General features: G+C 39.4%; 4 protein-coding genes across 5 annotated transcripts; 2 read left to right on the top strand and 2 right to left on the bottom strand.

The window, feature by feature from the left end:
- Window positions 1-25,747: 25,747 nt before the first annotated feature.
- On the top strand, window positions 25,748-47,077 carry LOC128705512 (telomerase RNA component interacting RNase). Of its 2 annotated transcripts, none has more exons than XM_053800677.2 (3): window positions 25,748-26,121; window positions 33,957-34,034; window positions 45,239-47,077. In XM_053800677.2, the coding sequence occupies exons 1-3, from the start codon at window positions 25,777-25,779 to the stop codon at window positions 45,347-45,349; spliced, it is 534 nt and encodes a 177-aa protein (XP_053656652.2). In that variant the 5' UTR covers window positions 25,748-25,776; the 3' UTR covers window positions 45,350-47,077. The 2 variants fall into 2 exon arrangements, with proteins under 2 accessions (XP_053656652.2, XP_053656651.2); XM_053800676.2 differs by having other exon boundaries at window positions 25,750-26,121; window positions 45,236-47,077.
- Window positions 47,078-49,208: 2,131 nt separating this feature from the next.
- On the bottom strand, window positions 49,209-63,007 carry LOC128705511 (uncharacterized). Its single transcript, XM_070099198.1, has 6 exons — window positions 62,855-63,007; window positions 57,815-58,015; window positions 55,400-55,515; window positions 54,865-54,992; window positions 54,216-54,292; window positions 49,209-53,935 (listed from the first exon to the last, which is right to left on the bottom strand). Exons 2-6 carry the CDS (start codon window positions 58,002-58,004, stop codon window positions 53,814-53,816), a joined length of 633 nt encoding a protein of 210 aa, XP_069955299.1. The 5' UTR covers window positions 58,005-58,015; window positions 62,855-63,007; the 3' UTR covers window positions 49,209-53,813.
- A 986-nt stretch (window positions 63,008-63,993) lies between these two features.
- On the top strand, window positions 63,994-94,865 carry Mad1 (Mitotic arrest-deficient 1). The gene is made up of 14 exons (XM_070099012.1): window positions 63,994-64,384; window positions 72,263-72,306; window positions 72,838-73,005; window positions 74,587-74,652; window positions 75,553-75,693; window positions 78,915-79,045; window positions 79,607-79,730; window positions 79,909-80,054; window positions 86,410-86,554; window positions 86,682-86,873; window positions 87,491-87,660; window positions 90,557-90,735; window positions 91,536-91,726; window positions 94,438-94,865. The coding sequence occupies exons 1-14, from the start codon at window positions 64,141-64,143 to the stop codon at window positions 94,717-94,719; spliced, it is 2,223 nt and encodes a 740-aa protein (XP_069955113.1). The 5' UTR covers window positions 63,994-64,140; the 3' UTR covers window positions 94,720-94,865.
- Window positions 94,866-99,027: 4,162 nt separating this feature from the next.
- On the bottom strand, window positions 99,028-109,037 carry LOC128705509 (matrix-remodeling-associated protein 7). The gene is made up of 4 exons (XM_053800674.2): window positions 108,855-109,037; window positions 106,477-106,704; window positions 100,203-100,327; window positions 99,028-99,843 (listed from the first exon to the last, which is right to left on the bottom strand). Exons 1-4 carry the CDS (start codon window positions 108,885-108,887, stop codon window positions 99,729-99,731), a joined length of 501 nt encoding a protein of 166 aa, XP_053656649.1. The 5' UTR covers window positions 108,888-109,037; the 3' UTR covers window positions 99,028-99,728.
- Window positions 109,038-110,699: the final 1,662 nt, after the last annotated feature.

Genomic DNA, 110,699 nt, shown 5'->3' on the forward strand with positions numbered 1-110,699 from the left:
CTTACAGGAACCAAAATTACATTCTGCTGTTATCTCTCCCATCTCAGGCTATAATTTATTGTATTCGTCAGATCCTTTTCCTGATGGGACCTTTAATGAAAGTGCCCTTCTTCTACGCATTGATATTCCGTACCATCAGCTATTTGTTCGTACTGCGCTGCATTAAACAGCAGCCCGTATCCACTTGCATAGGTGGTATACGCTCTGTTCTTTATATCTCTCTCCTTCTCGGGCATTATCTATTCCGGATATTGCCTTTCTTGTTTCGTCATTACCGCCACCGATTCTGTTACTTGGCGATTTTAATGCCCATCATTTCCTCTGGGGGGGGGGGGTCTCACTGTGATTCCCGTGGCATTCAGTTAGAGGCTTTTCTTGCCACCCACCCCCTCCATGTTTTAAATACAGGTACTCACACCCATTTTGATCCTCGGACTCACACTCTTGCATCGATCTATCAGTCTGCTCTTCCTCCGCCGCATTAGACTTCACTTGGTCTGTTCTCCCGGACTTACATGACAGTGATCATTTCCCAGTCATTCTTACTTCCCCTTCACATTCACCACCTCTTCGCATCCCACGCTGGCAATTTGATCAGGCAAATTGGAACCTTTACTCACACCTAACTGTTTTTAGAGAGGTTCCTTCTTCGTCCTCCATTGATGAGCTTTTACACCTCTTCTCGTTCTCCGTTTTAATCACCGCTTCTAATTGTATACCCCAAACTTCGGGCAGGCATTCTCAGAAATGCGTGCCTTGGTGGTCTCCTGCTTGTGCTCGTGCAGTACGTTTGAAACGCGCTGCATGGGGCAGGTACCGGTACAATACAACCACTGAGAGACTTCTTGATTTTAAGCAGAAGCGTGCGATCGCTCGCCGTGTCATCCGTGACACTAAACGCACTTGCTGGCGAGATTACGACTCCACCATCACCTCTGCTTCCTCTATGAGTGCAGTCTGGAAAAAAGTACGAAAACTGAGTGGTAAATATTCTCCTGACCCGGCTCCTGTTCTGCGGGTTGCCGGTGTTGATATAGCAAACCCACTAGATGTTGCCAATGAAATTGGCAATCATCTGGTCCGTATTTCTCAGGGACTCCATCTATGCCCCTCGTTTCTTTCCTCAAAGTCTGCCAGAGAGTTAGCACCCTTGGACAGTTAGCACCCTTGGACTTTTCTTCTCTCAGAGAAGAACAGTATAATGTGCCTTTTACACTTCAAGAACTGGAGGCAACACTCTCAGCTTGCCAATCATCGGCAGCTGGGCCCGACGACATTCACATTCGTATGCTACAACATTTACATCAGTCAGCCCTTGCAGTCCTATTACGCCTTTGCAATCTTATTTGGTCTCAAGGAGTTCTTCCACAGCTGTGGAAATCTGCCATTGTTCTCCCTTTCTGCAAACCAGGCACTACGGGACATGAAGCCTCCCACTATCGTCCCATTGCTCTTACCAGTGCAGTTTGCAAAGTGATGGAACGCCTGGTAAATAGACGTTTAGTGTGGTATTTAGAGACACACAACAGTCTCTCCACTCGTCAATATGGCTTTCGTAAGGGACGTTCTACCATAGACCCCTTACTACGCTTGGATACGTGTGTTCGTAATGCCTTTGCGAATAACCACTCAGTTACTGCCATATTTTTTGACCTTGAGAAGGCATATGACACAACTGGGAGGTATAATATTTTGGCCCAATCCCACTCCTTAGGCCTCCGAGGCAATCTACCATCCTTCCTTAAGAACTTTTTAACTGATAGGCATTTCCGTGTTCGGGTTAATAATGTGCTCTCCCCGGACTTTATCCAAGCTGAAGGTGTCCCCCAGGGATGTGTTCTGAGCACAACACTTTTTCTCCTTGCTATTAATGATTTGGCCTCTAGTCTTCCATCAAATATTTGGTCATCACTCTATGTTGATGACTTCGCTATTGCCTGTGCAGGCGCTGACTGTCACCTCATTACAGTTTCTCTCCAACATGCAGTCGACCGTGTTTCCAACTGGGCCACCACACATGGGTTTAAATTTTCCAGCACTAAAACCCACCAAATTACTTTCACTAGACGCTCTATCATCTCCGATCATCCTTTGTACCTCTATGGCTCCCGTATCCCTGAACGTGATACAGTCAAGTTTCTGGGCCTCCTCTTTGACCGTAGGTTATCCTGGAAACCTCACATTACCTCTCTGAAGGCAACTTCGTCACAGCCGGCTGAACCTTCTTAAAATCCTTGCTCATCTTTCATGGGGAGCTGATCGTCGAACCCTCCTTCCTGGAGTTTACCTGGAGAGAGTTCCGGGGGTCAACGCCCCCGCGGCCCGGTCTGTGACCAGGCCTCCTGGTGGATCAGAGCCTGATCAACCAGGCTGTCACTGCTGGCTGCACGCAAACCAACGTACGAGCCACAGCCCGGCTGGTCAGGAACCGACTTTAGGTGCTTGTCCAGTGCCAGCTTGAAGACTGCCAGGGGTCTGTTGGTAATCCCCCTTATGTATGCTGGGAGGCAGTTGAACAGTCTCGGGCCCCTGACACTTATTGTATGGTCTCTTAACGTGCTAGTGACACCCCTGCTTTTCATTGGGGGGATGTTGCATCGTCTGCCACGCCTACATTCCACCCTCATTTTATCGAAACTTGATTATGGTGACCAGATCTATTCAGCGGCATCTCCTCTCTCTAGCCTTAACCCCATTCATCACCAAGGATTACGTTTATGCCTCGGTGCTTTTCGCTCTTCCCCTGTTGAGAGCCTCTATGCAGAAGCGAACGTTCCATCCTTATCCGATCGCCGTGATGCCCATTGCCTTCGCTACTATGTACGCTCTCATGATCTCGGCAATCCTTCCATTTATAGAATGGTCACTGATATTAGTAGACATTCTTTATTTGTTCGCCGCCCCTGTTTACTCCATCCCTTCTCTCTTCGCCTTCATTCGCTCTTGTCTTCTCTTCAATTACCACCTTTCTATGTTCATGTAGCATCTCACTTTTCCCTACACCCCTGGGAAGTTCCAGCTGTTCGAGTCTGTTCTTTCTCTCTCCCTTGCTCGAAAGCCCAACTGTCTACGGTCGCTTCCCACTCTTTTTCTTGACCACTTCCACTCACATTCTCATGCCATTGCTGTGTACACAGATGGCTCTAAGTCTTCCTACGGCATAGGATTCGTAGCAGTGTTTCCGGACAGCGTCGTACGAGGGCATTTACTATCTTCGGCTAGTATTTTTACTGCTGAATTGTATGCCATCCTTGCAGCACTTATCCGTACTGCATCTATGTCTGTGTCATCATTTGTGGTTGTCTCAGACTCCCTTAATGCTTTACAGGCTATACAGAAATTTGATACACCTCACCCCTTAGTCCTCCGTATCCAACTTTGGCTACGCCGCATCTTTACCAAGCATAAAGATATTGTTTTTTGTTGTGTCCCTGTTCATGTTGACGTACAGGGCAATGAACAGGCAGACACTGCTGTGCGGTCAGCAGTACATGGCCTACCAGTTTCATATAGAGGTATTCCATTTATGGACTATTTTGCTGCAATATCTTTCCACCTTCACACCCGTTGGCAACAACGTTGGTCTACTATGCTCGGTAACAAACTTCAATCCATTAAACCGAGTATAGGTTACTGGCCGTCTTCTTATCACCAGTGTCGAGGTTGGGAGACTACTCTCTCCCGTCTTCGCATTGGCCATACTCGTCTTACTCATGGATATCTCATGGAGAGGCGCCCTGCTCCTCTCTGTGAGAATTACCAGGCTCCATTATCAGTCAGCCACATTCTGTTGGACTGCCCGGTGGCCTGGTGGCTAAAGCTCCCGCTTCACACACGGAGGGCCCGGGTTCGATTCCCGGCGGGTGGAAACATTTCGACACGTTTCCTTACACCTGTTGTCCTGTTCACCTAGCAGCAAATAGGTACCTGGGTGTTAGTCGACTGGTGTGGGTCGCATCCTGGGGGACAAGATTGAGGACCCCAATGGAAATAAGTTAGACAGTCCTCGATGACGCACTGACTTTCTTGGGTTATCCTGGGTGGCTAACCCTCCGGGGTTAAAAATCCGAACGAAATCTTATCTCTTATCTTAACGAGCACGCAGAATTTACCTCCGTCGTCGTCTTCGCTCCGCTGCTCTCTCTTTACCTTCCCTTCTTGCTGATGGACCCACCTTTCATCCGGACTCTCTCATTGACTTTTTGACAACAACTGACTTACTTTACAAATTCTGATACCTTCAGCCCTTTCTACCTCAATCTCTTGCTACCCTCTACCCCTGTACTATCCCCTGCCCTGCTGTTTCCTGTAACCTACTGATCATCCCTCCTCCCTTCTACTGCCCAATACCCTCGCTTTCTTCCCTACCCTGCAGTGCTGTATAGCCCTTGTGGCTTAGCGCTTCTTTTGATAATAATAATAATAATAATACGGTGAAAAGCTCTGTTCCACAAGGCACAGTACTCGCTCCCATCTTGTTTCTCATCCTCATATCTGACATAGACAAGGATGTCAGCCACAGCACCGTGTCTTCCTTTGCAGATGACACCCGAATCTGCATGACAGTGTCGTCCATTGCAGACACTGCAAGGCTCCAGGCAGACATTGCAGACACTGCAAGGCTCCAGGCAGACATTGCAGACACTGCAAGGCTCCAGGCAGACATTGCAGACACTGCAAGGCTCCAGGCAGACATGGCAGACACTGCAAGGCTTCAGGCAGACATCAACCAAATCTTTAAATGGGCTGCAGAAAACAATATGAAGTTCAACGATGAGAAATTTCAATTACTCCGATATGGTAAACACGAGGAAATTAAAACTTCATCAGAGTACAAAACAAATTCCGGCCACAAAATAGAACGAAAAACCAACGTCAAAGACCTGGGAGTGATCATGTCGGAGGATCTCACCTTCAAGGACCATAACATTGTATCAATCGCATCTGCTAGAAAAATAACAGGATGGCTAATGAGAACCTTCAAAACTAGGGATGCCAAGCCCATGATGACACTCTTCAGGTCGCTTGGTCTATCTAGGCTGGAATATTGCTGCACACTAACAGGACCTTTCAAGGCAGGTGAAATTGCTGACCTAGAAAATGTACAGAGAACCTTCACGGCGCGCATAACGGAGATAAAACACCTCAATTACTGGGAGTGCTTGAGGTTCCTGAACCTGTATTCCCTGGAACGCAGGCGGGAGAGATACATGATTATATACACCTGGAAAATCCTAGAGGGAATAGTACCGAACTTGCACACGAAAATTTATTTATTTATTTATTTCCAATTTGTGCACACATACAGAGGTACAAAAAAAAAAAATACAGATAAGAGCAGTATGCCAAAGCCACTTATACTATGCATAGCATTACGGGCTGGCTTAAAATTAACTTAAGATTAACTAAGCAATGATTATTATTATTATTATAATCAAGAAGAAGCGCTAAGCCACAAGGACTATACAGCGCTGCTACTAAGCAATGATGAAATCAGTGATAAAACATTAATGTAAACAGATAACTATAAAGCACAAGTGAGTATTACAAAGACAGGTCATATGGTTGCATTCAGTTAGGTAGTGATTCTGTTAGGTAGTGTATTTAAAAAATAATAAAGTTAGATTGGGTTTTAGGTTTAACATTTATGTGATATAATTGTGAGAAACATTTAAGATATAAAATTTATAATGTTCAGTTATTCAGTATTTATTTGGTTTTGGGTGAGTAAGTAATCTTTGAGAAGAGACTTGAATTTATAAACAGGTTGTGTTTCTTTTATATTTACAGGTAATGAATTCCAGATTTTAGGGCCTTTTATGTGCATTGAGTTTTTGCATAGTGTGAGATGGACACGAGGAACATCAAAGAGTGATCTGTGCCTTGTGTTATGGTCATGTGTTCTGTTGAGGTTGGCAAGGAGATGTTTGAGGGGAGGGTTAATATCAGAGTTAAGTGTTCTATGTATGTAATAGGTGCAGTAATAAGTATGGATGTTTTGTATGGTGAGTAGGTTTAGTGTATTGAATATTGGTGGAGTGTGCTGCCTGTAGTGAGAATTTGTTATCATTCTAACTGCAGCCTTTTGTTGGGTAATTAGTGGTCTGAGATGGTTAATTGTTGTTGAGCCCCATGCACAAATTCCATAGGTGAGATAGGGGTAAATAAGAGAGTGATATAGGGCCAGGAGGGCTGACTGTGGAACATAGTACCGTATCTTCGATAGTATGCCTACAGTCTTGGAAATTTTCTTAGAAATTTGATGTATATGTGTATGAAATTTGAGTCTATTATCAAGGTGGATTCCTAAGAATTTTCCCTCTGTTAGTTTTGTGATAGGTGATCCATTTATCATTATGTTAAGAGGGACATCTGTAGCTCTGTTACCAAACTGAATGAAGTAGGTTTTGTCAATGTTTAGTGTAAGTTTGTTAGTCCTCATCCAGGTAGATATTTTCTGTAATTCGGTATTTACAGTATTGGCTAGCGTGACTGGGCTCGGGTGAGAGAAGACGTATGTAGTGTCATCTGCAAATAGTGTGGGTTTGAGTAATTGCGAAGCATTTGGAAGGTCATTTATGTATAGGAGAAAGAGAAGAGGGCCAAGGACACTTCCCTGTGGGACACCAACTGTAATTGGTTGTGCAGAAGAGTTTGCCCCATTTGCGTACACATATTGGCTTCTGTTGCTGAGGTAAGACTTGAGGTAGTTGAGGGAGTGCCCTCTTATACCATAGTGTGACAATTTTACGTGGAGCAAGTCATGGTCAACTGTATCAAAAGCTTTACGTAAGTCAATGAAGATCCCCAGTGGGACTTCTTTTTTCTCTATTGCAGTGTATATATGTTCTAGCATGTGTATAATAGCATCATTAGTATTTTTATTAGGCCTGAATCCAAATTGGCAGGGGTTGAGTATGTTTTGGGAGATAAGGTAGGAGTAGATTCGTTTATGAATTAATTTTTCAAAGATTTTTGAGAGAGGGTGTAAGTTGGATATTGGCCTATAGTTATTCAACTCTGTTTGGTCTCCTCCTTTGTGGATCGGGGTGACCCTTGCTATTTTGAGTACTGTAGGGAAGGTGGAGGATTCAATGGATTTGTTAAAGAGTGTTGCAATGATTGGTGATAGCACTTGTGACACTTTTTTGTATATAAGGGGTGGTAAGGTATTTAAATCTCCTGCCTTGTTTTTTAGTGCGTTGATAATAAGGGAGACTTCGTATGGGTTAGTCGGAGCTAGGAACAGTGTGTTCGGGTAGTTGCCGGTGAGGTAGTCATTTTGTGGGGTATCTGAGCTTGGGATTTTATTGGCAAGGTTTTGTCCTATAGTGGAGAAGAAATCATTGAGTCTGTTTGCTGTTTCTGTTGGTGGGAGTTGGGGTTCATCTGTTTTTGCTAATTTTATTTCGCTATTTCGTGATATCTTTTTTGTTCCCAGAATTTCTGATAGGGTTTTCCAGGTCTTTTTTATATCACCTCGTAAGTTGGATAATCTGTTCTCATAATACAATTTTTTTGCCCTTCTTATCAGGCTGGTTAGGATTGACGAGTAACGTTTTGTTTGGTCTCTGGTTATGTGACCCATTCTGTACTGTTTTTCATATTGGTGTTTTGTATTTATGGATTTGAGAATGCTGGGTGTTAGCCAGGGACTGTTCAGTCTCTTTGCTGTCATCTGTTTAGTTTTTTTAGGGCAGTGCTTGTTATAGAGGTATTGGGTTTTTTTTAGAAAATTATTAATACATTCGTCAATATCTGTATAGGTTTCTAGCTCAGTGTGCCAATCAATGTTTGCTATTGCTGTTGTGAAGTTATTAATGGCTGCCTCATTGTGAAGTCTGAAGGTGACTTTAGTAGTGTCTTGGGGTAGTTTACCAAGAGTTGTTATGAGGAAAGTAGGGTAGTGGTCTGTGGTATTATCTGTAATTATGCCTGATTTTAAAGGGGATATGGTGTTGGTCCAGATGTGGTCAAGTAGGGAAACACTAGTCTCTGTAACTCTTGTAGGTTTTGTTACTGTTGGTAGTAACATACAGTTACTCATTGTGTTTGTGAATTCAGTAACGTGTGGGTCCTGGTCTTGCAGGAGATTTATATTGAAGTCACCTGAGAGTAGTAAGTGATCTTTGTTCATGCGTGCATCAGTTATCATACTTCCTAGATTTTGACTAAATTGGCTAATGTTTGACTGTGGAACTCTGTAGATGTTTATCAATGTGAGAGGTTTTTGTAGGTACTTTGATTTGAATTTAGCTATTATATATTCCCCATGTTCATCCCTTGTGCAAGTATTAGTGATACATTCTAGTTGGTCTGAGTAGTATATGGCTGTGCCACCCCCTTGTTGATCTGGCCTGCAGTTGTGTATGGCTGTGTAACCAGGAATGGCATAGACATCTGTACTATCAGGCTTTAGCCAGGTTTCAGTTAGTGTAATGATGGACATATTGGCATGTAAGGAATTTAGTAGTGCTATGAGGTCATCGTAATGCTTGCTTAAAGATCTGATATTGTAGTTAAATATAGTTATGTTGTTGTTGGCACTGAGAAGTGCCTTTGATTGTTCTGCAGTGTAGTAATTACAGTTACTGTTTGATTCATTTAAGTCATTAAATAAGAGGTTGGTATCAGGATCAATGCTTGTAATCATAAGATTTGTAGTGAATCTATAGTTTGAATTAAGTATAAAACAAAGTAAATAGTCTTAAGCTAAAAAATAGCACCTGGATTATTTAACAAATGTAAAATAATGAGCTAAGGGACTAATACAAATAAAGTGATGATCACGATAAAGTGGTAATCAAAAAATGAGCTTTGGAATATAATGGCAAAATTGTGAACTTATTCTACTTTAGCACCTAAGAATAGCACCTTGATTATTTTAACAATTGTGAATATATAAACTAGGATAGTTATATAAAGCTAAAATAAAGGAGAAAACATATAAGGGACTAAAATTAAGTAATGGTAAGCAAAGTTAAATGGGCAGATGGTAGGAATTATAATATAAACTTATAATATAAAAATACAATTTGAAATGGTACTTGCAATTGCACTAGAGTCTGGTATAGGTTGTTGACAAGATCAAGATTATACCTAGATTTAAATTGACAAAATAAAATTCACAATTAAAGTACCAAAAGAATAATAGTAAAAAAATAACAATGGTAATGTCTTGATTATAATATGATAGTAAGAGGGTAGACAGGTACACAGGTACAAGGGATAATATAAAGGTTGGGGTTGAAAATAAAAACTTGAAAATTTGGCTACAAAATGTTATGAGAAGTATAAAATAATGTTTAATGTAAAAAATTAAAATTGACTGGTAGTAAATATGGTGTTTAATAAAATTTTAGTAAGTAATAATGATTACAAAAAAGTGAAAAAGTAATGTTTATTTCATTCAAAATTGCACTGGTAGTTATACTTGAGGTTATATGGCAGTACAAGGTAATTAAGAGTAATCTAGGATAGTAAATGTGGTATTAAAACAGGTAAAGGTAATTAGACAAGTAATGGTTATTAAATGTCAAAATTGTTAAGAGTAAATTGAAATTTTAGTAAAAATGATATTTATTAATTTTAGTAAGTAATATCAATTGATAGTATTTAAAAAAAAAAATATGAGGTAGTAATATGAACAGAGAAAGTATCAATTCAGCTAATGTTTAAGCGAACAATAGTAAATAACAAAATCACATAAGGTGACCTATGCTTACTAGTAAAATCACAAAATGAGGTAGTTGATTATTTAATTACTAAGAGATTGTACAATGAAATTTGAACAATAATGGAGCAAAACGTACACTACACTACGTAGGCTTTTTAGTTGGACATTGTTTAGTTATTCTCTGTAAGATTGGTATCCCTGAGAAATCGTGATAGATCATTCTCATTCGTGATTGTGTACAGTTGACCTACATTTGTTTTCCTAACTAGAATTTTCCCATCCCGTGTGAAGCATTGGTGTATTGTGTCATTATTCTCTCGCTTAAGTTTTCTGACTCTATACAGGAGGTTTTGACGTTTTTTGGTAAGACACTCGTTTATATATACCTCTTTCTTTACTTTAATAGATGCAATAATTAAGTCTTTTTTCCTGTCATGTGAGTGGAATCTAAGCATAACACTTTTTCTACCATGGGATCCTAGTAACCTGGCTTCTTTTATTTCTGACTCGGGTACAATAACACTTGTTTGGTCCTTTATGATCTGAAGAGTAATTTCTTTACTGTTTGTTTGGTTCATATCACTGGGAAAAAGTGGACTGTTAACTATTACTGCGTCCGATAGTTTATCTTGTTCAGTTTTATCTTCTTGGAGAGCAAAGTAGTCACTGAACTGGTTATCTAAGTTGCTCTTCCATTCTTTTACTGCTTCTTCAACCTTTGTATTAAGAGATATTATTTGTTGGGTATGGCTACGACAGCAAAAAACTTGGCAGACGATGCAACATCCTGCAGGTGTTGCATAGGGGTGTCACTAGCACGTTAAGAGACCATACAATAAGTGTCAGGGACCCGAGACTGTTCAACTGCCTCCCAGCATACATAAGGGGGATTACCAACAGACCCCTGGCAGTTTTCAAGCTGGCACTGGACAAGCACCTAAAGTCGGTACCTGACCAGCCGGGCTGTGGCTCGTACGTTGGTTTGCGTGCAGCCAGCAGTAACAACCTGGTTGATCAGGCTCTGATCCACCAGGAGGCCTGGTCACAGACCGGGCCGCGGGGGCGTTGACCCCCGGAACTCTCTCCAGGTAAACTCCAGGTATATAATGAGAACCTTCGTAACTAGAGATGCCAAGCCAATGATGATTCTCATTAAAATGCTCCTCTTCAAGGGGGGCTCCTTGGTTGCTATCCGAGACTGCTGATTGACTGGCATGAAGGGTAGGGTATGGCATGAAGGGTAGGATATGGCATGAAGGGTAGGGTATGGCATGACGGGTAGGGTATGGCATGAAGGGTAGGGTATGGCATGAAGGGTAGGGTTTGACATGAAGGGTAGGGAATGGCATGAAGGGTAGGGTATGGCATGAAGGGTAGGGTATGGCATGAAGGGTAGGGTATAGCATGAAGGGTAGGATATGGCATGACGGGTAGGGTATGGCATGACGGGTAGGGTATGGCATGACGGGTAGGGTATGGCATGAAGGGTAGGGTATGGCATGACGGGTAGGGTATGGGATGACGGGTAGGGTATGGCATGAAGGGTAGGGTATGGCATGAAGGGTAGGGTATGGCATGAAGGGTAGGGTATGGCATGAAGGGTAGGGTATGGCATGAAGGGTAGGGTATGGCATGAAGGGTAGGGTATGGCATGAAGGGTAGGGTATAGCATGACGGGTAGGGTATGGCATGACGGGTAGGGTATGGCATGACGGGTAGGGTATGGCATGACGGGTAGGGTATGGCATGAAGGGTAGGGTATGGCATGACGGGTAGCGTATGGCATGACGGGTAGGGTATGGCACGGGTTCCATGCCGTGCAGTGCTGGGATCTTCTTGGGGTGCAGAGGGATATTTATGACTCTTTCATCTTCCTAGGAACTGTTCCTCCACGTCCCCTCCCCCCTTTTTTTATTTTTTTTTATTTTATTTTCTTTCTTTTTTTCTAAAAAAAAAAAGAAGTGACATAACCATAGAGTTCCCAATCCATGAACCTGGTCCCTCCAGACACCTTCCTGATACCACACCATGTGCCGATCCTGCCTCGTTATTTGACCACTCTTTGGACTTTTCTAATGCCCCTTGTACCTCCTGCTGGTGCCGTTTCGTCACCTGCTCCAGGTACCAGGTCCCGCCTGACTACTTAGATACATCTGACCTCTGTACCTCTTTGACCAAGCTTCCGACTTTTCCCTCTACGGCGATTTTCGGATCTCCCGCCCGTCCCACGTCGGACCGACTCCGGTCCCACTCAAACCATACCACGGTTAAGTTAAGTTTAATATGTTTATTATGCACCCCATACCCATCCTGTGGGCGGTAGTCAAAAGATTACAGAGGTACATAATGGGTCCAGGGACTGGGCCTCAAAGTTTTGATAGCTGAGCAAGTTACAGAGGCAATGAATTCACAATTTACAAAGGTAATGAACTCACAATTTACAAAGGTAATGAACTCCAGGTAGGTCTAGTCACAATCATTACAAGTTACAAAGGTATTTACAGATTACAGAGGTACACAATGGGTCCAGGGACCGGGCTCCAAAGTTTTGATGGCTGAACTAGGTACAAGGTAATGAACTCACAAGTTACAAAGGTAATGAACTCACAAGTTACAAAGGTAATGAATACTGTAAGAATGGTTACTTACGTTTATACATGGCTGCAATCATGAACAAATTTTAGAGTAATGAGCAATTCACACTTCCACACCCGGTCACAACTGTAGTGAGTTATTGGTGCAAATGTTGATTGCTGAGTCTCTCTCTCTCTCACACACACACACACACACACACACACACACACATACAAATTCATACACACACACACATAAACACACACACACACACACACACACAAACTCATACACACACGCACACACACTCATACTCACACACACTCATACACACACTCACACTCATACACACACACACTCATACTCACACACACACACACACACACACACACACACACACACACACACACACACACACATGCACACATGTGGTAATGCTTTATTTACAGCTAGCAAAGTCAGGGTATTTCTCCAGAATGGTCTGTAATATACCACTGTGGATAAAATACTTAGCCATTTCTTGAACACTTCTGAGTGAGTTGTTTCTAAATTCATTAATTTTATCGCACTCCAGTACATAATGACGCAGGGTGTGACAATAATCCATCTGGCAAAGTTTACATTTCGTTTGGTCTACATCTGGTGGTGGTGATTTAACCTGCCAAAGATACTTGTAACCCAGCCGGAGCCGGGCGGTAGTGACATCCAAGAGTCTGCTTATTTTGTTGGATGCACCATAGACATGTGGCTCCTCCTGCATGATAGAATGATGATAGATGGACTCACTGGTGTCAATCTCCCTGAGCCTTAAGTCCATAAAATTCAGCTGAAGTTCTTTTCGTATTATTGTTCTCAAACTACTACCTGACAAGCCAAGATTGTAATCTACTCCCTCTTTGAAAGCATACAGCTTAGCCAATTTATCAGTTCTATCATGCATCTGAAGACCAATGTGAGATGGAATCCACAGCATGTGCACTCTGACTCCACTGTCCACAATCCTACCATACCTGTGTCTGGCTTCTGACACAAGCATGCCACAATTTATGCTTAATGAGTTGAGAGCATTTATGGATGACAGAGAATCAGTTACAATTAAACTGTCAATCTTTGATACATAGATGCATTTCAGTGCAAGGAGTATGGCAAACAGTTCTGTCTGAAGGGTAGAGGCCCAATTATTGATGCGTGCTCCAATTTCTTTAAGAGAGCCATCACTCTGTACGACAACAGCAGCACTACCAGCTGCACCAGTGGATTGGTGAACAGAACCATCAACGTAAATAATTTGCGAGAGTGTGTGCTGTGTGACTAAGTTATCAATACAGCTTAAGGCCTCATGTTTGGCTTCAAGGCGAAGTTTTGGTTGTGATTTAAGAAGTAGTTTGGGGGGAAATGGAGGAATGGTAGTTTGGAATGGGGTAATATTCCATGGAGCGGAGAAGTGCCGCTGTTGCCTTACTTGACATAGATCATGTATCTGATTCATGCGGAGGTCGGTTCCAGTCTTTTCGATCCATCTGGAGGAGTGTTCACCAGTGCTGAGGAAAGTTTGGAGGGCTTCTGTGCAGGGGTTTGAATGAGCTTGCCTGAGCATATTAACCCCAATTAGGATATTTCTTTCAGTAACACGATCTCTGATGCTTGGAATATCAAGTTCTTTTTGCATATTTAAAATTTTGGCAGTACGAGGGCATCCTAGGATGATCCTCATTGCTTCGTTCTGCAGTTTTTCCAGCCCTCCAAGCTTCCAGTCAGACACAAGAGCAAGTAGTGGCGCAGCATAATCAACCAATGATCTAATATAAGCAAGATACATCATTTTCACAATTTTAACATTAGCACCATACCTGGGGTGAAGCCCTGCCACAACTCTAAGTGCTCTTAGTCGTTCTTTGTATTGGCGACAAAGTCTTGTTACAACAGGTCCAAGTAGTGGAACCTCAAAGCCTAGATACCTGTATCTGCTTACATATTCTAGAAGAGACCCATCATGCAATTGGATCTGACGAACTGTGCCTCTCTGTCGAGGAGGACGCCTATTGAGTATCTTTGTTTTATCAGTAGAGATTATCAACCCCAGGTCCTGACACGAGGCTAGTACATGATTAAGAATGTTTTGGGTGTTGGAGAATCCGGTGGTGTGAATCATTATATCATCAGCAAAACTAATCACATAATTATGGGGCTGACTAGGCATAGCATTAAGTAATGCATTAATTAGAATATTGAACAGTGTGGGACTGAGCACACCTCCCTGTGGGGTTCCTAATTCAAAGTCTTTAGTTACACTTCTATGTCCCTGGAACAACACAGACGATTTTCTGTTGGACAGGTAGCCTTTAATCCAGCGGAGAAGCCATCCTCCAACATCCATTCTGGCAAGTTCACTAATTATTACATGTCGGTTGGCTACATCGAAAGCGGATTTAAGGTCAAGGAAGGTAGTGTAGGAACTGTCAGTGTGCAGGGTGAGAAAGGTGGCTATGCAATGATGCACGCTCCTTCCATGCATGAAACCATGTAACCGGGGAGACAAAAATTGTTTGATTCTGTACATGAGACGATTAAGAATCATTCTCTCAAATGTTTTACACAAGCAGCTAGTAAGAGATATTGGGCGAAATGCATTTTGTTGATTGGGCTTAGGAATTGGAATGATGAGGCTGTTGGTCCAAGATTGAGGGAGCTCCCCAGTTACATAGCTCATGTTATATAATTCAAGTAATGGATTACCTGGTACTCGACACAGCAATCTGAGTATGTTGTAAGTAATACCATCCTCACCAGGCGACGTGGAGTTGCCCTTAGTTAGCGCTGCATCAAGTTCATAATTAGTGAAAGGAATGTTGCAATCATCTGCCTTACTGAGCATAAAGCAAACAAGTCTCTCCCTTGCATCATATTTATCATTTAATTTTGCCTGTGTGGTACTGGGAAGATTGTCATAGCTAGATGTAGCAGCCCAAGCACTGACTAACTCATTCGCCCTATGCAAGGGATGAGGGTGCGCGATCTGCCCAGTTCGTTTACCCTTAATTCTATTTATGTCCCTCCATGCCCGGCTAAGTGGGGTGTGAGCATTAAGACCGTTGACAAATTTTTCCCAGTCGGTTTGCCGCAGCTCTGTCATACGCTCTCTGGCAGCAACAAGGGCAGTTTGGAAGAGCCTCAGCATTCCAGGGGTACGATGTTTTCTATAGGCTAGGCCTAGTCTGCGAGCAGTACGTTTCAGTGTACGAAGTTTAGAATCATTGTAATAAGTATGGTTTTTGAAGGAGGTATGATTATTACGGAAGTTTGTTGGGTTTAGAGTACCAAGAGGTTGCAGTGGCGGCTCTAAGTAGTTCTGAATACTGCTCACAAGATCATTGTTAAAGGTCTCTACAGAGGAACACTCATAGGAATTATACCAGTCAGTCACATGTGCAACAAAGTCATCATGCTGATCTGTGGGAACATTAAAACGTTTCCGTTTGAATATCCCACCAGGAAGGATAGTATTACCAATATCTAGAGAGGTTAGCCTAGGGAAATGATCAGACGCTATATCTGTTACAATTGGAAGCTCACATGGCAGAAGAAATTTACCCCAGGCACAGATAAAGGACGCCTCCTTTTGTGGGTTAAAAGGGTCACCTAAAATTTTTGGACTTTATCTGACTGTTTAAGGTGACCGTTGTTGCCATTACGATTACCAAACTGTGATTTCCCAATGTTTTTGTGCCCCATTGTAACCCCAAAAAAAAAAGTAGGCTCAGAATGAGCAGGGGGAAAAATCAATAATTAAATTTATCAGAGAAAAACAAGTTAAATATGTTGAGAGGGGTTCCTATAAAAACCCTAACACCGTATTTGTACCCCCTCTGTTTTCTTGTTAAAAAAGTTGATAAGTGTTTTTTTAATATATGAACACAAAGTTAGTAGATTTGAGGTTATATGAAACAAATGATGGAATTTAGGGGTTGGGATTTTCGGGGCTCTGCACTCTTGTAAAACACAACATCAATGGGTTCGGTGGTTACTTTTGTGAAGTTGGGGAAGCCTTTTTCAAAGTGATGCAATTTTCCCAACTTTAAAAAGTTTATACAGTTTTGATCCATTATAGTAGTCCTGGGATCATCTTGAGTTTCTCAGCATAATGAAAAATTGTTCATATAAATAGCAGACCTTATCAATGTCAACAGTGCACCCCTTGTCCGGGTTTAAAGGATCCAGTTGGGCCTCTTAAGTCTTCGTAAACCCAGACTAGCTTTTATGGGGAATGTATGATGTGCCCACCACCCTCAACCCCTCCCCCCAACATTACAAACACTAAAACTGTCATCACCAGGCCACCAACATTGTGTTCATTACATTTGTCAACATCGGCGGGGTTAAAACCCGATCCTTTTCCTGGTCTCTTTCTTTTTCTTCTCATTCTCCCCGAAAAGAACCCGATACCCCCCCGGTTTTTTTAAAAACACAATGGACTTTTTTTCTGCTCCACCGACTTCTGCCTATTTTCCGATCATATTAGGGAAAGGCGCTCCTCCCATGATGGTCGTATGTATCCTTTCATTCTCTCAAGAATGGTGCACTCATCGTCACGGCAGAATGCTAGTCAAGCGCCTGGTTGATCGGACCCTGATCCACCATGAGGCCTGGTCACAGACCGGGCCGCGGGGGCGTTGACCCCCAGAACTCTCTCCAGGTAAACTCCAGATAAGCTCGCGATCTTTCACTCTTTACAACCATAAATGCTATTCTTGTAACTATAGAAAAACATCATTCTCTCAATTCTTGTAGTGTAACTGTCATTCTACCTCATACCATTGTCCAACAGAATTTACAGACACATATCTGGAGTTTACCTGGAGAGAGTTCCGGGGGTCAACGCCCCCGCGGCCCGGTCTGTGACCAGGCCTCCTGGTGGATCAGCGCCTGATCAACCAGGCTGTTGCTGCTGGCTGCACGCAAACCAACGTACGAGCCACAGCCCGGCTGATCAGGAACTGACTTTAGGTGCTTGTCCAGTGCCAGCTTGAAGACTGCCAGGGGTCTGTTGGTAATCCCCTTATGTGTGCTGGGAGGCAGTTGAACAGTCTCGGGCCCCTGACACTTATTGTATGGTCTCTTAACGTGCTAGTGACACCCCTGCTTTTCATTGGGGGGATGGTGCATCGTCTGCCAAGTCTTTTGCTTTCGTAGTGAGTGATTTTCGTGTGCAAGTTCGGTACTAGTCCCTCTAGGATTTTCCAGGTGTATATAATCATGCGCCACTACTTGCTCTTGTGTCTGACTGGAAGCTTGGAGGGCTGGAAAAACTGCAGAACGAAGCAATGAGGATCATCCTAGGATGCCCTCGTACTGCCAAAATTTTAAATATGCAAAAAGAACTTGATATTCCAAGCATCAGAGATCGTGTTACTGAAAGAAATATCCTAATTGGGGTTAATATGCTCAGGCAAGCTCATTCAAACCCCTGCACAGAAGCCCTCCAAACTTTCCTCAGCACTGGTGAACACTCCTCCAGATGGATCGAAAAGACTGGAACCGACCTCCGCATGAATCAGATACATGATCTATGTCAAGTAAGGCAACAGCGGCACTTCTCCGCTCCATGGAATATTACCCCATTCCAAACTACCATTCCTCCATTTCCCCCCAAACTACTTCTTAAATCACAACCAAAACTTCGCCTTGAAGCCAAACATGAGGCCTTAAGCTGTATTGATAACTTAGTCACACAGCACACACTCTCGCAAATTATTTACGTTGATGGTTCTGTTCACCAATCCACTGGTGCAGCTGGTAGTGCTGCTGTTGTCGTACAGAGTGATGGCTCTCTTAAAGAAATTGGAGCACGCATCAATAATTGGGCCTCTACCCTTCAGACAGAACTGTTTGCCATACTCCTTGCACTGAAATGCATCTATGTATCAAAGATTGACAGTTTAATTGTAACTGATTCTCTGTCATCCATAAATGCTCTCAACTCATTAAGCATAAATTGTGGCATGCTTGTGTCAGAAGCCAGACACAGGTATGGTAGGATTGTGGACAGTGGAGTCAGAGTGCACATGCTGTGGATTCCATCTCACATTGGTCTTCAGATGCATGATAGAACTGATAAATTGGCTAAGCTGTATGCTTTCAAAGAGGGAGTAGATTACAATCTTGGCTTGTCAGGTAGTAGTTTGAGAACAATAATACGAAAAGAACTTCAGCTGAATTTTATGGACTTAAGGCTCAGGGAGATTGACACCAGTGAGTCCATCTATCATCATTCTATCATGCAGGAGGAGCCACATGTCTATGGTGCATCCAACAAAATAAGCAGACTCTTGGATGTCACTACCGCCCGGCTCCGGCTGGGTTACAAGTATCTTTGGCAGGTTAAATCACCACCACCAGATGTAGACCAAACGAAATGTAAACTTTGCCAGATGGATTATTGTCACACCCTGCGTCATTATGTACTGGAGTGCGATAAAATTAATGAATTTAGAAACAACTCACTCAGAAGTGTTCAAGAAATGGCTAAGTATTTTATCCACAGTGGTATATTACAGACCATTCTGGAGAAATACCCTGACTTTGCTAGCTGTAAATAAAGCATTACCACATGTGTGCATGTGTGTGTGTGTGTGTGTGTGTGTGTGTGTGTGTGTGTGTGTGTGAGTATGAGTGTGTGTGTGTATGAGTGTGAGTGTGTGTATGAGTGTGTGTGAGTATGAGTGTGTGTGCGTGTGTGTATGAGTTTGTGTGTGTGTGTGTGTGTGTGTGTGTTTATGTGTGTGTGTGTATGAATTTGTATGTGTGTGTGTGTGTGTGTGTGTGTGTGTGTGTGTGAGAGAGAGAGAGAGACTCAGCAATCAACATTTGCACCAATAACTCACTACAGTTGTGACCGGGTGTGGAAGTGTGAATTGCTCATTACTCTAAAATTTGTTCATGATTGCAGCCATGTATAAACGTAAGTAACCATTCTTACAGTATTCATTACCTTTGTAACTTGTGAGTTCATTACCTTTGTAACTTGTGAGTTCATTACCTTGTACCTAGTTCAGCCATCAAAACTTTGGAGCCCGGTCCCTGGACCCATTGTGTACCTCTGTAATCTGTAAATACCTTTGTAACTTGTAATGATTGTGACTAGACCTACCTGGAGTTCATTACCTTTGTAAATTGTGAGTTCATTACCTTTGTAAATTGTGAATTCATTGCCTCTGTAACTTGCTCAGCTATCAAAACTTTGAGGCCCAGTCCCTGGACCCATTATGTACCTCTGTAATCTTTTGACTACCGCCCACAGGATGGGTATGGGGTGCATAATAAACATATTAAACTAAACTATATAATCATGTATCTCTCCCTCCTGCTGTTAAGTATGATAATTTATGTAGCTGTATTTGTGTATGCCTGAATAAACATAGTTTACAAGTTTTAAACGTGATCCCTGTACCACAACAGTGTAGAAATTGCTGGCGTTTTGGTCATCCAGCAAAATACTGCAGGTCCATGGCCGAATGCCAGTCTTTGGTACCGACGGCCATACCAATACATCTTTAGTCTACCTCCCTCTTGCCTTAATTATCATGAGACTCACTTATCTTACTCTCGCCGTTGCCAAGTTGACTTAAATGAGAGAGAAATCCGTTGTCTCAAAGAAGCAGAAGACTTTACTTATGTTATGGCAGTCTCTCATTTACGTGTCCAGGGGAGACTTACCCGTATCTCTTATTCTTTACTAACTGCTGACTATTAAATTCATTGCATCTTTGCACTGGACAGATACATTGACATTAATTTACCTTTTTTTTTTTTAACTTTCTGTTGTTTGTTGTGCTGTCTAATAGCTAATAATTCTCTCCTGGGTATGGAGTATAGAGTAAGTACTCAGGTATACACAAATACTACAGTTATATAGAATATCATACATAGCAACATATGTGTAGACAACCTGGGATAACCCAAGAAAGTCAGACAGAGTGACATATTTCCATTGTGGTCCTCTGTACCTATTTCTTAATGACAGGACATGGCACTGACCACACTACCTACTGAACCCATAGTAATTTCTGCTCCAATTTCTCTCTCTCTCTCTCTCTCTCTCTCTCTCTCTCTCTCTCTCTCTCTCTCTCTCTCTCTCTCTCTCTCTCTCTCTCTCTCTCTCTCTCTCTCTCTCTCTCTCTCTCTCTCTCTCTCTCTCTCTCTCTCTCTCTCTCTCTCTCTCTCCCTCTCTCTCTCTCTCTCTCTCTCTCTCCTCTCTCTCTCCTCTCTCTCTCTCTCTCTCTCTCTCTCTCTCTCTCTCTCTCTCTCTCCTCTCTCTCTCTCTCTCTCTCTCTCTCTCTCTCTCTCTCTCTCTCTCTCTATCTATATATATATATATATATATATATATATATATATATATATATATATATATATATATATATATATATATATATATATATATATATATATATATATATATATATATATATATATATATATATATATATATATATATATATATATATATAAGTAAGGTTATGAGGATAACAAAAATATTAGGTGATGAAAGATTGGATATCAGATTGGAGGGAGAGAGTATGGAGGAGGTGAATGTATTCAGATATTTGGGAGTGGACGTGTCAGCGGATGGGTCTATGAAGGATGAGGTGAATCATAGAATTGATGAGGGGAAAAGGGTGAGTGGTGCACTTAGGAGTCTGTGGAGACAAAGAACTTTGTCCTTGGAGGCAAAAAGGGGAATGTATGAGAGTATAGTTTTACCAACACTCTTATATGGGTGTGAAGCATGGGTTTACCTGGAGTTTACCTGGAGAGTGTTTCGGGGGTCAACGCCCCCGCGGCCCGGTCTGTGACCAGGCCTCCTGGTGGATCAGCGCCTGATCAACCAGGCTGTTGCTGCTGGCTGCACGCAAACCAACGTACGAGCCACAGCCCGGCTGATCAGGAACTGCCTTTAGGTGCTTGTCCAGTGCCAGCTTGAAGACTGCCAGGGGTCTGTTGGTAATCCCCCTTATGTGTGCTGGGAGGCAGTTGAACAGTCTCGGTCCCCTGACACTTATTGTATGGTCTCTTAACGTGCTAGTGACACCCCTGCTTTTCATTGGGGGGATGGTGCATCGTCTGCCAAGTCTTTTGCTTTCGTAGTGAGTGATTTTCGTGTGCAAGTACGGTACTAGTCCCTCTAGGATTTTCCAGGTGTATATAATCATGTATCTCTCCCTCCTGCGTTCCAGGGAATACAGGTTTAGAAACCTCAAGCGCTCCCAGTAATTGAGGTGTTTTATCTCCGTTATGCGCGCCGTGAAAGTTCTCTGTACATTTTCTAGGTCGGCAATTTCACCTGCCTTGAAAGGTGCTGTTAGAGTGCAGCAATATTCCAGCCTAGATAGAACAAGTGACCTGAAGAGTGTCATCATGGGCTTGGCCTCCCTAGTTTTGAAGGTTCTCATTATCCATCCTGTCATTTTTCTAGCAGATGCGATTGATACAATGTTATGGTCCTTGAAGGTGAGATCCTCCGACATAATCACTCCCAGGTCTTTGACGTTGGTGTTTCGCTCTATTTTGTGGCCAGAATTTGTTTTGTACTCTGATGAAGATTTAATTTCCTCATGTTTACCATATCTGAGTAATTGAAATTTCTCATCGTTGAACTTCATATTGTTTTCTGCAGCCCACTGAAAGATTTGGTTGATGTCCGCCTGGAGCCTTGCAGTGTCTGCAATGGAAGACACTGTCATGCAGATTCGGGTGTCATCTGCAAAGGAAGACACGGTGCTGTGGCTGACATCCTTGTCTATGTCGGATATGAGGATGAGGAACAAGATGGGAGCTAGTACTGTGCCTTGTGGAACAGAGCTTTTCACCGTAGCTGCCTCGGACTTTACTCTGTTGACGACTACTCTCTGTGTTCTGTTAGTGAGGAAATTATAGATCCATCGACCAACTTTTCCTGTTATTCCTTTAGCGCGCATTTTGTGCGCTATTACGCCATGGTCACACTTGTCGAAGGCTTTTGCAAAGTCTGTATATATTACATCTGCGTTCTTTTTGTCTTCTAGTGCATTTAGGACCTTGTCGTAGTGATCCAGTAGTTGAGACAGACAGGAGCGACCTGTTCTAAACCCATGTTGCCCTGGGTTGTGTAACTGATGGGTTTCTAGATGGGTGGTGATCTTGCTTCTTAGGACCCTTTCAAAGATTTTTATGATATGGGATGTTAGTGCTATTGGTCTGTAGTTCTTTGCTGTTGCTTTACTGCCCCCTTTGTGGAGTGGGGCTATGTCTGTTGTTTTTAGTAACTGAGGGACGACCCCCGTGTCCATGCTCCCTCTCCATAGGATGGAAAAGGCTCGTGATAGGGGCTTCTTGCAGTTCTTGATGAACACAGAGTTCCATGAGTCTGGCCCTGGGGCAGAGTGCATGGGCATGTCATTTATCGCCTGTTCGAAGTCATTTGGCGTCAGGATAACATCGGATAGGCTTGTGTTAATCAAATTTTGTGGCTCTCTCATAAAAAATTCATTTTGATCTTCGACTCTCAGTCTGGTTAGCGGCTTGCTAAAAACTGAGTCATATTGGGACTTGAGTAGCTCACTCATTTCCTTGCTGTCATCTGTGTAGGACCCATCTTGTTTAAGTAGGGGCCCAATACTGGACGTTGTTCTCGATTTTGATTTGGCATAGGAGAAGAAATACTTTGGGTTTCTTTCGATTTCATTTATGGCTTTTAGTTCTTCCCGCGATTCCTGACTCCTAAAGGATTCTTTTAGCTTAAGTTCGATGCTTGCTATTTCTCTGACCAGTGTCTCCCTGCGCATTTCTGATATATTGACCTCTTTTAGCCGCTCTGTTATTCTTTTCCGTCGCCTGTAAAGGGAGCGCCTGTCTCTTTCTATTTTACATCTACTCCTCCTTTTTCTTAGAGGAATAAGCCTTGTGCATACATCGAGTGCCACCGAGTTAATCTGTTCTAGGCATAAGTTTGGGTCTGTGTTGCTTAGTATATCTTCCCAGCTTATATCGGTTAGGACTTGGTTTACTTGGTCCCACTTTATGTTTTTGTTATTGAAGTTGAATTTGGTGAATGCTCCCTCGTGACTAGTCTCATTTTGTCGGTCTGAGGCTCCACGCATACATGTCTGAACCTCAATTATGTTGTGATCTGAGTATATTGTTTTTGATATGGTGACATTTCTTATCAGATCATCATTGTTAGTGAAGATGAGGTCTAGTGTATTCTCCAGTCTAGTAGGCTCTATTATTTGCTGGTTTAAATTGAATTTTGTGCAGAGATTTAAAAGCTCGTGTGAGTGTGAGTTTTCATCAGAGCTGCCTCCTGGTGTTATTACTGCAACAATATTATTTGCTATATTCCTCCATTTTAGGTGCCTTAAGTTGAAATCCCCCAGGAGCAAGATGTTGGGTGCAGGAGCTGGAAGATTTTCCAGACAGTGGTCAATTTTTAACAGCTGTTCCTGGAATTGCTGGGATGTTGCATCCGGAGGCTTGTAGACTACCACAATGACTAGGTTTTGGTTCTCGACCTTTACTGCTAAAACTTCCACTACGTCATTTGAGGCATTAAGCAGTTCTGTGCAAACAAGTGACTCTGCAATGTACAGGCCAGAATGTTGCAGCGAGGAGAAGGCTGGAGGCAGTGGAGATGTCATGTCTGAGGGCAATGTGTGGTGTGAATATAATGCAGAGAATTCGTAGTTTGGAAGTTAGGAGGAGGTGCGGGATTACCAAAACTGTTGTCCAGAGGGCTGAGGAAGGGTTGTTGAGGTGGTTCGGACATGTAGAGAGAATGGAGCGAAACAGAATGACTTCAAGAGTGTATCAGTCTGTAGTGGAAGGAAGGCGGGGTAGGGGTCGGCCTAGGAAAGGTTGGAGGGAGGGGGTAAAGGAGGTTTTGTGTGCGAGGGGCTTGGACTTCCAGCAGGCGTGCGTGAGCGTGTTTGATAGGAGTGAATGGAGACGAATGGTTTTTAATACTTGACGTGCTGTTGGAGTGTGAGCAAAGTAACATTTATGAAGGGGTTCAGGGAAACCGGCAGGCCGGACTTGAGTCTTGGAGATGGGAAGTACAGTGCCTGCACTCTGAAGGAGGGGTGTTAATGTTGCAGTTTAAAAACTGTAGTGTAAAGCACCCTTCTGGCAAGACAGTGATGGAGTGAATGATGGTGAAAGTTTTTCTTTTTCGGGCCACCCTGCCTTGGTGGGAATCGGCAAGTGTGATAATAAAAAGAAATAATATATATATATATATATATATATATATATATATATATATATATATATATATATATATATATATATATATATATATATATATATATATATGTGTGTGTGTGTGTATGTGTGTGTGTGTGTGTGTGTGTGTGTGTGTGTGTGTGTGTGTGTGTGTGATAGTCAAAGAATTATGACGTATCAGTGGTTCATTACATTGTAATTTGTTCATGACTAACCATGTATAGGATAGGAGTGAGGATGATTCATTACCTTTGTAACTTACCAAGATTGTGACCAGATCTACCTGGAGTTCATTACTTTTGTAACTAGTTCAGCTATCATAACTTTGGGGTCTAGTCCCTGGACCCATTATGTACCTCTGTAATCTTTTGACTACCACCCACAGGGTGGGTATGGTGTGACTACCACCCACAGGATGGGTATGGTGTGACTACCACCCACAGGATGGGTATGGGGTGACTGCCATCCACAGGATGGGTATGGGGTGACTACCACCCACAGGATGGGTATGGGGTGACTACCGCCCACAGGAAGGGTATGGGGTGACTACCACCCACAGGATGGGTATGGGGTGACTACCGCCCACAGGATGGGTATGGGGTGACTACCGTCCACAGGATGGGTTTGGGGTGACTACCGCCCACAGGATGGGTATGGGGTGACTACCACCCACAGGATGGGTATGGGGTGACTACCACCCACAGGATGGGTATAGGGTGACTACCGCCCACAGGATGGGTATAGGGTGACTACCGCCCACAGGTGGGTATGGGGTGACTACCACCCACAGGATGGGTATGGGGTGACTACCACCCACAGGATGAGTTTAGGGTGACTACCACCTACAGGATGAGTATAGGGTGACTACCACCCACAGGATGGGTATGGGGTGACTACCACCCACAGGATGAGTTTAGGGTGACTACCACCCACAGGATGGGTATGGGGTGACTACCACCCACAGGATGGGTATGGGGTGACTACCACCCACAGGATGAGTATAGGGTGACTACCACCCACAGGATGGGTATGGGGTGACTACCACCCACAGGATGGGTATGGGGTACATAATAAACATATTAAACTGAACTGTATTTTCACGTATCTCTACCTTTTGTTTTTAGTGGTTTATTAATAACGAGGTGAATAATACGACAAATATAAGAAACCGAGATATAATTTGGCTCATTATTGAGTGTGAGAGAGGGAGAGAGGGAGTGAGGGAGAGAGAGGGAGAGAGAGAGGGAGGTGAGGCAGCAGTAGATGTAAACATGGCGGACGGTAGAGGACAGAAGAAGCACCATCATCATCATTATTCCAGCTCTGACAGCCGGGAGGACTCTAACAGCCAGGATGGCACTAAGCAACAGTTCCCCAACATCTTCAGGAACGACGGCTCCTTTATGGAGATGTTTAAGAAGCTACAGGAAGACCAGAAAAAGAAGGAAGACTGTAGCAAGTCGAGCGGTGTTGGTATAGGGGCTACTACCACAACTACCACCACAACTACCACAACTACCACCACTACCACTACCACTACCAGCAGTGATGAGGATAGAGGAACCACCGTCCAGCCACCTGGGAAGGACCTACATAAGAAGTCATCGTTAAGTTTTGTAAGACCAGGCTACCATAGCATTTATTATGCTTTTGTCTCCACATTTTGCTATTTTAGTCACTTTTTTTAATCAGTTTTGGCTTCACTGGCTGACCAAACTATTAACTAACTAATCTGTTCTTTCTCTCAGGTCTAATGTATTTTCATTTTCAGATGCTGGAGGATTGATGCTGTGTCCTGCATTATTTAATTGTTTACCTTTTCAGCAGAATTTTATTATTGTGGGAAAATTTATAAGTTTTTCATTGTTTCTTATTGTATGATGCATGATGAAAGTTAATATGGAGATAAGATTATGTACGAAATATGCCTCGTCGTTAGAAACGGTAAACCATCGATATAATGGACTTCAGAAATGCGAAGCAAATCCACTGCGTCAGATTTGGAAACGGCCAAAGTTTCTTGGTTACGTAATTGTCAGTTTTTGTTGCTATGACAACAGAAAATCTCTTCAATATTTACCATGATTGCCAGTATCGGAAACACACACAAACACACACCCCTATTTTTCGTTATAATGAAGTTTTACTATAGATTATATATTTTTCATTGTTTAACAGAAATAGCCCCTCAAGGAAGGTTCCTTGATGTTGGTGAGGGGCTCTTGATTTAGGGAATTGGATCTGTGCTCCAGTTCCCCAAATTAAGGCTGAATGCCTTCAACATCCCCCCCCCCAGGCGCTGTATAATCCTCCGGGTTTAGCGCTTCCCCCTTGATTTTAATAATAATAATAACAGAAATAGTTGAGAGACTAAGTAGTTGTTTCCTCTTGACAAGGGCACTTACTATTTATATTTTATTTTAAGTGAGTGGTTTTGCTTCTGGAAATTTCAGTCTTAAGTAACAAAGGTACGTTTTGCCTTTGTAGTATTGGTTAACGTTTAAATTAATTGCAATTGTGTGCATCCATCATCTTATACAGTGGACCCCCGGTTAACGATATTTTTTCATTCCAGAAGTATGTTCAGGTGCCAGTACTGACCGAATTTGTTCCCATAAGGAATATTGTGAAGTAGATTAGTCCATTTCAGACCCCCAAACATACACGTACAAACGCACTTACATAAATACACTTACATAATTGGTCGAATTGGGAGGTGATCGTTAAGCGGGGGTCCACTGTATTTCCGTCTCTACGGAAAGTTTGAAGCAGATCTCAAAGCTGTCTATCAGTTTTCATCTAAACTGAATTTGTTCATTTAATGCTCATAGGTACCATTAGTCAGTTTAAAGGGTCACTGCTCCCTTAGCCCTGTCCTAGACCAAGCCTTTGGTTGCTGGCCTGATTGACCAGGCTGTTGGGGCTAGTTGCATGCACACGAAGTTGGTGTATGAACTTTGATAATAGAAAAGCATAGGAATCACTGTAAATGATACAATGAGCCTATATTGGTAAAATAAAACAGTCAGAAAAGTACTGTATATTTTGGCCAACCAATTTAATCCAGCTCCGTAAACATTGTCCCACGCATACATTGTTTCATTCTTCAGTTAATACAGAGAACCCCTGATATAATGGATTAATAGGGGTGTCCATTATACCAGAATACCATAAAATGTACTAAAGTACTTTACTGTATTCCTAATATAGTATCTAACACAATTTACAGATGCGTATACTGCAGTAAACATTGGAAATAAAAAGTACAATTTACCCAGTGGATTTTGCCCATATATTTAAGTCTGTTATATCAGGGTCCATTATATTGAAGGTTTACTGTGTGCTTTTCTTGACTATTGATAGTAATTACAATAACCTGTGAAAATTATTTTAGTGGCCGGTTATTTTTCACTGGGTTTGCTTTTGCAGTTTATGCATGGAAAAATGATGTGTTAAACTGTATTAAACTGTAATAACATTGCTTACTGGTAGCTAAAAATTCTAAATTAAATGAATTTCATATTAGTAAAAAAAAAAAAAAACCTGAACTCATTGCCAAGGGAGCAAGTCTTTTCAGCACTCTCCCTTCATTCATAAAGGGAATTATTAACAAACCCCTGATTTTCTTCAAGAGGGAGCTAATACGTTGTTTAAGTCAGTCCCTGATCAGCGAGGCTGGGGTGCATTGAACTGTGTGGCTAGCACCAACAGCCTGGTTGATCAGGCCACCAACTAGGCCTTATTTGGGACAATGTCATGGGGGGATAGGCTGGGTCAGAGACCCCCAGAATTGTATTCAGGTAACCATATCTTCATTTTAAAGTACAGTATAATCCAGTATGTTTTTTGACTGCATCAGGACCCCACATATGTATACACAACCTCTGAGAATTTATCTACTCTATATATTTATGTCCTTCGCTTATCTTAAATCTAAACCTACACAGGGAGTACTACATTAAGAAAATATAAAAATAATTTAGTTTGGAAATTAGGTTAGATTCACTATTACTGATACAAATAATTACTTATAGAGAAACTCTGCATTAGTCTTTTATTCAGAGATACTTTTAACTAGCTCTGCATATGAGCTAAAGATATTGGTCATATGAATTCATTAATATTTAACAAATAGTCTGAGCATTTATATTACAATGAACAGTAATTAAAATATAAATAAAGAGAAGTACAGTACTGCATGACATTAGCTGCTTGAGTAACAATTATCCTTGCCATTTATAAATTAAATTTCTGATCTCGTGGAGAAAAGGCCCTATGCAGTTAAGAAATAACTTATGACTGTAGTTCAGGTATAAATGTAGCCTTTAAAAATCCCAACATCAGCCTTTCCCAGTGCCCCGCTGCAAGACCAGAAAACCTCTCCAAGCCTGCCAACTTTTTTTTTTTTTTAACAAACAAACTGGCCATATCCCACCGAGGCAGGGTGACCTAAAAAGAAATACAAAAGTTTCTCTTTTTAAAATTAGTAATGTATACAGGAGAAGGGGTTACTAGCCACTTGCTTCTGGCATTTTAGTTGCCTCGTTTGATACATGGCTTATGGAGGAAGAATTCAGTTCCATTTCCCCATGGAGCCCTTCAAAGATTTATCATAGTTAATTAGTCAAACTCCAAAATTGTATACAGTATATACACACTGTAAATAAATGGGCTAAATAAGTTTCATTATATTCGATTTAGAAAGATGGTGTCAAGATTAAATTTTTCTCAAAACTCCAGCCCGTCGCGTTAGCCACTAGACCAGCTAGCCACAATAAGATTCATCCAACTAGGTATATTTCTACACCATAGGAAGGTTAGCACAGGCACCTCTGTGACCACAAATGCAAGTTTTTACAGACGAATCTCCAGCTAGCGTGGCCGTGAGACTCTATGACCGCGGGTTCAATCCCGGCCGGGGGTATGGTTTATTTGCAATCGTGTCATTACGATTTCTTAAGTCATTAAATTTTTCATTGATCTGTTTGTTGCCTGTTTTACCCTGTTAGCATTTTGTATTCTTAAATGATGTAGGGTACCTCCTACATATCTACTCAGTTGCATCCCAATTTCAATGCATTGCTTGTATTGGGTGTAAAAAATTTTTAGCTACTGACAAATTTTTTGGTTGTAGATTAAATGCTAGCTCAGAGCTACCATATATTTTATTTTGTCTTAACATTTTTGTTATAATGTAACTACGATACAGTATTGCTTTTGATATCACAAGATAATCTAATAATTTTAAACTTTGCTGAGTTCTTAGTTATGCTGATTTCTCAAGTCACAAATTTTTCTGGGTTTATAAATTCCATACATTGTACACATTTAAAAATACCCCAAGGTAATGCTTCCACTAAACATTGATTTGAATCTTTCGTCTATAATATTGAATCGAAGCCGTTAGTTTATTTTTCACAGTGGAAAGGGAATGGCTTTTAATTTCTGGTACATATAAGGGATTAGCTTTGATTATATGCATACATATGAATTAGTCTTATAATTAAATGTTAAGCACAAACTGCATAGAAAGATTTACATTTTGTCAACTATAATTTAGATTAGAGGAAAAAACTTTAATCCCATTGTAATAAAGTACAGTATATTTCAGTGTTAGTTTTTCCTGAATTTGCAAGTTCAACATTAATGGCTAAAACTGTCTGTCAAAATTTTATTAGTATTTATACGAAAAAATTTGCTTAAGTATACAGTAATAATTGCAGTGGGAAGAGGTTTCCTTTTTTTTTTATGTAGCTGAAAATATTTTTTGTATGTACTGTACATTCAAACTCTTCCTGGAGTTAGTTTCATATTCTTAAATGCTGAACACACACTTTCCCCGTCAAGGTTACTAAGCATGTATTCCCTATTTCTTGGCAAACTTTCATGTTTTGAGCACATCTGAACAAGTGCATTGTACTCCTCAAACTACAAAGTCAAGACTACTTATACCCCCCTCCTACATTTATGACCATTTTATCCCTGACAACCCATTTTCTTTTCTCTGCAAAATTAAGGTATTAAATTGGTTTCCAGGAATAGAACCCTGTTTATAACATTGTACCTATGAGATATAAGAGTTTGACTTAAGACAGTTCTCCCAGAACCAATTAGATTGGAAGTGCGGAAGTCATCTGTGTAATGGTATAAAAACACAACCATTAATTTCTGCTACAGGAGGGCTCCACTTGTACAGCAGGTTAGGTTCCAGGCTACTGTAGGGTCCCACTTGTACAGCAGGTTAGGTTCCATGCTACTGTAGGGCCCTGCTTGTACAGCAGGTTACATTCCAGGCTACTGTAGGGCCCTGCTTGTACAGCAGGTTAGGTTCCAGGCTACTGTAGGGCCCTGCTTGTACAGCAGGTTAGGTTCCAGGCTGCTGTAGGGCCCTGCTTGTACAGCAGGTTAGGTTCCAGGCTACTGTAGGGCCCTGCTTGTACAGCAGGTTACATTCCAGGCTACTGTAGGGCCCTGCTTGTATAGCAGGTTAGGTTCCAGGCTACTGTAGGGCCCTGCTTGTACAGCAGGTTAGGTTCCAGGCTACTGTAGGGCCCTGCTTGTACAGCAGGTTACATTCCAGGCTACTGTAGGGCCCTGCTTGTATAGCAGGTTAGGTTCCAGGCTACTGTAGGGCCCTGCTTGTACAGCAGGTTAGGTTCCAGGCTACTGTAGGGCCCTGCTTGTACAGTAGGTTACATTCCAGGCTACTGTAGGGCCCTGCTTGTACAGCAGGTTAGGTTCCAGGCTACTGTAGGGCCCTGCTTGTACAGCAGGTTACATTCCAGGCTACTGTAGGGCCCTGCTTGTATAGCAGGTTAGGTTCCAGGCTACTGTAGGGCCCTGCTTGTACAGCAGGTTAGGTTCCAGGCTACTGTAGGGCCCTGCTTGTACAGTAGGTTACATTCCAGGCTACTGTAGGGCCCTGCTTGTACAGCAGGTTGCATTCCAGGCTACTGTAGGGCCCTGCTTGTATAGCAGGTTAGGTTCCAGGCTACCGTAGGGCCCTGCTTGTACAGCAGGTTAGGTTCCAGGCTACTGTAGGGCCTTGCTTGTACAGTAGGTTACATTCCAGGCTACTGTAGGGCCCTGCTTGTACAGCAGGTTACATTCCAGGCTACTGTAGGGCCCTGCTTGTATAGCAGGTTAGGTTCCAGGCTACTGTAGGGCCCTGCTTGTACAGCAGGTTAGGTTCCAGGCTACTGTAGGGCCCTGCTTGTACAGCAGGTTACATTCCAGGCTACTGTAGGGCCCTGCTTGTATAGCAGGTTAGGTTCCAGGCTACTGTAGGGCCCTGCTTGTATAGCAGGTTAGGTTCCAGGCTACTGTAGGGCCCTGCTTGTATAGCAGGTTAGGTTCCAGGCTACTGTAGGGCCCTGCTTGTACAGCAGGTTACATTCCATGCTACTGTAGGGCCCTGCTTGTATAGCAGGTTAGGTTCTAGGCTACTGTAGTGCCCTGCTTGTACAGTAGGTTACATTCCAGGCTACTGTAGGGCCCTGCTTGTACAGCAGGTTACATTCCAGGCTACTGTAGGGCCCTGCTTGTATAGCAGGTTAGGTTCCAGGCTACTGTAGTGCCCTGCTTGTACAGTAGGTTACATTCCAGGCTACTGTAGGGCCCTGCTTGTACAGCAGGTTACATTCCAGGCTACTGTAGGGCCCTGCTTGTATAGCAGGTTAGGTTCCAGGCTACTGTAGTGCCCTGCTTGTACAGTAGGTTACATTCCAGGCTACTGTAGGGCCCTGCTTGTACAGCAGGTTACATTCCAGGCTACTGCTGTAAAGCGAAAATCACTGTCAAGCGAAACATAGCCTTATTCACTTTCAAATGCATATAAAATCCTGATAACATGTTTATACTATCATATATTAAGTGAGCAATAGAGCTAGGCCTAAAAAATTAATATACAGTACACACATTACTGTAAAATATTTTCATCTTTAGTGATGAATATATTTATTGTAGGAAGTTTGAGTGAATGAAGACAGGGTATAATTGAAATCAGCTGTATTAGCAAAATGCTGTAATGCAAAGCACTGTAAATCATGGGTCTCCTGTACTTGTTTCATGGATTATTATTATTATTATAATCAAGGGGAAGCGCTAAACAAACCCGGAGGATTATACAGCGCCTGGAGGGGAGAATGTGGAAGGCATTCAGGCTTAATTCGGGGAACTGGAGCACAGATCCAATTCCCTAAATCAAGAGCCCCTCACCAACATCAAGGAACCTTCCTTGAGGGGTTGTTCCATGGAGCTGTGTAATGCTCAGCAGGAAAAACAATAGCAGATACATGTGGCTTTGATAGTCTTATATTGTGTTAATCTTAACCTTCATGCATTACCATTTTGTTTGTCTGCTTTGTCTTGTTTTCCCTAGTTACCATGCTACTTTGTTCCTGAGGCTTTATATGTATTATTCTTGTAAAGCTAATATTTCTCAAGTGTCTATTTAGTGACCGTTTTCATTGTGTTAGCTAAACAAAACAATGAAAATTGTGTAATTTTTAATATGAATGATGGATAAATATTTGTGTGCTTGAGGTTAAGGTTTTTATTACAAGAGAGAATGTGTTCTTTTATGATATTGTTGTAAGATGATGTTCTCAGTGGTTATAGTCATAGTATACATTTATGGGTGTCTCTTGCACTTTTCCTTTACCACAACTAGATTACTTTTATTCTTAAAAATTTTACATTTGTTTATTAAGAAGTTTAATTTTAAATTTCAATACTGTACAGTGCAATACTAACACTTGCTGATATTTTAGCTTGAAATGTTAGGTTATGATTCAGGAAATTTATTATATTTAATATATTGTTTTAAGTAATTAGCATATAATACCTCTTCTTTAGAGAATATAGAGCTCTTCCTTGGATGTACGATTCCTCCAATTAATAAGAAATTTTTTATTTAGCTTGGCTTTAAGTACCATTTGTTTATTTCATTCATCTGTTTTACAACTTAAAGTCCTCAAATATTTTACCTCGGGTATTGGTCTTAATAAAATGTACATGTTGTAGTGGTTAGGTAGTGGTAGTGAATATTCTGTAAAATAATACACAAATGGAATTCTCAGATTCCTCAGTCACTAGAAATTATTTTTTTTTGTCTGAGTTTAATGAACTAACATCTATAGCCAGTAATGCATATATTTTATGAAAAATGATAGCTAAGAATTCAGGCCACACGCATCAGGAGGGTTGGTGAGCCCCGGAGATGGAGAAGCAGACTTGTTTATGTTATGCTGATGATTGTTTGTAGTGGGACATAAGGCCAGAGTCCAGTCATAGTGCCATGGCCAAATTTGCTTCTCCCACAGGATGCTGGTACAGCCAGAGAGACAGTCAGCAGAACTTGCCGAGGATAAAGACAAGGTCCCCCTGGACTGGTGAGTCTTATGGGGAAAAGTGGGCCCAGTCTAATGGAGGTGAGCTTGTCTCTCCGCAGGTGGGCAAACGGCGGGGCGGGAGAATCCTTGCCACTGGAATGGTCAAGAAGCAGCGGAAAGAACCGGAGACTGTGAAGGTTAGTTTAAAGATCTGAATGTCTTTGTTGCCATATTTTGTCAGCCTCATTGCAAGTAACCAAATGGGCACTCGACCACTGCTCTAAAGTATATAATTTGAATACAAGAAATAAACCACTAGGTTTGACTAAAATATAGGAAAAATTGACAAATATGCAAAAACACTTAACTGACACTTATGTATGAGTACCCTTACTGTATCCAACCACCACCTGTAGCCAGCATGATACTGTATGTAGATTTGAAATGGACAAAAAAGAACAACTTTATTTCTGTAAAGTGGAGTACAGTATACAATTTACATTTGAGTAATTCACATGTTTAGCACAGTACAAAGAAATAAATTACAATCGAGTAAAAAACTGACAACTAAAATGTGACATAGTATATGTCAGTAAATAAAAACAATTTAGTGAAATTATCGTTTACTAGCCTTTTTGTACCAGGTTTTAGCTATTTATCCCTATATTTATACTGTCATAAACATCAATTGTCATATAGTGAAGACATCCTAAAAGATGGTTTCGTAATCAGGTGTCTATTGTATATTAAAAAATGTGTAACACGAGTCTTCAGGTTAGCTGATTTTTAGACCCAATTGTTGTTTTGTTTGTTGTGCTTTTACATTATACTGAGAAATTAAAAAACAGTGCAGGGGATACAAAATTCAGAAGGTGGAGGGGTGTCACTGTTGAGGTGGTTTGGGTATTTAGAAAGGGTGACTCAGAATAGGATGACAGAGGGTGTACAAATCTGGGATGGATGGAAGGGAAGGCTAGGGAAGGTCCAGGAAAGGGTTGGAGAAAGGGGACTGAAGGAGGGCTCAACTTCCAAAGTTTCAGTATTCAACTGTATGAATTGTTAGTCAGTGCATGTAATCATTATGATTAATCAGTAGTTATCTGTGTAATCGGTTTTGTATGCTGCATCTGTATTGACCACTGTAGTATTTTAAATTTTACTTAAAATTATTGATACTGTACTATAGATAATTGTACTGTTTACTGAAAATAGAAAATTATAAATGGCTTTGAATATAGAATACATAATTATTATGTACAGTATAATTATTAAATTGGTAAAGCTTTCATCGGGCAAGGCTGCATATACAGCCTTCCCTCACTTCCTCACTTAGCGAAATATGCACTCATTTACCGATGACTCGGACTTACGACGGGGTCTCTGACCAGTATGCATACCTAAATACAGTGGAACCTCTACTTGCGAGCGTGTCCACGTGAGAGTTTTTCTTAATACGAGCAGTCGATTTTTTGCTTCCGTACGCAAGCAAAATTTCCATAAACAAGCAGACCTCAAGGTAGGTTCCTTGACACTGGTGAGGGGCTCTTGCTCTCGGGAATTGTATCTCATTTGGTTGTTGGACTATCTTATTGAAACTTGGGCAGTGTATGATGGAAAGATGCTTCTTAATGTACACTAAAAATGAAAAATCTAAGCATAAATAATGGAGTTCACTTCTCAGCAATTAGCCACTCCTTAGCTGTATTTTCGTATGGTTTTTTGTGGTTGTATTCTCGTCTTTTGATCTCATTTGATAGAATGGAAGATACATTACAGAAATAGATATGATTTTGATTGCTTTCCCGACGAAAAGTACCTTGAAATTCAGCTCAACGTAGGAGAAATGGTTCATTGCTTGGCTATGTTTCAGAGTAAACTAATGTAACAGAAATAATATTTCTTACCTTAAATTGTGGGTGCTGGTGTTTGTGGATGATTGTGAAGAGAGTGGAGAGTTATGCTGTGGCTCTACTGGGCTGATGTGGATGGTAGAGGTTCTGGTACTGAAGATGGTTGTATTGGAGTGTCTAACTTTAAGTCATTTAGTCAATCAAGTGATTCAGTAAGTCAGTCAAGTGATTCAGTAAGTCAGTCAAGTGATTCAGTAAGTCAGTCAAGTGATTCAGTAAGTCAGTCAAGTGATTCAGTAAGTCAGTCAAGTGATTCAGTAAGTCAGTCAAGTGATTCAATAAGTCAGTCAAGTCATTCAGTAAGTCAGCCAAGTGATTCAGTAAGTCAAGTGATTCAGTAAGTCAGTCAAGTGATTCCGTAAGTCAAGTGATTCAGTAAGTCTCGAGTCATTCAGTAAGTCAGCCAAGTGATTCAGTAAGTCAGTCAAGTGATTCAGTAAGTCAGTCAAGTGATTCAGTAAGTCAGTCAAGTGATTCAGTAAGTCAGTCAAGTGATTCAGTAAGTCAGTCAAGTGATTCAGTAAGTCAGTCAAGTGATTCAGTAAGTCAGTCAAGTGATTTAGTAAGTCAGTCAAGTGATTTAGTAAGTCAGTCAAGTGATTTAGTAAGTCAGTCAAGTGATTCAGTAAGTCAGTCAAGTGATTCAGTAAGTCAGTCAAGTGATTCAGTAAGTCAGTCAAGTGATTTAGTAAGTCAGTCAAGTGATTCAGTAAGTCAGTCAAGTGATTCAGTAAGTCAGTCAAGTGATTTAGTAAGTCAGTCAAGTGATTTAGTAAGTCAGTCAAGTGATTTAGTAAGTCAGTCAAGTGATTTAGTAAGTCAGTCAAGTGATTTAGTAAGTCAGTCAAGTGATTTAGTAAGTCAGTCAAGTGATTCAGTAAGTCAGTCAAGTGATTCAGTAAGTCAGTCAAGTGATTCAGTAAGTCAGTCAAGTGATTTAGTAAGTCAGTCAAGTGATTTAGTAAGTCAGTCAAGTGATTTAGTAAGTCAAGTGATTCAGTAAGTCAGGTGATTCAGTAAGTCAGTCAAGTGATTCAGTAAGTCAGTCATCCAGTCAGTAAGTCAATCAGTCAAACTCGTGCTAAATGACAGTCTACTGTACATTTTATTCATTTTAGAGTACATATCAGGTTTCTGTGTTATTTATATTGTTTATTATGTCATATTATATATAGTGAGATAGATAAATAAGCCGTAGAGTTGATATTAGCGAAATTATTGAAGTACAAAATTCCACTGGAACGGATTAATTGCATTTCATTTAATTTAAATGAAGAAATTGACTCTTCAAACAAGCAAATCCAGTTGCAAGCAAGGTCTTGGAATGGATTAACCCTTTCAGGGTCGACAGGCCCTCTCCCAGACTTGTTCTCAGGGTCGGCCAAATTTAAAAAAAAAAAATTATTTTTTCTTTTGAAAACATAGAGAACCTTTTCCCGATCATAATGACACCAAAATTATGAAATTTGATAGAAAACTTACGGAATTATGCTCTTGCGAAGTTAGCGATCTTGACGATGTTTACACATCGGCGATTTTTCCCACTTTGAGCCCTATTTTCGGCCAATTCCAGTGTACTAGTCGACAAAAATCATAACTATTTTGCTAGAACTCCATTTTTTCTATCGAATGAGTACAAGAAACCACCCATTTACCGATTTTAACTATCCAGTACAGTGGTCAGAATTTAGCAATTTTGCCAATTTCACACAAATTTCAAAAGATGCCAATTTCCAAATAGGGTCCAGAATAAACAAGAAAGACATTCCTGGCACTAATATAACATTTCCTCTGTTCATTAGTCACGTCCCCACACCCCTCTTACATTCTTTTGCTTTCCACCTTGAATTTTTATTCTCACAAAAAAATAGAAGATTTACTCTTATGCAGACTACGGCATTAGTGTAAAAATGGTATAAATAATACCAGCGCACTTGTGAAAGAATATTAGAACCACTAGTTGACATGTATTGGACGCTTAGCATGATTTGTTTACTTTTGAACTTTGGTAAATATCAAACATATCTGCTAATTTGAGCTCAATTTTAAGGTACTTTTCATTGTAAAACCAGTCAAAATAATCTCAATTTCTGTAATATGTCTTCCATTCTGTAAAATGAGACCAGGAAAACTAGAACACAGAAATAAATACCATACAAAAATACAGTGCAAAGTCGCTGTTTTAATCCAACAACACGGTCAGTTTTTTTTTTTCTCATTATGCACTGTGTGCTGCACGATTTTTTTTATACTGCGCACATAGACCCATTTTTTCATATGTAGGCCTACCAGCTTTCTCTCACTAGATTTGAGGGAGCTAGAATTTAGGTGTACTAGTACGTCCTGAAAGGGTTAAACTCGTAAGTAGAGGTTCCACTGTAATGTATATTAGAGCTGATTTCCTCTGTTTTGTTTATTACAATACACAGTACACTTCTGTATAAACATTTAAAAAATATATAAAAATGTTGTAAATGGTGCAAAGGCAACATTAAAACAATATCAAAGATGGTTGACACAAACCCACTACCATTATAGTATGCTCCTTGCTTAGCGACAAATTCATTTGCTGACGTGGTCTTAGGAACAGAACTCCATCATTAAGTGAGGAGAGGCTGTAATTATATTCTTGTATATGTACTGCTTAAGAATTGATTGTGAACACTTATGTAAAAATATTGTTAATTTTTGTGATAATAATTAAAGGTTATATACATAGGTTTCTCCTCATTTTGTGTAATTTTGCTTGTATGCAGTGACCGTATTTCTATCAGGAATTCTTTATACCTTGCAAAAATTAATTCTTATGCAATTGGAGAGGGTGGTTACTATGCATTTTTACTCACATACGATGACTCGATATTTAACCAACAATCCATTATCGCTAAATTAATGTATGTTGAAGGCAGTGGTGAGTAAGGGATGCTGTTATGTCACGCACCTCACACTAAACATGTCCAGGACACATGAGCCTCTGTCCTCTCTTGCCCTGATGAACATTGAGGGGGGCATTGAATCAGTTAAGGGGGGTAGTGAGAGAAGAAAGGTAGTGAGTGGGGAAGAGAGCAAGTAACACAGCCACCAGTCCGAAACTGGCCACCCTCCTGCTGTCCCAGTCAACCCACTACCCCGTCCTTCCTTTTCCTCGGCCAGTCTGGGGCCTTCATGGCTCACAGGCTACCCACCCACCCACCACCATGCCTCACCAACAGCAATCCACTCCTTCCCCAACAAACCAACAAGATAAGATAAGATAAGATAAGATTTCGTTCGGATTTTTAACCCCGGAGGGTTAGCCACCCAGGATAACCCAAGAAAGTCAGTGCGTCATCGAGGACTGTCTAACTTATTTCCATTGGGGTCCTTAATCTTGTCCCCCAGGATGCGACCCACACCAGTCGACTAACACCCAGGTACCTATTTGCTGCTAGGTGAACAGGACAACAGGTGTAAGGAAACGTGTCGAATGTTTCCACCCGCCGGGAATCGAACCCGGGCCCTCCGTGTGTGAAGCGGGAGCTTTAGCCACCAGGCCACCGGGCCACAACTCACATTCTAACACAACATAAATAATAAATCTACAGTTCATGACCAATCATTTAAAGAAAATGAGGCCTTCATACATGTATGAATTAAACATTCACAGAGTATGAATGCATTTGGTTAAATAATTAAGAAAAAATATGGAACTGGCAGTCTGCGAACAGATGCCTATCTTTTACACACGATGGGTTTGCTCTGTGTGATTTTACTTCATGTGCCATCGCCCAGGAACACATCCATCGCATAAAGTGAGACACACCTGTAAAGTAATTGCAGTAATTCTATAGTTATAAGTTATTGTAAAGATATTTGGAAAGTGAAATAAAAGTGTTGGTTTTCTAAACTTTAATGTATGTATATCTATATATAGTAAAAAAAAAAAAAAAAAAAAAAAAAATATATATATATATATATATATATATATATATATATATATATATATATATATATATATATATATATATATATATATATATATATTATATATTATATATTATATATATATATATATATATATATATATATATATATATATATATATATATATATATATTATATATTATATATATATATATATATATATATATATATATATATATATATATATATATATATATATATATATATATATATATATATAAACAGTTGCAGAAGAAAAGTGAAGTCAGTCAGTCAAATCATTTAACTTGGCAATGTTGAGCATCAGAAATTTGAGTCGGAGAATTTCTCAGAGAAATGAATGTGCTGACAAAAGAGTATTTTAAATTTTATATTAACTGCATATTTATTTATTTTTTTGTTTATAATTCAGTACAGGGCAGCCATCACTGATCCGGCAATCATTAATCGAGCATTGATTTCATCTAGCATCTCTATTGATGGGTTAATTCATTTGATAGGTGAACTGCTAAATAGTCTAGAGCAACGCAGTTTTATAAGTGAACAAGAAGTAAAGAACGTCTATATGCCGGATTAGTGATGGTCGACCTGTATTAGTAATAAAAAACAAATCTTAAATCTCCCTCTTCAGTATTAGTAATAAAAAAATGTTACATATCAAATCTGTCTCTATTATCTAACCAGGAAATGTAAAAAATCCACTTAAGCTCAAAAGTACATAATATTAAATCTTATTTACATAAGGACCTCTTCAAGGGGGGCTCCTTGTTGTGGTGAAGAGGCTCTTGGTCTGAGGAATTAGACCTGTCGGTCTCCTTCCTCAGACCGAACCTAATTACCCCCCAATCCCCCCTTCCCTATCCCATCCTCCCCTTTTCCCTTTTCCCTTTCCTCCTCCCCCTCCCCCTCCCCCTCCCTCCCCTCCCTTTTACCCTTCCTCTTTTTGGCCTTTGGGATTTCTCCCACAGGCACGCTAGTTCCTAGGTAGGGGAAAGGATACCGGGGTCCATCCCATTCCGTTGAGGTTCTTGGCAGTGGCGTAGTTTGCCGTGGAATCTGGATCGCCTGGGGATGTCCCGATCCCTCTCTGGTATCCCGGAGTGTAGCTTTGGGTGTCTTTCGGGCGACTGGTGTATCTCTGGAAGCCACCTTTCGGATTCCGGGGGTGGTGGCCGAAGGAGGTATGCTTTGTGGCGGATATCCGGCCACCCTCTCTTTTGTCCACCGAGGTAGCTCGGCAGATGTGAAGTTGCTATCCCGGATTGCTGGTTTACTGGCATGAAGGGTAGGGTATGGCACGGGTTCCATGCTGTATCTGCGCTACTAGCGGTGCTGAGGTCCTCTTGGGAGCGGAGGGAGATTTCCCGCCCTTTCATTCCTCCTGGGAACTATTCCTCCCCGCTCCCCCCCTTTTTTTATTCTTTTATTTTCTTTTCTTAAAAACAAAAAGCAAAGGAGTAACCTAACCATGGAGAATCCAATCCATGAACCCACTACCCCCGGGCCCCTTCTTGATACCGCACCCCATTCTGACCCTGCCTTGTTTTTAGACCACTCTTCGGACACTCCTGATGCCCCTGTACCTCTTGCTGGTGCTGTTTCCTCACCAGCTTCAGGTACCGGGGCTTCGGCTGACTCCTTTGATTTGTCTAACCTCCGCTCTCCTTTGACTATGCTTCCGGCCTCTCCCTCTACGGTACAGCAATTTTTGAATCGCCAGCCCATTTCACGACGGACCAACTCCGGCCCTACTCCTAAACGCCAACGTCAATCTCCTGATGAGTTCCTTCGTTACCTTCCCATTCTACTCGGAAAAGACCGACACGTCATGCACTCCCTCTCCACGCTCAGTTTCGGACCACAATGGACTAAATTCTTTACTTTAAGACCGACTTCTTCTTCTGCCTATCTTTCTGACCATAGTATTGGCAAAGCGCTCCTGCGTCATGTTGGTAGAGATATTTCATTTCATGCTCTCAAGAGCAGTACGTGCATCGTCACTGTCCAGAATGCTACCCAAGCTCATGATCTTTCTCTCCTTTCGCATATCGATACTACTCCTATCACTATTGAAAAACACCTTTCTCTCAATTCTTGTAGTGGTACTATCATTCTGCCCCATACCATAGTCCAACAGAATTTCCAGTCATGTGGCAATGACAGTTACCACCTTTATATGTTCATGTAGCATCTCACTTTTCCCTACCCCCCCTGGGAAGTTCCAGCTGTTCGGGTCTGTTCTTTCTCACTCCCTTGCTTGAAAGCTCAACTGCCTATGGTGGCTTCCTGCTCTCTTTTTCTTGATCACTTCCACTCTCATTCTCATGCCATCACTGTGTAACAGATGGCTCTAAGTCTTCTGACGGCGTCGGATTCGCAGCAGTGTTTCTGGACAGCGTCGTGCAGGGGCATTTACTATCTTCGGCTAGCATTTTTACTGCTGAATTGTATGCCATTCTTGCAGCACTTATTCGTATCGCATCTATGCCTGTGTCATCATTTGTGGTAGTCTCAGACTCCCTTATTGCTCTACAGGCTATACGAAAATTTGATACATCTCACCCCCTAGTTCTCCGTATCCACCTTTGGCTATGCCGTATCTCTACCAAGCATAAAGATATTGTTTTTTGTTGGGTCCCTGGTCATGTCGACGTACAGGGCAATGAACAGGCAGACACTACTGCGCGGTCAGCAGTACATGACCTACCAATTTCCTATAGAGGTGTTCCATTTCTGGACTATTTTGCTGTAATAGCTACCCACCTTCACACCCGTTGGCAACAACGTTGGTCAACTCTGCTTGGTAACAAACTTCACTCTATTGAACCGAGCATAGGTTACTGGCCGTCTTCTTGTCATCAGTGCCGAGGTTGGGAGACCACTCTCTCCCGCCTTCGCATTGGCCACACTCGTCTTACTCATGGGTATCTCATGGAGAGGCACCCTGTTCCTCTCTGTGAGCAGTGTCAAGTTCCAGTATCGCTTAGCCACATTCTGTTAGACTGCCCTCTCTATCAACGAGCACGCAGAATTTACCTCCAACGTCGTCTTTGTTCTACTACTCTCTCTTTACCTTCCCTTCTTGCTGATGGACCCTCCTTTAATCCTGACTCTCTCATTGACTTCTTGACAACGACTGATTTACTCCACAAACTCTGATGATGATATCTTTCGCACTCCCCTCAGCCCTTTCTAGCTCAGTCTCTTGCTGCCCTTTACCCTTTCACCATCCACTGCCCCGCTGTTATCCGTAACCTATTACTCATCCATCTCCCTTTTGCCACCTGATACCCTCGCTTCCTTCCTGCCCTGTAGCGCTGTATAGCCCTTGTGGCTTAGTGCTTCTTTTTTATTATAATAATAATAATTTACATAAGGAATGGTTTAATATTAATATTTTGTGAAGAATTTAAGATACGATACATTAGTATTAGTCCTTAGCACACTTAAGATACCTGGCCAAATTTCATAATTTTGAAAAAAAAAAAAATAATTGAGTTTAAACCATACCAAATAAAAGTAGCTGGAAGTAAATGTGAGAAGTTTTTTAAACAGCTCTTGGGCTTTTTAAAGGGACCTTGTAATTCTAAATACCTTAGATAATTTAAGAACAAATTCACACACGTGTATGTGTGTGTGTATGTGCATGCACACATACTGTACATACATACGTGCTCTTCACCATGGATTCTGTGAAAAGGTGCAGGAGCATTGTCTAAACCACAAGCTATAATCTACAGTAAGTTAGTGGATAAAGGACAGTTACCCGAGTTCTGGAAGATGGCAAATGCAGTCCTGTATTTAAGAAAAGAGGTGCTGAACTACAGACCAGTATCTCTAACATACATACATACATGCATGCATACATACATACATACATACATACCTTGTAAGGTAATGGAGAAACTGTTGGGGGTGGGGGGTGGAGTGCTTTCAGAAACAATAATCAGCATGGGTCTAGGGATGGCAACTTGTGTCTTACTAACCTTTTGTTTTATGACAAAATAACATACTTGTAACAGGAGAGAGGGGTTGGGTGGATTGCCTTTTTTTTTTTTTTTTTTTTTTTAAGACTGCAAGAGGGCATTTGATTCTGTACATTACGAGAGGCTGGTCCAGTTATGTAATTATAATAATCATACTAAGTGCTAAACACACAAGGGTCAAACAGGAGGCTGGGTCAAAACTTTACTAAAGGCAGGAATAACAGGGAATGTGCTCTGGTGGCTCAAGAGTATTTTAGGGAAAGGAGGCAAAGAGTGACTCAGGAAAGAGATGTCAGAATGGGGAAAAGTAACTAGTAGGGTTCCGTAAGGATTGGTATTAGGGCCAGTACTGTTTTTGGTTTGTGATTGACATTCCAGATGAAGTCGTTTCAGATATATTCCTGTTTGCTGATGATGTAAAACTAAAAGGGACCTGGACAAAGTGCAAGAGTGGTTAGATAAGTGGTTGCTTGAATTCAATCCCAGTAACTGTAAGGTCATGACGATTGGGGAAAGGGCAAGAAGACTGGGAATGAGGTATAGACTAGGAACACAGAGGCTGCAGACTTCATTCAGAGAGAAAGATCTAGGGGTGTCCATAATACTTAGTATATTGCTTGGTATATGCAGCACCAGTATAGAACCTGCACCTGCAAAAGCATGTTAAACTTCAGAAGTCTGCAACAAAGCTTGTTTCAGAGCTAAGGGCAGAGGCTAACAGAATTGAACCTAATGACATGGGAGGATATAATGACATACAAATTATTCATGGGAATTGATAAGGTAAACAGAAAGGCTGTTTGAGATGAAGTTAAAGGCACACATGAGCCACAGGGATGTTAGGAAGTATTTCTTCAGTCTCATTGTGGTCTGGAAGTGGAATGATTTTGGTGAGGAAATGGTAGTGGCATTCTTCATACATAGTTTTAAAAGCAGGTACGTACAATAGAACCCACAGGCTAAGAGGGAGTGAATTTGAAGAGTGACAAGGCCAGGCTTTAAAAATTGACTCCTGCAACTACAAATAGGCAAGCATGCACAAACACTTACGTTCTTGCACCCTCTCACTCTTGCACCCTCACTCGCTCCCTTTCACTGTCACACACCCTCACACAGGCCAGGAGCTATGAATTGACCCCTGCATCCATATACAGGTGAGTACACACACATACAAATATGCATGCATACATATATACATATTTATTTTTATAAATTGGTTTTGCAGTGCTAAGGGTGTTTAGTCAGGCATATTCATTTGAAAATAAAATTTTCTTAAATTGAGGTGGGCCTATGATTGATACCTCCCTAATTTTCCTAATGGAATTAAACCCTGTTAAAACTTAAGTGTGCTGGGCACTGCCACACCCTGCTGTGTACAGTTGTATTACCTGGTATAAGTTCTCTCATTTGCAGAAATTCAAGTGTAGTAAAAAGAAATACAAGAAGCAAATTCATCAGTAGCAGCTTCAAGTCTTAGTAATATGCAGTTTATTCGGTGTAAGAATAATATAAATTGTACTTCAGAAATGTCTTACCATAATTCATATATTTTATTTTTAGCAGCAGCCTGATGATGGGAAAACAGATGCATGGTCACAATACATGAGTGAAGTTAGAAAATATAAGGAACAGTCATGTGAAGAGGAAGGTAAAAGACGGCCCCTGGTTAAGTGATTCGTCCTGAAGCATCCTTTTTTATATAATTTTTTTCTCCTGTGACAGCAATCTTGGCCTGTGTTAGGTTCCAGTGTCTAAAAACATGCTGACTAATCTTAGGGTAAATCATGATAACCATTCTACAGATTATTTGAAAATTACATAAAATTTACACCAGTACTTAAAACTCGTCTTATCGTTAAATGAGGCGTTTGTTATTGGTTGACTAAGTTTGTTTTCAGTCTCAGGTTTTAAATGGGGTCCTAACCTATAGACACAACTAAGTGATAACTATATTAAGTTGTAAACTTACTAGCATTGTAATAACCAGATACTTGAACATCAGTATACTTCTGCAAAAATTATGGGCAGAGCTAATAGTATCTGGCATTAGTGTCTTTGAGATGTCTTATTGTATTAGGTCAAGTAGTCAAAAACAGTTCTTTGATATTACTAAGCTTAAAGATTAATATCTTATAATAAGTGATTTTTTTTTTCCCAAGTCCTAGGTAACAGTATAATTTATTAATGTCATTCATGCATTGAAGTGGTCATTCTGACAACTATCAGTATTTGAGCATGTAATTTTTTTTTCATAATCTAAAGGGATTGTAAATATCAAGCTTCAATATATAGCCTATGTATTGATAGGTATGTCTGCTAAATGGCCAGAATTGTAGACTTAAATCATAAAGGTAAATGTAACCTCATAATGTTCACCAGCTGCTGAGTGCCCAATTATTTATGGAATTAGTAAAAATGTTGCGCTAGTTTCCTTTTGGTAATATTTGTTACACTCGGTTACCTAGAATAATTTTTTTTAATATGTGCTCTGTGCTGCTCTGACATTTGAAATATATTTTAGGTTACAACTACATTGAATTGAATTTTTTTTTTTTTTTTTACTTTACTAATCAAACTACAGAGTGAATGGGGAGCTCCCCATTTCTAAAGCATTCTCATCTTTTACTGGTGATGTTAATAACTGTGGCATGCTTATACATGACTGTGATTCTTGCATAGGATTTATTAGTGGAGTTCATTAGACAAATTGTTATCCCTCAGGTTGAGGTCAGAGGCACATCATGAATATTAAAGGTATTTCCACAGATGCAACATTAACTTTCCTCTATAGTACTGGAATTTTTTTCTGATCAACTACAAATACTTGAAATTTATATCCTGTTGTATCTACAAATCTGATGCAACTTAATGTAGCAGCATCACTTAACAGTATTATGTCATCCTACGTATTTTCATATTTAATCTTCGAATGAAAGGAATATAAGAAAATACTTAAATTTTTTCTTCATGGTGAGCTATATTATTATTATAATCAAAACTAAGCGCTAAACCCATCAGGGTCATGCAGCGCTGCATGGTGAGCCATAATAATTTGACATGGAGTTTTGGATGGTCCATAATTTTTGTCTACTTAATGTAATATAATGTCATAATTTCAGAATCAAAGATGAAGCCACAGAAATATAAATGACCTTGTGTTGATAATCTGTGATGGCCATTACTGAATAATGCTCATTATCTCTGCTCTCAATGTATGTATAAAAAGTGAACAACAACAAAATCAAGAAAATATAATTTATTAAATTTCTCAAATACTTTTTTGAACTACAATATAATCCATCTGTTACTGATTATAGTAATTTCCAGAGCATATGAAACATTGTGCATGTTTGCAAGGTTACTCTGGGGATAGGCATTAACAATTATAACTATGTTCAAGTATATTTGATTTCATTGTCCTATGTAATTATATTGCCCAAACTTAAGGTGAGAAACATCTGCCAGAAAAGAAATATTAACATAAAAGGCTTAATTTTTTTCTTAATAGTACTATTGCTAGAAACTGGTACTGAATGCAAAATTTATGCAGCTGCAAAATAGGTCATACTTACACTGTATGACCCCTTCTGGTTTAACACTATTATATTTTTTTTTACAAGAAAGTTAAGTCTTAGGTGTGTCATTCAGCACCAATATTTTTCTTACACCTAATATAAGAAGTAATGTACAATTATTATTATTCATTTCCTCTTTACAAACTTAAGTCTTATTCATTAAATCTTGTTTTAGCACATGCATTCTGTGGTTTTTTCACTCCAGGACTGGCTACCCTCTACCTTAGCACACTTATTTTTATGCTGACACTATTCATCCATTCCTTCCTTTTTGATTATAATAATAATAATATTCATCCATTCATAATGTGACCATAGTACAATACACACTCTTCAGTTGCACAAATTAGATGCATTCCAGTACAACATAGTATGATTATTATTATTATCAAAAAGAAGCGCTAAACCACAAGGGCTATACAGCGCTGCAGGGCAGGAAGGAAGCGAGGGCATCAGGTGGCAAAAAGGAGATGGACGAGTAATAGGTTACGGAGAACAGCAGAGCAGTAGATGGTGAAAGGGGAGAGGGCAGCAAGAGATTGACGTAGAAAGGTCTGAGGGGAGTGCAAAAGGTATCATCAGAGTTTGTGGAGTAAATCAGTCATTGTCAAGAAGTCAATGAGAGAGTCAGGATTAAAGGAGGATCCATCAGCAAGAAGGGAAGGTAAAGAGAGAGTAGGAGAGCGGAGACGACGTTGGAGGGAAATTCTGCGTGCTCGTTGATAGAGGGGGCAGTATAACATACAGTATTATTATTATTATAATCAAAAAGAAGCGCTAAGCCACAAGGGCTACAACATCCAGTAACATCATATTTCCTCATAAAACTATTTTAGTTTCTCTACCTCTCTTCTCCTTTAACTTGTACATTATTATTATAATCAAGGGGGAAGCACTAAACCCGTAGGATTATACAGTTTAACTTGTACAACAACCTATTTTCAGAAATTGGCGATTAGTAGTTTTTCTGTGATGCCACTCGTCATGAGAACTTCAAATAACTAAGCAATTGCTGGAGTTGAATAGTAGCTGTCACACCATAATCTTTGTTTTACAAGCTCATTATTTAGTCTATTTCACATTCGACACAAGCTGAGCACTTTTTTGGAGACTATAGCATTATCATACCTCTGGCAAGACCGTGATAGTGAATGGTGTTGAAGGGGTCTTATTTTTCGGGTCACCCTGCCTCAGTGGGATATGGCTGGCATGTTAAAAAAGAAAAAGAAAATAATCACCTATGCCATTCTTGTTTATTACTACATTTACTGAGGTTAAACTTGTCAGATTCTTGAATGTCATTCTGCATATAAGCTAAGAATGGGAAACAGTTTTATTAATAAAAATAATAATAATCTGCATTTTGCCATCTCAGCTACAGGTCATAAACATCACAGCTCATAGTTCTCAGAGCTGCAACATCCTTACTCCTCCCCTCAGCTGCTGTACTTACCACCTCAAGGAGTCGAGTCCAGCTAACCAGTTTTGCTGAATCCCTTTCATATATATTACCGTGTTCATACTCTAATAGCACGTTAGTCATAAAAACTCTTTCTCCGCTCCACTCTAACATGCTCACACAACCCTGTTGGATGTTCAAGCCCCTAGGTACTCAAAATGTATGTCCCCTCTCTCCAACCCTTCCTGGCATGACCCCAAACCCACCTCTTCCTTCTACTCCAGATTTATATACAGTACCTTCTTAGTTATCCAAATTTTCCCATTTAAAACCAAAGAAAATTCTAGGTACACTATGCCTGGGAGACAATTGATGCTCAAATGTAATTTACATAATTCCTCTTCTTCCCTCCCCTCATCATACAAAAGGAACCCACTTTTGAAGAGGATGAAAGCTGGTGTATAAGGCATTTGAGGAAGAACTTATGAGGGCCCTAGACATGTGGTCCACACAAGTTTAGCACTTTCCTTGAAAGTAATAAATGAACAGCAAGAGCTAAATTAGCGACAAGTTTTACAGGAATGTCTGACCTGGAAGGTCACCTTGTCTATGTGTAAGATTTAAAACAAAAATCATCCTTCAAGGATATTTTCTTTTAACAAGTCGGCAGTCTCCTACCAAGGCAGGGTGACCCAAAAAGAAAGAAAATCCCCAAAAAGAAAATTACTTTCATCATCAGTCAACACTTTCACTTCACTCATACATAATCAGTGTCTTTGTAGAGGTGCTCATACGACAGTTTAGAAGTCCCTCCAAACTGTCAATATCCCAGACCCCTCCTTTAAAGTGCAGGCATTGTACTTCCCATTTCTAGGATTCAAGTCTGGCTAAAACTATAATAACCGGTTTCCCTGAATCTTCTTTCAATACACCGGCTGTATCCCACTGAGGTGGGGTGGCCCAAAAGGAAAAACGAAAGTTTCTCTTTTTACATTTAGTAATATATACAGGAGAAGGGGTTACTAGCCCCTTGCTCCCGGCATTTTAGTCGCCTCTTACGACACGCATGACTTACGGAGGAAGAATTCTGTTCCACTTCCCCATGGCGGTAAGAGGAAATAAACAAGAACTAGAAAGAAAATAGAAGAAAACTCAAAGGGGTGTGTATATACACCTACCATCCGACTTACGACCTGCTCGACTTACGACCACTCGACTTACGACCATGTTTTTTATGCCAAATTTCTGGGAAATAAACAACTATTTGTGTTGTACACAGCGTTTATCCTAAACCTTACAGTATAAAATACAGTACTAACAGCATAAAAAGTAAAGTAAAACATGAAATACCAAAATAAAACAATAAAATAAAGTCATTACCAAAAAGTTTTGTTGATATTCAGTAGTAAAGTTCGACTTACAGCCATTTCGACTTACGACCAGTTTCTCGGAACCAAACTCTGCCGTAAGTTGGATGGTAGGTGTATATGCTTGTACATGTATGTGTAGTGTGACCTAAGTGTAAGTAGAAGTAGCAAGACGTACCTGAAATCTTGCATGTTTATGAGACAGAAAAAAGGACACCAGCAATCCTACCATCATGTAAAACGATTACAGGTTTTCGTTTAACACTCACTTGGCAGGACGGTAGTACCTCCCTGGGCGGTTGCTGTCTACCAACCTACTACCTAGGTTCCCTGAATCCCTTAACTAAATATTACTCTGCACTTACCCTGCACTTTAAAGGAGGGGTTTGGGATATTGGCATTTTAGAGGGATATTTTGTGTATCTTTATACTTATATGCTTCTAAACTGTTGTATTCTGAGCACCTCTGCAAAAACAGTGATTATGTGTGAGTGAGGTGAAAGTGTTGAATGATGGAAGTATTTTCTTTTTTGGGATTTTCTTTCTTTTTGGGTTGCCCTGCTTCGGTGGGAGACGGCCGACTTGTTAAAAAAAAAAAAAAATAAACCGCTACACTGACAAGGGCCATACAACACTGCAGGGCAGAAAATAGTGCCGGAGCTATAAACAGCTAAGTGAAGAGGGGAGCAGAGGCCCGGGGAGAAAAGGGCTGGAAGGGATGCTAGGGGCTATGCATCAAAGTTTGTATAATAAAGCAGTTGCTGACAAAAAGTGATCGTAAGTCGAAAGCAGGGTGTGCAAGAAGGAAAGATAAAGTAAGAGCGTTAAGGCATCGCCGTTAGAAGTAAATCCCGTGAGCTCACTGGTAAACTGGACACTCCACAAGAAAGTAAAGAACCGAAATAGGGACCAGACAAACCTCATAGAGAAGAATAGGGCGTCGTTCCACAAGATACCCATGGGTAAGGCGAGGATGGCCAATGCGGAGATGGGAGACTGCAGTCTCCCGGGAACGGCAACGATGGTAAGAAGATGGCCACAAACCTAAAAGTGGTTTAATAGAGTGCAATTTGTTATGGTGCATGTCCAACCACCATTGTTGCCAACGGCTGCAAAGACAGGCAGAGATAACTGTAAAATAATCCCTGAACGGAATATCTCATATAGGAAACCAGGTCACATACCACTGATCGCGCAGTAGAATCCGCTTGTTCACTGCCCTGAACATCAATGTGTCCAGGGACCCAACAGAAAACAATGTCTTTGTTTTTGCTACCCACACAGCGCAACCAAAGTTGAATACGAAGGACCAACGGATGAGGGGAATCAAATTGTTTAATGGCCTGTAAAGTGCTGAGGGAATCTGATATGATCACAAACGTCGAAGGAGATATATGTAATACAGAGAAGTGCTATGAGGATGGCATACAATTTGGCGGACAACATAGTCAGGGAACACAGATGCGAACCCAACACTGTCAGAAGATACAGAACCATCTGTATAAACAGCGATGGCATACACATGCAACTGGGAGTGATCAAGAAAAATAGAGCGAGAAGCAGCCGTAGGTAGGAAAGCTTTGGTGCATGGCAGTAGGGAAGAACAGACACGAATTGTCGGGACCTCCCAATGGGGAAGGGAAAAGGCAAACACTACATGAACGTACAAGGGAGGCAACTGGAGAGAAGACCGGAGTAAGTGAAGACGAAGAGAAAACGGTCGGAGTAAGCAGGGGTGCTGAACAAGTAACGGACTTCTACTAACGTCTGAGACCAACCTATACGTAGAAGGAACACGAAGGTCATGAGAGAGAACAAAGTAATGAAGGCAATGAGCATCACGACGATCTTCTAAGGAAGGAACATTTGCCTCAGCATAGAGGCTTTGAACAGGGGATGAACGAAAGGCACCAAGGCATAAACGTAGGCCCTGGTGATGAAGGGGATCTAACTTAGAAAGAGGTGTAGGAGAAGCCACAGAATAGACTTTGTCACCATAATCCAGCTTGGACAAGACTAGGGTGGAATGCAAATGGAGGAAAGTTCAGCAATCTGCTCCCCATGAACGATGCTCAAGAATTTTAAGGAGATTCAGCCAACCATGGCAAGCTACCTTCAAAGAAGAAATACGAGGTTTCCATGTCTACCAGTGATAGGATATGAAGCCAAGGAACTTTACTATATAACACACTAGGATACGTGAGCTGTGTAATTACAATGAAATATCTGGGACAAGATGATGTGTAGTGAAGGTAATGAAATGGGTTTTTGCACAAGAAAATTTAAATCCATGAGGAGTGGCCCAATGAGAAACAGTCAATCGCATCCTGAAGGGAGGCCGCTACCAGGAAACAGTCAGCGCCTGTGTGAGCTATAGCGAAGTCATCCACATAGAGTGACAACCAAATATGAGATGGAGGAACATCCTTCAAGGAACCTGCTCTTCCTTACACTGAATCTGCTATTCTAGGCATTTAATGACCCTTCAGTTTTAGTTTTCTATGAATGTTATAACAATACAGCCTCTCCTCACTTAGTGATGTACTTGTTTACCAACGCCTTGGACTTACAATGGGCTCTCTGGCCCGTATGCATACCTAAATAATATATATTAGAGCTGATTTCCTCTATTCTGTTTATTACAATATACAGTACACTACTGTATAAACGTTTTAAAAGCATACCAGAAATGTTATAAATGGTGCAAAGGTGACATTACAACAATATCAAAGATAGTTGACACAAACCCACTACCATTGTAGTATGCTCCTCATTTAGTGACGAATTTGTTTACCAACGTGGTCTTAGGAACAGAACTCCATTGTTAAGTGAGGAAAGGCTGTAATTAAAACAATTTTAATGTCTTAAGATTCGACATGTCAACCCTTCAATAAAGGTGCTCTCGTGGTAAAGCATTAAAAATGAGCATAATTAAGAAAAACAAGTCAATCATTAGTTAAATCTGTACTCAAAATTGTTACGTCTATATGGCAACTCTAAAACCTTAAGATCTCAAGATGCAATTCCCTGCCATAGTAAAATTCCAGGATACAGAAAAGATCTGCAAGGTTGAAAGATCTCACTGCCCAATAAGATATAAAATATCTGAACAATTCTTTTAAACATATCTGAAGATGCTCGATGGGACAGTGGAGAAGAATCCTTCCTCTGTAAGTCATGTCATAAGATGCGACTAAAATGCCAGGAGTAAGTAACCTGTTCTCCTGTACAAGTTACTACATATATAAAGAAAAACTTTAATTTCTTCTTTTTTGAGTCACCTTGCCTAGGTGGGAGACGGCCAGTATGTTACAAAAATTAATATCTACAGTTAATATTTACAGAGCTGTAAATTACACTATCTTGGAGACTTAAGTTAAAAAATAAATTTTGCTGACAATGCAAAAACTGTAAGACAAACAGGTATCAGCACAATGAGCATACATAGTAGAAGGATTAAGCCCAAGTTAGATTAGAAGACTTTAATGATTGAGACTATTAATTACCTTGCTGTATACACAGTTCATATTTCTAATTACGTAAATGGATTAATCTGAGAGTCCACACATTACAGTACTAGTTCACAAATTTACTAGAAACAATCGTATAATAAGATATATTTTGTAGTAAATGTGCGGCACCGTATGACCCTTATGAGTCTAGTTCTTAGTTATGATTATAATAATAATATAGTAAACATATATGGTATTGTAAAAAATAAAGTATGTAATACCAGAATAAAGAAGTATTCATGTTTGTAAGTTCATCTGTTTGAATTCAAATGCTAAAATGTTTCATTAAAAGAAATCATTATCTGCTCCTATTTGGTCCCATAAAAAGTTTGTGATGAAGAACTGAGATTGTACAGACTTGTCAAACTTGAATGAGACAATGTCTTTCTTCTCCAGCTGGTAAATAACTGATATTTAGTTAAGGAAAATATACTCAAATTATATTCTTTGAAATTCTAAGTTTTCTGTATTAATACAAGATTATTTATTCTATAATACTGCATGTCCAAATGATACAAATTAGATACCTCTTATCTGAAAAGGTAAAAAATGAAAAAATTAATTGGTATTTTCCCTATGCTATTATGTGTGCACGTTCCATCACCTTTAATAAAAGTAACTTTTAAGTATGTATAGAGTGATTCTTAAAGGTAATGAACATTTTGTGAAAGTTTTATAAAAGGATACAGCCTTTGACGACATTCTCAGGAGCACCATAATCCCACTTCAAGTGAGAGATTTGCATGAATGCACTGATATCAGCTCTGCAATTAAAAAAATAATCACTTGGAGAGATTTAAAATTCAAATAAAATATACATGAGTGACATTTAAGATATAATGCAGTTGACGTAGGTATCCAGTACAACCCTGCATTTTTCAGAATATGAGAAATAAATGTGTTATGAACTACTGGTTTACCTAACGGAAACCACTAATTGGTGTCATGTCAACACTGTGAACTTTGTGAACAAAGGTTAAAAAAAAACAAGCAGCAGCAGCAGCTTGTCGTTATTTGTCATTTTTAAACTGCAAGAATATTTTACGTCAGATTGAAGAAAAAAAGAGAAAAGTTCTTACTGATATACACAATAACCTTCTCACAATGAGCAGAATATGTTCCTGAAAACTAACACTTAAAGAATAATATCATTATGCACAATGAAGAACATATGGGAAAAATAAAGTTAGGTTCTAGAGGCCTCTATAGCCAAGAAACTTTTTATTACATTCTATTACTGTACATAAAAATTAATACAGTACAGTACTACTTCATATTAATGCAATATATACTGCATATAAATAGTTCATACTAACAACTAATTTTGGTTGCTTACTTCAGTTTAGGAATGGAGGTTGTTGCTTTCTGACTCAAAGATTTTATTCTGGTGTTCAGCTGATTTTCGAGCTGCTCCAGATGACTTACACTAGAAACTGCAGTAGCAATCTCCTTTTCCACTTCAACCTGGAATATTATTCATCATGGTTAAAACATACTCAGTGACTTAATGGTTTATTCACCACTTGTACAATGCAGTTTGAAATGATGAAAGTGTCTTCAAAAACTGTATTGTGTGTATACATGTTATGAGAGTCTCTCTCTGATTAATGGATGATGAAAATAAATTGGTATAAGCAGGAAATGGCCATTGTGCTCAACAGAATAAAACTAAATGGGCAATATCAAGGTTTAGAAAATAGTCACAATAACTAGGATGGTGATGAAAATACCATACATGTATGTATTCATTTAATTGAAATTTATAATTATTTACCTAACATGAATGATTAAATAATTAATTAATTACTTAACCTGTATGACTGAACTTAGGAAAAAATAAGGAAGTACAGTAAAATCTGGTTATAACATACCTGTCTTCTGTTAGCTTGAGTAATCTTGCACAAGATTTGATTTGCCTGTCCTCCCATGGTCAACGACCGCACCTCCTCAAGCACAGATAATTCTGTTTTTTGTATACACAACAGTTCTGCCAACATCAATTAATGATGTTAGAACAATTCTGGTATTAATCTTTTGTGTAATATAAAATAAATTAATATACTGTATTTAGTACACGTGCAGGAAATTTTTAATATATGGTAATGGGTAACTCTAAAGACAATCTTATTAACCCTTTCAGGGTTGGAACCCCTGATTTGAAAATTGCTCTCAGGGTCAAAGAATTTAAAAAGTGAAAAATTATTTTTCTTATGAATGATAATCTTTTTCTGAAGGTAATGAAACCAAAAGCATGAAATTTGATGAAAACTTACGGAATTATGCTTTTGCAATATTTATGCACCGGCAATTTCGCCCATTTTGAGCCCTACTTCCGACCAATTCCATTGTCCCGGTCGACCATAGCTATTTCAATAGTATTCCTTCAATTGTATCAATTGAGTACAAGAAACTACCCATTTACCTATTTCAGCTAACCAATGTGATCAGAAATCAGCAATTTGCTCAATTTAATACAAAATTAAAAAATTACCAATTTAAAAACAGGGTTCAGAATAAGCAATGTAGACAATCCTGAAACTAAAAAAAAAATTTCCTCTGTTCATTAGTTATGTCCCCAAGGACTTTTATATTAGGCTTGCTTTCCATTTTGAATCTTTATTCACACAAAAAATAGAAGGCATACTGTTATACAGACTACTGTATACTGTAATTGTATAAATAATGTCAGCGCATTCATGAACACATATTAGACCTAATAGTTAGATGCCTATTGGATGAGAAATGCGATTTGTTTACTCTGGAATACTGGCTTTAAAAATCTAACATTTCTGTTACTTTGAACTCAATTTCAAGCTATTTTCAGTCCTGAAACCAATCAAAATTATCTCTATTTCTGTAAAATATCTTCCATTCTATCAAATGAGACCAAGAAACTGAATACGTACAACCATAAAAGCATACGAAAATACACCTCAAAGTTGCTGTTTTAAACCAATAAACACGATTGTAGTTTTCCCATTATGCACTGCTTGCTGCAGGATTCTTTTTTATATGGTGCACACTTACCGCAACAACCTATTCACTCATATCTAGGACCAAATTTACCGCTCGCAGCTTATCTGAGTGAGTTGAGCTCATGGCGTAGTGCTACAGGACTGACCCGCACTTCAAAGTCATAGTACAATGGGACCCACCCCAAAAGAGTTAAACATAAACATATACATATATATTTTTTTTTTAACAAGTCGGCCGTCTCCCACCGAGGCAGGGTAACCCAAAAAGAAAGAAAATCCCCAAAAAGAAAATACTTTCATCATTCAACTCTCTCACCTCACTCACACATAATCACTGTTTTTGGGTGCTCAGAACACAACAGCTTAGAAGCATATACGTATAAAGATACACAACATATGCCTCTAAACTGCCAATATCCTGAACCCCTCCTTTAGAGTGCAGGCATTGCACTTCTCATTTCCAGGACTCAAGTCCGGCTATATAAAAATAACCGGTTTCCCTGAATCCCTTCACTAAATATTACCCTGCTCACACTCCAACAGATCATCAGATCCCAAATACCATTCGTCTCCATTCACTCCTATCTAACACGCTCACGCACGCCTGCTGGAAGTCCAAGCCCCTCGCCCAGAAAACCTCCCTTACCCCTTCCAACCTTTTCGAGGACGACCCCTACCCCGCCTTCCTTCCCCTACAGATTTAAATGCTCTCCATGTCATTCTACTTTGATCCATTCTCTCTAAATGACCAAACCACCTCAACAACCCCTCTTCAGCCCTCTGACTATACGTATATATAAAACAATTTAGTCAATAAAAATTTTCTGAAAAAGTATTATAATATGAAGAGTACACCAGAAATGCAGTCTATAATGTAAATACTTTAACTGTAGCTACAGGCACTGAGCAGAACACCTGTTGTACTTGCTACCTCCTTATTTAATCATTCCATTCTTCCAACACTGTTTGCAGACAAATTTTCTAGTATACCTTTGTCTAATCTTATCTTATCAGGAAACATTTGTCTTGTTTCCTGATGAACCTTACCTAACCTAACCTAACATGGCTAATGTAGTTTTGTTCTAGTGAATTCTACATTACAAAAATGATCATTGGTCACTTCTAAATTATGCAATAGGACAGCAGCAGCACAATTAACATTTGAAATGAAAAAAAGTATTGGAAATCCAGAATACAGGACACTACAATCATAATCATGTAGGTATTTACACAAAACAGGAAGGAAAAACAACAGAAAAACGTAAGTTACAATCATTCTTTCCATCTTTTCAAGTGCAACTATAATCTCACCTCTGATGCTCTCCTTGTGCAACTGGAGGTCATGGTCACATTTTGCTATTATACTAAGGATGGGCTCTTCCAAAGAAGTGATAGAAGATTCAGTTTTACTGTTGTTGAACTGTGACACAGCCACAGACAATAACTTATGCAACTTCACAGGGTCTTTCATTATGGAGGTTTCTTCTTCACATCCTAGCATCTTGACAATCTCTTTGGAAGCAAGAAAAAAAAATGTATGTAATGTATGTATGTATGTATGTATATATATATATATATATATATATATATATATATATATATATATATATATATATATATATATATATATATATATATATATATATATATATAAAGATATATATATATATATATATATATATATATATATATATATATATATATATATATATATATATATATATATATATAAATATATATATATATATATAAATATATATATATATATATAAATATATATATATATATATAAATATATATATATATATATATATATAAATATATATATATATATATAAATATATATATATATATATATATATATATATATATATAATATATATATATATATATATATATATATATATATATATATATATATATATATATATATATATATATATATATATATATATATATAAAGTAGAATGACATGGAAAGCATATAAATCTATAGGGGAAGGAAAGAGGGGTAGGGGTCGTCCTCGAAAGGGTTGGAAAGAGGGGGTAAAGGAGGTTTTGTGGGCGAGGGGCTTGGACTTCCAGCAAGCGTGCATGAGCGTGTTAGATAGGAGTGAATGGAGACGAATGATACTTGGGACCTGACGATCTGTTGGAGTGTGAGCAGGGTAATATTTAGTGAAGGGATTCAGGGAAACCGGTTATTTTCATATAGTCGGACTTGAGTCCTGGAAATGGGAAGTACAATGCCTGCACTTTAAAGGAGTGGTTTGGGATATTGGCAGTTTGGAGGGATATGTTGTGTATCTTTATACATATATGCTTCTAAACTGTTGTATTCTGGGCACCTCTGCAAAAGCAGTGATAATGTGTGAGTGTGGTGAAAGTGTTGAATGATGATGAAAGTATTTTCTTTTTGGGGATTTTCTTTCTTTTTTGGGTCACCCTGCCTTGGTGGGAGACGACCGACTTGTTGAAAAAAAAAAAAAAATATATATATATATATATAAATTAAAAAAATAGTGTTGAAAGCAATAATAATGAGATAAATGGATTTAATTGAGGGCAGAGACGAATTTAAATCCTTTGAAGGATTATATGAATTATCATAAAATGTCATATTTATGAACAGTATCTTTCATTACTACATATGCATTACTGTAAATTTTCATTCATGAAGTAAATTTGTTTATGCTATTCTGTATTGTATAAGTGTTGAAATTTTAACCTTCAAATTTCCATTGACAAATTTATGCTAATCAGAAAATGGCAATGATGTAAATTTATGCCAAAATTCTAGGGCCTATGAAATGGTCCCAACTGGCATGGTTTGGATTACATCAATGATAACAGGTCTGTGCTATAAATGTGTGCAGTATAAAAAATAAAATTGTGTTGTATATAGGACATTGTGGGAGCCAATAATTGCCATTTACATTAGTTTACATATGCTTAGTATTTACATTGATTTAGTGTGATTGAATAATATACATACAGTTTTTTCCGGCATATACGGCACATTTTTTTTTCTCGAAAGAAAGTCTTGGATAGCCAGCCTGTGACTTACATGCTCAAGGTCAGGGTCAAGGGTAGGCTTTGGGTTAGGTTTTATCAGTTTTTTACTAACATTTCATTACAACTGCTTGGAAACATCGTGCCAGCAAGCAGCCGACACTCGTGCACCTTATATGCTGGAAAATATGGGATGTAAGTGAAACATGATATGAAAACATAAATATCAGTATAAAATATTTTTATTTTTAACACAAAGGCTGTTTCCCACTGAGGTAAGGTGACCCAAAACAGAAGAAACACTTTCACCATCATTCACTCTTATCACTGTCTTGTCAGAGGCACACCGATACTACAGTTCAGATACCCCTCCAAACTGAAAATATCCCCATTCCATAAAAAATTAATTAGATTAATTTTTTAAAAATCACCTGCACTGTGGGGCACATTTATTTTAGACCCTTCGGCAATTGAAGGGTTAGAGTAATGTACAGCTGACATCCAATGAAGTTCTACGTTCTGGTGTCTTGTCAAGGAAATATTGCTCAAATCTTGGTAGTTCTTAAAAGAAGAGTAAGACAACCATCCCTTGAAGAAACACTGTATTCACAATTATTGGTAAGTCGGGCAGACCCCCTACCCTAAGCTCAGGAGGGGGAGAGGGCGAGACAGAAAGGGAAAGTGAAAAAAAGAGAGAGAGAGAGAGAGAGAGAGAGAGAGAGAGAGAGAGAGAGAGAGAGAGAGAGAGAGAAGAGAGAGAGAAGAGAGAGAGAAGAGAGAGAAGAGAGAGAGAAGAGAGAGAGAGAGAGAGAGAGAGAGAGAGAGAGAGAGAGAGAGAGAGAGAGAGAGAGAGATAGAGAGAGATAGAGAGAGAGAGAGAGAGAGAGAGAGAGAGAGAGAGAGAGAGAGAGAGAGAGAGAGAGAGAGAGAGAGAGAGAGAGAGAGAGAGAGAGAGAGAGAGAGAGAGAGAGAGAGAGAGAGAGAGAGAGAGAGAGAGAGAGAGAGAGAGAGAGAGAGAGAGAGAGAGAGAGAGAGAGAGAGAGAGAGAGAGAGAGAGAGAGAGAGAGAGAGAGAGAGAGAGAGAGAGAGAGAGAGGGGAGAGAGAGAGAGAGAAAAGAGAGAGAGAGAGAGAGAGAGAGAGAGAGAGAGAGAGAGAGAGAGAGAGAGAGAGAGAGAGAGAGAGAGAGAGAGAGAGAGAGAGAGAGAGAGAGAGAGAGAGAGAGAGAGAGAGAGAGAGAGAGAGAGAGAGAGAGAGAGAGAGAGAGAGAGAGAGAGAGAGAGAGAGAGAGAGAGAGAGAGAGAGAGAGAAAGGGGGCACTACACACAGCTGAACCAGCTTCCCCCACAGCCATTCAAATATCTGCAGCACAGAAAAAAAATAACTGAAGAACAATATGCCAACCACTGATGTGCCCAGCGAGCAAGAAAAGAATACAAACAATTTAAAAACAATTAGGGGAATTTGTTGCCAATGGCATGCTCAGAATAGCAAAATGTCTGTGGAGAAGTCAATTCATATGTATACTGCAATACTCTGTACACAATAATCTAAATAAACAATTTAGTCAATATTTATTTACACTATTTTCAAATGCAACAATTATGTGAATCTGGATTTGCCATTTCCTGAGAATTATTTTGGCATTAACTAAAAGCAAAATAACTTTGAAAACATACATGGGAATAAATATGCTTGTAAGTCATTAACAAATACTAAGGCATCATTATTCCAGCAAGTACTGTAAAGTCTTTGGGGGTCAAATCTGCATCTGAAAATAAAAAGCCTAAACATGGGAAGCAGCATTGCTTGTTATTATAAGCAAGCAATTTATATGTACCCCAGTGATCTCACTGGCATTCCGAAGTCACCAATCAACTGGAAAATCTGATACCATCCTACTGCTGAAGACTTCTCCCATACATAAATTTAGTAAAGCTATCAGTACAGTGTCTGTACTCTGAAGGAGGGGTGTTAATGTTGCAGTTTTATAACTGTAGTGAAAGAGAGCCTCTGGCAAGACAGTGACGGAGTGAATGATGATGAAAGTTTTCCTTTTTCAAGCCACCCTGCCTTGGTGGGAGACAGCTGATGTGTTAATAATAATAATAATAAGCAAACACTAGCTTAATATAGCCTAAAATAAACCTAATTTATTTTGTTGGATACCTCATGGTTATATTTTACCAAATTAGCCAGCCTGCTAAATATATAATTTGCCAACATCAGTGACTTAAAACTATAGTGACTTCACCGGATACCATATATGTACTGTTACTGGATATACAAGAAACTCAGAAGTGTTAGTGCCTACAGGAGGGCCCCATTTTACATTGTTTTGCTAATGCAGCAGTTTGCAATTATGCCCATACTTCATTTATTCAGACTTCCTACAATAAATACATTCACCACTCACTATATCCTAAGGATGAAAATATTTTAAGGTAAGTAATGTGTGTGTTGTATATGCATTTATTTAGGCCTAGCTCCATTGCTCACTTAATATATGACAATGTAAACATGTTATCAGGCTTTTATATGCATTTAAAAGTGGAAAAGTTATTTTTCACTTTACTGCAGTAGAGCGGAACCCAACCTATAAGCAGGGCCTCCTGTAAGTCTAAATATGTTATTGAGTTACTATCTATCTATCTATCCTGGATAACAGGGATAACTTGTGTGCAAATGCAGAAATAATACAGTAATGTACGTATTAAGCTTTTTAAGTTTAACAAATGTTAAATCTTGATAAAAGTACTGATTTTTATTATTATAATCGTAGGGGAGCACTGAACTCGTAGGATTATACAATGCATGTGAGGGGATGTGGAAGGTATTCAGGTTCAATTCAGGGAACTGAAGCACAGATCCAATTCCCTAGATCAAGAGCCCCTCACCAGCATCAAGGAACCTTCCTTGAGGGGATAATGGTATTGAAGGCACACTGGTCTTATGGCTACATACATATTTATATATAATACACTATGCAAATTTAACTAAGGAGACTCCTACATTCAAAATTAAGCGCTAAACCCACAAGGGTCATACACTAATAGTTAATGTGGTCTCCACTGAGGTCTGTGATTATCATTGTATATGTATATACCACTTAACTCAAGCTTGTACTTCTACTATTTATGAACATCAAGAGTCATATAATTAATAATCTACCGAGTCAAACCAAAAAAAAAAAAAAAACCCAAACAAGTTCACCAAATGTTTATTTACATTTGAAATTCTTGACATTTTCAAAAGTAATTTACAAGAGCATAAGTTACATTCTAGGGAATAATTTTCTTAGACATCTACATGGACAATTCCAGAAGAATTAAAAATACTTACTGAAGAGCCAGGAAGACGATAAAAATATTAAAATTCTAAAACTTGAGAAGGTTTTCGTCTTGATGTTGTTGCTACATTTAAATCTTTTTAAGGTTGTGGTTGCGTCCAATCAATTTCAACAAATATTTTTTTAAGCGTAAAAATTTGCTTTATTTCACAGTGATAATTGTTTAAAACATGAAAATAACTGTTTTGGTAGTAATATATTTGAAAAATATTTAATAAGATGCTAAAAGTAAAGTGGAGTAATTGTATAGGTAAGATTATTATTTGTTCAGCAACACAAAAATTAATTCATTCCACATTTTATAAACATTTAATAATAACTACAATCAAACTTCACTTTTAATGCAAAAAGTAATCGGATTATAGTATATCGTAATAAATAATTTCACTTAATAAATTTTTGTTCGATAATAATTTTTTAGTTTATACGAGGATGTTGTCAATGGTCCCAGCTATGAGATAACAATGTTAGTGACTTAATTGGTGCTAGGCTTTTTACATATGTTTTATGCACTAGTTATTTTTTTTACAATGGTTTTAAGGTCACACAGGTGTTGTGGGATTACATGTATGGTACATCATGTAGATTTAACCTACGCTAACTGAACGTGTTTGCTGGAACTTTATCGTATTTTCTGCAACATTGCAAGCTCCTGATGATGTGTTGATTGCAACACGAAAGGCCTAGAGCTATCATCCAACTCCCCCGTGGTTGTTTTGTACATGTGTAGAGAACCTGGGATAACCCAAAAAAGTCAGTGACTTATTTTCATTTGGTTCCTTTATATACTTTACTGGCCTATTTACTTTACTGACCTACTTACTTTCCTGACTACTTACTTATACACTTTACTGACCTTACTTTACTGGCCTACTTACTTTACTTACTTTAGTACTTACTTCACTTACTTTACTTATTTACTTCACTTACTTACTTCGCGTACCTCACTTACTTTACTTACTTCACTTTACTTACTTGATTTACTTTACTTGACTTACTTTACTGACTATATAACAATAAAGTGCAGAAGGCTGGAAGGTGAGTGTCAGTGTATAAGCGACCTCATCAAGTAAATAAAATACGTTGTGTGCGTCTCTCACTAAATTAATAAATCATTTCTTCCCCAGGTTCATACAACACAGGTTGTTGTGCCCTTACACACCAACACCAACAATATTTCCATTTCTTGTTGAAACCTGGAGATAATTTCCACCCCAGGAGCCAGAAGTGGCCATCAACGGTTGTTGTGAACCTGGAACTTTTCCAGGGAAATTCAGTCATGGATTTGTCTCCTGAACCAACGATGGTGGTGAAGGCTCTGAAGGACCTGAATCAGTTTCTGACTGGCGGAAATAAGTCCGGAGATTCTTGTTTGAGTGGGTCCAGACGTCTCAACTTCTCTGGGGTGCTCAGTGAGAACAGTAGCAGTAGCTTCGTTGATGAGGACTTCGTGAGTGGTTTCCAGACTAAGAAAAGGCACCTTGATTCCCTCGCTGGATTTGGTAAGTCTAGCTGTCTGGAAAGTTAATGTGTGGTGCAGCTTTTACCATCATCAAGGCATCACACCTGGCAGAAATGTCCTTCACTGCCAAGGGTTCTTGATTCAAGCTCCACAAGGGAGGTTCCTTGATGCTGGTAAGGGGGTCTTGATTTAGGGAATTGGATCTGTGCTCCAGTTTCCTGAATTCAGCCTGAATGCCTTCCATCCCCCCCCCCATGTGCTGTATAACCCTACAGGTTTAGCTCTCCCCCATGATTATAATAATCTTAATTAAAAAAAGTGGAGGTATTCTTCACTTCCTTGAATTAAGCATAATTACTTCATATTTTCCAGACACTGTATGAACATATTGAGTTAAGCATTTCCCATGAATATATTCTGTAATAATTGCTTATAGTGATGATAATCTTCACAAATTCATGATTATTGATGTGGGGTATACCTGGGGAGGGATTCTGGGGTCAACACCCCCGTGGCTTGGTCTGTGACCAGGCCTAATGGTGGATCAGGGTACATACGTCGGGTTGCCGCATGCAGCCCAACGTACGAACCACAGCCTGGCTGGTCAGATACTGACTATAGGTGCCTGTCCAGTGCCTTCTTGAAGACAACCAGGGGTCTTGAAGACAGCCAGGGGTCTATTGGTAATCCCCCTTATGCATGCTGCAAGGCAGTTGAACAGTCTTGGGCCCCGGACACTTATTGTGTTGTCTCTTATCGTGCTAGTGGCACCTCTGCTTTTCACTGGGGGGATGTTGCACCATCTGCCAAGTCTTTTGCTTTCATAGGGAGTGATTTTCACGTGCAAGTTTGGTACTAATCCCTTTAGGATTTTCCAAGTGTATATAATCATGTTTCTCTCCCGCCTGCATTCCAGAGAGTACAGGTTGAGGAAACCATACCCCCGGCCGGGATTGAACCCGCGGTCATAGAGTCTCAAAACTCCAGCCCGTCGCATTAGCCACTAGACCAGCTAGCCACAATAAGATTCATCCAACTAGGTATATTTCTACACCATAGGAAAGTTAGCACAGGCACCTCTGTGACCACAAATGCAAGTTTTTACAGACGAATCTCCAGCTAGCGTGGCCACGCTAGCTGGAGATTCGTCTGTAAAAACTTGCATTTGTGGTCACAGAGGTGCCTGTGCTAACTTTCCTATGGTGTAGAAATATACCTAGTTGGATGAATCTTATTGTGGCTAGCTGGTCTAGTGGCTAACGCGACGGGCTGGAGTTTTGAGACTCTATGACCGCGGGTTCAATCCCGGCCGGGGGTATGGTTTATTTGCAATCGTGTCATTACGATTTCTTAAGTCAAGTACAGGTTGAGGAACTTCAAGCATTCCCAGTAATTGAGGTGTTTTATCACAGTTATGTGTGCCATGAAGGTTCTCTGTACATTTTCTAGGTCAGCAATTTCACCTGCCTTGAAAGGTGCTGTTAGTGTTACAAAAAACGCGATTCTAAAAGCTTAGAGATCTCCAGTGAATACTAGAAAGGACTGCCCTTCTAGCATCCAGCCTGTTACTGGGTTTTCGTAACAAGTAGTCAGTATCCTTGTCCAATTATCCATTAGAATTCAGTATGATTCAATAGTGCTTCAGGATTACAACTGGTAGGCTACTAACTAGAGAAATTAAAATTTAATAAATTTATTAAGTCTAGAGGTATATTATCAAATTAAATTAAATTAAATTAATCACAGTAATCAAAATAATATCACTTCTCTCGAGTACAATATTATTGTGCTGAAAGCACATATCACATTTATAATTCTTAAGTACCGTCTGGTACATTAACATTTAATAAGATATTACAAATATGTACAAGTAAGTGTGTATGTGTGTAAGTGCTCTAAGTAGTTCGCTATGTCTCACGACTCGACTAGACTTAAACAAGTGACTGACAAAGTCCTCAAATAAACTAACTTCTTGACCAACTGGCAATCAGAACAGTCTGCTTGAACAATAAAAAGAATGCTAAGCCCAATAGCAATATAACAAGCAACTGCGACACAGAATCAGGAACAAGGAGATAATATAACGACACTAAGTAGGGACCATCTGCAGATCCTCCACAAAAGTCACAAAACTCCCATACTACTGAATCTAAGTTCAGCATAAGAAAATCCCCGACTGTGATAATACACAGATACCAGTACAAGTTAGGTCAGAAGCTACAGCTCAGGACCTGAGTTACTCAGAGTGTCTATGTGACACACAACCTCAGTACAACGTCGAAAATCACTAAGTCTATACAATGTTCTGTGAACAGAGTTCTACAGAACTAACAAGAATAATGAGACAGACAATCTGTCCAACCACCAAGAGAGTCTAGACCAGACTGAATACTTCAGGCGAGGTGAGGACACCCCCCCCCTCGATCACGTGATAGCTCCGTGGGTTGCTGCCCAGCAACAACGAGAAGCCGGCAGTCTAACGAGCCACAAGCGATAATTACAGTAGTTAGACAATCAAGACTTGAACTGAGCACATAATATGTTACATCCTACCTCACAAAATTTAGCTAAGTCAAATAATAATAATATAAAGCAATATATTTACGATTTAGCTATTATCGCAAATATAAGCAATATAAAATTATATGAAAAGGTGATAATTATATATATACATTATATTCATAATCATAATATACATTATATATATTGCAACCCATTCAGGGGTTGCAACACCCCCCCAACACGACAAACGGTCGCACTAGGAGTTGCATTAATGTCTTTCACATTATTACCAATTACTCATATCAATACAATTTAATATAAACATTAATCAGAGTCTCTCTTGTGCAAAGCACCTCTACAATTTCACAGCGTCTGTACACTAAGATATGCCCCTAGTCCTAGGGCAGTACACAGTATCGTAGACAGGATAGCGTAGACAAGGAGGGCACGATGAGGCTCGATCATAGTAGAGGAGACTGCATTCCACTCTTAAGTAGTGGTTGTGGAATGCTATGTAGTATGGACATCTGAGTATGAAACAGCTTAAGGTGTGTAGTGAGGGGGGGGGGTCTGCGGCAGGACAGTGTTGCGTCACGCAGTACATCGCCCACACAACACTACCCACTCATCACTCAGCTTATGTCTCCTCCTCATACACAACACTACTGTGAATATATAAATATAATAATTAGACATGACATGAGTATACATAGTTAATATGGGCTGGAGGGATTAAGTTACTTTACTGAATTTGACATAGCAAGTAACAAAAGGTATTTGGGCATTAAAATTACGTTAATTTAATGTAACTGATAATTATTAAGGACGTGACAGAGCGTCAGCAATTACATTACAATGACCACTTATGTGTTTTATACTAATAGAATAAGGTTGGATTCTGAGGGCCCACCTCATGATCCTAGCATTTTTACTTTTCATAGTGTTAATATAAGTGAGTGGATTGTGGTCTGAAAAAACGTTAATTTTAAATGGGGAAGTGCCCAAATACACGTCAAAATGTTCCAAGGACACCACAAGAGCTAGAGCCTCTTTCTCAATAGTGGCATAATTTTTCTGGTGTCGTTTAAGCTTAGATGAATAGTAACATATAGGATGGAGAATATCAGTGGATGTTGACTGTTGGAGCAGCACAACACCCACTGCATAACAACTCGCATCTGTATGTAAAAAGGGAAGATTGAAATTAGGACTCTTCACAAGAACAGAGGAAAGCAGATGCTTCAACCTTTTGAACAAATCTGAACAATCACTAGTCCAGATGAACTGAACTTTGCTACTAATGAACTCAGTGAGAGGTGTAGGTGGAGGTGTGTGTGCTGGCTTGCCTGTCACTTGACACACGTGGCAACGTCGCACATGATCAGCTACTGTTTCCTTCATCTTTGGCCAAGTAAAATGTTTTGCCAGTTTACCGAGTGTCTTCTTGACACCCAAATGTCCTCCTATGGGACTATTGTGAGCAAAATCAATGGCTTGTTCACGAAATGTAACTGGTAACACTACGAGATGCTTGACTGTGGTGGAAACACTATCAGCTGACAACTTACATGTATTTTTCTCCATCAGTACACCGTTACTATAATAGTAACAATTATCGAGATCCTTTGCTTCACTCTCAGTAACTGCTATATCTCTCAGTCTTTCCAGTGACTGATCAACAAACTGATCCTTGATTAAATCATCATGAGTTAGAAATTTAACGTCAGTTGTGTCCTGACTAGGTTGATGACAGGGGGGAGTCAGTGTTAATGATCCTGGGCGCAGAGCGTCACTAAACAACATATTCAAGCCCAAATCATTGTCATCCACTAACTCAACAGGAGACAAGGATGGTTGTTGAATCTTTGACATAGCTCTAGTAATTGCGCTGAGAGGAAATAAAATAGGTTTCTCTCTACAAGCTTCAATGGCATAATTATCATCAGTGTTATTATCAATCACAAGTGGTTCTTTACATATACCAGCATGAAGGATATCGTTCCCTATCAACAAGTCCACTGACCTGATGGGAAATACACCACTGGATATACCCACTGAAATATAACCAGTATAATAGCTTGTTTCAATATAAACTTTGTGCAGAGGCACTTTTATAACAGCCCCTCCATAGGCTTCTAACAATACATCTATCTTGCAATAGGTATCGTCAGTTATGGGCAGTACATCTTCTCTTAATAACGTGAGATAACTGCCAGTGTCTCTGAAAGTAATTATCTCAGTTAGATGTGATTCGTCAAATCCTATTCTACCTCTTGAAAAGTAAGGACTCATCGCTGAACGAATCTTTTCGTCAGATACACTTTCTGACGCTAGTCATCTATCCTGAGTAACATTATCTAAAACAGTAGGATCAGAGGTATTACTAGGATTTTGGTGCCTTTGTTGCTCGGAAGAAGATACGACTTGTGTGGGGGCGCCAGCCGCACGACTGCTTCTCGTATCTCTTTCTAACTTATAGCAATACTCTCTAGCATGTCCTTTTCTGTTACAATAGGTACATTTAACTTTCTTCTTCTCGATATCAGATTTCTGTCTAGCCACAGAGACAGATTCAGGATTGTGAGTTTTCCTGGTAAAGGTACGAGAAGTTACAGTAGCAGGTACATCAGGCCGGCAATGAGCAGCTGATTTAGGTTGCCAACTTCTAGGACAATTTTTAGTTACCTTGTTTCTCTGTGTTTTAGTACGTACAAGTTTGTGAGAAATCTCGTAATTGTCTGCTAATGCTGCAGTTTCCAGAATATCCGAGGTAGTATGATCGATCAGATATTCTTGTATGTCAGCAGACATACAGTTGTTAAACTCTTCATGTAGTAACAACTGAACAAGGCTGTCGTAGTTGTTACACTTGGCAGACCTACACCACCTCTCAAATGCAACTTTTTTCTCACGAGCAAACTCTACACAAGTTTGATCTTGTCGTCGTTGTAACGTACGAAATGCGCTTTGATAACTTACAGGTAACAAGTTATATGTCTCTAGAATAGTTCGTTTGACAGCGTCATAACTAATGTACTTGGCAAATGGTAAAGCAGCAGTACAAGTTTGAGCTCTTCCTGTCAAAGCTGTGTGCAACAAGGTAGCCCAGTGCTTACGTGGCCAGTTCATAGCACGTGCCTGGTTCTCAAACACATCAAAATAGGTGTCTAAGTCACTCTCAAAAAACTTAGGAACCATGGATGCAGCTTTCTGCACATTAAATGTGTCCTGTGATCTATCAGTCTGTTGTCTTCCCAGACGAACATTTTCTCTTTGGAAATCTTCTTCGTTCAATTTCCTCTGTGCCTCTATTTGTGCAGTCTGCAACATAATGAGGCGTTCAAACCTCTCAAACTGTTCCTGAGAGATAGGACCAGTGGGTAATGGAGGAGTAGGGAAATTAACATGTCTTTCTGGACTGTCCTTAGGTCGGACACCTCGTCCAGCCGTCTCTAGAGAGTCTAGATCTGGTCTAGGATAAGTAGATACAGGTGTAGCATACAGTGTACTAGCATGAGGCTTAGTCTAGTCATACTACCAGCTATACTCTGTACTATTGTGTCAGTGAGGGAAGGAGTGAGCGGAGGTTCACTAGGCTCAGACACTTCTGCCATAGTTGCTCTTTCTTCTAAGAAATCAAATAGAGTCATACTTCCTAATTGTGACACTAGGCTTTCTGAATCTGAATCATAATCAGACATCTCTGTATGAGCAGGAAACAATATATCTTTAATTAACGCTCTGACAGTTTCTGCGGTGTAATTCCTGTTATACGTCACACCGAGATATTTGGCTACTCGCCAACACGTCTGAAGTTTTAATGTACTTAACTCAGACAAAGTCAGAGTATCAATTAACTGTTTCACTTTGGCATACATCACGAAAATAATTGTACTACGAGAGAGTGATTATGGGAAACTATAATCCTAATAGGAATTTTAGTGTTGGTTGTCTTAGAGCTAGAACTCATAAACAGTATTTCCATCTCCTTGGATCAAGAGACTCAGTCAGGTACATACATCCACCTGGTATGTTGTACAAGACTAAACTCAAAGTCTTCAGATTAGGAAAGTACTCAAAGTGTTTGATCATAGAGTTACTAGTATGTCAAACTGGACAATTTCTCCAACACCTTGGATCAAGAGCCTCCCGGACAGGCCCCCATTTGTTACAAAAAACGCGATTCTAAAAGCTTAGAGATCTCCAGTGAATACTAGAAAGGACTGCCCTTCTAGCATCCAGCCTGTTACTGGGTTTTCGTAACAAGTAGTCAGTATCCTTGTCCAATTATCCATTAGAATTCAGTATGATTCAATAGTGCTTCAGGATTACAACTGGTAGGCTACTAACTAGAGAAATTAAAATTTAATAAATTTATTAAGTCTAGAGGTATATTATCAAATTAAATTAAATTAAATTAATCACAGTAATCAAAATAATATCACTTCTCTCGAGTACAATATTATTGTGCTGAAAGCACATATCACATTTATAATTCTTAAGTACCGTCTGGTACATTAACATTTAATAAGATATTACAAATATGTACAAGTAAGTATGTATGTGTGTAAGTGCTCTAAGTAGTTCGCTATGTCTCACGACTCGACTAGACTTAAACAAGTGACTGACAAAGTCCTCAAATAAACTAACTTCTTGACCAACTGGCAGTCAGAACAGTCTGCTTGAACAATAAAAAGAATGCTAAGCCCAATAGCAATATAACAAGCAACTGCGACACAGAATCAGGAACAAGGAGATAATATAACGACACTAAGTAGGGACCATCTGCAGATCCTCCACAAAAGTCACAAAACTCCCATACTACTGAATCTAAGTTCAGCATAAGAAAATCCCCGACTGTGATAATACACAGATACCAGTACAAATTAGGTCAGAAGCTATAGCTCAGGACCTGAGTTACTCAGAGTGTCTATGCGACACACAACCTCAGTACAACGTCGAAAATCACTAAGTCTATACAATGTTCTGTGAACAGAGTTCTACAGAACTAACAAGAATAATGAGACAGACAATCTGTCCAACCACCAAGAGAGTCTAGACCAGACTGAATACTTCAGGCGAGGTGAGGACACCCCCCCTCGATCACGTGATAGCTCCGTGGGTTGCTGCCCAGCAACAACGAGAAGCCGGCAGTCTAACGAGCCACAAGCGATAATTACAGTAGTTAGACAATCAAGACTTGAACTGAGCACATAATATGTTACATCCTACCTCACAAAATTTAGCTAAGTCAAATAATAATAATATAAAGCAATATATTTACGATTTAGCTATTATCGCAAATATAAGCAATATAAAATTATATGAAAAGGTGATAATTATATATATACATTATATTCATAATCATAATATACATTATATATATTGCAACCCATTCAGGGGCAGGCCATTTAAAGATTTGGTTTGCAACACTCAGAACTGGAGAGTTTGAGGCTGAAGCAACTCAGAGATAAAGAACTGGTGAGTATTATTTCAGGTTGGTAGACAGTGGCCAACCAGGGAGATATTACCATCCTGTTGCATGAATGTAAAAATAGTCTGTTAAACATTTTGCACTGAGGTAGGATTGCCAATCATTTTTTTCTGTTCCTTGTACATGTAAATGGGCAGATAAATGTTTTAAACTGTTACATTCACTCTTCACTTATATTTACCTGACTGTATACATCTTCATATATGATCCTTCATTGGTCACGAAATCGTAATGACACGATTGCAAACAAACCATACCACTCTGATCGCGGGTTCTATCCCCACCCGTGGTATGGTTTATGATCCTTCATAGTTTGTACCTTTGTGTTCTGCATACATCCTGGTGACAGTGGTCTGTGAAGCTTTCCCTCGTGTATCATATTCATCACAAGGAATGATTTAGACTTGGGTTTATGAGTTGCATACACACATAATTAAACACTGAAGATAATCTGGATGCAGTGATTTGACAACTTGCAACATAACTTCAGAATTTAGCCAATTTATGCCTGTTTTCAGATTGATGACCTACAGCATAAAGTGAAGCAGGTGCAGAATCGTGAGAGGGAAACTCAAGAGTGTGCAAACAAAGTTAAAAAAGAATGCAACACCATCAGCTTTGAGATTGAGGCAAAAATGATCAAAATGCAACAAGAGCACATGGAGCAGTACAACACATTTTGTGAGGTGGTCGCACATTTGGCTCTTTGTGGGATCTGAAATATTTTTTATTGACCATGCCTGGAAAATATAAGTAAAACCCCTGGTCTCTAATGGTTTATTGCTAATATGGAAGTTGCTGTAGAACTATCTCCAGCCATCTGTCATTTTTATATATTTTAATAAAATTTGTGTCTTGTTTTTGTGGCTAATTACAGATATGTATAATTATGTAAATGGTATATAATACTGACAAGTAGATCAGTAAGATAGATGTGCAATAGTTTGGTATCTTTCTTCTTTCAACGAACCAACTGTATCCCACCAAAGCAGGGTGGCCCAATAAGAAAACAAAAGTTTCTCTTAACTTTAGTAATGTATACAAGAGAAGGGGTTACTAGCCTCTTACAACACGCATGGCTTACAGAGGAAGAATTCTGTTCCACTTCCCCATGGAGAGTTTGGTATCTATTTTTTATTTTTATTAAACGTCGGCTGTTTCCCACCAAGGCAGGGTGGGCTGAAAAAGAAAAACTCCCACCATCATTCACTCCATCACTGTCTTGCCAGAGGCATGCTTACACTACAATTATAAAACTGCAACATTAACACCCCTTTTTCAGAGTACTGACACTGTACTTCCCATCTCCAGGAATCGAGTCTGGCCTCCCGGTTTCCCTGAATCCCTTCATGAATGTTACCTTGCTTACACTCCAACAGCACGTTAAGTCCTAAAAATCACTTGTCTCCATTTGCTCCTATATAACACGCTCATGTATGCTTGCTGGAAGTCCAAGCCCTTTGCACACGAAACCTCCTTTACCCCCTCCCTCCAACCTTTCCTAGGCCAACCCCTACCCTACTTTCCCTCCACTACAGATTTATACACTCGAAGTCATTCTTATTTCGTTCCATCCTCTCTGTGTCCAAACCATCTCAATAACCCCTCCTGAGCCCTCTGGACAATGGTCTTGATAATCCTGCACCTCCTCCTAATCTCCAAACTACAGATTCTCTGTATTATATTCACACCACACATTACCCTCAGACATGACATCTCCACTGCCTCAAGCCTTCTCCTTGTTGCAACATTCACCATCCATACCTCACACCCATACAAGAGCATTTATATAACTATACTCTCATACATTCCCCTCTTTGCTTTCATGGATAAAGTTCTTTGTCTCCACAGATTCCTCGGTGCACCACTCACCTTTTTCCCCCTAGTCAATTCTATATTGTTGAAATGTTTTGCCTACGCTGTAAATTGCTTCTGCTGTCTCCTGTGAACTTGACAGAAGAAGCCTACCGTGTAGGCAACATGGTCTAACAATGAAGATACTAGAGATGTTTTAGTGATACATCATTCAAATTGTGATGTTCATGCTCTTCTGGAGAGTTGGCTAGAAAGCAAATATTTCCCTATGTTCAGCTAGCCTTGGTCGGAAATGTCCAATGTGTTCAAAAATTTGTCATGGCTACAGTATTAGTTTTGGGGTTTAGGTAGGGAAATTAGTCACTGTTGATAATGTATGATTATTAAAGATTAAATAAGTGTTAATAGAGATAATTTATGTTAAGGTTAATGATCCCTGTAATATTCCACAGAAAATTTCTGATCTTCGCAAAAAAGTGTTGGGCTTGGAAAAAGATGTTGACGAAAAGTCCTCAGAGGTGAGTACAGTATTTTGTACTGTCTATAAAATAATAAGTTTGGCATAAATACAGTGGTTGCTCTCATAACCATGTATCCAGTACTGTGATCAGTGATTGCCCTTACAAAAGTTGGATAAAAAGATGAGCATAACTGTCAACCAGCCTTTTATTGGGTAGTGTAAAAAAAAATAAAAATGGAAATAAAATTAATAACCAGCCATCCCCTTAAATAAGGCTGGTTATTAGTCTATATAATTTTTTTTTTTTTTTGGTTTACCATTTTAATAGTAATGTTATACAGTATTGAACTAGGCTTCCTGTCCTCCCCCACCTGAAAAGCATTTGAACCCTATGAACTTCTCTTCTATGTTTCTTAGTCAGATGATGACTGGATCACTGATGTTCAAACCATCATGTAGAGTTCCTTGACTGATATTTCAAACATTTATTTATATGATTAGATGTGGTATGTTTAGCAGTTAAAATGTCTGGGAAAAAATTTTACACATTTAGGCACTTTTTAGTCTTGTAGCCAAATTTAACTGAAAAGATCATTGACTATATATGTAGTTATAAAGAACATAAGAATATAGGAACACTGCAGAAGGCCTACTGGCCCATGCGAGGCAGGTCCTTATCAAAACGACCTCTACCTAAAGATACCCAAGAAATAACTCCCCGTACCCAATGACACCATTCAAACCCAGCCCCTCCCACTCATATATTTGTCCAGTCTCTTCTTAAAGCTACCCAAGGTCCTAGCCTCTATCACCCCACTGGGAAGACTGTTCCACGCATCAATTTTAAGATTGATTGACATGCATTAAGGATTAGTATGAGAAGTGACCTACATCATATGCACTTTATTCATTTCTCTACATTTAGAAAGGTATTAAATTTTCTGTACTGTATTTCCAGTTGGAGTTAACAAAGTGTCATACTGCAGAGCTAGAAGAAAATCTTGCCGGAGCCCAGGAGAGGTTGAAAGAGTCGGGGTCTAATCAGTTGCAGTTGGAAACACTGCAGTTACAGCATAATAGAGAAAAAGCAAAAGTTCAGGTAAAAGACGTTATGTAGAGTTTTTTCCTATTATTTCATTTCCTAGGAAAGGTTGGAGGGAGGGGGTAAAGGAGGTTTTGTGTGCGAGGGGCTTGGACTTCCAGCAGGCATGCGTGAGCATGTTTGATAGGAGTGAATGGAGACAAATGGTTTTTAATACTTGACGTGCTGTTGGAGTGTGAGCAAAGTAACATTTATGAAGGGGTTCAGGGAAACCAGCAGGCCGGACTTGAGTCCTGGAGATGGGAAGTACAGTGCCTGCACTCTGAAGGAGCGGTGTTAATGTTGCAGTTTAAAAAATGTAGTGTAAAGCACCCTTCTGGCAAGACAGTGATGGAGTGAATGATGGTGAAAGTTTTTCTTTTTCAGGCCACCCTGCCTTGGTGGGACTCGGCCAGTGTGTTAATAATGTTAATAATATTTCATTTCCAGGCGATACTGTGAGAATTCCTCTTTGCAGTAATTTGGAATACAAAACATAATGTGTGCATGCCCATAAAACAAAGCCGTCTCTGTAAGTTCACAAGCCCAGCCTCTTGGTGACAGTTTTAAGAACCAATTTTTATTTTTTTTTTTCACTGGATCAACAGTGAATAAGCTTTACTACACACAAGTATGAATGGTAAAGTGCTCTTCTCGTGGTTGATGTTTAGGTGCTTTCAGTTATTTCCCACAAAATGCAGTTCTGTGTTTTCTTGACAGTGCTGTATGACCCTTGTGGATTTAGCATTTAGTTCTGATTTTTATTATTATGTTTGCTTGGTTACTAAATATTATGAGGTGTAGTGATGAATGATGTAAGTGGCTGACTAGTACCTTCATCCTCCCTACATCTATTTTGTATTTTCTCTTACAATACCTGAAAAAGCCTAGGCGTGTAAGCCGTTTAAGTCATTTCCAGTAAATTCCCTATAAACCTGCACTTACAAGAGTAACTTTGTACTATTTTGATCTGACCTGGACCACTGTCAAGTCACAATTGAGGCAAGAAAAGTAGAGGCCAGAAGACACCACAGGAGGGGGCTGGGGAAAGCAGGGAGTGGTGGCAGTAGTTGTAAAATCCACAGCAGCAGCAGTAGTAGTAAAGGTAGCAGCAGTGGTAGTAGTAATTGTAGTAGTAACAGTAATGTTAGTAGTGGTAGAATTAATAGTGTAGTAGTAATAGTTAATATGAGCAAAGAATAAAGGGGCACTACAGGAAATTTCCTGGCACATGCCAGGTAGGACTAATCATGGGGTAATAAGAGTGGATTACATTTCAAGGCAGTAGAGAATAAAGTATCTTCACATTCTGGCACCTGTCTGCAAGATGGCAGAGAAGCACTGCAATAGACCTACTGGCTCAAGCTAGGAAAGAAAAAGAAGCAAGAAAGAGGGAAGTCAGAAGACAGGAAAAACAGTAGGAAATGCAAATGAGACATCAAGAGAAATTGAGAGGGGGGGGAGGGAAGCAAAGGTGGAATCAAGTTACATCGTCTAAAAGTGTTGTAAGAAAGGCAAGCATCCACAGAAACAAAGCCAGGACTAAAATTAATGTATAATGGATGTATTTAAGAGCTGATTTGACAGGATGGCATGTTAGACTAGAAGAAGGGTAAGATAGTTTCATCAGAGGACCAAGCAACAGGACAGTTGTGATTTCTGACATAACAGAAAGGAGCATTGTTTTTGGCAAGATGAACACTGTTGTGCTTTTTGCCGGAAGGGAGCAGCCAGTTTTACCAAAGTATTGGAGAGGAAAAGACAGCAGGAAATGGAGTAAACACTGGAAGCATCAGTGACAGAAGTATGATGGGTCGCCCTGCCATGGTGGGTGATGGCTGTTGAGGAAAAAAAATAATTAATAGATAGGTTAATTTAACTTTAATTCTTGTCTGCCCTTTAAAGTGTCTTTTGGGACTTAATTTTAAGGATTTACAATATTTTCCAGCATATAACTTTTTTCTCTTTCCTTTTCTCTCTTTTTCTTTCTTTTTTACCCCTTTCCAAAATTTGATTCTCAGAATCACTCAGCATTTTACATGGTGAAGGTCAAGCTTGGGGTCTAAGAATAATTCCATTTAACAAAGAGAATTAAACAGAATAAGAAATAAACAAGGGATTTTCAGTAAATTTAGGGTGCATCTTGTATGCTGCGAAATACGATGATCTCCTACCTTCAAGTTGTGAAAATAAAAGGAAAAGCAACAAATGACTTATCACATGGACTGTTCCCACCAAGGTAGGGCGACTCAAAATAGGAAATACATTCTCCGTAACTTGTTCAGCAGAAGCCTTGCCAGAAGTGCATACAATTCAGATGGCATAAGTAAATCTATCTTTCTTTCAACAAACTGGCCATATCCCACTGAGGCAGGCTGACCCCAAAAAAAAAAAAAAAAAATAATTCATGTTTCTCTTTTAAAATTTAGTGCATACAGGAGAAGGGGTTACTAGCCCCTTGCTCTTGGCATTTTAGTTGCCTCTTAAGTCACGCATGACTTATGGAGGAAGAATTCTGTTCCACTTTCCTATGGAGATAAGAGGGAATAAACAAGAACAAGAGCTAGTAAGAAAATAGAAGAAAACCCAGAGAGGTGTATTTTTTTTTTTTTTAACAAACCGGACGTATCCCACCAAGGCGGGGTGGCCCAAAAAGAAAAACTAAAGTTTCTCTTTTTAAATTTAGTAATTTATACAAGAGAAGGGGTTACTAGCCCCTTGCCCCTGGCATTTTGGTCGCATCTTACAACACGCATGGCTTACGGAAGAAGAATTCTGTTCCACTTCCCCATGGAGATAAGAGGAAGTAAACAAGAACAAGAACTAGAAAGAAAATAGCAGAAAACCCAGAGGGGTTTGTATATATATATGCTTGTACATGTATGCGTAGTGTGACCTAAGTGTAAGTAGAAGTAGCAAGACGTACCTGAAATCTTGCATGTTTATGAGACAGAAAAAAGACACCAGCAATCCTACCATCATGTAAAACAATTACAGGCTTCCATTTTACACTCGCTTGGCAAGACAGTAGTATCTCCCTGGTCACTTGCTGTCTACCAACCTACTACCTAGGAGTTTCTCTTTTTAAATTTAGTAATACAGTATGTGCCCCTTGCTCCCAGCATTTTAGTCGCCTCTTATGCCACGCATGGCTTATGGGTAAAGAAGTCTGTTCCACTTCCCCATGGAGAGACATTTGGTACTGTATTTAGTAAATCATTATGCACAAAACATTTCAGGAACTAAAGCTGCAGCTGGAAAAGCTGGAGGTGCTGCGGAACAAAGCTGATGTCTTCGATTCTACTGTGGGAAAGTTCTCTCTCCTGCAGAAGGAACTGTCTAAGTTAAAAGAGGACAATAAGTTTCTAAGGTTTGTTGAACCTAACTGAAAGTAACTGAGATAATTTAACTTACCAGTATTAAAAATTTGTATTCCGTCTTCTGAAGACGAATCTGTTAAAAGTATATATGGGTATACAGCCTCTCCTCACTTAGCGATGCACTTGTTTACTGACAACTTGGACTTATGACAGGTTCTCTGACCAGTATGAATACCTAAATAATGTACATATATTAGAGCTGATTTCCTCTATTCTGTTTATTACAATATACAGTACACCACTGTATAAACATTTAAAAATATACCAGAAATGTTATAAATGGTGCAAAGGCGACATTAAAACAATATCACAGATGGTTGACACAAACTCACTACCATTATAGTATGCTCCTTGCTTAGCGACGAATTCATTTACCAATGTGGTCTTAGGAACAGAACTCCATCGTTAAGTGAGGAGAGGCTGTATTTGCTTTTAATTTCAAATATTTTTATATTTCATTTAAAAACTGAATCTCGAAATTTCCAGGAAACTTTTTTTTGCAACAAGAGACTTCCTTTTAATTGATAATTATCTGCTATTACTTGTTACAGAGAGACTGCTAGAAACACTGAGCTCTTAGAAGAAAAACTAGATGGTGCTCAGCAGCTCGTAAAGTTACTGGAAAAGCGCTGTGAAGATAATGCATATTTACAGGCAGAGAATGACCTGCTGAAGGTAGCTATCCAGTTGCATAAGCAATGGCAGAGACTACAGTATTAGATCCAAATGCAGACTTAGTGTTGGCAAAATGGCCGACATTTTTATTGCTTGCATATAACCTTTCTATTATCTGAATCCTACTTGAAGACAATGAAAATACTTTAAAATGCTTTTTTTATGATCTGTGTTTCAGGAAACTGTGCAGCAGTATGAATCAGTAGTCAAGAAGGAGTTTGGGTTTGAACACAAAGCTACGCCACAAGAATTACAACATCACATTACCAAACTCAAGCAAGGGGACGAAACTCTCACCGAAGGTATAGCACAGCTTCGGGCCAGGTGAGTTAGTGCATGCTCTATATGAGTGCATGAATAAACAAAACCACAGCTTCTGTGTGTACAATATTAATATGAAATGTCTAAAATAGTAATTCTTTTAACCCTTTGAGGGTCGACAGGCCCTCACCGAAACTCGTTCTCAGGGTCGGCCAAATTTAAAAAAAAAAAAAAATTATTTTCTCTTATGAAAAGATAGAGAATCTTTTCCCGATCATGAAGACACCAAAAGTTTGAAATTTGATAGAAAACTTACGGAATTATGCTCTCGCAAAGTTAGCGGTCTCGGCGATGTTTACGCATCGGCGATTTTGCCCACTTTGAGCCCCATTTTCGGCCAATTCCACTGTACTAGTCGACAAAAAACATGAATATTTCGCTAGAACTCCATTTTTTCTATCGAATGTGTGCAAGAAACCACCCATTTATGAAATTCAACTATTCAGTACAGTGGTCAGAATTTAGCAATTTTGCCAATTTCACACAAATTTCAAAAGATGCCAATTTCCGAATAGGGTCCAGAATAAACAAGAAAGACATTCCTGGCACTAAAATGACATTTCCTCTAGTCATTAGTCACATCTCAAGGCCCCTCTTATATTCTTTTGCTTTCCACTTTGAATTTTTATTCTCACAAAAAATATAAGATTTACTGTTATGCAGACTACTGCATTAGTGTAAAAAATGGTATAAATATTATTGGTGCACTTGTGAAAGAATATTAGACTCACCAGTTGACGTGTATTGCACGCTTGGCACGATTTGTTTACTTTTGAAATTTGGTAAAAATCGAACATTTCTGCTACTTTGAGCTCAATTTCAATGTACCTTTCATTGTAAAACCAGTCAAAATCATCTCAATTTCTGTAATATGTCTTCCATTCTATAAAATGAGACCAAGAAAACTAGAATATAACAATAAATACCATACGAAAATACACTGCAAAGTCGCTGATTTATTCCAAAAAAATGGTCAGAGTTTTTTTTTTCTCATTATGCACTGTGTGCTGCAGGATTTTTTTTAGACTGTGCACACTGACCACATAGACCCATTCTTTCATATGTAGGCCTACCAGCTTTCTCCCACTAGATTTGAGGGCACTAGAATTTAGGCGTACTAGTACGTCAAAAACCCTGGGTCGTAAGCCGTACTAGTACGTCCGAAACCCTCAAAGGGTTAATGGTGGTGAGTTACAGATTTTTTTTTTTTTTTTTTTTTTTTTTCCAACAAGTCGGCCGTCTCCCACCAAGGCAGGGTGACCCAAAAAAGAAAGAAAATCCCCAAAAAGAAAATACTTTCATCATCATTCAACACTTTCACCACACTCGCACATTATCATTGTTTTTGCAGAGGTGCTCAGAATACAACAGTTTAGAAGCATACACATATAAAGATACACAACATATCCCTCCAAACTGCCAATATCCCAAACCCCTCCTTTAAAGTGCAGGCATTGTACTTCCCATTTCCAGGACTCAAGTCCGACTATATGAAAATAACCGGTTTCCCTGAATCCCTTCACTAAATATTACCCTGCTCACACTCCAACAGATCGTCAGGTCCCAAGTACCATTCGTCTCCATTCACTCCTATCTAACATTCACGCACGCTTGCTGGAAGTCCAAGCCCCTTACCCACAAAACCTCCTTTACCCCCTCTCTCCAACCCTTTCGAGGACGACCCCTACCCCGCCTTCCTTCCCCTATAGATTTATATGCTTTCCATGTCATTCTACTTTGATCCATTCTCTCTAAATGACCAAACCACCTCAACAACCCCTCTTCTGCCCTCTGACTAATACTTTTATTAACTCCACACCTTTTCCTAATTTCCACACTCCAAATTTTCTGCATAATATTTACACCACACATTGCCCTTAAACAGGACATCTCCGCTGCCTCCAACCGTCTCCTCGCTGCTGCATTTACCACACAAGCTTCACACCCATATAAGAGTGTTGGTACTACTATACTTTCATACATTCCCTTCTTTGCCTCCATAGATAACGTTTTTTGACTCCACATATACCTCAACGCACCACTCACCTTTTTTCCCTCATCAATTCTATGATTAACCTCATCCTTCATAAATCCATCCGCCGACACGTCAACTCCCAAGTATCTGAAAACATTCACTTCTTCCATACTCCTCCTCCCCAATTTGATATCCAATTTTTCTTTATCTAAATCATTTGACACCCTCATCACCTTACTCTTTTCTATGTTCACTTTCAACTTTCTACGTTTACACACATTCCCAAACTCATCCACTAACCTTTGCAATTTTTCTTTAGAATCTCCCATAAGCACAGTATCATCAGCAAAAAGTAACTGTGTCAATTCCCATTTTGAATTTGATTCCCCAAAATTTAATCCCACCCCTCTCCCGAACACCCTAGCATTTACTTCCTTTACAACCCCATCTATAAATATATTAAACAACCATGGTGACATTACACATCCCTGTCTAAGACCTACTTTTACCGGGAAGTAGTCTCCCTCTCTTCTAGACACCCTAACCTGAGCCTCACTATCCTCATAAAAACTCTTTACAGCATTTAACCCTTTGACTGTTTTCGACGTATAAATACGTCTTACGAGCCAATGTTTCTGACGTATATATACTCAATAATTCTAGCGGCTTCAAATCAAGCGGGAGAAAGCTGGTAGGCCCACATGTGAGAGAATGGGTCTGTGTGGTCAGTGTGCACCACATAAAAAAAATCCTGCAGCACACATTGCGTAATGAGAAAAAAAACTCTGATCGTTTTTTTGGAATAAAACGCCGAATTTGAGGTGTATTTTCGTATAGTATTTATCGTTGTATTCACGTTTTCATGGTCTTAGGTGATAAAATGGAAAACATATTACAGAAATAGAGATGATATTTATTACTTTGACAATGAAAATGACCTTGAAACTGAGCTCAAAGTAGCGGAAATGTTCGATTTTTACCAATGTTCAGGAGTAAATAAATCACACCACACGTCCAATACACGTCAACTGGGAGTCTAATATTCTTTCACTAGTGCACTGATATTATTTATATCATTTTTACAATAATGCAGTAGTCTGCATAACAGTAAATTTTGTATTTTTTTGTATGAATAAAAAATCAAAATAGAAAGCAATAATAATATAAGAGGGACCTAGAGATATGACTAATGAACAGAGCATATGTTATTTTAGTGCCACGAATGTCTACCTTGTTTATTCTGGACCCTATTTTGAAATTGGCATCTTTTTTAGTTTGCGTGAAATTGGCCAAATTGCCAATTTCTGACCACCATATTGGGTAGTCCAAATTAGTAAATGGGAGGTTTCTTGTACTCAGCTGATAGATAAAATGGAGTTCTAAAGAAATAGCTATGAGTTTGGTCAACTGGAACAATGGAATTGGCTGAAAATAGGGCTCAAAGTCAGCAAAATCGCCGATACGCATATGTCGCTGAGACCGCTAACTTCGCGGGAGCCTGAAACAGTCAAAGGGTTAATAACTTACCACCTATTCCATATACTTGCAACATCTGCCACATTGCTCCTCTATCCACTCTATCATATGCCTTTTCTAAATCCTTAAATGCAATAAAAACTTCCCTACCATTATCTAAATACTGTTCACATATATGCTTCAATGTAAACACTTGATCTACACATTCCCTACCCACTCTGAAACCTCCTTGCTCATCCACAATCCTACATTCTGTCTTACCTCTAATTCTTTCAGTTATAACCCTACCGTACACTTTTCCTGGTATACTCAGTAAACTTATTCCTCTATAATTTTTACAGTCTCTTTTGTCCCCTTTCCCTTTATATAAAGGGACTATACATGCTCTCCGCCAATCCCTAGGTACCTTCCCCTCTTTCATACATTTATTAAACAAAAGTACCAACCACTCCAACACTATATCCCCCCCTGCTTTTAACATTTCTGTCATGATCCCATCAGTTCCAGCTGCTTTACCCCCTTTCATTTTACTTAATGCCTCACGTACCTCCCCCACACTTACATTCTGCTCTTCTTCACTCCTAAAAGATGGTATACCTCCCTGACCAGTGCATGAAATTACTGCCTCTGTTTCTTCCTTAACATTTAAAAGTTCCTCAAAATATTCTCGCCATCTACCTAATACCTCCATCTCTCCATCTACTAACTCCCCTACTCTGTTTTTAACTGACGAATCCATACTTTCCCTTGGCTTTCTTAACTTGTTTAACTCACTCCAAAATTTTTTCTTATTTTCATTAAAATTTCTTGACAGTGCCTCTCCCACTCTATCATCTGCTCTCCTTTTGCACTCTCTCACCACTCTCTTTACCTTTCTTTAACTCTCCATATACTCTGCTCTTCTTATAACACTTCTGCTTTGTAAAAACCTCTCATAAGCTACCTTTTTCTCTTTTATCACACCCTTTACTTCATCATTCCACCAATCACTCCTCTTTCCTCCTGCCCCCACCCTCTTATAACCACAAACTTCTGCCCCACATTCTAATACTGCATTTTTAAAACTATTCCAACCCCCTTCACCCCCCCCCCCCCCCCACTACTCATCTTTGCACTAGCCCACCTTTCTGCCAATAGTCGCTTATATCTCACCCGAACTTCCTCCTCCCTTAGTTTATACACTTTCACCTCCCTCTTACTTGTTGTTGCCACCTTCCTCTTTTCCGATCTCCCTCTTACTCTAACTGTAGCTACAACTAAATAATGATCCGATATATCAGTTGCCCCTCTATGAACATGTACATCCTGGAGCCTACCCATCAACCTTTTATCCACCAATACATAATCTAATAAACTACTTTCATTACGTGCTACATCATACCTTGTATATTTATTTATCCTCTTTTTCATAAAATATGTATTACTTATTACCAAATCTCTTTCTGCACATAGCTCAATTAAAGGCTCCCCATTTATATTTACCCCTGGCACCCCAAATTTACCTACTACTCCCTCCATAACATTTTTACCCACTTTAGCATTGAAATCCCCAACCACCATTACTCTCACACTTGATTCAAAACTCCCCACGCATTCACTCAACATTTCCCAAAATCTCTCTCTCTCCTCTACACTTCTCTCTTCTCCAGGTGCATACACGCTTATTATAACCCACTTTTCACATCCAATCTTTATTTTACTCCACATAATCCTAGAATTAATACATTTATAGTCCCTCTTTTCCTGCCATAGCTTATCCTTCAACATTATTGCTACTCCTTCTTTAGCTCTAACTCTATTTGAAACCCCTGACCTAATCCCATTTATTCCTCTCCACTGAAACTCTCCCATCCCCTTCGGCTTTGTTTCACTTAAAGCCAGGACATCCAGCTTCTTCTCATTCATAACATCCACAATCATCTCTTTCTTATCATCTGCACAACATCCACGCACATTCAGACTTCCCACTTTGACAATTAGATACCAGCAACAAATACTTTTGGATATTTGCATAATAAACTACATGTACTTTTTTGTTATTAATGTTGAAATAAATTTCTTCTTTCTCAGGACCTCCCTAGCTTTTCTTTCCCTCTTTAGATTGTTGCCAAGTTTTACTACATGCCTTTATTATTTTTATTACTATTATTACTCATATTATAATCAAAACTGTAAGTGCTACACAAATAACCCGCACATAGAAGAGAGGAGCTTACGACGACGTTTCGGTCCGACTTGGACCATTTACAAAGTGTGACTTTGTAAATGGTCCAAGTCAGACCGAAACGTCGTCGTAAGCTCCTCTCTTCTATGTGCGGGTTATTTGTGTATCGTTCCAGTCACGGTATTGTGCCTTTTTTGTTATCTGTAAGTGCTACACTCACAAGGGTCATACAGTGCTGATTATTGCTCATAATGGTCTAGTTCTGAGCTCTTTGTATGTTTAAATCCTGATGCCACATCTCATTGTTGAAGCTCCGTTAGTGTTCAGACTATTTGCAAGGGTTGAAATCTATACATATGTTTTGGTAAGGGTGTCCATGCAGCAGGTATCACTTGCAAAAGCATCAGTGTATGTGGGAAAAAATAGTGTGCTGTAGTAAATATATTTATCATACTTTTTTGGGTAGGGCTTTTGTTTTCCCTCACTTGAGATTAAAGCAAGGTTGATACACAGACATTTGTCATTTATTTTTTCTATAATATTTCTTCAGACAAATGTGTAAATTGAATATTTTCATTATTTGTATAGATGTGGATTGAGTGCTTGTTGTAGTTATGTATATACAGTATGTAGGGAACAGGTAGAGCATGGTACACCTATAGAAGGAATACATTTATCCAGAAATATAGTTCTTACACTAATGCCAGTGAAACTGATTTACTAAATGTGTTTTCATGCCACAGTCAGAAATCCCTGGAGGAGAGTCGTGTATCAGAGGAGGAAGAGATAAAGGCACTGAAGGCCAGATTAGGGAAGCAGATGCATAACAACCAGCAGAATGCTCATCTTATCAAGAGACTACAAAGAAAGTTGATTTTAGCCACTAAGGTAATCTGTCAATTTATGTTTACCTCTTTCTTGTTTTACCATAAAAATGTGGTTTTTGCTATAACTTGAATACTGAACATACTCTATACGTATTGCCAATCTTAGTGTGTCTCCTCTTTTACCAAAGGAACGCGATGGTTTAAAGAGCATCCTCGACTCTTATGACTCGGAGGTAACGATTAACCACTCAGTTGTTAGCCAAGAAAAAATTACGAAGTTGGAAGGTCTCTTGGAGTTGTACAAACAAGAGCTTCAGCATCACGAGAGTGAGCTAGACATATTAGATAAAAATAAAACTGAAGAGACTGCTGCAACACAAGTCAGTTTCATTATCTTTTTCTTTTTTCTTTTAGGACATTGAGTGGTGATAGTTTAATTTGCTTCATCTTTTAAGATGTTTTTTAGTGACAAGGTACTGTAGTCTAAATTTTTAAGTCATTGGGAATTGAAACCGTGGTCTGACTGTCCTAAGATTACTTGCCGGGAAGGCTGTCCACTACAGTCTGTAAATTAGAATTCTGATCACTTCTTAAAAGTTGCTTATAGTCATTTATGATGAATTTCTTAGTGCAATTTAAATTTACTTACCATATTTTATGGTGAACAAGATGATCCTGTGTCAAGGGCCCTCTGCTCCCCCATTCCAGTTAGCTAAATTTTTGGGAAAAAAAAAGATTAACGGTACTTTGCCCTCCAAGATGCTGGCTAAATTTTCAAGATGTATTTCGGGAAAAAAATAACAGTCTTCAACACTAAAATATGGCAGTTGTTAGAGAATAATCTGAAATTGCTAAAAAAAAACAATTTTTCAATACATTGATATGCAATATATTTTGAAAGATAATATTGAAGTTGTAGAGTAAATGCATTGATTCTTTACTCTTAAATATTTTCTGTAAGATTTTCCTCATTTGCACATAATTGTTCATTCCTTAGCCAAGAAAAGAAGATGCTGAGAAGATTTCATCCTTGGAGAAGAAGGTTTTGGAGCTAGAGAGTGAAATTGTTAAGTTGAAACATGCCAGGGAAGTCCTAGAACTTAGACTTGAGCACCGAGCACTCAAGGGCGACTATGACCCTACAAAGATAAAAATTCTACATTTTGAGTAAGTTGAACTTGGAGTTTATGTAGCTGGGTGATAAAAAGGGCTAGTGATAGATGTACTATCTTGGAGAGAAACTTAACGTACAAGTAGGATAGGTACAGAGGATCTTCAAACAGATGACATTTTGCTGGCAAAATTAGAAATAGCTGTAAATCCTAGCAGAACATATTAGGTTAGGATAAAGGTGCAATCCTCGTAAGGTTGTACAGAGAATGTGATGGGTTAGAGGTACATGTTGACATAAAATGGGTTTTATGTTTTCTCTTGTGGCTGTGCAATATAGAGGTGGAATTATAAAGATCTGTGGATTATTATATTCACTTGGAAGAGCTAAACCCATAAAGGTCATACAGCTCTGGAGAACGGGAGGTGATCATACTTGATTCAGGGAGAGCTGGAGTTCCTTGGATTAGGAATTCATCAGCATCGAGTCACTTTCTTTGAAGGAATAGAACTGTAGATAATTATTTTTGAATTATATAATGTTGATTTCAAAGACTTCATGCCTGTTTGAATTTTTTTTTTTTTTTTTAGAATTTGTTATGCTAGCAGCAGATTGAGAATTCAGTATACCTGAGTTTGAATGCTGCCTCTAAGGAGTGTTAAAAGTGGGACAGAAATTGTAAGCAGCATTCTTAGCCAATCAGGCAGTCATCAGTTTTCTACATCTTACACTGTTACTTCCATCTCTCTCTCTCTTGCAAAGGTATATAACCCCTCTTCATATATGCTCATGTGATTTACAAATGCTCAAAAATTAAAGATGAAATAGATCAGTCCTGGACCATTATAAATCTGCAGGTTTTGCAACTTCATAATGGTTCAGGAATGACTGAAGCAGTGTCTATTGTAATTTTTGTTCCAATTTTTGGGCTACAAATTTTTTTTAACCCTTGTGTTGTGACTATTTTTTGTGGTGACGTAATATTTGGAATCTTGATTTTGTCTGACTTGTGGATACATATTGCTGATCCTAAAATAAAACACTACTCTCTATCATTTTTACATTCCAGTCCTTGTCTTTCATAAATATTGATCTCTAATCCTTCAAGAACCATTTGTGGAGAGACAATAATTATGAGATATGATACAGGGTGTAATGGCAATAGTTTGTTGAACTATGTATTGGTGGATAAAAGGTTGATGGGGTAGACTTTGGATGTTCATGTTTATAATGAAGGGGGAAAGATGAGGTGAACCATAGAACATTATCCATTGGACCAAAAGGAAAATGTATGAGGGTACAGTGGTACCCAGGGCCGACCTTAAGCTGATTGGACAGATTGTTCCCACTTGGGCCCCATGTCTAAGGGGAGGCCCCTTGCTAGATTGTAATCTACTCTCGGCTTGTCAAGTACACACAACAACAGGAAGTAAAAAAAAAAAGGGGGGGGGGGCATCTGGAGAAGGAGTTTTTCCAAGTTGAAACTGATCAAATCTTACTTGAGATCATCAGTTCAGCAAGAACATTTGAACAATTTAGCAGTTACAGTGGAACCTCAAATATCGAACTTTCTTCGGTCCAGAAGCCTGTTCGACTGCCTTTACCGAATGAATTTATTCCCATCAGGAATAATGTAAATTAGATTAGTCCATTTCAGACCCTTAAAAATACGCTTATAAAAGCACTTACAAAAATACACTTACATAATTGGTTGTGTTGGGAGCAGTTCGATTTTTGAGGTTCCACTGTATGTCCATTGAATCGGAAATTAGCAGGAGTTTAAACTTCAACAAAATTCTAAAAGACTTTGCAGAGAAAAAAGCAAGAAAAATAACTTTCTCCTAATAAAAGGAAATAATAATATGACTCGTTTGTAGTTTGAATGTTAAGTGATTTTTAGAAGTCCAAAAAAGATAATTTGTTTCCAACAGTGCACTTAAATTCTGATTTTTTATTTCTGAGCAAAAATAAATTAATATTTTTAATAAACCATTTCACAGTCACTAAAGCAAGTGGTATTATGACTATGTACTTTTCAGAGGTGATACATAAATTTTGTTTGTTACTTGTAGGCTTACATGTACGCAATTTTACACTAAAATGTAGCTTACATCTGTTTGGTCTATTAACTCTCGTGCATTTTTTAAGCGCACAGTTTGATTGCTTTCCATACATGGGACCCACCAAAATTGTTCCTAATTAGGCCCCGTATCTCCTAAGGCTGGCTCTGGTGGTACCAACTCTTATGTGAGATGGGAGTGAAGTGTAGGTTGTTAATGTTGCAGCAAGGAGGAGGCTGGAGGCAGTGGAAATGTCGTGTCCGAGGGCAATGTGTGGTTTGAATATTAAGCAGATAATTCATAGCTTGGAGATAGGAAGAAGTGTGAGATTACTAAAAGTAATATAAAGAGGGTTGAGGAGGGGTTATGGAGGTGGTTTGGAAAAATAGGATGACATGGAGGGTGCATATATTTGTAGTGGAAGGAAGTCAGGGTAGGGGTTGACCTAGGAAATGTTGAAGGGAAGGGTAAAGGAGATTTTTGCATGCAAGGGGGCTTTGACATATAGCAGGCATGTGTGAAAATGTTAGATAGGAGTGATTGAAGGCAGATAAATTTTTGGGACTTAATGAGCTGTTGGAGTGTGAGCAGGGTAATATTTTGTGAAGGGATTCAGGGAAACTGGTTAACTGGACTTGAGTCCAGGAGATGGGAAGTACAGTGCCTACACTTTGAAGGAGGGATGGGGGTATTTGCAGTTTGGATGTGTATCTGAACTGTAGTATTGGTGTGCCTCTGGCAAGACAGTGATAAGAGTGAATGATGGTGAAAATGTTTCTTCTTTTTCAGGTCACCTTGCCTTGGTGGGAGACTGCCAGTGTTAAAAGAAATTAGAAATCTTATAAGAAATTCAGCATGCCTTACTTATTCAATTTTTATTTCTCTTTCATAGGAAGAATCCCTTAGCAAAAGCAATTGAAAATAGAGGTACAGAAATCCAATGTTTACAAACTGAAAATGAGGCTTTACGAGAACGAGTGAAACTTCTAGAGCAAGGTCAGGTACAAAACCTTACAGAAAGGGTTGGGATGAAGATGAGCAAAGGAATTCACTCCAGCAAAGAAGTTGCAGGTAAGTAACTAAACAGATTTAGTTTCTCATAAGGAATGCCATTCAAGTGTGTTTCATAATGAAGGAAAATCATAGAATGTTTGAACAAGAGAAGTGCACTTTGATCATTTGTTACAAAGTACTGTATTTTCTGACTTTTTTTTTTTTAATTATTATTATCTAGCATTTTGTTGCACAATGTACTTTTTTTTTTTTTTTTTTTTTTTTTTTTCTTTTTTTTCCACATTTTTTAATCTGGTACTGGCAAATGGGAGAAATTACTAGTACATTACCTGTTTTTAATATGAAGGAAAACTTGGTACATTTGTTCAGAATGTATCTGATTAGCCGAGCTGTGAGCTGCACGTGTCAACATTTTGATTTTTTAGTCAGGCAATCATGAAACCCGGTGGCCTGGTGGCTAAAAGCTCTTGCTTCACACACGGAGTGCCCGGGTTCGATTCCCGGTGGGGTGGAAACATTTCGACATGCTTCCTTATACCTGTTGTCCTGTTCACCTAGCAGCAAATAGATACCTGGGTGTTAGTCGACTGGTGTGGGTTGCATCCTGGGGGATAAGATTGAGGACCCCAATGGAAATAAGTTAGACAGTCCTCGATGACACACTGATTTTCTTGGATTATCCTGGGTGGCTAACCCTCTGGGGTTAAAAATCTGAAGAAAATCTTATCTTAACACCGGGTTGAGAGGGGAAAAACTATGGAACTTTTCTGAGCAGTAATAATTTATTGTAATACCTGTAGTGCATTAAATTTCTTGAATACTTTTCTGTTTAGTAATACATTTTTCTTTCATTTCAGAACTGAAGGTAAAAATAAAATCAACAGAAATGCAAAACAAGCGACTGCTAGAGGTATTCAAACGCAAATCAAAGGAGATGCGTGAAGTCGTGTATCAGTTAACTGGCTACAGAGTAGATGTCTTTGGGGATAAGCATTATAAACTCATCAATATGTATGCAGACTCTTGTGAAGACTACTTTCTGTTTGAGGTATTGCTTCGTAATGTTTTTGTTCTGATACAAAAGTAATGCATTTTATTTGCCAGTTCATCTAACACCCATGATGTAATAAGATCACAGTAAACAGGTGATATCACAATATGCAGAACACCCACTGTGAAAAAATAATGAGCTGAGCACTTCTGTGATTTCTCACATTATCGAGGAGCTGTGCATGCATCCGACACCCAAGTTGAGTCTCGGAAACTAGTTTGTGGTAGAATGGTAATGCATGTAAGGTAACGAGCAGTCTAATGCACTGTATTATAAATTATTTCATTCATGGGGGAGAGGAAATACTAAACCTATATGACGACATTTCGGTCCGACTTGGACCATTTATGTTGTCATAAACTCCTCTCTGTGTGCAGGTTATTTGTGTATTGTTCCAGTTTCAGTATTGTGCCTTTGTGTTCTTTATTAACCCATAGAAGCTATACAGCACTTTGAGGAATGGGAGGTAATCAGGCTTGATCCATGGATTGGGAAGTCAGGTCTCATACCTTGGATCAAGCACCCTCACTGGTATCGAGGAATTCCCGTAAGGAGAATATAATGCTTGGAGGATTAATTAATGCTCAGGAGCTTCAAGTAATTTTTTATTTAGCACATTGGTTAGTAAATATAATGTAACTAGTACATGTTGTGAATGTCTTTAAAGAATAGGTGCTGAAGAATAATAAAATCCCATATTAATTATAATCATCACTATTATTATTGCCAGCTTAATACTTAAACTTAAGTGAATGAAAGTGGATCACAAAGCACTGAATATACATATACACCAGTTGAGTTATATTTCAAATGAAAATAGAGGACTTGCAGTACTCTGTTGATTTTTTAACAAGTCGGCTGTCTCCCACTGAGGCAGGGTGACCCAAAAAGAAAGAAAATTCCCAAAAAGAAAATACTTTCATCATTCAACACTCGCCTCACTTAAACATAATCACCATTTTTGCAGAGGTGCTCAGAATACAACAGTTTAGAAGCATATACGTATAAAGATACACAACATATCCCTCTAAACTTCCAGTATCCCAAACCCCTCCTTTGAAGTGCAGGCATTGTACTTCCCATTTCCAGGACTCGAATCTGGCTATATAAAAATAACCGGTTTCCCTGAATCCCTTCACTAAATATTACCCTGCTCACACTCCAACACCTCATCAGATCCCAAAAACCATTCATCTCCATTCACTCCTATCTAACACGCTCACACACGCTTGCTGGAAGTCCAAACCCCTCGCCCACAAAACTTCCTTTACCCCCTTCCTCCAACCTTTTCGAGGATGACCCCTACCTGGCCTTCCTTCCCCTACAGATTTATACGCTCTCCTTGTCATTCTACTTTGATCCATTCTCTCTAAATGACCAAACCACCTCAACAACCCCTCTTCAGCCCTCTGATTAATACTTTTATTAACTCCACACCTCCTAATTTCCACACTCCAAATTTTCTGCATAATATTTACACCACACATTGCCCTTAGACAGGACATCTCCACTGCCTCCAACCGTCTCCTCGCTGCAGCATTTACAACCCAAGCTTCACACCCATATAAGAGTGTTGGTACTACTATACTTTCATACATTCCCTTCTTTGCCTCCATAGATAACGTTTTTTGTCTCCACATATACCTCAATGCACCACTCGCCTTTTTTCCTTCATCAATTCTATGATTAACCTCATCGTTCATAAATCCATCTGCTGACACGTCAACTTCTTCCATACTCCTCCATACTCTCTTGGTATATGGCAGAAATATGGCATGGAAGAATTCCAAAGTGCACCTCTCAATTCAGAAAAAAAAATCCAAGCAAACAGTTTTTACCAGGAAAAGTGTTTAACACTGACTCAGAGTTAGGAAATGACAGATTGCAGTAAAATTTGAGAATCAAGCCAAAATAATTTAAATGGACATAATACTATATGCTTCTAAGCTGTTGTGTTTTGAGCACCTCTGCAAAAACAGTGATTATGTGTGAGTGAGGTGAAAGTGTTGAATAATGGTGAAAGTTTTTCTTTTTCGGGTCACCCTGCCTTGGTGGGAGACGGCCGACTTGTTAAAAAAGAAAAAAAAAAAATACTATACATGTATGGGTTTAACATATGCATGTAGAAAGCAATTGCATAAATTATAAGTTAAGATGGTGGTTACTACTGGGAATATTGACTATCAAAAATAACCTGCGGTAATTGTAAATAGTGATGGAAATATCAGGATAACATAAATTTAGGATAGTTGAAAAAAAAAAAATTGGTCATTCATGTTTTTCTTGTATCTATTATAAAACATATTTGCTCTCAATAAAGGTATAATTAAGCATCTCTTTGTAATAGAATAGCCCATAAAAAAGGCCAAGTTGCCCATTCATTGCTAAAGTAGAGTATCGGATAACATCCAAAAGATATCTTAACACGGATGGGGGCTTGATTTAAACGAGGCTAAAGGAAGAAATGTTGAAAGGTGATGACTTTACACTACAAATCCCTGGAAGAGCAGAAAGGGAGAGAAAGTTTTCTAGAAGGCAGATAACCGAAGGCTCTAATTACTATTATTTTTTAAGTAGCAATGGAACCAAAAAAATGTTTTAACAAATGGTCAGTGCATCACAGTTTAGAGAAATTATTACCCCAACATGTCCTCAGCTTATGTAATATTGGAAAATGTGACTACAAATGAATCTCTCTCTTTTTCTAGGAAACGCCAAAAAAGGAGCTGCAACTTTTAGAGACCGATTTCTCAAGTACGCTTGAAGATCTCATTGATGCTTATCTTCACCATCAGAATTCATATCCAGCCTTCTTATCTGCAGTTACTCTTGACCTTTTCAATAAGCAAACAGTAGAGCAGTCTCCATCTAATGAAATGGAAGAGGAGAATGAAGCGGCAGCAGATGGGGAGGCGGAGTCGGGAGAACCACGACCGTCGCAGAATGAGTACGACGATGATGAAGCCAATGAACTGATTGTTGTAGAATAACTCAAAATGAAAAAAATGTATATTGTACAGTATATATTTAAAAGGATACCACTTGTTAATTATAAAAAATGTATTTTGTATGAAACCCCCACAGATGAGTTGGAGAGAAATGTGTATTTATAATTCATTTTGGTTGATGATACAATTCTTCAATAGGAGTTTTAGCCCCTCATTTTTTATGACTTATAAATCAGATAAGTTATGTGGATGTTTTATATCCCTTTAAATTAAAGTCACTTTGAAAATTTAATGCTATTATTCTTGTCCTTGTAAGGCATGTAAAATGTTAATACTTTTGAGAATACTGTGCACAGACCTTGGTGCTTCATAAATATCAAATTTATGGAAATGTTAAGTTATAAATGAAATTATACTTTTATTTTTTATTATTATTATTATCACACTGGCCGATTCCCACCAAGGCAGGGTGGCCCGAAAAAGAAAAACTTTCACCATCATTCACTCCATCACTGTCTTGCCAGAAGGGTGCTTTACACTACAGTTTTTAAACTGCAACATTAACACCCCTCCTTCAGAGTGCAGGCACTGTACTTCCCATCTCCAGGACTCAAGTCCGGCCTGCCGGTTTCCCTGAACCCCTTCATAAATGTTACTTTGCTCACACTCCAACAGCACGTCAAGTATTAAAAACCATTCGTCTCCATTCACTCCTATCAAACACGCTCACGCATGCCTGCTGGAAGTCCAAGCCCCTCGCACACAAAACCTCCTTTACCCCCTCCCTCCAACCTTTCCTAGGCCGACCCCTACCCCACCTTCCTTCCACTACAGACTGATACACTCTTGAAGTCATTCTGTTTTGCTCCATTCTCTCTACATGTCCGAACCACCTCAACAACCCTTCCTCAGCCCTCTGGACAACAGTTTTGGTAATCCCGCACCTCCTCCTAACTTCCAAACTACAAATTCTCTGCATTATATTCACACCACACATTGCCCTCAGACATGACATCTCCACTGTCTCCAGCCTTCTCCTCGCTGCAACATTCATCACCCATGCTTCACACCCATACAGGAGTGTTGGAAAAACTATACTCTCATACATTCCCCTCTTTGCTTCCATGGACAAAGTTCTTTGTCTCCACAGACTCCTAAGTGCACCGCTCACCCTTTTCCCCTCATCAATTCTATGATTCACCTCATCTTTCATAGACCCATCTGCTGACACGTCCACTCCCAAATATCTGAATACATTCACCTCCTCCATACTCTCTCCCTCCAATCTGATATCCAATCCTTCATCACCTAATCTTTGGATAATATTTTTAAGAATTGTTTTGCAGGTTGGCACTTCATGCCAAGCTGACTTATCCTGCAATAATGACTGACTAGTACCTACAAAAATACATACTGAATGGTAGCCTTATGGTGCATGTTACTATTTTTGTTTTCCTTGGCCTAATTTCTGTAGTTGTAGAACTGGAAAACCAAATAAAGGCTCAGCGTATTACCCCTTCAAGGATTTCCCTAAACACAGTGAAGGGGCTCTTGATTTGGGACTCTGACCTCTTAAATCCAGTCAAACCTTGGCTGGATTTAAGATGGTAGCTTATGGAACCAAGAGGAATATTAAAACCAGACCTAAGTAATAAACCCACAAGGGTCAAGAGGAATAAAAGATCTTTCTGTAATGAAGTTCCCCTCAAGGAAGGTTCCTTGATGTTGGTGAGGGGCTCTTGATTTAGGGAATTGGATCTGTGCTCCAGTTCCCCGAATTAAGCCTGAATGCCTTCCACATCCCCTCCCCAGGCGCTGTATAATCCTCTGGGTTTAGCGCTTCCCCCTTGATTATAATGATAATAATAATGTAATGAAGTTAAATATGATAACTGGGTTTGATTTTAAAATATTCTTAAGATTACCAACAAAACAGTACAACCCAAAATGAATAAAAATTTTCTTCTTTCACAGGCTCATTTCAATTAAAATATATTTATGTACCTACTTTCTATTGACTATCATAATTGTGAGGGATCTTCAACCTGTAGGGGTTATATAGCACCTTGGGAAATGGGAGGCAGGTTCAATTCCTCAGATGAAGAGCCTCCTCACCAGCAGGAAGAACCTTCCCTGATGACAATCGATGCTTTCTGCAAGAGCTACAAGTATATCACCCTTGTGCTCATCTTTATTATTTTGATGGGCAAGTATTAGATCAGAAGGGGATGGGAGATAATCTGGTTAGATCCAAGGAAAGGGAGGGTAGATCCAATTCCTTGGATTAAAAACCCTTCAAGCATCAACGTACCCCCACCTTTGATGGGTCATGCGTGATACAAATAAAAATTTTAATGCTAATGTAGTCAATAGACATTCCCTACTAGACAATACTATAGTTTATTCACCTTCCAGCAGTGTAATTTGTGCATTAATTATTGTTAACAGTTACCTTGACATAAAAATATCTAAAGTTGCCTTGATCTTCATGCTTATTATTTTAGTAGAAGGTAGGCAAGATGTAGAAAATTGGTTGGTCGTGTAACAAGTATGGCCTTATCGATAAACTCGTGAAATTCATGTTTTTCATGAAAATCATATACTACAGTATAACAAGATCATAAACAACTCTGGGGAACAGGCAGGACCTACTCAAGGCAAGTTAGTCATTAAACTTGTAGACTAGTGCTTTACTAGACTGCACAGTCTCAAGATTCGGATAACTAGGCATTACTGCACATTAGGAGTTAACCCTTAACCACAAAGCCAAGTTTCCATTTACAAATTTTGCACTCGCACTGTAGCAACGAGATCTAACTCTTGCACCTTCAAAGCAATTTGCAATGACCCGCAAAAATCGCGTTTACCATTTTTACAAGTCAATGATAAAGGATTTGAGGAACTTTAGCTATTATTTTTTTTTCACACGTTGGCCATTTCCCACTGAGCAGGGTGACCCAAAACAAACACTTTTCCCATCATTCAACACTCACCATCATTCACACAATCATTCTTATTAGAATCAAAAAGAAGCGCTAAACCCAGAACTTGAACTAGATCTCATCTCTGGCTGTGAGATGCATCCATAAAAACTTGCAATTGTGGTCATGGTGGGGCACATACTAAACTGTTTAGTGTACAGAAATTTAGTACACCTTTGCTTAACAACCGTTCACATAAATTTTCAAATACAGTAACTACAAAGAAAAACTTGGAACCCTCCCAATCCATTTAACTGTCCAAACATAGATCTACGTTTGCGGGTATAGTGCTCCAACTTCGATTTTCTCCATAAACATGTAAAAAAAAAATTTAGATCTACGTTCAGAGTGCTACGCGTGCAAACATAGATCTACATTTGGACAGTTTAAGGGTTAATTAATCCTCTGTGTTCATACAACTGCCAGATACAAGGTTGTGGCCTCTCCCCATCTCAAAGAACAAATCTGTTCACGTCTGTGAGAAAGGGGTTGTCATATTACATACTGTACCTCCCACCACTTCTCCCTACCTTCATAGAAGAAGCATAATGGTGTTATGCACCCCCTTTCCTTTTGTTTTACAAAAGCATATTATTATTATAATCTCAAAGAACCTAGGTAGTAGGTTGGTAGACAGCAACTGCCCAGGGAGGTACTACCGTCCTGCCAAGTGAGTGTAAAATGGAAGCCTGTAATTGTTTTACACGATGGTAGGATTGCTGGTGTCTTTTTTTGCCTCATACACATGCAAGATTTCAGGTACGTCTTGCTACTTCTACTTGCACTTAGGTCACACTACGCATACATGTACAAGCAATATATACACACCTCTCTGGGTTTTCTTCTATTTTCTTTCTTCTTGTTCTTGTTTATTTCCTCTTACCTCCATGGGGAAGTGGAACAGAATTCTTCCTCCATAAGCCATACGTATTGTAAGAGGCGACTAAAATGCCGGGAGCAAGGGGCTAGTAGCCCCTTCTCCTGTATATATTACTAAATGTAAAAGGAGAAACTTTTGTTTTTCCTTTTGGGCCACCCCGCCTCGGTGGGATATGGCCAGTGTGTTGAAAGAAAGAAGAATCTCAAAGAAGCACTAAACCACAAGGGCTATACAGCTACAAAAGCACAACACACGAAATATAAATCATCAAATTACTGAGAAAAGTAACACCATCGACTACTGTAAAGTTTTATTTTTTAACAGGCTGGCTGTCTCCCACTGAGGTAGGGTGACCCAGAAAAAAAGAAACTTTCACCATCATTCACACAATCACTGTCTATGCAGAGCCATACAGATACAACAGTTTAGATGTCACTTTAAACAGCAAATATCCCAAACCCCTTTTCAAGTGCAGGCATTGTACTTCCCACCTCCAGGACTCAAATCCAGCTAACCAGATTACGGAATATTATTGTCTCTGTCCTGTTCCCAAGTTACAGCATGTGCTTCTATGAGGAAAATGTAATTCAGTTAACAAACCATTCCTCCAGTTCCTATCTAGGTGATTAAGAGGACATCCACTTTATAAAATTGGATGAATTTTACTAAGCCTGTGTGGTCTAGTAGTAAAACACTGACTGGCTTGTCATGGGTTTGAATTCTGCTTGTTCCCAGAGCTAAGTGTTCTTGCACTCACATTACAGAAACTCTGCCTGTATGCAAATCAGTGGCCAAGAATATCTTGGACTGGTACTTGTTTATGCTATGAGAAAGCTAATTTCTCTAGATCACTTAACACATGACTACTGTGTGCACACACAAACACGAACACAGAATATCTGCCAAACTCTGGTACAAGAGCAATAAATATTCTAAGCCTACTGTGTGCTTAGCATCTCATTTGTGTCCAAAATATATGTATACATTCAAATATGTACGTATATATAAATAAGTATGTTTTTTTTTCAACACACTGGCCGTCTCCCACCAAGGCAGGGTGACCCAAAAGAAACACTTTAAAAGAATTAATCAAAGAATCTGCAGTTTATCTCTGCTCAAATGAATTATACATTTTTTAGGGATTATAGTGCAATAAATAGGACTGAGCTGTATCCCTTTGATGAATCCAGTTAACTGCAATACAGCTTCATTTGGTCCTTTATTTCATCGATTGTTGTCTGTCCAAATTTATCCTCTTGGTCTTGCATCATCTTGAAAATGGCTGCCAACTGCTGAGATTGTACCCTTTAAAGGAATAAATTATGTTACTGTACTTATTTTAGCTACATCTACCATTTGCTTCCCTATTTTTTAAATTTTTATTTATAATTGCATACAAAATCAGTATAAAATGAAGTATCATTAAAAACCATGAATATAGATCCATAATAATAAAAAAGTTAATTTAAGAATTATTAAATGTATTTTTAATGCCTTAATATATTAAAAAGAGTGATAAACTCATACTGGTCAATTAGTACTGCAGTACTGCTACAATATATGAATTAGACATAGACTATAACACTACTACTACTACTCTTATGTACTGTATATTATATATTACATTGAACATAGTGATAAAACATAATCCATCTCTTGCTTACTCCCTTTCTGCCTGTCTCTGTTCCTCACTCATTTGCTTCTCGACAGTTTTCTCCAAGACCCGTCGTGGTACCTTCCTCATCTCCCCAGGAAAACACTGATTCATCTCCAACAATTTCTCGATACTCTGGAAAGTGAACATAATATTACAAAAGAACGTAAACTGAGAAATATTTGTGTGATAACATGAGAAAGAAAAATGTAGCAGAATGATTACATAATAAATGATTTGGTGTAAATACAATTTTCTGACAAGTGAAGGATTTTTGGTGACCAGTGAACTGAAGTGAACTTAATAAGCTAAAAATAAAATACCTAAACAAAGGTAATGAATGTGAATATAAAAGCAAATGAGGATAGTATAAGAAATGAAACAAAGTTTCTATACAAGTTACAAAAATAAGTAAGAATGGATTTTTGTGAAGAACTGATATGTACAAGAAACACATGATTGGATGTTAATAAAACCCAAGTACAATAAGTACATTTGACAACTTTTTCAACAACTGATTTACTGTGGTGAATTAACCCCTCAGGGAAGGTTCCTTGATGTTGGTGAGGGGCTCTTGGTTTAGGGAATTAGATCTGTGCTCCAGTTCCCCGAATTAAGCCTGAATGCCTTCCACATTCCCCCCCAGGCGCTGTATAATCTTACGGGTTTAGCGCTTCCCCTTGATTATAATAATAATGTGGTGAATTAAAAAAATATAAGTAACTTTATGAAAGCAAGTCAAAGATGGCAGATTACTCATGTTAAAAAAAAAAAATAATATAAAAGAATAAATATTTTCCTTTATCAGTACCTTTTAATGCTGCTTTCAAGAATTCTCCTCCACCAAGGGTTAATCATATACATGTACTGTACAACTATGTACTTATGATTTGCTGGTAATATTTCAGCTATGTATATTTCATCTTGTCGGTATTATATACCATTCTTGTACTACTACTACTACCACCACCTCTTCCTGCCTATATATAGCCGTCCTGCTCCACTTCTGGTTAGTGTGACTTTGTAAATGGTCCAAGTCGGACCGAAACGTCGTCGCAAGCTTCTCTCTTTTATGTGCGGGTTATTTGTGTATATATATCCATTGGATTGCAATTCAGTTTCACAGTTGTACAATTAATAAGACATCAGCTGCACCATGAAGCAAGAAAACAAGTACCACAAACATTCAAATATAACCTGACAGCATGTAAAGGCTGACACCTGACTTGCCAAAAGTCCTACTTTTTGAGGGACCTTCAAAAGGATTAAATGGTTCTGATGCAAAATGTATTTTAACCAGAACTGGGAAAAAGGTATTGAAAATTTAAAAATCGCACAGAAACCTTCACAATATTTATGACAAAAACAGATAAATAGCAGACAAAACAATTAACAAACGTGTGAATAAAGGAGCACTGCAGTAGACCTACTTGTTCATCCTAGGTAGGTCTTACTCACACCCAACCATTGCATTTTTTAACACCGGCTATCTGTCACTGAGGTAGGGTGACCCGATAAAGAAAAAAAAAGTATTCACTACTCAATAGATGTCTTGTCAGAAGTGCACAAATATCATAACTTAAATGACCCCTTGAACTGCAATAACTCCACCCGTCCTTCTGTGTGCAAGCACTGTACTCCTTGCCTCCAGGACTCAAGTCTGGCTAACTGGTTTTCCTGAATCTCTTCATAAATGTTAACTATCTCACACTACAGTACATCAATTACAGTACAGTATCTCCATTCACTCCAATCTAGCATTCACACAAGCGTGCTGGATGCTCAAGCCACTAGCACTTAAAACCTTCTTTACCCCCTCCCTCCAACCCTTTCTACCCATTCTTTCTTTACTTTACTTTACTGTCCATCCCAACCTTATACATCCTCTTGTATTCCACCCTCTTTAAATGCCCAAACCACCTCAGGAAGTAAGTGCTAAACCTATAGAGGGCCATACAATTTCAGGGGAATGGGCTGCAATCAGGTTTGACCCAAGGAAGGATCAAGAGCCCTTCACCAGCATCAAGACACCCCTCCCCTTTGAAGGGTGAAGACCATACAGTATATATATAGCTACCATTAAATATGCTTATATATAATATTGCTTAATATGTTCACAAATCCTTATTGCTTAATATGTTCACAATCTTTTGGGATACAACTATTGAACAAAAACAAAGAGAAAAATTATCATGTCTTCGGATAATCTATATGACAGGAACGCATCAAGATATCAATACTCCTTAATTTGTAGTGGATAGCTGGAGATGGGAAATCAATACTGTAGTGACACCAGGCAGTATACTGATGGCCACCTGCTAGAATGCTTCATATGGTGCTTCATAGAGTGTTAATTATTATTTTTATAATCATAAATAAGCGAGGTGGGGTGTTAATGTTGGAATTTTATAACTGTGGTGTAAGTGCACCTCTGGCAAGACAGTGATGGAGTGAATGATGATGAAAGTTTTTCTTTTTTGGGCCACCCTACCTTGGTGGAAAATGGCTATTGTGTTAATAAAAAAAAATAACTAAGTGCTAAAAATGTGTTCTAAACAAATAAGCTTTTCTCATACTCTCTTTATTTGTGCTTCATCTTCTGCATATATTGTTTTAGTCATCCTTATCATTGCTCATAGCCTTTCACCTATTTTACACTCTTTTGTCATTTCTCATGTAGCCATTTAAACTTTAACTATGCACTTCACTGTTCTTATTATTTTTTTTTTATTATCACACTGGCCGATTCTCACCAAGGCAGGGTGGCCTGAAAAAGAAAAACTTTCACCATCATTCACTCCATCACTGTCTTGCCAGAAGGGTGCTTTACACTACAGTTTTTAAACTGCAACATTAACACCCCTCCTTCAGAGTGCAGGCACTGTACTTCCCATCTCCAGGACTCAAGTTCGGCCTGCCGGTTTCCCTGAACCCCTTCATAAATGTTACTTTGCTCACACTCCAACAGCATGTCAAGTATTAAAAACCATTCGTCTCCATTCACTCCTATCAAACACGCTCACGCACGCCTGCTGGAAGTCCAAGCCCCTCGCACACAAAACCTCCTTTACCCCCTCCCTCCAACCTTTCCTAGGCCGACCCCTACCCCGCCTTCCTTCCACTACAGACTGATACACTCTTGAAGTCATTCTGTTTCGCTCCATTCTCTCTACATGTCCGAACCACCTCAACAACCCTTCCTCAGCCCTCTGGACAACAGTTTTGGTAATCCCGCACCTCCTCCTAACTTCCAAACTACGAATTCTCTGCATTATATTCACACCACACATTGCCCTCAGACATGACATCTCCACTGCCTCCAGCCTTCTCCTCACTGCAACATTCATCACCCATGATTCACACCCATATAAGAGTGTTGGTAAAACTATACTCTCATACATTCCCCTCTGCCTCCAAGGACAAAGTTCTTTGTCTCCACAGACTCCTAAGTGCACCACTCACCCTTTTCCCCTCATCAATTCTATGATTCACTTCATCCTTCATAGACCCATCCGCTGACACGTCCACTCCCAAATATCTGAATACATTCACCTCCTCCATACTCTCTCCCTCCAATCTGATATCCAATCTTTCATCACCTAATATTTTTATCCTCATAACCTTACTCTTTCCTGTATTCACTTTTAATTTTCTTCTTTTGCACACCCTACCAAATTCATCCACCAATCTGCAACTTCTCTTCAGAATCTCCCAAGAGCACAGTGTCATCAGCAAAGAGCAACTGTGACAACTCCCACTTTATGTGTGATTCCTTATCTTTTAACTCCATGCCTCTTGTCAAGACCCTCGCATTTACTTCTCTTACAACCCCATCTATAAATATATTAAACAACCACGGTGACATCACACATCCCCGTCTAAGGCCTACTTTTACTGGGAAATAATTTCCCTCTTTCCTATGTACTCCAACTTGAGCTTCACTATCCTCGTAAAAACTCTTCACTGCTTTCAGTAACCTAGCTCCTACACCATACACCTGCAACATCTGCCACATTGCCCCCCTATCCACCCTGTCATACGCCTTTTCCAAATCCATAAATGCCACAAAGACCTCTTTAGCCTTATCTAAATACTGTTCACTTATATGTTTCACTGTAAACACCTGGTCCACACACCCCCTACCTTTCCTAAAGCCTCCTTGTTCATCTGCTATCCTATTCTCAGTCTTACTTTTAATTCTTTCAATAATAACTCTACCATACACTTTACCAGGTATACTCAACAGACTTATCCCCCTATAATTTTTGCACTCTCTTTTGTCCCCTTTGCCTTTATACAAAGGAACTATGCATGCTCTCTGCCAATCCCTAGGTACCTTACCCTCTTTCATACATTTATTAAATAATTGCACCAACCACTCCAAAACTATATCCCCACCTGCTTTTAACATTTCTATCTTTATCCCATCAATCCCGGCTGCCTTACCCCCTTTCATTTTACCTACTGCCTCACGAACTTCCCCCACACTCACAACTGGTTCTTCCTCACTCCTACAAGATGTTATTCCTCCTTGCCCTATACACGAAATCACAGCTTCCCTATCTTCATCAACATTTAACAATTCCTCAAAATATTCCATCTTCCCAATACCTCTAACTCTCCATTTAATAACTCTCCTCTCCTATTTTTAACTGACAAATCCATTTGTTCTCTAGGCTTCCTTAACTTGTTAATCTCACTCCAAAACTTTTTCTTATTTTCAACAAAATTTGTTGATAACATCTCACCCACTCTCTCATTTGCTCTCTTTTTACATTGCTTCACCACTCTCTTAACCTCTCTCTTTTTCTCCATATACTCTTCCCTCCTTGCATCACTTCTACTTTGTAAAAACTTCTCATATGCTAACTTTTTCTCCCTTACTACTCTCTTTACATCATCATTCCACCAATCGCTCCTCTTCCCTCCCGCACCCACTTTCCTGTAACCACAAACTTCTGCTGAACACTCTTAACACTACATTTTTAAACCTACCCCATACCTCTTCGACCCCATTGCCTATGCTCTCATTAGCCCATCTATCCTCCAATAGCTGTTTATATCTTTCCCTAACTGCCTCCTCTTTTAGTTTATAAACCTTCACCTCTCTCTTCCCTGATGCTTCTATTCTCCTTGTATCCCATCTACCTTTTACTCTCAGTGTAGCTACAACTAGAAAGTGATCTGATATATCTGTGGCCCCTCTATAAACATGTACATCCTGAAGTCTACTCAACAGTCTTTTATCTACCAATACATAATCCAACAAACTACTGTCATTTTGCCCTACATCATATCTTGTATACTTATTTATCCTCTTTTTCTTAAAATATGTATTACCTATAACTAAACCCCTTTCTATACAAAGTTCAATCAAAGGGCTCCCATTATCATTTACACCTGGCACCCCAAACTTACCTACCACACCCTCTCTAAAAGTTTCTCCTACTTTAGCATTCAGGTCCCCTACCACAATTACTCTCTCACTTGGTTCAAAGGCTCCTATACATTCACTTAACATCTCCCAAAATCTCTCTCTCTCCTCTGCATTGCTCTCTTCTCCAGGTGCATACACGCATATTATGACCCACTTCTCGCATCCAACCTTTACTTTAATCCACATAATTCTTGCATTTACACATTCATATTCTCTTTTCTCCTTCCATAACTGATCATTCAACATTACTGCTACCCCTTCCTTTGCTCTAACTCTCTCAGATACTCCAAATTTAATCCCATTTATTTCCCCCCACCGAAACTCCCCTACGCCCTTCAGCTTTGTTTCGCTTAGGGCCAGGAGATCCAACTTCTTTTCATTCATAACATCAGCAATCATCTGTTTCTTGTCATCTGCACTACATCCACGCACATTCAAGCATCCCAGTTTTATAAAGTTTTTCTTCTTCTCTTTTTTAGTAAATGTCTACAGAAGGGGTTACTAGCCCATTGCTCCCGGCATTTTAGTCGCCTCATATGACACGCATGGCTTACGGAGGAAAGATTCTTTTCCACTTCCCCATGGACAATAGAAGAAATAAAGAAGAACAAGAGCTATGTAGAAAAAGGAGAAAAACCTAGATGTATGTATATATATATGCATGTGCATGTCTGAAGTGTGACCAAAGTGTAAGTTGGAGTAGCAAGATATCCCTGTTATCTAGCGTGTTTATGAGACAGAAAAAGACACCAGCAATCCTACCATCATGTAAAACAGTTACAGGTTTCTGTTTCACAGTCATCTGGCAGGACGGTAGTACTTCCCTGGGTGGTTGCTGTCTACCAACCTTTTCATTTTCCTCCTCCAACTCTTGTTCCGAGTCTCCTTCTAAATTCATTTCCTGAATATCCTTCAATTTTTCCATCTCACCCTTGTTCTGCTGCCCATGGTTACTGCTGTGGTGTGGGGTGTTCATCAGCCAGGTGGCAACAACCAAAACCAGTGAGAGTATTACTGATGCCACGAAGACGAGAGACGTATTGTCCCACAATACCTCATACGATTCAAGCCAGGCCTAAGAGATCAGACATTAGATAAGTACAGGTGCAGCCCTTAGTTGAAAGAATGAAAATTACAATAAATAAAGAAGAATGTATTAGAAATAATACTTCTAATCAAGTCTTGACTAAAAAAAACTGATTAAAATAATTATACACTTGTTTGAGTATTTTGTATGTAATAATGACCAAACTAGGGAATGAGAGATATATTTTGCTTATACAGTATTTACATTTTTTATATTGTTATACTGTTCATAATTCTATTACAACAGGCTTAAAGCTTCTCCATGAATATAATGATAAACTAATAATAATAATGATATAATAATATTATACAATAACTTAAGTTAATTATTATTACAGATATAGGCATACAATAGTAATAAGGAATGATGATTTAATCTTGGTTAACCTATCAAAGCTAAACAGAATTAATGATTTTTAATGCATCTCATTTAGGCACAAATGTAGGCCATTTTTATGTTTAAAAGCTTCTGGCATGCATTAAGACGATGGCAATTTTGCTTAAATTATTAAGCTGGATGGTTAGTAAGTAGTATTAACCCAGGATAACCCAATAAAGTCAGGAAGCCATTGAAGACTGTCTTATCCATTGGAATCCTTTAATCCTCTTCTCCAGGATGCAACCCACAAGTCATCTAACACCCAGATACCTACTAACTGCTAGGTGAACAGGGGCAGCAGGTGTGTAAGGAAACATACTCAATGTTTCCATTTGTGCTGGGGATTGAACCATGAACCATCAGTGTGTGAGGTAAGTGGCTACCAAGTGAGCCACAAGACACTACTCTTGTTTCAGTCACTGTGTGATCCAATAAAGGTATCTCCCATATCCTATAACCCCAGCACTTTGTACCTCAATGCATGCAAGAGGCATAGTAGCTGTACCTCAAAACCCTGAAGTGGCAGAGTCCCAGAAAATATAGCTTAACCCTCCCAAAATGCCCAGGATCTGAAGATCAGCACCTTGAAGGGGCTCAAGCATCACACTCAAAAACACTAGTTCTTGTAGCTTAACATTTAACACTGCTCTGTGGTGCAGTGGTCAGTACGGCTGTCTTAAAGCAGCAGACTCGGGTTCAACTCCTGGTGAGATTATTATTTTAGAAGAATAGGCAAGTACAAATAGGAAGTGTGTCTGTCTCTCACTGAGCAGATGGAGGATCAAGCCTCCATGACTTGTTGCTCTTCATGACCCACATGGGTTTAGCACTTAATATGAAGTAGCTTAACATTTAAAGGCTTAGTGTACACTTCTGGATAAGCAGAATGTCAGTCTGGTTATCCATGACTTAAACACACAGGTGCAAGTTCATGGAAGTCCAGGCAGATTCTCTCAGGTAAATGACTCTCCAGAATTCTGGAGTAGTTTCCCTGAACGAATCTGCATAGATTTCCTCCTCTATTTCTGCAACATTGCAAGCTCCTAATGATGTGTTGATTGCAACACAAAAGGCATAGAGGCATCATTCAACTTCCCCTGTGGTTATTTTGCATTTTTTATTGCACGATTGTAATTATGCAGTATATTACTATGTATAAGAATTGTACTTATGTGTACCTGTACCTAAATAAACTTACATATATACTGTCATATAATTTTGTAAAAAAAAAAAAAAATTGCATCATATGAGAAGTATTCCCATATTTCAGTGTTTAAACTAATTGATGGCCCGGTGGCCTGGTGGCTTAAGCTCCCGCTTCACACACGGAGGGCCCGGGTTCGATTCCCGGCGGGTGGAAACATTTCGACACGTTTCCTTACACCTGTTGTCCTGTTCACCTAGCAGCAAATAGGTACCTGGGTGTTAGTCGACTGGTGTGGGTCGCATCCTGGGGGACAAGAATAGGATCCCAATGGAAATAAGTTAGACAGTCCTCGATGACGCACTGACTTTCTTGGGTTATCCTGGGTGGCTAACCCTCCGGGGTTAAAAATCCAAACGAAATCTTATCTTATCTTATCTTACAGTATATATGTATTAAGTACTGTACTTTGGAAATGTTTTCTGAAAAATATAACAGGATGAGCAAAGTAATAATATTTATTATTACAATAAAAATTAGGCACCTAAGCCACAGGGGTCATAGAACATAATAATGTTAAGTCTATATGAACAGTATTATGAGGCACTGCACTCACCTCCCACGTCTGGGAGTCGATGTATCCACCCATGGCTCTGTATGGCTGCGTGTGGGTATGTTAGGTGTGGGTGCTGTGTGGGTATGTTAGGTGTGGGTGCTGTGTGGGTATTAGCATTAGATGTGGGTATGTTAGGTGTGGGTGCTGTGTGGGTATGTTAGGTGTGGGTGCTGTGTGGGTATGTTAGGTGTGGGTATTGGTGGTAATGTGGGTGTGTTAGGTGTGGGTGCTGTGTGGGTATGTTAGGTGTGGGTGCTGTGTGGGTATGTTAGGTGTGGGTGCTGTGTGGGTATGTTAGGTGTGGGTGCTGTGTGGGTATGTTAGGTGTGGGTGCTGTGTGGGTATGTTAGGTGTGGGTGCTGTGTGGGTATGTTAGGTGTGGGTGCTGTGTGGGTATGTTAGGTGTGGGTGCTGTGTGGGTATGTTAGGTGTGGGTATTGGTGTTAAATGTGGGTATGTTAGGTGTGGGTGATGTGTGGGTATTGGTGTTAGATGTGGGTATGTTAGGTGTGGGTGCTGTGTGGGTATGTTAGGTGTGGGTGCTGTGTGGGTATGTTAGGTGTGGGTGCTGTGTGGGTACTGGTGTTAGATGTGGGTATGTTAGGTGTGGGTGCTGTGTGGGTATGTTAGGTGTGGGTGCTGTGTGGGTATGTTAGGTGTGGGTGCTGTGTGGGTATGTTAGGTGTGGGTGCTGTGTGGGTATGTTAGGTGTGGGTGCTGTGTGGGTATGTTAGGTGTGGGTGCTCTGTGGGTATGTTAGGTGTGGGTGCTGTGTGGGTATTGGTATTAGATGTGGGTATGTTAGGTGTGGGTATTGGTATTAGATGTGGGTATGTTAGGTGTGGGTGCTGTGTGGGTATGTTAGGTGTGGGTATTGGTGTTAAATGTGGGTATGTTAGGTGTGGGTGCTGTGTGGGTATTGGTGTTAGATGTGGGTATGTTAGGTGTGGGTGCTGTGTGGGTATGTTAGGTGTGGGTGCTGTGTGGGTACTGGTGTTAGATGTGGGTATGTTAGGTGTGGGTGCTGTGTGGGTATTGGTGTTAGATGTGGGTATGTTATGTGTGGGTGCTGTGTGGGTATGTTAGGTGTGGGTGCTGTGTGGGTATGTTAGGTGTGGGTGTTGTGTGGGTATGTTAGGTGTGGGTGCTGTGTGGGTATTGGTGTTAGATGTGGGTATGTTAGGTGTGGGTGCTGTGTGGGTATTGGTGTTAAATGTGGGTATGTTAGGTGTGGGTGCTGTGTGGGTATTGGTTTTAAATGTGGGTATGTTAGGTGTGGGTGCTGTGTGGGTATTGGTGTTAAATGTGGGTATGTTAGGTGTGGGTGCTGTGTGGGTATTGGTTTTAAATGTGGGTATGTTAGGTGTGGGTGCTGTGTGGGTATTGGTTTTAAATGTGGGTATGTTAGGTGTGGGTGCTGTGTGGGTATTGGTGTTAGATGTGGGTATGTTAGGTGTGGGTGCTGTGTGGGTAATAGATGTGAGTTGTGGGTATGGGCGTTGGGTGTGCGTATTAGCTGTGGGTATGGGTATGGGTATGGGCATCAGCTGTGGGTACGACTAAACTTCCTTCACAGTAACTGTGTTAATTAAACAATCACTGCCAAAGATGCCACTTTAGAAAAAAAAAAACAATAAATCCACAAATATCTCAGCGACTGTCACTTGCTTCAAATTACTCTAACATAAGTAACCTTCCCTAAGTGCTGAATTAAGCACTTCCTTCCACTATTCTAGGGTATTTTAACGTGTTAGAGGGAGGTGGAGATGCCACATCCTCCTACTCTCACGTCACAGTTAATACTGACCTGTTGTTGTGATGTGGCTCAGATTCCATAAAAGATAT

Source organism: Cherax quadricarinatus, chromosome 66 (assembly GCF_038502225.1).
Source record: "Cherax quadricarinatus isolate ZL_2023a chromosome 66, ASM3850222v1, whole genome shotgun sequence".
Classification (NCBI taxonomy): domain Eukaryota; kingdom Metazoa; phylum Arthropoda; class Malacostraca; order Decapoda; family Parastacidae; genus Cherax; species Cherax quadricarinatus.

Coding starts and splice junctions, on each gene's coding strand:
- LOC128705512 (XM_053800676.2), top strand. CDS start 25,777: ATGGCGGACGGTAGAGGACAGAAGAAGCACCATCATCATCATTATTCC. Junction 26,122..33,956: donor AGAAGTCATCGTTAAGTTTT/GTAAGACCAGGC, acceptor GTCTCTCCGCAG/GTGGGCAAACGGCGGGGCGG. Junction 34,035..45,235: donor AAGAACCGGAGACTGTGAAG/GTTAGTTTAAAG, acceptor TTTTATTTTTAG/CAGCAGCCTGATGATGGGAA.
- LOC128705511 (XM_070099198.1), bottom strand. CDS start 58,004: ATGCTAGGATGTGAAGAAGAAACCTCCATAATGAAAGACCCTGTGAAG. Junction 54,993..55,399: donor CTCAAGCTAACAGAAGACAG/GTATGTTATAAC, acceptor ATAATATTCCAG/GTTGAAGTGGAAAAGGAGAT. Junction 54,293..54,864: donor ACCTCCATTCCTAAACTGAA/GTAAGCAACCAA, acceptor TTTTAATTGCAG/AGCTGATATCAGTGCATTCA.
- Mad1 (XM_070099012.1), top strand. CDS start 64,141: ATGGATTTGTCTCCTGAACCAACGATGGTGGTGAAGGCTCTGAAGGAC. Junction 72,307..72,837: donor AACTCAGAGATAAAGAACTG/GTGAGTATTATT, acceptor GCCTGTTTTCAG/ATTGATGACCTACAGCATAA. Junction 79,731..79,908: donor CAGAGAATGACCTGCTGAAG/GTAGCTATCCAG, acceptor TCTGTGTTTCAG/GAAACTGTGCAGCAGTATGA.
- LOC128705509 (XM_053800674.2), bottom strand. CDS start 108,887: ATGGGTGGATACATCGACTCCCAGACGTGGGAG. Junction 100,328..106,476: donor TGGAGGAGGAAAATGAAAAG/GTTGGTAGACAG, acceptor TTCACTTTCCAG/AGTATCGAGAAATTGTTGGA. Junction 99,844..100,202: donor CAGAGACAGGCAGAAAGGGA/GTAAGCAAGAGA, acceptor ATTCCTTTAAAG/GGTACAATCTCAGCAGTTGG.